This window comes from Rhinoderma darwinii, chromosome 1 (genome assembly GCF_050947455.1).
Source record: "Rhinoderma darwinii isolate aRhiDar2 chromosome 1, aRhiDar2.hap1, whole genome shotgun sequence".
NCBI lineage: Eukaryota > Metazoa > Chordata > Amphibia > Anura > Rhinodermatidae > Rhinoderma > Rhinoderma darwinii.
The window spans coordinates 593138173-593282351 of NC_134687.1; the positions used below are offsets into that span (position 1 = coordinate 593138173).

Below are 144179 nucleotides of genomic sequence, written 5' to 3' on the forward strand. Positions count from 1 at the left end.
GATCCCTGCCATTAACCCCTCAGATGCCGCGATCGCGGCATCTTAGTGGTTTGTAGCGATTAACATCGACACGATGTTATCGTGACTAATCCGATCGCTGCTATCGGCCTCCTGGTCCACAGACGGGACCTAATAGGCTTGCTGTAAGTGAATGACTGACAGCTCTAATGCATTGCACTACATGGGTAGTAAAGATCAGAGGTGCAGGACCTCAAGTCCCCTAGTGGGACAAAAAAAAAAGTTGAAAAAAGTTAATAAAAAAGTTTCATAAAAGTGTAAAAATAAAAGTTTCAAGTTAAGAAAAACAAACACTGCCTTTTTTCCTATAATAAGCCTTTTATTATTGGAAAAAAGTGAAAATGTTACAAACAGTACACATATTTGGTATCGCCGCGTCCGTAACGACCCAAACTATAAAACTATAATATCATTTTTCCCGCACGGTGAACGCTGCAAAAAACCCCCCCCCAAAAAACGCCAGAGTCATTATTTTTTTTTATCACTACCCCTCACATAACATGGAATAAAAAGTGATCATAAAGTCGCATGTACCCCAAAATAGTACCAATAAAAACGACAACCTGTCCCGCAAAAAACAAGCCCTTACACTGCTTTTTTGACTGAAAAATAAAAAAAGTTCTGGCTCTCAGAATATAGCGACACATATTGTGCAGAGTGTCCAAAAGCGGATAACGTCTGGCCCCATTTATCAGTGCGACATCGGCCACATATCTTTGAAATATTATTTATTTACCGCATTATTATACCCTTTTATTATGCCCTGATGTACTCTGCCCAGATTACATATGCCCCCACATTATAAACTGAAATACCAGCAAAACCCCAAACAGAACAACTACCAAGCAAAATCTGCGCTCCAAAAACCAAATGCCGCTCCCTCCCTTTTGAACCCTACAGCGTGCCCAAACAGCAGTTTACATCCACATATATGGCATCGACATACCTGGGGGAACCAGCTTAGCAGTTTATGAGATGTGTGTCTTCGGTGGCACAAACAGGGCACAACATATTGCACACTAAAATGGCATATCAGCGGAAAATTGCAATTTTCACTTTGCACCATCTGCTGCGCATTAATTACTGATGGAAAAACACCTGTGGGGGCAAAATGCTCACTACACCCCTTAAAATGCCTCAAGGGGTGTCGTTTCCAAAATAGGGGTCACTACTTGGGGGTTTGTTTTGCTATTTGACCTCAGAGCCCTGCATTTGTGGGCCAATGCTGTGAAAATCACCAAAATGGACCTCAAATGCGTATGTTGCTCTTCACTTCTGAGCTCTGTCATTTGTCCAGGAAAATGTTAAATGCCTTGAGGGGTGTAGTTTCCAAAATGGGGTCACTTCTTGGGGGCTTCTACTGTACTCTGGTACCTCAGGGTATTGCAAATGCGACATGGCGCCCCAAAACCAAGCCAGCAAAATCTGCATTCCAAAATAGCGCTCCTGCCGTTCTGAGCCCTGCCGTGTGTCCAAACAGCAGTTTATTACCGCATATTGGGTATCGCCGTACTCGGGAAAAATTGCTTTACAAATGTTGGGGTGCTTTTTCCTCTTTATCCCTTGTGAAAATTAGAAAAATTCAACTTTTTAGTGGAAAAAACGCTGATATTCATTTTTACGGCCTAATTTCAATAAATTTTGCAAAAGACCAGTGTGGTCTAAATGCTTACTATACCCCTATATAGATTCCTTAAGGTGTGTAGTTTCCAAAATGGGGTCATTTTTGGGGGGTTCCTACTGTTTTGGTCCCGCAGGCACTTAGCAAATGTGACATGGCACCCGAAAACCATTCCAACTAAATTTGAGCTCCAAATGGTTCTTCTTCACTTTTGACCCCTGCCGTGTGTCCAAGCAGCAGTTTATAACCACTTATGGGGTATTGCCGTAATCGGGAAAAATTGCTTTTCAAAAGTTGGGGTGCTTTTTCTTCTTTATGCCTTGTAAAAATAAAAAATGTCAATATTTTATTAGAAAAAAATGTAGATTTTCATTTTCACGGCCTAATTCCACTAAAGTCAGCAAAAAAACTGTGGGGTCAAAATGCGCGACATGGCACCGAAAATCATTCCAGCAAAATCTGTGCTCCAAAATCCAAATGGCGCTGTTTCCCTTCTGAGCACTGCTGTGGGTCCAATCAGCAGTTTATTACCACATATGAGGTATTCCCGTAATCGGGAGAAGTTGCTTTACAAATTTTGTGGTTCTTTTTCTCCTTTATTCCTAGTAAAAATTAAAAATGTAAATATTTTATTAGAAAAAAATGTAGATTTTAATTTTCACGGCCTAATTCCACTAAAGTCAGCAAAAAAACTGTGGGGTCAAAATGTGCGACATGGCACCGAAAATCATTCCAGCAAAATCTGTGCTCCAAAATCCAAATGGCGCTGTTTCCCTTCTGAGCACTGCTGTGGGTCCAATCAGCGGTTTATTACCACATATGAGGTATTCCCGTAATCGGGAGAAGTTGTTTTACAAATTTTGTGGTTCTTTTTCTCCTTTATTCCTAGTAAAAATTAAAAATCTCTAAGTTTTTTCAGAAAAAAGGTGGATTTTCATATTCCTGGCCGAATTCCACTAAATTCGGCAAAAAAACTGTGGGGTCAAAATGCTAACTATACCCCTAGGAAAATTCCTTGAGGGGTGTAGTTTCCAAAATTGGGTCACTTTTGGAGGGTTTCCGCTGTTTTGGTCCCTCCAGGACGTTGCAAACGCGACATGGCACCGAAAATCATTCCAGCAAAACCTGTGCTCCAAAATCCAAATGGCGCTGTTTCCCTTCTGAGCACTGCCGTGGGTCCAAACAGCAGTTTATTACCACATATGGAGTAGTGCCGTAATCGGGAGAAATTGCTTTACAAACGTTGTGGTTCTTTTTGTCACTTATTTTTTGAAAAAATTTAAATAGGCAGATTCTCAATTTTACAGACTATTTCCAATAAATTTAGCAAAAAACCTGTGTGGTTAAAATGCTAACTATACACCTCGATAATTTTCCTGTGGGGTGTAGTTTCCAAAATGGGGTCACTTTTGGGGGCTTTCCACTGTTTTGGTACCACAAGACCTCTTCAAACCTGACATGGTGCCTAAAATATATTCTAAAAAAAGGAGGCCCCAAAATCCTCTAGGCGCTCCTTTGCTTCTGAGGTCCGTGTTTCTGTCCAAAAGGACACTAGGGCCACATGTGGGATATTTCTAAAAACTGTAGAATCAGGGTAATAAATATGGAGTTGCAATTCTTGGCTAAAAACTTCGGTGGTACTAAATGTTTTTATTACAAATTAATTTTGGCAAAAAAAAATGCACAGTGTATGAGGATTAGATACAGGGCTCAGCAGACAGTATATAATACACAAACATAATACACACATAATAACAACATAATAACATAACACACGAACATAATACACACATCACATAGCCGAACATAAATTACCTGCCGCCGCAGCCTCCGCTGGTCTACGCTCCTATTCCTTGCGCCTGAACATATGGCCGGAAGCCTCGGCCAGAAGTCATCATCTTACTGTCCGGCAGCGGCTTCCGGTCCACATGAAAATGGCGCCGGATTTCGCTCTGCGAAAGAGCTTCGTTTTGGTCTGTGTGGGAGCGGCGTATGCGCCGTTCCCACACAGACGGCGTACCTTTCTGAGAATGGAACGGCTCCCGTTCGCATTCTCTATGGGGTTGTATGTGCCGTATTCCATCTCTGTATGTGTCGTTAATCGACACATACAGAGATTGAAAAAAAATGGCAGCCCCCATAGAGAAGTAAAAGTAAGAACAATGTAAAACGTAGAACATGAGAACACAAATAAATAAAATTTATGTTAATATTATATTAAAAGCAATATGATAAAAAAATAAATACATTTCATGACACCTTCCCTTTAAAGAGGCTCTGTCACCAGATTTTGCAACCCCTATCTGCTATTACAGATTACAGTAACGTTTTTATTTTTAAAAAACGAGCATTTTTGGCCAAGTTATGACCATTTTTGTATTTATGCAAATGAGGCTTGCAAAAGTACAACTGGGCGTGTTGAAAAGTAAAAGTACAACTGGGCGTGTATTATGTGCGTACATCGGGCGTTTTTACTTCTTTTACTAGCTGGGCGTTCTGACGAGAAATATCATCCACTTCTCTTCAGAACGCCCAGCTTCTGGCAGATCACGCTGTGACGTCACTTCCCCAGGTCCTGCATCGTGTCAGACGAGCGAGGACACATCGGCACCAGAGGCTACAGTTGATTCTGCAGCAGCATCAGCGTTTGAAGGGAAGTAGCTACATCGACTTACCTGCAAACGCCGATGCTGCTGCAGAATCATCTGTAGCCTCTGGTGCCGATGTGTCCTCGCTCGTCCGACACGATGCAGGACCTGTGAGTAACGTCACAGCGTGATCTCTCGAGAACACGCTGTGTCTGCACTGCCAGAAGCTGGGCGTTGTGAAGAGAAGTGGATGATACTTCTCGTCAGAACGCCCAGCTAGTAAAAGAAGTAAAAACGCCCCGATGTACGCACATAATACACGCCCAGTTGGACTTTTACTGTAAACACGACCACTTGGACTTTTGCAAGCCTCATTTGCATAAATACAAAAATGGTCATAACTTGGCCAAAAATGCTCGTTATTTAAAAATAAAAACGTTACTGTAATCTACATTGCAGCGCCGATCTGCTGCAATAGCAGATAGGGGTTGCAAAATCTGGTGACAGAGCCTCTTTAAGCTCCATTCAGTTGGATCCAGATTATTCCTGATTAGAAAATCGGCCTTTGTATTGCATGAGCCCTTGAGATGAATGGCAGTCAGGGATAGTAGGTCCGATTCTGCCCAAAAAAATAGTTTTGCTGATAAAGCTTGAAGACTTTGATGTCTTGTACCCCCTTGGTGACATAAATGAGCTCAGTAGTCATGTTGTCTGAATAGACTCAAACATGAGGCCCCGCATTTAGATGACTTGATGCTTTCATAGTTTCCCAAACTGCATTTAAGTCCCGGAAGTTTAAGGAATGGTGAGAGGCTGTCTGGTCCCAAATACCTTGGAACGTTTGCCGTAGTACCAGAGCTCCCCAGCACCTTTTGCTGGCATTGGTAGTCACTGATATTACTGGAAATCGATGCCACAAAAAATTTTTTTTTTTAATTATCCAACAGAGGAGAGAAGACATCACATAACTTGAAAGAGGAATCTTATTTTCCAGAGATGGAGGATTCTTATCCCAGCTGAACAGTATCAGGCTTTGAAGAGGTCTGGTATGGGCTTGATACCATGCCACTGACTGAATACACGCTGTCATGGATCCTAGTACTGACATGGCGTTTCTCAATGAGACTCGTCTTAGTTTCTGGAACGAAGATATCTTCTGGATAATTTGAAGTCTCTTGTCCTGAGGTAAAAAAAGATGTTTGTTTTTGGGAGTTTAGTAGAACTCCTAAAAATACCTTTTGTCTTCATTGTTGAAAATTCGATTTTATTTTTTTTTGAGTTTATGATCCAGCCTAAATTTTTAAGAACCTGGCAGGTCTTTTATGTGAATCTGCAAGAGGGGTGATGAATGAGCCACAATGGGAAAATCATCTAAATAAGGAACAATAGTTATTTCTTGTTTCTTTAAATAAGCCACTATCTCCACCATTAACTTTGTGAAGATCCTTGGGGCGGAAGAAATCCAGAACGGAAGGGAGAAAAACTGGAGGTGATGTGTCTTTCGATTCTGAATAATGGCAAATTTATATCAGGGATGAATATGTATGTGGTAATAGGCATCCAGGAGGTCGATCGTGGCCATCGTGATTTTTCCCAATCAGTGGAATTGTTGATTTTATCGATTCCATCTTGAAACGATGGTAGGCTACAAATTTGTTTAACAGTTTTAGATTTATTATTTTCCTGAAAAAACGTTCTCTTTTTTTTTTTTTAAACAAAAATAGGTGAGAATAATGGCCTAATCCTTTCTCTTCCTGAGGAACTGGTAAAATGACTTGCATCTAAAGGACTTTCAGGATTCCGTTTAGCAGTTCCTTTAGAAGAAAAGGAGTATGTAGATTTGTGATGACAAACTTCCCTGGGGGATACGAAAAAAATTCTATGCTGTATCCTTTTTGAAATGTATTTAAGATCCAGGCGTTTGTGGCAACGCTTTACCATTCCTTGTAAAATGTTTAGATTCTTCCACTCACTTTGACGTCACTGTTTATCTGCGTGTGGTCGGTTGGTATTAAGCAAAATATTTCTTCACTTGCCACCTTTTGGGTAACTCCATCTCCCCGACTTTCCTTTATCTTTATAGTCCTGAGACTGAACATCGGACAACCAAAAGGAATATTTCTTTTTTGGCTTCTTATGTTCAGGTAAAGCTTTTTTTTATTGCCTGAGACCTTTACAAGGATCTTATCCAGTGCGGGTCCAAACACATATTCTCCTTCGAACGGGATAGTACATAGTTTCGATTTGGAATCTGGAAACTGTATCCCCCCAACCACAATTTTAGCCACAAGGCTCGTCTAGCCGGGTTTGAGAGGACAGCAGTTCTTGTTGCGAATCTTACCAACTCAGCTGAAGCATCAGCTAAGAACCTTGTTGCTCGTTGTAGTAAAGGAAGGGATGCCTGGATTTAATCTCTAGGGGTACCCTTCCACAAGTGGGCTTCCAGCTGATCTAGCCAGCGAAACATGGATCGGGTTACAGAGGTAGAAGCTACATTCGTTTTTAAAAGGGCTGAAGATGTTTCTCAGATCTTTGTTAATAGACTCTCTGCTTTCCAATCCATAGGATCTTTGAGCTGAGAGAAGTCTTCGAACGGAAGGCTCGTTCTCCTAGCCACTTTGGCTACCTGTATATCAATTTTTGGAATTTCTTCCCTGATACTTATTTGTTCGCCATGAAGGGAAAGTGATGTCTTCGCTCCCCAGGAATACTCAGCCTTTTCTCTGGATTTTCCCACTCCTGTTTAATAAATTTTTTAATATTTTCATGAATGGGAAAAATAAGTTTTTTCCTATTTCCTAATCCTGCGAACATTTCATCATGAACTGTTCTTTTTTCTTTTTTTTTCTTTAATCGCCATAGTGCTTATTATGGCCTGAAGTAATTCATCCATATATTCTGATGAAAAATAATATGTTCTGTCTTCATCATCCTCTATCATGATATGAGATAATTCTCCTTCCTCCATATCTTCAGAAATAGAGAACTGACAGCTTTTAGAGTCAGAATCTGAATCGTCATCTGGGATTAGCTTCTTTTTTTTTTACCACCGTGGCGCAAACGAAGGGCATATTTGATTGCAAGAAAGCTGCTAGAGACGACTTTATCTCTACTCGCATAAGGGTTTTTATCTCATCCATTAAAGAGGGTTCCCGCATAAATTTCTCTGTACAGACTTGTCAGAGGCATTTCTTATGGGCAACTGGTAGTTTTTTAAAAGAAATGCCACATTTACGGGTTATATGGGTCTTTTCTTTAGATTTTTGGGGGACCTCTTTGTCACCCTAACAAGAAACAAAGGAAAATATAAGTAATTGACCCCCCTTCAAATGAATCCCACATCCCAACAGCAATACTTACTGGGCTGGCGTTTGCGCTGCGTTTCACAGAACCAAAGCGGGAGGAGAAACCTTCTATATCAGGCGTTATAGACATGTATGATCAGTCCTACCTTAGTCGAAAGAACCTCTTGATCAGGGCGTTTTTAAATCTTGCCACCGGGATCTGTGCCTTCCTCGTCTAATCCACGGGTATCTTGCTCCAGGATCTCCCATCCATCAAGCATGAGAAAGACTCCTGCGGAGTCGAAACGTAGCCGTTTTTTTATATATTTGGGATGTGTTAATAAACACAATGATATTTTTGCCATACTTATGCTGTCCTCAAGTTCTTTATCCTGTAAAAAAACAATAAAATAATCCATAGATGTGTGTTACACTGTGAAGCAATCCTTTATGCACAGGCCAGTGTCGCACTGATAAATAGCGTCCTTTCTTATCCCCTTCTGGTACATACTCTGTATCTTTGCAGTTTGGGAAATTTTGCTGGGAAAGTGTTGTCCTGGTATAATACGGACACCCTCGCGTTACAGCAAGGTGTCAGCTGTAACCGGGCGGGGCCTAGGAGGCTTTTGTACTTGGCAGACCATGAGGCCAGTGTTAGGTGTTCTGGCACCCCAGTGATCTCGTCGCTGGTGTGCAGATTGGCTACAAACACCTTAAATACAGCGGTCGTTTTTGACCACTGCATTTAAGCGGTTAAGGGCGGGGATCAGAGCTCACTTCAGTCCCCGCCATTACATCAGGGTGTCAGCTGTAACCGAAGTGTTATAACTCAATGATATAGTGCATATTATGCTAATGAGTGAAGTAAATATAAATAGTATACACCTGTGTAACAAATAATTGTGTTTACCGTGATGCCACATGAATCCAGGTACCAGTGCGTTTGTAAAGTCGATATCGGCGTCCTAAGCGCTCAATTGCGCATGCCCACCCTCACAGATGAATGATAATGTGTGATTCTAACATTCTCCGTTTGAATACAACTGCGCATGTCCTCGCATGCGCTATCCACGACGGAAATTGTATGGTGGCCATGTTAGGGAAGGGAATTCACTATATCCAGCTGTTGCCTAGCAATAACCGGCATACACAATAATAAGTGTCATTCTAAAAGCTGGATACGGGACAGAGGAGAGAGTATAGGCCAGAGAGTCCAATGAATGAGGGAACCATATACTTAACCCACATCTTAGTGTGATGTACAAGTGGCTGGTATACAGCTATTGTGCTCCTGTCTGAACAGGAGCCTACCACTAAAGGCGGGTACAAAAGTTTATGGAAAGGGGAAAAAATTTAATAAAAAAGATAATTAAAAAAGGCTCTCAACTTGGCATTATTTTTTGGAAAAACTAATATATCGCTAACCAATAAACGCTCCTGTGTGAATACTGCAAAATTGACGGGAACATCAGTAAGCTATATGTTAGGTGTAACGGCTGCCGCGCCGTTCCCCGCCTTCCCCACGGCCTCTGCTCCGGTTCCGGCGTCCTCCATTACCGCATGCTCATCCCGAGCTCCACTTACCCGATCCAGACGCTCTGCTGGCCCCGGACGGCGTCAGGTAAGAGCATCCCTTACCTCCCTCCGCTGCCGTCATCCTCGATGTGCGGCTGCAGTCACTAGAGGGCGCGCGCTGACTCGTCTTGCCTTAAAGGGCCAGTGCGCGCCTTAATTCCTAAGACTTCCTATTTAAGGTTCCTCCTTCCTTGCATCCATGCTTGTTCAAACAAGTTCCCCGTGAGTTTCCCTGTGCCCTGGTTCCCTGTTTCCATCCCTTCTGCCTTTTGTCTAGATTTCCCGTTGCTGACCTCTGCCTGAACTTGACTATCCTTGCTTGCCGCCTGCTTTGACCTATTGCTATCCATACCTGTTACGCTGCCTGCCTTGACCTATTGCTTCCATACCAGTTACACCTGCCGCCTGCCTTGACCTATTGCTGCCATACCCGTTACGACGTCTGCTGCCTGTCCTGACTTCTGCCTATCCATCCGACCGCCTCTACCTGCTGTGCCAAGCGTTGCCTTGGTTCCAAGCACCATCTCATAGATGACACCGAGGATCCAAGAACAAACCGGTGAGAACTGTTATAGGTTGAACAAGCCATGGATCCCCTTGACATAGCCCTGCCTGACACGGCTGATATGGCTCAGGAGCTTTCTAGACAACGAGTCCGCGAAGTTCAGCTGTTTCAGCTACTGCAAAATGTGTCCACTCGTTTGAATGAACTAGCGCCTCCGATACCACCACCACCACCACCGCAAGCTCCTGTCTACATTTACCTATGCCTGCCCGCTATGAGGGAGACCCCAAGACCTGCAGGGGATTTGCTAACCAATGCACCATCCACTTTGAAGTCATGGCGCATCATTTTTCCTCAGACCGGGCTAAGGTGGCCTACATCCTGTCCCTGCTGTCTGGTGAAGCACTGGATTGGGCATCGCCCTTGTGGGAGAGAAACGACCCCATCATGTATAACATTCAGAACTTTCTCTCCACGTTAAAAAGGTGTTTTGAAGAACCGGGTCGAGCCTCTTCTGCAGCTTCCTCTCTACTCAAGCTCCGGCAAGGAACCTCCACTGTAGACCAATATGCCATTCAATTTCGCACCCTGGCTACTGAACTCCAGTGGAATAATGAGGCTTTGGTATCTACCTTCTGGGAGGGTCTGGCGGGCCGAATCAAGGATGAACTTGCTGGCCGAGACCTTCCTCCATCCTTGGATGACTTGATTACTCTTGCTAATCGTACAGATGTATGTTTCCGTGAGAGACATCAAGAATCTGCTCGAGGCAATCGGACATCACGGTTGGCACCAACCTTCCAAAGACCTCTTCTGGCCTCATCTTCCTCTCGGTCGGACGAACCCATGCAGGTGGAGAGAACAACACTCACGCCTGAGGAGAGCCAGAATAGACACGAGTTGAATTTATGTTTGTTGTGTGGTGGTAAAACGCACTTCCTCAGAGACTGTCCAGTGAGGCCGGAAAACTCCAATGCCTAGGGCAAGTAGGAGAGGCTACCCTAGGTGGAATATCTTCCTCTTAGAAGATGACCATACCAGCAAAGCTGTCCTTTGCAGGAACCACTTTCTGCGTTCAAGCCTTCCTAGATTCCGGATCCGCTGGGAATTTTCTGTGCCAGTCCTTGGTAAATCGCTACCAAATCCCAGTGCAAAAACTAACCAAACCGTTGTCCATTGCTTCTGTAGATGGGAGGCTTCTACAGGAAACTATCTATCTCGTCACCGAGCCCATTCTCCTGTTAACAGGGGCACTGCACCAGGAACGTATCTCCTTCTATGTTTTAAAGAGGCTCTGTCACCAGATTATCAAATCCCTATCTCCTATTGCATGTGATCGGCGCTGCAATGTAGATAACAGTAACTTTTTTTTTTTTTTAAACGATAATTTTTGGCTAAGTTATGAGCAATTTTATATTTATGCAAATGAGCCTTTCTAATGGACAACTGGGCGTGTTTTCTCTTATTTCCAACTGGGCGTGTATTGTGTTTTTAGCAACTGGGCGAGTTTACTTCTTTCACTGCACAATCACACTGTGCTGTGGATCATGCTGGGCTGGAACAATGAGAAGTGTAGGACACTGATTGGTCACTGATTGGTCAGCCTCATACACTCCTCTGTACAACACCCAGTTGGTAAAAAGTAAAAACACGCCCAGTTGTTCATTGTGAGTTATTAGCATAAATCTAAACTAGCTCATAACTTGCTAAAAAATGATCGTTTTTCAAAATAAAAACCACTGCTGTTATCTACATTACAGCGCCAATCAGATTATGTAGGAGATAGGGCACTTATAATCTGGTGACAGAGCCTCTTTAAAGAACTCTCTGAACCCTTTGCTACTAGGTCTACCGTGGTTGCAGAAGCACTCTCCTGTTATTGACTGGACTGGAGGTCAAATTAGCCGCTGGAGTGACTTCTGTCACCAGCATTGTCTACAATCTATTCGCCCACCCATGCCTCAGCCTACAGAACCTAACTCAGCAGCACTTCCTACTCCATACAAAAGCTTCTCGGATGTCTTCTGTAAACAACAAGCTGAATCGCTGCCTCCTCACAGGCCATATGACTGTGCCATAGACCTGGTCCCCAACGCCACGCCTCCCAGAGGTAGAGTCTACCCTTTGTCCTCGCCCGAGACTGAGGCCATGTCTCGGTTTATCCAAGAAAATCTGGAGAGAGGATTCATTCTTAAATCCTCCTCTCCTGCTGGCGCAGGGTTTTTCTTTGTGGGAAAAAAAGACGGCTCCCTGCGTCCTTTTATTGACTACCGAGGATTCAATAATATCACGTTAAAGAACAAGTACCCATTAACATTGATCTTAGAACGCTTTGACCGCCTACAAGGGGGAAAAATCTTCACCCAAACTAGACGTGGAGTTTATAACCACATCCACATCCGCGAGGGAGACAAATGGAAAACCGCCTTCAACACTCGTGATGGGCATTTTTAATACCTCGTCATGCCCTTTGGACTTTGTAATGCTCTTGCGGCTTTCCAGGCTTTTGTTAATGACATTTTTCGAGATCTGTTGTACAGCTGTGTGGTGGTATACCTAGATGACATTTTAATATTTTCTCCCAATATTCAAACTCATCATGTGCATGTGCGCCAAGTGTTACAGCGTCTGCGTGAGAACACTGGACGGCGTCAGGTAAGTGCATCCCTTACCTCCCTCCACGGCCATCATCCTCGATGTGCGGCTGCAGTCACTAGAGGGAGCGCGTGCTGACTCGTCCTGCCTTAAAGGGCCAGCGCACGCCTTATTTCCTAAGACTTCCTATTTAGGGTTCCTCCTTCCTTGCATCCATGCTTGTTCAACCAAGTTCCCTGTAAGTTTCCCTGTGCCCTGGTTCCGTTTCCGTCCCTTCTGCCTTTTGTCTGGATTTCCAGTTGCTGACCTCTGCCTGAACTTGACTATCCTTGCCTGACGCCTGCCTTGACCTATTGCTATCCATACCCATTACGACGCCTGCCTTGACCTATTGCTTCCATAACCGTTACGACGCCTGCCTTGACCTATTGCTGCCATACCCATTACCACGTCTGCTGCCTGTCCTGACTTCTGCCTATCCATCCGACCGCCTCTACCCGCTGTGCCAAGCGTTGCCTGGGTTCCAAGCACCATCTCCCAGATGACACCGAGGATCCACGAACAAACCGGTGAGAACCGTTATAATAGGAACATATGGTCAAACGCTTGTGGAGAAGTCCACACAGCACAATCCATGTTAGTGGACAATCCTGTGTGAACAGTGGTCAGGACATAGCAATCTGAGTGTCTAAATAGAAACCCAGGTGCCACTGTTCCTTTCCAACTCCAATTGTGTATAGGGTAATGACTCAGTGTAATCCCCAGGAGGGGCAACAATGTGTCAAAGATTGGCATAAACTGCACCATGAAGATGAGACTTCTGAGAAAGATAAAAAAGAAAGAAAAGAAAAAAATTCATATTAGAATCTTAAAAACATGGATTTATAATGTACAATGAATATACCATACAGAATGATAAGATCAACGTAACCTGCAATGAAGACAAATCAGCCTGAAGTAACACCATGCGTGGAAAAAATCCACATGGTCTCAATGTGTTTAGCCTCTCTATCCATTGGAGTTCCCTCCGTTTCAGTATTCTCACCCTGTTGCCCCCTCATCGAGGAGGAGGGATGTAGTCAATGATGTATACTTTAAAGAGGCTCTGTCACCACATTATAAATGCCCTATCTTGTACATAATGTGATCGGCGCTGTAATGTATATTACAGCAGTGTTTTTTTTTTTTAGAAAAACGATCATTTTTGACGGAGTTATGACCTATTTTAGCTTTATGCTAATGAGTTTCTTAATGGACAACTAGGCGTGTTTTACTTTTTTGACCAAGTGGGCGTTGTGGAGAGAAGTGTATGACACTGACCAATCAGTGACCAATCAGCGTCATACACTTCTCCCCATTCATTTACACAGCACAGTGTGATCTTATTACATCACTATGTGCAGCCACATACACACACTATAACGTTACTCAAGTGTCCTGACACTGAATATACATTACCTCCAGCCACGATGTGATGTCTATTCAGAATCCTGACACATTCTGTAACGTTTGTTTGAGATTTACAGCAAGGCAAACGTAATCTCATTTTAAATGACAGGTTACATCGTAATCTCGCGAGATTGCGCTTGCCTTGCTGTAAATCTCAAACGCTACAGGAGTGTCAGGATTCTGAATAGACATCACGTTCTGGCTGGAGGTAATGTATATTCATTGTCAGGACACTTGAGTAACGTTAGTGTGTGTTTATGTGGCTGCACATAGTGATGTAATAAGATCACCATATGCTGTGTACATGAATGGAGAGAAGTGTATGACGCTGATTGGTCACTGATTGGTCAGCATCATACACTTCTCTCCACAACGCCCACTTGGTCAAAAAGTAAAACACGCCCAGTTTTCCATTAAGAAACTCATTAGCATAAAGCTAAAATAGGTCATAACTGTCAAAATTGATAGTTTTTCTAAATAAAAAACACTGCTGTGATCTACATTACAGCGCCGATCACATTATGTACAATATAGGCCACTTATAATGTGGTGACAGAGCCTCTTTAAGGTCTTTTTCCGTGTGTTAAGGTCCATACGCTTTTTTCTAATAGTGTAACGGTGCTGGTTAAGCCTAATTTTAAACTCAAGTGAAGTCTCACCCACGTAAAGGAGGTGGCAGGGGCATTCCAAGACATAAACTTCATGATCAGAATTACAGTTTAAATAGAACCTGATGTCATAAGGAGTTTTTGTCAGTGGATGGATGAATTTAGAGCCTATTTGCATAAATGAACAATTGATTCAGTTCAAAACACAGAGGAAACAACCAGTGCTGCGTTAGTCAGATACGATTGTCTATTCACCCTGTTCGTTCCGATATCAGATTTGACCAACCTATATTTTAAGTTTGCCGATCTCCTATAGGAGAACAGCGGGCCATTTTGGATTTCAGGAATGTTATGTAGACACTTCACTAACATTGGCCAATGACTGCGTACTATTTTTGCTATCTCCTGGCTAGCTTCCGTGCATGTGGAGACTAAGGGTATACGTGACAGTATTGGTCTTGATTTTAGTTCCTAATAAGGTTTCTTGACTTAATTTTTCAACTCCCTGTCTATGGTGTTTCAAAATAGATGTGGCAATTCCCCAATATAAGAATTTCCTCTCCATATCTCGGAAGGTGTCATCTATCTTTGTTTCGCCAATCGTAATTCTTTTGGCTCGTATAAATCTACTGACTGGTAGACTTCTAATCATAGGTCTAGGGGTATTGCTATTGAAAGAAAGCAAATTGTTTTTGCCAGTAGTGAATATTCCACTTTGAAATTTTGTGTGGGTTCAATATTGTTCAAAAAAGAGTGAAAATCATCAAGGGTCTGTGTGTTTCCTTTCCAAATGAGGATGACGTCGTCTATGTATCGCCACCTTAGCACATGGCCGAAGTGGTGGGACATCTGGCTCCTCCAGGGCTCACATGTACATATTAGCGTATGTGGGCGCCACATTCGACCCCATCGCCGTTCCTTGGATCTGGACAAAAAATGAATCACGGAAAAGGAAGTAATTTTCTGTCAATATGATTTCCAGACGATCAAGAAAAAACACTTGTCCCCTGGGTGTGTAGTGTGACTCTTTTAAGATAATTGGCTGTGACCCCTAATCCCCTTTCATGTTCAATTGATGTATATCAATTTACGACATCGAATGATGCCAATGTGATGTGCTGACTGGGACTTATCTTGACTAATTTTAATTTATTCAAAAAGTCAGATGTATTTTTAATATGGGAAAAGGCGTTGGTTAAAAAATCTCAGAGAGTCCTGTCCAGAAAAATAGCCATGTGACAAAATATTGAATCAGTACCCAAGACAATGGGTCTACCGGAGGGATCAACCAAGGATTTATGTATTTTCGGCACAGTATACCGGTGTCCTCGGAAAATATATGATAAGATATTTATATGTACTCTCGTCAAATATGCCTTCATGTAATGCCCTGTCAACCACACCCTTAATACGTTTGGCTGTGTGGAATTTGGAGTCACACTTCACTCTATTATATATCGACTGTCATGTCCGTGGCTGCGGGCTGTCAGCTCCGTTCTCCCCCTGACAGCCGCAGCCACGAGTTGGCAAGTGCTGGCCCCAGCCTCCTCCTCAGGAGAAGCCAGCGTTCGCGTCTACTCACCACTGCCGGATCCCGTAGGGTGCGCGCGCACGCTCGTGCCCGCTCTTAAAGGGGCAGCGCGCGCACCGGACCTCGTTCCTGAACTTTGACCCATGAATACTCTGGACTATAAGAGGGGTCCAGCCCCCTAGTTCTATGCCTGAGCTTTGTTGTTGTATTCCTAGTCTGTCTTGCAAATGGCCCTCTAGAGTTTCCTGCTCCCAGCATTTCCTGTTCCTGTATCCTGATCTAGTGCTGTGCTTAGCTGTAGCCATGCTGCATACCACGCCTGTCCTGCTTCTCCATGCCTGACGTCTACCTGCTGCCAAGTTCCTGCCTAGCCTGCCTTGCTACTGTCCAAGCTGCCACAGGTACCCTATACGAACTATGGACTTTGACCTGCGTCCTGTGGGCCAGCTGCCTTACCGCCGAGATGGTACGGCCCAGTGGGACCCCGAACCCTACGTGACATCGACACATTACTCAATTGTCTTAAAAATTCACTTGTATACGAGGTTGTTTCCATGATGACCACAGCACCCCCCTTATCAGCGGGTTTGATTGTGATGTGGTCGCAATGGCTCAAAGCCTCCAAAGCTTTAATCTCTTCCCTGGTCATATTCGAGTGTCTAAAGGGAGAATTAAGTGAATTTCTCCTGAATTGTTGTTCTACATCCCTTTTGACAGCCAACACAAATGCATCTACAACAGGGATTGAAGTAGGCGGCTCTTATTACACTCTTATTATAAAGACAAATTTGATTATTTTAAATCTTAAATATTATTTGACAAATTTCAGATGATATTACCTTCTCTGCTGGTGTGTGTTCATAGAACCAGCATTTCAGTTTTATTGACCTGAAGAAATTGAACAAATCACCATCTATCTGGAGCCAGTCAGGATGTGAAGATGGACAAAACTATAGTCCTTTGTTGAGCACAATCTCTCACTCCAGAACAAAAATGAGTTCTCAACAAAGGACTATCATTTTGTCCATCTTTTTTCTATTGCCATTTCTCAAGCGCATATCACCACAAGGGGTCCAGGATGATTGCTTACTTGTGTAATTTATGTATAATAACGGATTATTGGAATAGCATCTTATACTGTGTGTACCACTATTGTAGAGTTACATAGTTAGTACGGTTGGAAAAAGGCACATGTCCATCAAGTTCAACCAAGTGATGGGAAAAGGGAAGGGAAACATTTCTACACATTGACATAGGAGCTGATGGTTTTTCGATCTAGGAAATTATCTAAGCCTTTTTTAAAGCCATCTACTGTCCCTGCTGTGACCAGCTCCTGCGGTAGGCTATTCCATAAATTCACAGTTCTCACGGTAAAGAAGCCTTGTCGCCTCTGCAGATTGAACATTTTTTTTCTCCAGACGGAGGGAGTGCCCCCTTGTTTTTTTTAGGGGGTTTTACATGGAGCAGGATTTCACCATTTTTTTGGTATGTGCCATTCATATATTTATATAAGTTAATCATGTCCCCCCTTAGTCGTCTTTTTTCAAGGCTAAATAGGTTTAATTCTTTTAATCTTTCCTCGTAACTTAGATTCTACATGCCCCTAATTAGCTTTGTTGCTCTTCTTTGTATTAATGTACATACCCCAATAATCATGACCGGTTGGCAGGGATCTTCTAGCTGCTCTAATTGTGTTCGCTCAACTTTTCTGTACATTTTGCACGGTGTGACATACACATGTGCAATAGGGATCTCAGCTTGGTAATTGGTCGGTTGCTGTCTATGTGGAGTTATGGCACATTGGTCTGAACCACAGATCAACGGTACTTCTCCTCATGTCTGAGATTATGACACTGACTTTCGATCTGAGAGCCAGTTGTCATTTGTCTCCTTCCACTATGCTCCGTTTACAGTGAACCCTGATATGCTGAATAGCTATGTACGGTCCACTCCCCTTCTATACTCCTGCCACTAAAGTTTCCTTGTTTTTACAGTTCACTTTCCAGTATCTAATATAGTATTTCTCCCTTGTTGGGAGACCAACACGGCCAGGCATGTACTAGGTGCGCATGCGTGGACATGCGCACTAGATGCACATTATCTGTAGTTCCCGTTCGGTCACCGTCACTCAAAATTTGTTACGGCGCATGTGCTGACATGCGACGTAGGTACCTGGTTATTAACTCTACTGATACTGTTCGCACGCAATACAATGGCGGAGATGCCAGCACGGTTCACTGGATCCCTAAAGGTGATGTCCTTGATTATGTTTTTAAATATAACGTTTTGACATACCTGTTAGGCCTCATTCACACGGCAGGGTTTCCCGGCCGGGTGCCGGCCGTTCATAAATCGGCCGGCACCCGGCTGCATTAGGAATAATATACTCCTAATGGGGCTATTCACACGGCCGATTTTTTGACGACCGGGAAAACCGCCCGTCAAAAAATAGGACATGCTCTATTTTCGCCCGGGTACCCGGCCGCCCGGCTCCCATAGAAGTCTATGGGGCCGGGTAATACCCGGCCATCACCGGGATGTGTCCCGAGTGACGGCCGGGTTTTCCGGCTCTTGCGCTCTATCTCCTCCTCCTCACAGCGCAGAGTGCATGTGAGGAGGAGGAGTTGATGCCATTCTGACGAATGGCATCGCTGTACACGGTGTGGCAGGGCCGGGGTGTACAGCAGGTGGAGGGAGCGCTGCGCTGGCTCCCTTCTCCTGCTTGTTAAAAGCGCCCTGGCCCGGCGACACCTTTGATGGCGCCGCTAGCAGCTGCAGCAGCTGCTGCGGCTGCTACTACTGTAGCGACGCCACTATAGCAGAGCGGGGAGGTATCTCCCCGCTCTGCTATGTGCTAGCCGCACTTTAGCTCCTTGAAGGAGCGGAATCCCCGTGTGTTCGGGGATTCCGCTCCTGGACAGAGCGCTTGATGTCTCTGTCCATATCTGGGCAGTGACATCAGGGGAAACTCCAGAAGCGGAATCCCCGAACACATGGGGATTCCCCTTCAGGAGTTGCCGATGATGTCACTGTCCGGATCTGCCCGGCCCGGCACGGATGCATAACTTTATGCAAACCGGCCGGGCAGAATGGCCGATTTTACCGGCCGGCACTCGGGCTCGGACGCGACCCGGTCGTGTGAATCCGGCCTTACTCAAACCACCAATGTATCCAATCCATGTTGTTAATGTATTTAACGCTTTTTCATACACTGTTTGCATAGTCTAATATATATGGATTGTGTGATATAACTGTACACAGTCACATGATGCATATCTGACCACATGTCTTGAATAGTACGGATCCATTGTACATTGACTGCTTTTTACCTTTATACACTTAATGATGTGATTTTTACTGATTGCTTTACACTGTGATAATTACCCTGTGAGTTCACTATGTTGTTGCTTGAGAAAGGCTCCACTGTAAGGAGCTGAAACGTTGCACGGAGGGTAATAAAGTACCCCATTTCTTTCACTTGACCTACGGAGTGCTGTCTATTTTTTGCTGTGTGCATACACGGAACGAGGGTCTGTTCCCCTGGGCCTGCACCCACAAGCCGCCTGTGCTGCTGGACCCTTGGATTATCTATCTATCTATCTATCTATCTATCTATCTATCTATCTATCTATCTATCTATCTATCTACAGGAATTGTCTCTACTGACCCAACAGAAATAACAAACATTTTTACTGATTATTATGAAGAACTTTATAGAGCGGCCCCAGCCTCTCCCCCAGACATAAACTCCTTTCTGGACACGGTTGAATTGCCCTCCCTCTCTGTAAAGCAACAAGCTTTACTGAACGCAGAGATACAGGAGGAAGAGGTGAGGCGAGCTGTTTCGACAGCCTCTAATGGGAAGACTCCAGGTCCAGATGGATTCTCATCAGAATACTATAAAATATTGGCGCCTCAGCTGATTCCCGTTTTGACCAATTTATATAATGACGCGTTTTAACATGCCATGCCCATTGACCGTTTCACGGAATCGCGTACAGTGCTTCTGCCCAAACCACACAAAGATCTTTCCCTGACTCAATCATCCCGTCCTATCTCGTTACTTAACCACGACTACAAGCTGCTGGCAAGAATACTGGCGGATAGGTTGCAATGCTTCCTTCCTGATCTTTTGTCTGATGCTCAAACGGGTTTTACATGAGGTAGGACTTGTATAAAAAATATCAGATCTGCAATAGCCGCTGCGGTCGTGGCGCAGGATTCCGCGCAGCTGGTGACTATGTTAATGAGTCTCGACGCCGAGAAAGCGCTTGATATGGTGGGATGGCCGTTTTTGGATGAGGTGCTGGTTCGTATGGGAGTGGGTTCTATTTTTACCAACTCCATCCAGTCCCTTCGTGTGGGGGCGGTGACCTGTATGGCGGTCAATGGGCATAACTCTACCCCTATAGATATTTTTAGAGGTACCAAGCAGGAATGCCCCCTTTCCCCCTTCTGTTTAATCTTCCATAGATCCCTTACTGCGTCACCTTCTCAAAACCTTTTCAGGGCCTTACTATACGGGACCTAGAGCCAGTAGCCGCTTTTGTGGATGACATCCTGTTGGTAGTTACGGACCCTAAGCGGACACTAACTCCCCTTCTTGAAGAACTAGACCGGGTGGGCAGATTATCGGGTTACTATCTGAATAGGGAGAAGACGGAGGCACTGTTGTTGCAAGGGCCTTCTAGACGCCTTTGGGCGGTCACCTTTCCATTTAGATGACACTCAGGTGATCAAATATTTAGGAGTCCAAATCTCCAGACACCCTGCTAAACTCTACAAACTTAATATAGCACGTTATATAGAGGAATTAGAAAAAACTCTCTCAAATTGGAAACACTTCACACTTTCATACCTAGGGAAGGCCAATCTTCATAAGATGACGGAGTTCCCTCGTCTCCTATATATTTTCCATACCCTCCCAATATATCTAACCCCTAAAGATGAAAAACGCATTAACTACTTATACAGGATATTTGTGGGGGGGGGGGGGAATCCCGCATAGAATACCAGATTTTACAAAAAGCAAGAGCCAATGGGGGCATTAATTTCCCCGACATTGGGCAGTATAATCTGGAGGCCTTGTTCGGTTATGTCATGTCTCGGACTGCCTTGGGAGCACCTCTCATTATACCTTGTACACTCTGGATTCCAGATTATTTTCTGGGCGGGCTTTGTCGGGACTCCTGCACCTTCCATATGAGGGTTTATCTGTGGAGACTAGAGCTAACCCACTACATTTTGCTACTTGGAAAGCATGGCAGAAAATCAGGCGACACCACCTGCTTTCTCCTCTGTTATCTCCCCACTTACCACTACTCTATAATAATCATTTTCCACAGATGGCACACGTTCGGAATCACCTCCCTAAAAAAACTTGTACATAAGGGCGAACGTAGGGCTCTTACACTTTCGGAACTCCGCTCTAAATATCCGGAGTTACCCATCGATCACTTTAGTTTTCTTCAAGTTGACCGTTATATAAAAAGGTTTTACCGCAACTGCCAGACCTGGAATGGAATCCTTATTTGCTCCTAAAATTCTCCAGTCTGAACTCCCCAAAGGGCCAAATATCTAAAAACTACCAATTCCTTCATGTTCCCCTTGATTACTCACAATCCCAGACTCCTTTAACTAAATGGCAGGGTGACGATCAGACTCTAACCCCTACCACGATACTGGCGGCTCTAGAGCAGGCACATAAACTTCTTCCCTCTGACCGCTTTCTGAAAATGCGACTTAAGATTGCCCACAGGTCGTATTTGACTCCAAGTGTGGGGTATAAAATTGGTATCTACAAATGATTGTGTTGCTTCAAATGTCAAGCACCGGCAGCCAATATCTACCATTGTTTGTGGTCGTGCCCGCACATTCGTGTATTTTGGTCTCGCATACGTACATTCACTACTACTCACCTCACTAATTTTGTCCCTGATACGATACTGTGGGCGATGTTTGGGTACATGGACCCTGAAGTTCACGGGTGTCCCCCCGGGGCACACATATTGTTGCATTATGTGGCGGCAGCAGGGATGAAAGCCATATTGCAAACATGGCTTGCTAATCAGCCCCCACCTTTCATTCATTGCATTACTCCCACAAAACATTCAAATACAAATAAGGAAATGCTTTGAACCAACGGTCTGGTTCCAGGAACAGGTGCTCCTGGGGAATGCACCTGTGTAAGATATGGTCAGGATCCTGGTGGTTTTCTGGTGTGGGTGAGAGCCATGCTCCTTCTTCATGCCTTTTTTACTTCTCCCCTGTCCCCGCATAGATACAATGGGTTTTGTTGGGGTGGATGTGTGCGACGGGCTGGTCCTGCGGACGCATCCATGACCGATTTTACGGTTTTCTTTTTAAAATTCAATGGGGTGGGGAATTGCTTACAATTTGCATGTGAGTGTTGCATCTGCATTGTTTCCTTTATAAGCACAGCGAGATAAAAATGAGTTATTTTATTTTCATTTCTTTTTTCCTCTCCTTCTCCCCTTTCCCCGCCTCCCCCCCCCCTCATCTACTTATTATGTTCGAACAGTTAGGTCAACCTCTTGATGATGATTAATTGGTGATTAATGGAAATTTCAATGATCCTCTGGACTGCTGATGGTATTACATTGTTCCCCCTCCCTACTTTCCTTCTGTTTCTCCCACAAACTTAATTGTTTGGAAAAAATGTTCAATAAAAAGAAGGTTAAAAAAAGAAATAAATAAACAAGTACATAAATAATCAAATGAACAAGACAGTATCGCAGTATTACACATGATACGCTTAGATACAGGGCCCCAGCAGACAGTATCACACATCATAGAATTGTCAGAAGACAGTATCATAGGATAGAATTAGATACATGTAAGAGGCGTAGCTAGGTTCTCCTGCACCAGGGGCAAAGATTCAGATTGGCGCCCCCCAACTTCTTTTCCGACATCTCCTTTCCCCTTGCCATGTTTGCTTTCTCTACTAATCAATGAGGTGTAATTTATTTCTCACATTTGTTTTATGTGACTCGAGCATAAAACCATTCGTACATTTTACAAGCGATATAGTTATATAAGGGAGTTAACACCACAAGAAATTAAAAGAAAATAAATTAAAGAAGTCAGTTCCTGGGGCTGTGTGGCACTATCTACAAGCTGGGGGTTGGTGACACTATCTACAAGGGGGGCTGTGTGGCACTCTCTACAAGGGGGGCTGTGTGGCACTAGCTACAAGGGGGTGTGGCACTAGCTACAAGGGGGGGGGGAGTGTGGCACTATCTACAGGGGGCTACGTTTGGCAATGTCTACAGGGGAGGCTGTGTGACACTATCTATGGTGCCACACCCCCACCTGTAGATGGTGCCACCCCCCCTTGTAGATAGAGCCACGAGTCACACAGCCCCCCCTTGAAGATAGCGACACACAGCCCCCAAATAAAAAAAATTTACTCAGCTAGCCCCGTTCCCATGACGAACGGAGCAACTCCACAGCCTCCTCAGCAGCCTATAGGACGGGATCCTTGCATAGGCCGGCATGATCCATTGATGTCATCGCGCAGGGACCCTGTCCCAGTGCCTTAGTGAATGGCAGAGCAGGGAGCTAGCTCCTTCTCTGCCATAGTATTCAATTGTATCTGCGTCCTAAGGATGCAGATACAATTGAATGTGGCTGTCGCCTGAGGCCCCGGATGCCCAATGCAGGTGACGCCACCTGGATTGAGGGGGTGCGTGCTGCCCGACACATTATGGGCCGGGCGGCACAGGCCCCCTGACGCCACAGGCCCCATAGGAGCCACTATGGCTGCTACAGCGGTAGTTCCGTCACTGGCGGCAGCTGTATCAGCAGCACCTGGTCAGTAGCAGCGCCCCCACTTCCTTCCCTCCTAGTTGCGCTTGGGGCACATGCCCTGCCTGCCCCCCCAGGCTACATGGCTCAGCAGACAGTATCAAACGATAAGCTTTGATACAGGGTCCCAGCAGACAGCATTACACATTATAGGCTTAGATACAGGGCCCCAGCAGACAGCATTACACATGATAGGATTAGATACAGGGCCCCAGCAGACAGTATCCACATATGGTTACCCAGTCACCACTCCTTAGTCAGGTCCTCTTCACCTCCGGGCGCTGCACTGAATCCTGCCCGCCATTCAGCATCAGCTGCGCATACAACACCCTGAAGCCTAATGTCATCAGGACCCAGCGCTGTGTTCGGAGAGAACCCTACTTAGGAGCAGTGACAGGGTAAGTAAATGGAAGCCCTGATGAAGATAGCAGTGGCAAGTGTGTGGCCTGGGAAGTGCGAGGCCTGCGTCAGGGGCATAAACTTGCCCCGCTTAAAGGACTGCCCTGATGGAGATAATAATCGGCTTCAGTATGCCATGAGACACTTTTTCTGCAGAGGTGTAATACACTTGAAATCCGAAGACACTGCTCGATGAAGAACATGCACTGCTCAATGATCTCAGAGTGGGTTTCCTGCGGCACGAGACTTCCAAAATTAATGATGTTAATAAAATAATTAAAAATGTCAAGAGGAATAAATCATCTCACACATTATATCTGCACTAACATTTCCTAATAATCTCCTCATGAATAACTTGCGATGTGCTGCACTATTCCATGAGAACGTTTAATTTTCTTATAAACTTATCTCCATGGACAGTGAGCTGCTGAGTTGTATCTAAGCCTATCACGTGTGATACTGACTGTTGAACAGGTGTGTCTACGCCTATCACGTGTGATACTGACTGTTGAGCCAACGAGGTGTATCTAATCCTCTCATGTGTGATACAATCTGCCTAGACAATCTAAGCATATAATGTATGATGTCTGCCGAACTGGTAAATCTAAGCTTATCATGTGTGATACTGTTTGATTAGCTGGTGTATCTAAGCTTCTCATGTGTGATATTGTGTTGTGGAGCAGGTGTACCTAAGTTTATCATATGTGATACTGTCTGCTGAGTCAGTGTATCTGAGTCTATGATGTGTTATACTGTCTGCTGAGTTAGTGTATCTAAGCCTATAATGTGTGACACATCCACACAGAACAAATCATATGGTTGTGCAGCTGAGCCCAAATGAACTTTACATACAACATGAAGTAAACTGTGGTGTGTCCCTGTAATCTCAGCAATAGTATAATATTCTGCAATCCCTGCTGTACTATGGTAGACAGGAGTCCCTGGTTTACAACTCATCATCGCCACCTACTGTCGATTTGGAAATATTACAGTTGACTGTGTTTTATTAGGGAGCAGTAGAGAACTTCTCTCTATCACACAGGAAGACCCTCATGGTTTAGGGTATGTGCACACACACTAATTACGTCCGTAATTGACGGACGTATTTCGGCCGCAAGTACCGGACCGAACACACTACAGGGAGCCGGGCTCCTAGCATCATACTTATGTACGATGCTAGGAGTCCCTGCCTCGCTGCAGGACAACTGTCCCGTACTGAAAACATGATTACAGTACGGGACAGTTGTCCTGCAGCGAGCCAGGGACTCCTAGCGTCGTACATAAGTATGATGCTAGGAGCCCGGCTCCCTGCAGCGTGTTCGGTCCGGTACTTGCGGCCGAAATACGTCCGTCAATTACGGACGTAATTAGTGTGTGTGCACATACCCTTACATTGAAGGTAAACGCCCGAAAAAACGGCCGAAAAATCGGAAGCAGTGCGCCTCCAAACATCTATCCATTGATTGCAATGGGAAAAACGGCATTCTTTTCCGAAGTGCCGTTTTTTTCACGCGGCCGTTTTTAAAAAAGGGTGCGTTAAAAAAACGGCCGCAAAAAAGAAGTGCAGGTGACTTTTTGGGTCGTTTTTGGAGCCTTTTAACATAGACCCTATTGAAAACACGAGTTTCTCAAAAAACGTCTGAAAATCAGGAGCTGTTTTCCCTTGAAAAAACTAGAATATTATATAAGCCCAATTTCACAAAAATTATTTTTAATACCGAAATGTTGTTCTACTAAAAAGTATGTCCGGTATCTGCCCTCAATACTTGGTCGGTGCTCCTTTTGCATGAATTACTGCATCAATGGTGTTAAATGCGGGCGATCAGTCTGTGGCACTGCTGAGGTGTTATGGAAGCCCAGGTTGTATGATAGCGGCCTTCAGCTCGTCTGCATTGTTGGGTCTGGTGTCTCATCTTCCCCTTGACAACACCCTATAGATTCTCTATGGGGTTTAGGTCAGGTGAGTTTGCTGGCCAATCAAGCGCAGTGATACTGAGGTTATTACACCAGGTATTGGTACTTTTGGCAGTGTGGGCAGATGCCAAGTCCTGCTGGAAAATGAAATCAGCATCTCCATAAAGCTTGTCAGCAGAGGGAAGCATGAAGTGCTCGAAAATTTCCTGCTAGACACTGCGCTGACTCTGGACTTGATATAACACAGTGGACCAACACCAGCAGATGACATGGCCCCCAAACCATCACTGACTGTGGAAACTTCACGCTGGACCGCAAGACACTTGGATTGACGCCTCTCCACTCTTTCTCCGGACTCTGGGACCGAGATTTCCAAATGAAATGCAAAATCTACTTTGTGAAGTTTCCACAGTCAGTGATAAAGCAACCTGGGCTTCTATAACAGCTCAGCAGTGCCACAGGCTGATCGCCTCCATGCCACGCCGCATTGATAACACCTCAGCAGTGCCACAGGCTGATCACCTCCATGCCACGCCATTGATGCAGTAATTCACGCAGAGTCTGAGCCCCGACCAAGTATTGAGGGCATATACTGCACATACTTTACAGTAGGACGACATTTTGGTATTAAAAATCATATAATTTTTTAAATTGGGCTTATATAATATTCACATTTTCTGGGTTTTCATTAACTGTTCCCATAATCATCAACATTAAAAGAAAAAAATGCTGGAAATAGATCCCTCTGTGTGTAATGAATCTATAGAATATATGAGAGACACTTTTTGAATAGAATTATATAGGTTTTGAGCTTGGTTGTTCTGATATATATGTACTGAGCTTCGTTCTGGTGGGTATATATGTACTAAGATTGGTTCTGGTGCTGTATTTATGTACTAAGATTTGTTCTGATGCTGTATTTAAGTACTGAGCTTTGTTCTGGTGTTGTATTTATGTACTGAGCTTGGTTCTGGAGTTGTATATACAGTGAAGGAAATAAGTATTTGATCCCTTGCTGATTTTGTAAGTTTGCCCACTGTCAAAGACATGAACAGTCTAGAATTTTTAGGCTAGGTTAATTTTACCAGTGAGAGATAGATTATATATATATAAAAAAAAAAAATATCACATTGTCAAAATTATATATATTTATTTGCATTGTGCACAGAGAAATAAGTATTTGATCCCTTTGACAAACAAGACTTAATACTTGGTGGCAAAACCCTTGTTGGCAAGCACAGCAGTCAGACATTTTTAGTAGTTGATGATGAGGTTTGCACACATGTTAGATGGAATTTTGCCCACTCCTCTTTGCAGATCATCTGTAAATCATTAAGATTTCGAGGCTGTCGCTTGGCAACTCGGATCTTCAGCTCCCTCCATAAGTTTTCGATGGGATTAAGGTCTGGAGACTGGCTAGGCCACTCCATGACCATAATGTGCTTCTTTTTGAGCCACTCCTTTGTTGCCTTGGCTGTATGTTTCGGGTAATTGTCGTGCTGGAAGACCCAGCCACGAGCCATTTTTAATGTCAAGGTGGAGGGAAGGAGGTTGTCACTCAGGATTTGACGGTACATGGCTCCATCCATTCTCCCATTGATGCGGTGAAGTAGTCCTGTGCCCTTAGCAGAGAAACACCCCCAAAACATAATGTTTCCACCTCCATGCTTGACAGTGGGGACGGTGTTGTTTGGGTCATAGGCAGCATTTCTCTTCCTCCAAAAACGGCGAGTTGAGTTAATGCCAAAGAGCTCAATTTTAGTCTGATCTGACCACAGCACCTTCTCCCAATCACTCTCAGAATCATCCAGATGTTCATTTGCAAACTTCAGACGGGCCTGTACATGTGCCTTCTTGAGCAGGGGGACCTTGCGGGCACTGCAGGATTTTAATCCATTACGGCGTAATGTGTTACCAATGGTTTTCTTGGTGAATGTGGTCCCAGCTGCCTTGAGATCATTAACAAGTTCCTCCCGTGTAGTTTTCGGCTGAGCTCTCACCTTCCTCATGATCAAGGATACCCCACGAGGTGAGATTTTGCATGGAGCCCCAGATCGATGTCGATTGACAGTCATTTTGTATGTCTTCCATTTTCTTACTATTGCACCAACAGTTGTCTCCTTCTCACCCAGCGTCTTACTTATGGTTTTGTAGCCCATTCCAGCCTTGTGCAGGTCTATGATCTTGTCCCTGACATCCTTAGAAAGCTCTTTGGTCTTGCCCATGTTGTAGAGGTTAGAGTCAGACTGATTAATTGAGTCTGTGGACAGGAGTCTTTTATACAGGTGACCATGTAAGACAGCTGTCTTTAATGCAGGCACCAAGTTGATTTGGAGCGTGTAACTGGTGTGGAGGAGGCTGAACTCTTAATCGTTGGTAGGGGGTCAAATACTTATTTCTCTGTGCACAATGCAAATAAATATATATAATTTTGACAATGTGATTTTCTTTTCTTTTTTTTATATATATAATCTATCTCTCACTGGTAAAATTAACCTAGCCTAAAAATTCTAGACTGTTCATGACTTTGACAGTGGGCAAACTTACAAAATCAGCAAGGGATCAAATACTTATTTCCTCCACTGTATGTACTGAGTTTGGTTCTGGTGGTGTATATGTGTAGGAGTTTGGTTGTATTGCTGGATATATGTACTGAGTTTGGTTCTGGTGTTGTATATGTGTATGAGCTTGGTTCTGATGCTGTATATATGTACGGAGCTTGGCTCTGATGTTGTATATATGTACTAAGCTTGGTTCTGGTGCTGTATATATGTTCTGAGCTTCTCTTTGGTGCTGTATATATGTATTGAGCTTGATTCTGGAGTTGCATATATGTTCTGAGCTTCTCTTTGGTGCTGTATATATGTATTGAGCTTGGTTGCTATGATGAATATAACTCCAGAACCAAGCTCAGTACATATATATACAGCACCAGAACCAAGCTTGGTACATATATAGAGCACCAGTACAAATACAGCTCAGTACAGAGATAATTAGCAAATTTAGTTTAACCCCTGCCATATAAGTTTGTACAGCATAAAATTACAGCTCCCAGTATAGCCAGAACGATGGTAAGGATAGGCTGGGAGTTGCAAAAAAGTCACAAAAAACAACAATACACACATCATCTCGCTGCAGATTATACAGTGCCTACAGTACTGAGTAGTCACAGGGAGAATAAACATTTACATTTAGTGACTCACCAGTGACGAGTTCTCAGAGTCTAGTCGTTCTCTTTACTTTTCCATCTGGTCCAGAACTCTATGATGCCTCCTGGCCATGACCCATTTCTGCGGAAATGGGTACATTTGCTGCTCAGATGTCTTCGGAAGCTCAGTTTTTCAACATTTCTGCACCTATAAACGAAGAGCAAATTCTTATGGTGCCACACTCTTTGCCACTAAATATAATAGTATCATACACTGTGTCCCCAAATATAATAGTGCTACACACTGTGCCCCTGAATATAATAGTAACATACACTGTGCCCCTGAATAAAATTGTGTCAAACACTGTAAAGTAATGCACCACACACAGTGCCCCCTGTAGATAGTGCCCCTCATAGAGCCCTCTGTAGATAGTGCTTCCAGTAGAGCCCTCTGTAGGTAGTAGCGTTCCCTGTAGATAGTGCCCCCTGTAGCGTTCCCTGCAGACAGGGCCCCCTGTGGCATTCCCTGTATAGTGCCCCCTATAGCGTTCCCTGTAGAGTGCCCCCTGTAGCGTTCCCTGTATAGTACCCCCTGTAAATAGGTCCCCCTGTGGCGCTCCCTGTGGATAGAGCCCCCTGTGGCGTTCCCTGTGGATAGAGGCCCCTGTGGCGTTCCCTGTAGATAAAGCCCCCTGTGGCGTTCCCTGTAGATAGAGCCCCCTGTGGCGGTCCCTGTAGATAGAGCCCCCTGTGGCGGTCCCTTTAGATGGGGCTCTATCTACAGGGAACCCCACATGGGGCCCTATCTACAGGTAACGACACATGGGGCCCTATCTACAGGGACCGCCACATGGGGCACAGGGGGCTCTATCTACAGGGAATGCCACAAGGGGCTCTATCTACAGGGAACACCACATGTGGCCCTATGTGGCATTACCCTGTAGATAGGGCCCCCTGTGGCGTTCCCTGTAGATAAGGGTCCCCTGAGGCATTCCCTGTAGATAAGGGCCCCTATATAGTCCTCTGTAGTTAGTTCCCTACATAGTCTTCTGTAGTTCTCGTTCCCTGTATAGTCCCCTATGTAGTACCCTATAGGGACATACTAAAAAGAATGAAGAAAAAGAATGAACAATATTCAATATTAGTAATGGGCGAAAATATAGAAAAAGATATGAGTTTTTTATGTTTCGAAAACATGGAATGAACAGATTTTCATTGTAGTTAATGAGAAAATAAAAACAAATTCCATAGCAACAGATGTGTAAAAATGTTTCCTGTGCTTGATAGACCTGGAATGAACAGGATCTACGTGTAGTTTATAGTAGAATATACACATATTCCATAGAACAGGAAAATAATTACACATCTGTTTCTATGGAATATGTGTTAATTCTATTATAAACTACACATAGATACTGCTCATGCCAGGTCTATCAAGCACAGGAATTTCCAAAGGCGTCTGTTTATATGGAATTTGTAGTTAATGAGGAAATAAAACACAAAGAAAATCTGTTCATGCCATGTCTACCAAACATAAATTCATTATGCCCTTTTTTATATTTTCTTTCCATTAGTAATAATGTTCATTCTTTTTCATATGTTCCTGCCCTATAGTGCCCACAGTAGAAGGAAAAAAAAAACACATTTTCTTACCTGTTCCGCTGCCGCGCCATCCTCTAGTGACGTCAGTCCTCCTCCTTCGGAACGATGCAGCGGCGCGATGACATCATCATCATCGCGCCGACTGCATCATCACTAAAGTGCCGAATTGCGAGGCATCATGTGCCTCGCCAGGGCAGCGCTAGTCAACTCAATTGTATCCGCGTCCTAAGGACGCGGATACAATTGAGTGCAGGGGACCGGACCGGTTCTGGCTTCCCGCTTCAACCGGTTCTGCGAACCGGCTGTCATTTTAACAACCGGTTTGAGAGGACCGGGGCGAACCGGCCGGATCCCACACCTGTAACCATGTAAGTATAACCGACTAAAATTAAACCCCACATGGCTTACACCTTCTGTAAAAAGGGCAATACGTGACAAAAAAGGGTATTTGAAAAATACAAATCTAAGGGGAACATCTGTAGCCTTTCTAAATTATAAAGAGCCTAATAAAATCTGTAAAAATGTAATAAAATTAGCAAAAATACGAAATGAAAGGCAGGTGGCCAAGGAAGTAAAACAAATCCCAAACAATTGTTCAAGTATCTAAATGCAAAAAAGCCAAGGTCTGAACATGTAGGACCCTTAGATAAATAAAATATATGTACACAAGGCCCTGGGACCAGATGGGTTATACCCTAGAGTTCTTAAAGAGCTTAGTTCAGTTATTTCAGTCCCTCTCATCATAATATTCAGAGATTCTCTAGTGACTGGTATAGTGCCAAGGGACAGGCGCAGGGCAAATGTGGTGCCTATTTTCAAAAAGGGCTCTAGGTCTTCCCCGGGTAATAATAGACCAGTAAGCTTATACCCCCTGAGGAAGCTAGAACAGCGAAACGCGCGTTGGGGTGTTAGTATCATTTTCTGTTACGGGGATCACGTGGATCGCAGGCGCAACATTGCAGATATGGGTAAGTGTTTGATTTAGGGGCTCCCTCTGGTACTTGCCGGACGGGCCCTTTTGTTCACCATTGGATACATACACGGCATATTCCCTATGTGATACTTGATATAGGGGGTTCCCCTTCTTCTTTCTGTTGGGAAAACCTTTTTATAAGTTACTAAAGGGGACGTTCATGATATGTGGGGACATGTCTAGTGCTATTGTTGTAACAAGCTAGTCAGTAGACTGTGTGTAACGTACACCTGTGCAATATACACACTTATTACTTGATTTTCCACTCATTTTTAGTGTCTACCACATACATGTCCCTGTGTATAGGTGGAATATATATCCCGTCATCTTTTGACTAGGTGCTCATATACATATCCTTCCTGCGATTTGACCCCCTGGCTACGTGATCCAGATATTACCTGTCGTCTTTTAGATACCTCGTTGTGTTTTTATCATTATATGTGTTATATCTTATATGTTGATGTATTTATATGCAATAAAAAGTGTACTTTTTTACATAAGGGTATGTTCACACGGCGGGCGTCCGTAACGGATGAAATTACGGGGATGTTTCAGCCTGAAAACATCCCCGTAATTTCAGCCGTACCGGCATGTGCAGGCGCTTGAACGCCGCGTCAATTACGGCCGTAATTAGCGCTGCTATTCATTGGAGTCAATGAATAGCGGCTCCAATTACGGCCAAAGAAGTGACAGGTCACTTCTTTGACGCGGGCGTCTATTTACGCGCCGTCATTTGACAGCGGCGCGTAAATATACGCCTCGTGTGAACAGACAAACGTCTGCCCATTGCTTTCAATGGGCAGATGTTTGTCAGCGCTATTGAGGCGCTATTTTCGGGCGTAATTCGGGGCAAAAACGCCCGATTTACGTCCGTAAATAGGCCGTGTGAACATACCCTAACATGTAGCCTTGTGACTCGTGGTTCTCTTTTTGTTTTCGTATGATATAGTAGAGTCCTGCTACTCTTTGATTTAATAGTTTGGGGGTACGTTGCACACATGTGCTGATCAGTACCTAACCATTTACTTGCTCCTGTGAGACATCTATTTATAAATAATAGACCAGTAACATCCATCGTGGGGAAAATGTTTGAGGGGCTATTGAGGGACTATATACAGGATTATGTGACAAAAAATAGTATTACAAGTGACAGCCAGCACGGTTTTACTAAGGACAGAAGTCGTCAAACCAACCTGATTTGTTTTTATGAAGAAGTGAGTAGAAGCCTAGACAGAGGGGCCGCTATAGATAAAGAGTTTTTGGACTTTGCAAAGGCATTTGACACTGTCCCTCAGAGACGTCTAATGGGTAAATTAAGAACTATAGGTTTAGAAAGTATAGTTTGTAATTGGATTGGGAATTGGCTCAAGGACCGTATCCAGAGAGTTGTGGTCAATGATTCCTACTCTGAATGGTCCCCGGTTATAAGTGGTGTACCCCAGGGTTCAGTGCTGGGACCACTATTATTCAACTTATTTATTAATGATATAGAGGATGGGATTAATAGCACTATTTCTTTTTGCAGATGACACCAAGCTATGTAGTATAGTTCATTCTATGGAAGATGTTCGTGAATTACAAGCGGATTTAAACAAACTAAGTGTTTGGGCATCCAGTTGGCAAATTAATTAAAAAGTTTAATGTAGATAAATGTAAAGTTATGCATCTGGGTACCTGCATGTATCATATGTCCTAGTTGGAGCTATACTGGGGGAGTCACTTGTTGAGAAGGATCTGGGTGTACTTATAAATCATAAACTAAATAACAGCATGCAATGTCAATCAGCTGCTTCAAAGGCCAGCAAGATATTGGTGTGTATTAAAAGAGGCATGGACTCGCGGGACAGGGATGTAATATTACCACTTTACAAAGCATTAGTGAGGCCTCATCTAGAATATGCAGTTCAGTTCTGGGCTCCAGTTCATAGAAAGGATGCCCTGGAGTTGAAAAAAATACAGAGAAGAGCAACGAAGCTAATAAGGGGCATGGAGAATCTAAGTTATGAGGAGAGATTAAAAGAATTAAACCTATTTAGCCTTGAAAAAAGACGACTAAGGGGGACATGATTAACTTATATAAATATATGAATGGAACATACAAAAAATATGGTGAAATCCTGTTCCATGTAAAAGCCCCTCAAAAAACAAGGGGGCACTCCCTCTGGTAAAAAAAAAGTTCAACCTGCAGAGGCGACAAGCCTTCTTTACTGTGAGAACTGTGAATCTATGGAATAGCCTACCGCAGGAGCTGGTCACAGTAGCTACAGAAGATGGCTTTAATAAAGGCTTAGATAATTTCCTAGAACAAAAAAATATTTAATAATAATAATACCTATTTTTAGGCTTCTGGGAACAAGAAACTGTAGAATTGAAAATGAGAATTCAGGAACATGTGAGGGACATTAAAAAGGCTGGAACAATCGAGAGTAACAATTGGGAGGAAATTGACAAACTTAAATCTATCCCCAGACATTTTCGGGATTTTCATAATAATAGTTGGCAGGATTTGAAGGTACATGGCATTGACAAAATCATTATCGGACCACGGGAACGTATCGAATGCAAATGGATTACGAAACTGAAAACTATCTCGCCTCTGAGGCTCAACGAAAAAATGTCCTTTGCCTCCTTCCTATAACTTCTTTTAGGGTCCTATGGCATCATTAGTTTTTAACTTTTTGTATACATTCATAAATCTGACTGGTTCGGTTGACCGGAGGTATAATGGCAACATTTTGTTGGCCCTTCGGTTTATGTAATTTTGTGTGCTGGTTGTTTTATCTATATTTGGTGGTATGTATTGATATAATTTTTGATATTATATTTTTTGTCTTTTTATAGGGGTCATATTTACTTTGGCTTTACAATTAATGGGTGGAATAGAATATCAAGCATCACACAACATGTGTCTGAATACTTTTTGCTGATCTTACTAATTAACATGTTCTCGATATATTCATACTGGCTTTGTTTACCGTTTTTTAGCTCTTTCAAGGGGTATCTATCTTATCATGTGTTTTTACACATTACACGTATCTTCATTATGTGTTTTTTCCACTGTTACACAATATGGTATTTATATACTAATTTGATTGCATACTTGTATATTTTTCTATATATATTTACACTTATTCTTATATATACGCACACATATTATATTTTTGTACACATTATTTATTATTGATATATTTATGTTCACACATATTTTCATTCATTGTACAGACTTTTTATATTATATTATATTATAACACTCATCTATTGTTGTATTTATGATTGTTATCAATAAAATGAATTGTTTTTGTAACGGCAGGGGGTAGGGAGACGGACAAGTGAGCCCTAATCTACCCGCCACTCTGTCCCTGCCTACTTGCAACGACCCGCCCTAGGCGACGGGGTACAACTGGGCGGCGGTCCCTGCGCTCAGTAAGTGCACGACAAACACGACAAACATACAAGGAACACAAGCAAGGAAAAGGGGCCGTTGCCCACGGCAACACCGTGAGCAACCAGAGTGGTGAACGAGCCGAGTCAAGCCAGGAGTGTGCGAGGTACAAAACGAACAGCAGAAGAGTAGTCGGTAAGCCAGGGTCGGTATGGAGCAGGATCAAAAATAGCAGGAGCTGTAGCTGGGCCAGGAACCACAAGGAAGGAAACCAAAGCAATAACAAGCACCGAGGGACAGGAAGTGCAGGCTTAAATAGACCGAGGGCGGGAGCTAGCTGAGTCTGGCCAGGTTACGATAGGCTCTCCCACTCCTAAGCCTGCCAGCCTGAATGGTGGAAGCAGGAGTCAGTCTCAGGGATGTATTCTCAGGTGCTGACTGATTAGTTCTGGGAGTTAACCCAGCAGTGCCTGGCAGATCCTTTACAGTACCCCCCCTTTTATGAGGGGCCACCGGACCCTTTCTAAGTGGACCTGGCTTACTGGGGAAACGCAGGTGGAACCTCCTGACCAATACCCCAGCGTGAACATCCCGGGCGGGTACCCAAGTCCTCTCCTCGGGCCCGTATCCTCTCCAATGGACCAGGTACTGGAGGGAGCCTTGGACCATCTTGCTGTCCACAATCCTGGCCACCTCGAATTCCACCCCCTCAGGGGTGAGGATGGGAACAGGAGGTCTCCTCGAGGGAGCCAAGGACGGGGAGCAGCGTTTGAGGAGGGAGGCATGAAACACGTCGTGTATCCGAAAAGACGGGGGTAACTCCAGCCGGAAGGAGACAGGATTGAGGACCTCAATGACCTTATACGGCCCAATAAACCGGGGAGCAAACTTCTTGGACGGAACCTTGAGACGCAAGTTCCTAGACGACAACCACACCAGATCCCCGACCATAAACAGGGGGTTAGCAGAACGTTTTTTATCAGCCTGAGTTTTTTGTACGCTCTGGGACACCTCTAGGTTTTTCTGAACCTGGGCCCAGACTGTGCACAGTTCCCGATGAACGACCTCTACCTCAGGATTGTTGGAACTACCAGGTGAAACGGAGGAGAACCGTGGATTAAACCCAAAATTACAAAAAAAAGGAGAGACCCCAGACGAGTTACTGACCCGGTTATTAAGGGAAAATTCGGCGAGGGGAATGAAAGAGACCCAATCAAATTGACAGTCAGAGACAAAACACCTTAAGTATTGTTCTAGGGACTGATTAGTCCTCTCCGTTTGGCCATTGGTTTCAGGATGGAAGGCAGAGGAGAAGGACAGATCAATCCCCAACTTCATACAGAAGGCTCTCCAAAACAATGAAACAAATTGTACCCCTCTGTCCGAAACAATATTGACAGGGACCCCATGGAGACGCAGGATGTGTTTGACAAACAAGGTAGCCAACGTTTTGGCGTTGGGTAGTTTCTTGAGGGGCACAAAGTGGCACATCTTACTGAAGCGGTCCACCACCACCCACACCACCGACTTGCCTTGGGATGGAGGCAAATCGGTGATAAAATCCATGGAGATATGTGTCCAAGGTCTCTGGGGAATGGGCAACGAACGCAGTAAGCCCGCTGGTCGGGACCTGGGAGTCTTGGACCTAGCACAAACCTCACAAGCGGCGACGTAGGCCTTAACGTCTTTAGGCAACCCAGGCCACCAATAATTTCTGGTAATGAGGTGTTTGGTACCCAGGATGCCTGGATGGCCAGATAGTGCGGAGTCATGATTTTCCCTAAGTACTCTTAGCCGGAATTGCAGGGGAACAAACAGCTTGTTCTCAGGAAGGTTCCCGGGAGCTGCACCTTGATCAGCAGCAATTTCAGAAACTAAATCAGAATCGATCGAGGAAATGATTATACCTGGAGGCAAAATACAAGCAGGATCTTCCTCCGAAGGAGGGCTGGCCATGAAGCTACGCGACAGTGCATCAGCCTTAATATTTTTAGACCCAGCCCTATAGGTAACCAAAAAATTGAATCTGGTAAAAAATAACGCCCATCGAGCTTGTCTCGGGTTTAGCCTCCGGGCAGATTCTAGGAACACCAGATTCTTGTGGTCGGTAAGGACCGTTACCTGGTGCCTAGCCCCCTCCAGGAAGTGGCGCCACTCTTCAAATGCCCATTTAATGGCTAAGAGTTCGCGGTTGCCAATATCATAGTTACTTTCAGTTGGCGAAAACTTCCTGGAGAAGTAGGCACAGGGGCGGAGATGGGTGAGGGACCTGGTACCCTGGGACAAGACAGCCCCCACTCCCACCTCAGATGCGTCAACTTCCACGATAAATGGCTCCATTTGGTTGGGCTGAACCAGCACCGGGGCCGAGACAAAGCACTTCTTAAGGACCTCAAAAGCCTGGACAGCCTCAGGAGGCCAGTGGAGGAGATCAGCACCTTTGCGAGTGAGGTCCGTAAGGGGCTTAGCGATGACCGAGAAGTTAGCAATAAATCTCCTGTAATAATTAGCAAATCCCAAAAAACACTGTAACGCCTTCAGGGAGGCAGGTTGGACCCATTCCGCCACAGCCTGAACCTTGGCGGGGTCCATGCGGAATTCATGAGGAGTGAGGATTTGACCCAAAAATGGAATCTCCTGTACCCCAAACACACATTTTTCGGTTTTGGCAAACAGTTTATTTTCCCGAAGGACCTGGAGCACCTTCCTGACATGCTCCACGTGGGAGGACCAGTCCTTGGAAAACACCAGTATGTCATCAAGGTACACTACCAGAAAAATCCCCAGGTAATTTCTCAAAATCTCATTTATGAAATTCTGGAAGACCGCAGGGGCATTACACAACCCAAAGGGCATGACGAGGTATTCGAAATGGCCTTCGGGCGTGTTAAACGCAGTCTTCCACTCATCCCCCTCTTTGATGCGAATAAGGTTATACGCCCCCCGTAGATCCAATTTAGAAAACCATTGGGCCCCCTGAACCTGATTAAAGAGATCAGGAATCAAAGGAAGGGGATACTGGTTCCTTACCGTGACCTTATTCAGGCTACGGTAGTCAATGCATGGCCTAAGACCACCATCCTTCTTCCCCACGAAGAAGAAGCCAGCACCTACCGGAGAAGAAGAGGGACGAATGTAACCCTTGGCCAGGGATTCCTGGATATACACTCTCATAGCTTCACGTTCGGGACAAGAAAGATTAAATATCCTACCCTTAGGAAGCTTAGCTCCTGGTACCAATTCGATAGCGCAATCGTATTCTCTATGAGGAGGTAACACTTCGGAGGCCTCCCTAGAGAAAACATCAGCGAAGTCCTGAACAAACTCGGGTAGCGTATTCGCCTCCTTAGGGGGAGAAATAGAATTAACAGAAAAACATGACGTACAACATTCATTACCCCATTTGGTTAGCTCCCCAGTATTCCAGTCAAACGTAGGATTATGCAACTGCAACCAGGGAAGACCTAGCACCAAATCGTACGATAATCCCTGCATCAACAGTACAGAGCATTGCTCCAAATGCATGGAGCCAACAAGGAGTTCAAAAACAGGGGTATGCTGTGTAAAATAACCATTAGCAAGAGGAGTGGCGTCGATACCCACTACCGGGACAGGTTTAGGCAAATCAATAAGAGGCATAGCAAGGGACATAGCAAATTCCACAGACATGATATTAGTAGAGGACCCTGAATCCACGAAAGCACTGCCGGTAGCAGACCTACCACCAAAAGAGACCTGAAAGGGAAGCAAGATCTTAGTACGTTTCATATTTACGGGAAATACCTGTGCGCCCAAGTGACCTCCCCGATGATCACTTAGACGCGGAAGTTCTCTGGCTGCAACCTTACGCTTAGGACAGTTGTTCACTTGATGCTTGTCGTCCCCACAGTAGAAGCAGAGACCATTCTTCCTGCGGAATTCTCTACGTTGTTGGGGGGACACGGAGGCCCCGAGTTGCATAGGTATCTCTGAATCTTTCGGGGAGGAACGAAGCAACGGAGCTTCGGGAGGCATCATGGGGGAGTCGGAGGAGAAAACACATAAACGTTCACGTTGTCGTTCCCTGAGACGTCGGTCAAGTCGTATCGCTAAAGCCATAACCTGGTCTAGGGAGTCACAAGAGGGATAGCTAACTAGCAGGTCTTTCAGGGCATTCGACAGACCCAACCTAAACTGGCACCTTAAGGCAGGGTCATTCCACCGAGAAGCTACGCACCACTTCCGAAAGTCAGAGCAATACTCCTCAACAGGTCTCTTACCCTGACTTAAGGTCACCAGCTGACTCTCGGCAAAGGCAGTCCTGTCAGTCTCGTCATAAATAAGTCCGAGAGCAGAAAAGAAACAATCAACGGAGGAAAGTTCAGGGGCGTCAGGAGCCAAGGAGAAGGCCCACTCTTGGGGCCCTTCCTGGAGCCGGGACATAATTATACCCACCCGCTGGCTCTCAGAACCTGAGGAATGAGGCTTTAAACGAAAGTAAAGCCTACAACTCTCCCGAAAGGAGAGAAAAGTCCTCCGGTCCCCTGAGAACCGGTCGGGCAACTTGAGGTGGGGTTCAAGAGGTGCGGTGCGGGGAACTACCAGGGTAGCATCAGGCTGGTTGACCCTCTGAGCCAGGGCCTGGACCTGTAGGGAGAGACCCTGCATTTGCTGAGCCAGGGTCTCACGGGGATCCATAGTGGTGTCAGGGACCAGGGGTAGACTAGGTATGGGCTTGTTATTATGTAACGGCAGGGGGTAGGGAGACGGACAAGTGAGCCCTAATCTACCCGCCACTCTGTCCCTGCCTACTTGCAACGACCCGCCCTAGGCGACGGGGTACAACTGGGCGGCGGTCCCTGCGCTCAGTAAGTGCACGACAAACACGACAAACATACAAGGAACACAAGCAAGGAAAAGGGGCCGTTGCCCACGGCAACACCGTGAGCAACCAGAGTGGTGAACGAGCCGAGTCAAGCCAGGAGTGTGCGAGGTACAAAACGAACAGCAGAAGAGTAGTCGGTAAGCCAGGGTCGGTATGGAGCAGGATCAAAAATAGCAGGAGCTGTAGCTGGGCCAGGAACCACAAGGAAGGAAACCAAAGCAATAACAAGCACCGAGGGACAGGAAGTGCAGGCTTAAATAGACCGAGGGCGGGAGCTAGCTGAGTCTGGCCAGGTTACGATAGGCTCTCCCACTCCTAAGCCTGCCAGCCTGAATGGTGGAAGCAGGAGTCAGTCTCAGGGATGTATTCTCAGGTGCTGACTGATTAGTTCTGGGAGTTAACCCAGCAGTGCCTGGCAGATCCTTTACAGTTTTATTCCTCAGGTGCCTTTTTTCACGTGTGTTTCACTTTATTTATTTGTTTCCCTTTTCTTTCTTTAATTTTTCACCATTCACTGTGCACGTGTGTTCACTCACCTTTAGGCTGATTCACACGAGCGTGGCGTTTTTGCGCACGCAAAAACGCAGCGTTTTGCGTGCGCAAAAGCCACTTAACAGCTCCGTGTGGCAGCATCATATGATGCGCGGCTGCGTGCTTTTTGCGCAGCCGCCATCATTATGACACTCCATTTGGATGTTTGTAAACAGAAAAGCACGTGGTGCTTTTCTGTTTTCATTCATCCTTTTGACAGCTGTTGCGCGAATCACGCTGTTCGCACGGAAGTGCTTCCGTGCGACATGCGTGGTTTTCACGCACCCATTGACTTCAATGGGTGCGTGATTTGCGCAAAACGCCCAAAGAACGGACATGTCGTGACTTTTTTTCAGCGGACTCACGCTGAGTAAAAATCACGCACATGTCTGCACGGCCCCATAGACTAATATAGGTCCGTGCAACGCGCGTGAAAAACACGCGCGTTGCACGGACGTAATTCCCGTTCGTCTGAATAAAGCCTTATTTCACACCTTTTTGGTTATTATTATCATAACCCTTTTTTATATAGTTGCCCTATTATAATAAATTTTTTAGGATTTATTGTATTCTCATTTTGTATGGATATGGTTCTTTTATATTCATAGATTTATAAAATGACACTATGATATTATGCTAAGTATAAATTATCCAAGGTTGTTGTATTTCTATATATACAGTATTCATATTACAGTTGTACTGCTTATATCTATCTCGTTTTACATATAGAGATCTTGATCGTTATATTTGCTTGTCTCTTTCTGCACCTTACACGGCTTCAGCTATATATGGGCATTCCTGATTGTTCCTGCCCATATCCAAAATGGCCACTGCAGTATGGCACGTCATGTGTGCGCGACCATACGTTCTCCCCACGGCGCTCTTATGTTGATGTGCACGCGCATGCGCATTTGCGTCCTTTAGACGCACGCATGGGGGAAACAATAGCAGTGTCGGTCACTCACTGATCACCATTTAGGTAACTACATATGAATCCGTTCATTTACTGGTGTACAACACCTGGTACACCTCAGATGTGTAATATGAGGTATTTTGAATATCAGACCGCTATTGGTTATTTTGAATAACCCCCTCCCGCCACTGAGTATAAGTATAACGCCAGTGACCTTACCTGTCAGTACACCTTGAAAAAGCTACCACGAAACGCACATCGGGGCTCTTGTTGTGGAGTTCATTTTAGGCCTATCATGCAACACATGGGTTGGTATAGTCTCTGGGACCTTTTTGATTTTTGGTGATCTCCTGGTTTCTATTCATCTACATACACACTGATACTAAAGTGTTTGTTGCCATCCCTTCTCATATTCTGTTGGGTCCATGACATGTTTTTTTTTGCAGGCATGCTTTTTTGAACCATATTTGTGGTGATTGTATTTCCTTGTATTATACATTTACAGCATGTCTGTTTGAGTGACCCATTGTGTTACTATACCATATATCACTGTTGAGTATATGCTATTTTGAGTAGCCTTATTGTTCTCCACATCAGTGTATTTTAATTGTCTGTCTAATTTTAGGTCCTGATGGCCAATATGTTTTTATCATTATTGTAATAAAGGATTTATATATTTTTGCAAGGTACTATTTGTACTAGGTGTTATTCTTCCCTTTTGTCGAGGTGTGATATGTCCTCACATACAGCTATGGGTATTTAATGTCTATTTTTTCTTGATATGTGTGGACGTTCATTATAACGTTTATCGTTTGGCCTGTATCAACATAGGTATTCAACAAAAAAATATAAACTCTTATGTGTAGAAATTTTTTATTTCCGTTTTCCCATCCCTTGGTTGAACTTGATGGACATGTGTCTTTTTTCAACCGTACTAACTATGTAACTATGTATAAAGAAGCTGTAAAGGATCTGCCAGGCACAACTTCTGTGTATACGCCCATGGGTAATCAGTCTGCACCTGGTTCTATGTCTCTGAGACTGACTCCATCTTCCACCACTCGGGATGGCAGGCTTAGGAGTGGGAAAGCCTATCGCAGCCTGGCCAGACGGAGCTAGCTCCCGCCCTCTGTCTATTTATACCTGCCTTTCCTGTTCCTCCTTTGCTTGTGATTCTTCTCGTGTGGTTTCCTGGCCTTGCTGCAGCTCCTAGCTTTGACCTTGCTTCATACTGACCCCGGCTTACTGACTACTCTCCTGCTCTGCGTTTGGTACCTCGTACATTCCTGGTTTGACTCGGCTCGTTCACCTCTCTTGTTGCTCACGGTGTTGCCGTGGGCAACTGCCCCATTTCCCTTTGCTTGAGTCCCCTTGTCTGTTTGTCTGTCGTGCACCTACTGAGCGTAGGGACCGTCGCCCAGTTGTACCCCGTCGCCTAGGGCGGGTCGTTGCAAGTAGGCAGGGACTGAGTGGTGGGTAGATTAGGGCTCACTGTCTGTTTCCCTACCCCCCTGTCATTACAGAAGCAAAACAATTATTATTCTTACCTTTCCTGGGTCCAGCGGTGGAGCCGCAATGTCAGCGAGCTGGGCCCTGTATCTGATCCTATCATGTGTGATACTGTCTGCTGAGCTACTGTATCTAATCTCACCATGTGTGATACTGTCACGAAGGGTCTGTGGACCCACTGGGCCGTACCGCCTTGGCGGTAAGGCAGCTGGCCAACAGGGCACAGGTGAATGTCTATTGTTCGTATAGGTACCTGTGGCAGCTAAGACAGCAGCAGGGCAGGCTCGGCTTGGACTAGGCAGCAGGTAGACGTCAGGCGAGGCGAGGCAGGTCAGACGTGGAATACAGCCTGACACGACTTTGGCACAGCACAGTGCTCGACCAGGATGGTATGGAACGCATGGAACACATTAGGAGGCCATCACATAGACAAACTAGGAAACAACAACAATGCTCCGCCATAGAAGAAGGGGGCTAGACCCCTCTTACAGTCCAGGGTACTCACGGGTCAAAGTTCAACAAAAATTCCGGTACGCGCGCTGCCCCTTTAAGAGCATGGGCATTAGCGTGCACCCTACGGGATCCGGGTGAGGTGAGTGGAAGTGGGCGCTGGTGTCTCCTGAGGAGGAGGCTGGGGCCAGCGCTTGCCGACTCGTGGCTGCGGCTGTCAGAAAGGGATTGGAGCAGACAGCCCACAGCCACGGACATTACAGTATCCCCCCTCTTACGCCCCCTCTTCTTGGGACCAGAGCGAGAGAGAAACTTCTTCAGAAGAGTAGGAGCATTGGGGTTCTGGCTCCCAAGACCTTTCTTCAGGACCAAACCCCCTCCAATCCACCAAATAAAAGGTCTTTCCTCTCACTTTTTTTGGTGTCCAGGATATCCTGAACTTCAAAAGGTGTCTGAAGGGCCACTGGAGGAAACCACAGGGATAGGAGTCTTGGTGTAGCGGTTCAGAACCACCGGCTTCAGGAGGGAGACATGGAAGAAGTTGGGGAGCTTGAGGGTAGGAGGCAGCTGAAGCTTATAGGCGACAGGGTTGATCTGCTGTAGGATCTCGAAGGGTCCGAGGAACCTGGGAGCAAATTTGCATGATGGCACCCTTAGTCGGATATTCCTGGAAGACAGCCAGACCCTTGTGCCAGGAAGAAACTGAGGAGGTACTCTTCTCCGTGTGTCAGCCTTCCGTTTCATGCGGTCGACTGCTATTAGGATGGAGGATCGAGTCTGCTGCCAGATCTGTAGGAAGTCTCTAAAAGCGGAGTCAGCTGCTGGAACCTCTGAAGTATCGGGCAGCGGGAGAGGAATTCGTGTGTGCTGGCCATAAACAATGAAGAACGGTGTATTCCTTGTGGACTCGCTGGTGTGATTATTGTAGGAGAATTCAGCCCATGGGAGCAACTGCACCGAGTCATCATGCTGCTTGGAAATGAAGTGGCGAAGGTAGTTCTCCAAGATCTGATTGATCCTCTCGACCTGACCATTGGACTGAGGATGGTAGGCTGATGAAAACTCCAACTTCATACCGAGGAGTCCGCAGAGGGCTCCACAGAACTTCCAGGTAAACTGAACCCCCCGATCAGACACAATATGCTGCGGCAAGCCGCGCAGTCGAAAGATGTGTCGGATGAACAACTTGGCCAGCTGAGGAGCAGAAGGAAGACCGGTCAGAGGAACGAAGTGGGCCATCTTTGAAAATCAATCCACCACCACCCAGACAGCACTGCATCCAGCAGAGAGAGGCAGGTCCGTAATAAAGTCCATAGCTATATGCTGCCAGGGAGCATTGGGCACAGGCAATGGCTGGAGCAGACCAGCAGGTCTGGAGTGAGCGGCCTTGTTGGCTGCACATACAGAACAGGAAGAAACAAAGTCCATAATGTCCTTGGGCAGCATGGGCAAACAGAAATGACGAGCAATCAGATCCCTGGTCTTACGGACCCCCGTGTGACCTGCCAGTCTAGAGGAGTGTCCCCAACGGAAGATTCTTCCACGATCAGCCAGGCGCACAAAAGTCCTCCCTGGAGGAATGTCCCCAACTTGCAGGGGAATGACAGAGATAATGCAAGACGGATCAATGATATTCTGTGGACTCTTCAAGGTGTCTTCCGTCTCGAAAGACCTGGACAAGGCATCGGCCCTCACATTCTTGTCAACCGGGCGATAATGGAGCTCAAACTGGAACCTAGTAAAGAACAGTGACCACCTGGCCTGACGAGGGTTCAGCCGTTGGGCCGTCTGGAGGTAGGTCAGATTCTTGTGGTCTATAAAAATTAGGATTAGATAAGCTGCACCCTCTAGTAGATGTCTCCACTCCTCCAAGGCCAATTTGATGGCCAGTAACTCCCGATCCCCAATCGAGTAGTTGTGTTCTGCGGAAGAGAAGAGCTTAGAGAAATATTCACATACCCTTGACTTGCCCTTCGGACCTCTCTGGAACAGGAGTGAACCAGCACCGACAGAGAATGCGTCCACCTCCAACGAGAACTGCAGAGAGACATCCGGATGATGGAGGATAGAGGCTGACGTGAAGGCACTCTTCAGGCTGTTGAATGCGGACTCTGTCTCGGGAGTCCACACCTTGGCGTCAATACCCTTCTTAGTGAGGTTAGAGATGGGAGAAGTCAGTGAGAAGTTTGGAATAAACTGCCTGTAATAATTAGCGAATCCCAAAAAGCGCTGTATGGCCCTCAAGCCTTGAGGACGTGGCCATTCCAGAACAGACTTTACCTTCTCAGAGACCTCGATTTGAGACGATGTAGCCCAGGAAGGGTAGAGCATCTCTGTCAAACACGCACTTCTCCAACTTGGCGTACAGACGATTCTCCCTTAACCGTAGCAGAACTTTACGGACATGTCTCTGTTGCGTCATAGGATCTGGAGAAAAAATCAAGATGTCATCAAGGTAGACTACTAAACAAACATAGAAGAGGTCACGGAAAATGTCTGTAATGACAGGGATAGGGAAACAGACAAGTGAGCCCTAATCTACCCGCCACTCAGTCCCTGCCTACTTGCAACGACCCGCCCTAGGCGACGGGGTACAACTGGGAGACGGTCCCTACACCCTAAGTGCATGACAGACAACAGGACAAGGAAACACAGAACAAAGGGAAACGGGGAAGTTGCCCACGGCAACACCGTGAGCAACAAGAGTAGTAAACGAGCCGAGTCAAACCAGGAGAGTACGAGGTGCCAAACGCAGAGCAGGAGAGTAGTGAACAAGCCGAGTCAAACCAGGAGTGTACGAGGTACCAAACGCAGAGCAGAAGAGTAGTCAGTAAGCCAGGGTCAATACGAAGCAGGGACAAGTAGTTCAAGAAGATGCAGCAGGGCCAGGAAACCAACAGAGAAGAATCACAAGCAAGGAGGAACAGGAAAGGCAGGTATAAATAGACAGAGGGCGGGAGCTAGCTCCGTCTGGCCAGGCTGTGATAGGCCCTTTTATGAGGGGCCACCGGAACCTTTCTAGATAGACCTGGTTTATTGGGGAAACGAAGGTGGAACCTCCTGACCAATACCCCAGCGTGAACATCCCGGGCGGGTACCCAAGTCCTCTCCTCAGGCCCGTATCCTCTCCAATGGACCAGGTACTGGAGGGAGCCTTGGACCATCTTGCTGTCCACAATCTTGGCCACCTCGAATTCTACCCCCTCAGGGGTGAGAACGGGGACAGGAGGTTTCCTCGAGGGAGCCAAGGACGGGGAGCAGCGTTTAAGGAGGGAGGCATGAAACACGTCGTGTACTCGAAAAGATGGGGGCAACTCCAGTCGGAAGGAGACAGGATTGAGGACTTCAATGACCTTGTACGGCCCTATAAACCGGGGAGCAAACTTCTTGGACGGGACTTTAAGGCGCAAGTTCTTTGACGATAGCCACACCAGTTTCCCGACCATAAACAAGGGGTTAGCAGAACGTCTTCTATCTGCCTGAGTCTTTTGTATGCTCTGGGACGCCTCTAGGTTCTTCTGAACCTGGGCCCAGACTGTGCACAGTTCCCGATGAACGACCTCTACCTCGGGATTGTTGGAACTACCAGGTGAAACGGAGGAGAACCGTGGATTAAACCCAAAATTACAGAAAAAGGGGGAGACCCCTGACGAGTTACTGACCCGGTTATTAAGGGAAAATTCGGCGAGGGGAATGAATGAGACCCAATCATATTGACAGTCAGAGATAAAACACCTTAAATATTGTTCTAGAGACTGATTAGTCCTCTCGGTTTGGCCATTAGTTTCAGGATGGAAGGCAGAGGAGAAGGACAGATCAATCTCCAACTTTTTACAGAAGGCTCTCCAAAACAAAGAGACAAATTGTACCCCTCTGTCAGAAACAATATTGACAGGGACCCCATGGAGACGCAGGATGTGTTTGACAAACAAGGTAGCTAACGTCTTAGCATTGGGTAGTTTTTTGAGGGGCACAAAGTGGCACATCTTACTGAAGCGGTCTACTACAACCCACACCACCAACTTGCCTTGAGATGGAGGCAAATCGGTGATAAAATCCATGGAGATATGTGTCCAAGGTCTCTGGGGAATGGGCAAAGAACGTAGTAAGCCCGCTGGTCGGGACCTGGGAGTTTTGGACCTAGCACAAACCTCACTAGCGGCGACGTAGGCCTTAACGTCTTTAGGCAACCCAGGCCACCAATAGTTTCTGGCAATGAGGTGCTTGGTACCCAGGATGCCTGGATGACCAGATAGTGCGGAGTCATGATTTTCCCTAAGTACCCTTAGCCGGAATTGCAGGGGAACAAACAGCTTGTTCTCAGGAAGGTTCCCGGGAGCTGAACCTTGATCAGCAGCAATTTCAGAGACTAAATCAGAATCAATAGAGGAAATGATTATACCTGGAGGCAAAATACAAGCAGGATCTTCCTCCGAAGGAGGGCTGGCCATGAAGCTACGCGACAGTGCATCAGCCTTAATATTTTTAGACCCAGCCCTATAGGTAACCAAAAAATTTAATCTGGTAAAAAATAACGCCCATCGAGCTTGTCTCGGGTTTAGCCTCCGGGCCGATTCTAGGAAAACCAGATTCTTGTGGTCGGTAAGGACCGTTACCTGGTGCCTAGCCCCCTCCAGGAAGTGGCGCCACTCTTCAAATGCCCATTTAATGGCTAAGAGTTCGCGGTTGCCAATATCATAGTTACTCTCAGTGGGCGAAAACTTCCTGGAGAAGTAGGCACAGGGACGGAGATGGGTGAGGGACCTGGTATCCTGGGACAAGACAGCCCCCACTCCCACCTCGGACGCGTCAACCTCCACGATAAATGGCTCCATTTGGTTGGGCTGAACCAACACCGGGGCCGAGATAAAGCACTTCTTAAGGGCATCAAATGCCTGGACAGCCTCAGGAGGCCAGTGGAGGAGATCAGCACCCTTGCGAGTGAGGTCCATAAGAGGCTTAGCAATGACCGAGAAGTTAGCAATAAATCTCCTGTAATAATTAGCGAACCCCAAGAAGCACTGTAACGCCTTCAGGGAGGCAGGTTAGACCCATTCCGCCACAGCGTGGACCTTGGCGGGGTCCATGCTGAATTCATGAGGAGTGAGGATTTGACCCAAAAATGGTATCTCCTGCACCCCAAACACACATTTTTCGGTCTTCACAAACAGTTTGTTTTCCTGAAGGACCTGGAGCACCTTCCTGACATGCTCAATGTGGGAGGACCAGTCCTTGGAAATCACAAGTATGTCATCAAGGTACACTACAAGAAATACCCCCAGGTAATCTCTTAAAATCTCATTTATGAAATTCTGGAAGACCGTGGGAGCATTACACAACGCAAAGGGCATGACGAGGTATTCGAAATGACCTTCGGCGTGTTAAATGCAGTCTTCCACTCATCCCCCTCTTTGATGCGGATAAGGTTATACGCCCCCCGTAGATCAAACTTAGAGAACCATTGGGCCCCCTGAACCTGATTAAAGAGATCAGGAATCAAAGGAAGGGGATACTGGTTCCTTACAGTGACCTTATTCAAGTTACGGTAGTCAATGCATGGCCTAAGACCACCATCCTTCTTCCCTACGAAGAAGAAGCCAGCACCTACCGGAGAAGTAGAGGGGCGAATGTAACCCTTGGCCAGGCATTCCTGGATATACTCTCTCATGGCTTCACGTTCGGGACAAGAGAGATTAAATAGCCTCCTTAGAGAAAACATCAGCGAAGTCCTGAACAAACTCAGGTAGCGTGTTCACCTCCTCAGGGGGAGAAATAGAATTAACAGAAAAACATGACGTCAAGCATTCATTACCCCATTTGGTAAGATCCCCAGTATTCCAGTCAAACGTGGGATTATGCAACTGCAACCAGGGAAGGCCTAAAACCAAATAATCCCTGCATCAACAGTAAAGAGCACTGCTCCAAATGCATGGAGCCAACAAGGAGTTCAAAAACAGGGGTATGCTGTGTAAAATAACCATTAGCAAGAGGAGTGGAGTCGATACCCACTACCGGGACAGGTTTAGGCAAATCAATCAAAGGCATAGCTAGAAACATAGCAAATTCCACAGACATGATATTAGCAGACGACCCTGAATCCACGAAGGCACTGCCGGTAGCAGACCTACCAAAAAAAGAGACCTGAATGGGAAGCAAGATTTTATTAAGTTTCATATTTACGGGAAATACCTGTGCGCCCAAGTGACCTCCCCGATGATCACTTAGGCGCGGAAGTTTTCCGGCTGCTTATTCTTACGCCTAGGACAGGTGTTCACTTGATGCTTGTCATCCCCACAATAGAAGCAGAGACCATTCTTCCTGCGGAACTCTCTACGTTGTTGGGGGGACACGGAGGCCCCGAGTTGCATAGGTACCTCCGAGTCTTCCGTGCAAGAACGAAGCAACGGAACCTCGGGAGGCATCATGGGGGAGTCAGAGGAGAAAACACATAAACGTTCAAGTTGTCGTTCCCTGAGACGTCGGTCAAGTCGTACCGCTAAAGCCATAACCTGGTCTAGGGAGTCAGAAGAGGGATAGCTAACTAGCAGGTCTTTCAGGGCGTTCGACAGACCCAACCTAAACTGGCACCTTAAGGCAGGGTCATTCCACCGAGAAGCTACGCACCACTTCCTAAAGTCAGAGCAATACTCCTCAACAGGTCTCTTACCCTGACGTAAGGTCACCAGCTGACTCTCGGCAAAGGCAGTCCTGTCAGTCTCGTCATAAATGAGTCCGAGAGCAGAAAAGAAAAGATCAACGGAGGAAAGTTCAGGGGCGTCAGGAGCCAAGGAGAAGGCCCATTCTTGGGGCCCTTCCTGGAGCTGGGACATAATTATACCCACCCGCTGGCTCTCAGAACCTGAGGAGTGGGGCTTTAAACGAAAATAGAGCCTACAACTCTCCCGAAAGGAGAGAAAAGTCTTCCGGTCCCCTGAGAACCGGTCAGGCAACTTGAGGTGGGGTTCAAGAGGTGAGGTGAGGGGCACTACCATGGTAGCATCAGGCTGTTTGACCCTCTGAGCCAGGGCCTGGACCTGTAGGGAGAGACCCTGCATTTGCTGAACCAGGGTCTCAAGGGGGTCCATAGTGGTGTGAGGGACCAGGGTAGAGTAGGTATATGGGCTTGTGATTATGTAATGACAGGGATAGGGAAACAGACAAGTGAGCCCTAATCTACCCGCCACTCAGTCCCTGCCTACTTGCAATGACCCGCCCTAGGCGACGGGGTACAACTGGGCGACGGTCCCTACACTCAGTAAGTGCACGACAGACAACAGGACAAGGAAACACAGAACAAAGGGAAATGGGGCAGTTGCCAACGGCAACACCGTGAGCAACAAGAGTAGTAAACGAGCCGAGTCAAACCAGGAAATTACGAGGTGCCAAACGCAGAGCAGGAGAGTAGTGAACAAGCCGAGTCAAACCAAGAGTGTACGAGGTACCAAACGCAGAGCAGAAGAGTAGTCAGTAAGCCAGGGTCAATACGAAGCAGGGACAAGTAGTTCAAGAAGCTGCAGCAGGGCCAGGAAACCAACAGAGAAGAATCACAAGCAAGGAGGAACAGGAAAGGCAGGTATAAATAGACAGAGGGCGGGAGCTAGCTCCGTCTGGCCAGGCTGTGATAGGCTCTCCCACTCCTAAGCCTGCCATCCTGAGTGGTGGAAGATGGAGTCAGTCTCACAGACATAGAAGCAGGTGCAGACTGATTACCTATGGGCATGGATACAGAAGCTGTGCCTGGCAGATCCTTAACAATGTCATTTAAAAACTCCTGGAAGACTGCGGGAGCATTACACAGGCCGAAGGGCATTACTAGATACTCATAGTGTCCATCACGGGTGTTAAATGCAGTCTTCCATTCATCACCCTGGCGAATTCGCAGGTCTAGTTTAGAAAAAATCTTGGCACCACGTATACGATCAAACAGTTCAGAGATCAGTGGCAACGGATATTTATTCTTCACCGTGATCTGGTTGAGACCTCGGTAGTCGATACAAGGACGAAGAGAGCCATCTTTCTTTTTGACAAACAAGAACCCGGCTCCTGCCGGGGAGGAAGACTTTCGTATGAAGCCCCTCTCCAATTTCTCTTTCACATAGGCGGACATGGACAGAGTCTCTAGCAAGGAGAGAGGATATACCCTACCACGCGGAAGGAATGCACCAGGAATCAGCTCGATAGGGCAGTCATACGCCAAATGTGGAGGCAATGTCTCCGCCTCCCTCTTGCTGAAGATGTCCGAAAATACAGCATAATGACTCGGCAATCCTTCCAATGACCGAGGCAGCGAAGGCGGAGCCGAACTAATCTGCACAAGGCAACGACCTTGACACTCAGGGCCCCACTGGAGAACCTCTCCAGAATTCCAGTCCAGGACTGGGGCATGCAGTTCGGAGCAAAGGCAGGCCCAGCAACACAGGGTTAATTGCTTTGGATAGCACATAGAAAGGCAGAAGTTCAGAGTGAAACACTCCCACTTGGAGCCTCAGCGGCTTGGTCACAGCTATAACTGGGTCTGGCAGAGGTAGTCCATTTACTGAAGCAACGGTCAACGGGTTCTCCAGAGGGGTGGTGGGTAATTGCAGAAGGTCCACCAGGTCTCTACGGATGAAATTAGGAGCGGATCCAGAGTCCAGATACACAGAGACCTGATGCGTTCCCTCACCGGACACTATGGTCACAGGTATGGACAATCCAGACGGAAGTCCATTCTTACCCAAGGTTGTCACTCCTAGCAACCCTAGGTTTTGGGATCTTTGGGGACACAGGCGCACGAGATGGCCACCGAGGCCGCAATAAAGACAGAGTCCAGACTGTGTTGTCTCTCCTGGGTGGATAACTTACACTGGTCCATTATTACCGACTCCTTAGGAGTCAAAGTAGGAGCCAGACTGGGAAGTGCTCCCTCCCGTCGAAACTCTTGGAGGCGTTCTCGGATCCGTATATCAATCCGGGCAGACAGAAGAATGAGGTCATCCAGTGTAGACGGCAGATCCCGAGTGGCAAGTTCGTCCTTAATTCTAGATGCCAGTCCATGCCAGAATGCAGCCACCAGAGCCTCATTGTTCTATAACAGCTCTCCCGCCAGGCTGCGGAAGTGGATGGCGTACTCACTCAGTGTCTCCTTGGGGCTGCAGATGAGACCCGTCCAGGCTCCTGAAACACCATGCGAAAAGTCCAGAGGAAGGCTGGAAAGTCACGGGTCTCTGGTACTTGTCTCTCTCAGATAGGGTTCGCCCATGCAAGAGCCTTGCCAGTGAGGAGAGAGATGATAAAAGCGACCCTTGCGCCATCAGACGAAAATGTCCTAGCATACAGGCTGAAGTGGATCTGGCACTGATTCTGAAATCCACGACAGGTACTTGCTTCTCCATCATAGTGGTCAGGAAGTGGCAAAGAAACACGCGGGTCAACACTGCCAAGATGTGTAGTCTTAGGATCAACATTGCCAGGAGGTGTAGTAGGAGGAACAGCAGCTTGTGCTTCCTACCGACGTGCAAGAACGTTCAACGCCTGGAGGAGTTGGTCCTGTTGAGACCGGAGGTCTAGCATATCCGCTCACATCTCTTGAGACGTCGTCACAGTCTTGAATCGACCAGTGGGGTCCATGGCCTGAGCGTACTGTCACGAAGGGTCTGTGGACCCACTGGGCCATACCGCCTTGGAAGTAAGGCAGCTGGCCAACAGGGTGCAGGTGAATGTCTATAGTTCGTATAGGTACCTGTGGCAGTACAGACAGCAGCAGGGCAGGCTCGGCTTAGACTAGGCAGCAGATAGACGTCAGGCGAGGTGAGGCAGGTCAGACGTGGAATACAGCACGACACGACTTTGGCACAGCACAGTGCTCGACCAGGACGGTATGGAATGCAAGGAACAGAAACTGGAACAGGATACAGGAACACACTAGGAGGCCATCACATAGACAAACTAGGAAACAACAAAGCTCAGGCATAGAAGCAGGGGGCTAGACCCCTCTTATAGCCCAGGGTACACACGGGTCAAAGTTCAACAAAAAGTCCGGTACGCGCGCTGCCCCTTTAAGAGCATGGGCATGAGCGCGCACCCTACGGAATCCGGCTTAGGTGAGTGGAAGCGGGCGCTGGCGTCTCCTGAGGAGGCTGGGGCCAGCACTTGCCGACTCGTGGCTGCGGCTGTCAGGAGGGGATTGGAGCTGACAGCCCGCAGCCATGGACATTACAGATACTCTTTTGCTGAGCCACTGTAGCTAATCTCATCATGTGTGATACTGTCTGCTGAACCACTGTATCTAATCCTATCCATAGTTTAAAGGGTCGTAGTGCTATAGATATGCTGTCTCCTATACACACACACAATTTTATTTTGGGGGGGACATATGTATTGGGGCTATTTCCTCTGATATTTTAAGACCTTAGTGACGCTCCTAGCTGCCAGTGCTGCATTGTTGGGTCACTTAGGAGACCCAGCGATGCAACTGAATGCGGTGGGCTGTCAGCCATGAGAAGTTTGCGGTGGGGGGGGGGGCAATAAAAACTTTCGCATCGGGGCGCATGAGCCTTTAGCTACGCCCCTGGATGGGGGTTTCAGTGCTTGGACCCCCACCGATGAAAACCTCTGACATGTCAAAAGTTTTGTTGCACTTACACCCCTTCACGACATCCGCCGTATATATACGGCGCACGCCGGGTGGGGGAATAAGGAGCGGGCTCACGGGCTGAGCCCGCTCCATAGAACGAGTGTGCCGACACTTCCTGGTAACAAGCGGGATCCCGCTTGTTTAACCCGTTAAAAGCCGCGTTCAATAGTGATCATGGCATTTAAATGACTAAAAACAGGGGGGCGCCCCCTGTAATGTCCCAACGCCCCCCCCCTCGTGGCGAGATCGGGGGGTGCCATTGGTTGGCATGACAGCCTGGGGGCCTGACGAAGTCCCCCAGGTCCGCCATCTTTGTACTCCTATGAAGCCCTGAGACTGTCAGAATCACGATATAATGCAATACATTAGTATTTCAGTATATCGTGCAAGCGATCTAATGATCGTTGGTTAAAGTCCCCTGGGGGACAGTTAAAAAAAGTAAAAAACAGTAAAATAAAGTTTTTTTTAACAAATAAAAAAAAATAAAAAAATGAAATGCTCAAAAACCCCCCCTTTTACCATAAGGACAATGTAAAAAAAATAAAAAGCTAACATAAGTGGCATCGACGCGTCCGTAAAAGTCTGAAATATTACAATATATCATTATTTAGTCCGCACGGTGAACGCCGTAAAAAATAAAAAATTTAAAAAATTAGAATTGCTGTTTTTTGGTCCCTTCATCTCTCACAAAAAAAAAAATGAAATAAAAAGTGATCAAAAAGTCTCACGTATCCCAAAATGGCACCAATATAATCTACAGCTCGCCCCGCAAAAAATAAGCCCTCACACCACTAAATCGACAGAAAAATAAAAAGTCATGGCTCTCAGAATGTGTCGACAAAACTCAAATTTTATTTTTAACAATCAGTTTTCTCCTTGTAGTAAAACCTAAAGAAAACTATATAAATTTGGTATTGTTGTAATCGTATTGACCCGCAGAATAAAGTTAACATGCCGTTTTTACCGTACGGTGAACGCCATAAAAACAAAACCACCCAAAAGTTTGAGGAATCGCTGTTTTTTTTCTATTCCACCCCACATGTCCTTTTTTTCTCGTTTCCCACTACATTATATGGTACAATAAATGGTGCTGTGAAATTCTACAACTCGTCCCGCAAAACACAAGCCCTCATACGGCAATATTGATGGAAAAATAAAAGAGTTATGGCTTTTGGAAGGTGGGGAGGAAAAAACAAAAGTGAAAATCCGAAAAATGGCTGCGGAGGGAAGGGGTTAATATTTTGATGTTTATATAGCAAGCTCGGCTGTTTCCGTAACTCCAATGAGAATCAATGGAATAATTCATTCTGCAACTGGATGCGGCAGATGCCAGTTCTCGAGGTAGGTGCGGGTCCTAGAGGTGGGACCCGCATCTATCAGACATTTATGGCATATCCTGTGGATATGCCAAAATGTCTAAGGAGGAAATACCCCTTTAAAAATCCAATGGCTTCGCTCCCCCGTCCCGTTCTTAGTAGCTAGCTCCACATAATACTTCTACTAAGCAAAAAAAAGGGAGTATGGGCTCAATTGCCAGTATCAGTCATGGCTATCTTAGTCACCGCTGAATGCTACACCTTCTGAATGTCACTTCCTGAACGCCCTAGTCGTGACGTTACATGTGCGACAAACGCCCTGTCCAATGAGATCCTTTGATGGGCGTGGTCTGAGAGACTAGGAATCGGTAACCCACGTGTTTCAGCGGAGAAGCGATGAAGGGAAAACGGAGCCAAGTACAGGTAATGCCCGATGTGGGGGCGTGTCACATGACGGGCAGCTCATGAATATTCATGATGTGGCCTCTAATTATCCTATAGGTAATGTAATGTGGAGTATGATAAACATTCTATATGTGCATACCTCTGTAATGGCTCTAACCTGGGGCGTAGTGAGGCACGGTGCATTAGCTGGTATTTTACGTGGGATTGTGCCTGCTATTGTGTATTCATGGGCACGACATGGTGCTTTTCCGGTATCATTATTGTGTTACTGTGCTGTATTTGTGTGGCACGTCTGCTGTGTGTCCTTGTGTCTGAAAAGTATTACTACACAACCTGGCCTGCTACACATGGGCACCATGTCAACATCCCATAATGGTCTCTCACACATGGGATCCATGTCATCAACTAATAGTCTCCTACACATGGCCACCCTGTCAACATCCCATAACAGTCTGCTATACTTGGGCACCCTGTCAACATCACATAATAGTCTCCTACACATGGGCACCCTGTCAACATCCCATAACAGTCTGCTATACATGGGCACCCTGTCAACATCTCATAATAGTCTCCTACACATGGGCACCATGTCAACATCTCATAATAGTCTCCTACACATGGGCACCATGCCCACAGCTCATAATAGTCTCCTAGACATGGGCACCCTGTCAACATCTCATAATAGTCTCCTACACATGGGCACCATGTCAACATCTCATTATATTCTCCTACACATGGGCACCCTGTCAACAGCTCATAATAGTCTCCTACACATGGGCACCCTGTCAACATCTCATAATAGTCTCCTACACATGGGCACCATGTCAACATCACATAATAGTCTCCTACACATGGGCACCCTGTCAACAGCTCATAATAGTCTCCTACACATGGACACCCTGTCAACATCTCATAATAGTCTCCTACACATGGGCACCCTGTCAACATCTCATAATAGTCTCCTACACATGGGCACCCTGTCAACATCTCATAATAGTCTACTACACATGGGCACCCTGTCAACATCTCATAATAGTCTCCTACACATGGGCACCATGTCAACATCTCATAATAGTCTCCTACACATGGGCACCCTGTCAACATCTCATAATAGTCTACTACACATGGGCACCCTGTCAACTTCTCATAATAGTCTCCTACACATGGGCACCATGTCAACATCTCATAATAGTCTCCTACACATGGGCACCCTGTCAACATCTCATAATAGTCTCCTACACATGGGCACCCTGTCAACATCTCATAATAGTCTCCTACACATGGGCACCATGTCAACATCTCATAATAGTCTCCTACACATGGGCACCATGTCAACATCTCATTATAGTCTCCTACATATGGGCACCATGTCAACATCTCATTGTATTCTCCTACACATGGGCACCATGTCAACATCACATAATAGTCTCCTACACATGGGCACCCTGTCAACAGCTCATAATAGTCTCCTACACATGGACACCCTGTCAACATCTCATAATAGTCTCCTACACATGGGCACCCTGTCAACATCTCATAATAGTCTACTACACATGGGCACCCTGTCAACATCTCATAATAGTCTCCTACACATGGGCACCATGTCAACATCTCATAATAGTCTACTACACATGGGCACCCTGTCAACATCTCATAATAGTCTCCTACACATGGGCACCATGTCAACATCTCATAATAGTCTCCTACACATGGGCACCCTGTCAACATCTCATAATAGTCTACTACACATGGGCACCCTGTCAACATCTCATAATAGTCTCCTACACATGGGCACCATGTCAACATCTCATAATAGTCTCCTACACATGGGCACCCTGTCAACATCTCATTATAGTCTCATACACTTGCGCACCATGTCAACATCTCATAATAGTCTCCTACACATGGGCACCATGTCAACATCTCATAATAGTCTCCTACACATGGGCACCCTGTCAACATCTCATAATAGTCTACTACACATGGGCACCCTGTCAACATCTCATAATAGTCTCCTACACATGGGCACCATGTCAACATCTCATAATAGTCTCCTACACATGGGCACCCTGTCAACATCTCATAATAGTCTCCTACACATGGGCACCATGTCAACATCTCATTATAGTCTCCTACACATGGGCACCCTGTCAACATCTCATTATATTCTCCTACACGTGGGCACCCTGTCAACAGCTCATAATAGTCTCCTACACATGGACACCCTGTCAACATCTCATAATAGTCTCCTACACATGGGCACCATGTCAACATCTCATAACAGTCTCCTACACATGGGCACCCTGTCAACATCACATAATAGTCTCCTACGCATGGGCACCATGTCAACATCTCATCATATTCTCCTACACATGGGCACCCTGTCAACATCTCATAATAGTCTCTTTACTTTTCTCAATTCAGTACCACATCGCAGACCTCACAACTTCCCCCTAGACATATGTCAGAGTTGTACGTAGGTTTTAATCCAGGGGCAAAGATTCCTTGACCAAGGCTTGTTGGCACACCCTGCACCCAGGGCACCTGTCCAGCCAGCCCCCCTAGATACTTCGCTACATACCACCCTACGCAATCAATAGATAAATCTGTCCGGCAACAATGCGGTTAAAACCAGCCTGGTTGTTACCACAAATCGGTGCGTTTTTCAAACTTTTTTTGCAGGTATCTGCTGTTTAACTGCAAAAACCAACGAGAGGAGATATCAAGGATGTTTTTTTTGTTTTTTTTTGGAAAAGGAGGGGGGGGGGGGTCATGTTCTTGATATAGTGGGAGATGCGGGTAGAGTTTAACATTTGTGGAATCGTGTAATTTTTTTTTTTTTTATCGTGATCTCATCACTAATTACAGGAAGAAAACCATATTGAGGAGAAAGTCATGTCTAAGAATCTCGAGGGGTCGAAGGGCCCTCCGGCTGCCAAGCCTAAAGCTAAAAAAGCATCAAAGAGACCTTCAAAGTCTAATACTAAGAGACCTGCAAAAGTGGGGAAGTCTGATGAGAGTAAACCCCTGAGCACTGAGGAGCTGATCCAGCTACAGGAAACCGAGCAGCTATACCACAGCAGCCTACTGCGCATGCAGGTACCACCCCAGCAGGAATTTCGTACCGAAGGGGGGAAACAAAAATGAATTGGGCTTTAATCAGTTAATATGGCAGTAAGAGATAGAGAAAGACATGTCCGGCCTCCTTCCCCTTACCTCAGTGCTGGTTCTGCTTCAAGCCAAAGACCTCATTAATGCAATATTACTGGCTGCTGCCTGGCAACCCTATTTCAAAAAGACTGGTTGTTAGGCAGGTTGTCCATAACAACCAGACTGTCAGACAATCTGTTCAGATCTAACCTAGATTGTCCCTCTGATAATAGAAGAGAAGCACATCAATCTTTGGCTGCAGTATTTATCAATTTAGCATTAAATAAGTTAGCATTTTTTGAAAAATATCTAAACAAAATAAATAAGGATATAATACTATGCTATCTATAAAGGGGTCGTCTTGATAGGACAACCCTTTAAAATCATAAGTTAATGGCTTTGTAGGAGATGTATCCCTAAGGGCTTTGTTGGCAGAGGTCGGATCCCCATCAATCTTAAAATGTAACTAAACGTTCAACAAAATTTGGACATAACTTTTGACATGTCACTAGGACTTGATTGGTGGGGGTCCGAGCACTGAGACTACCCACCAATCGCTAAAACAAAGTGGCAGAAGTGCTCGTGTCAGCGCTCAGCCGCTTAGTTTCTGTTCGACTTTTTCCGGAAAGCCGATGTAGCGGAGTACGGGCTCATAGACTTTCTATTCAGTCCGTACACCGCTACATCGATTTCCGGAAAAACCTGAACAGAAACGTGGCTAAGCGCTCACACGAACGCTTCTGCCGCTTCGTTTTAGCGATTGGTGGGGGTCTCCGTGCTCGGACCCCCACCAATCAAAACTTCTGATATGTCACAAGTTTGTTAAACATTTAGTGACCTTTAATATACCATAACAATATGTGATGGAAATATCCCTTTGTAATCCCACTGTATCTTGTGGTGCTTTAATCCTGTTTTACATTCACAGATCGACGAGCTGCTGCAGGAAGTTAGACTGAAGGACAAGAGAAGGAAAAGCATTGATGATTTCTTGCAGAAGATCAGTGATCTCATTGAGAAAATCCCCAAGACTTCAGAAACCGATGTAAGATCTGGAGTCGCTGTGCTATAGTCCTCTTCTTCCTTTTTTACTCCTTTTCTGTATTGTTTTATTAATTGTTCCCTTATTCCCCCCCTGCAGATAGTGGACCAGTCCTGGCTCCCCATTTCTGTGAAGGTTCCGTTTCTGCAGATTCCGTACCAAGTAAAGGGCAAATTTCATTTCCTCCCCCCGTCCTCCATCAAGGTGGTGGGCAGTTACCTGCTGGGGACTTGCATCAAGCCAGAGATCAATGTGGATGTTGCAGTCACCATGCCACAGGTAGGGAGTTCTTTGGTTTATCCATTGTTTAGGAGGCCTGAGTTAAACGGGATGTCCGAAAGTCCCCCGAAGTGCTCCATGAGATTAAAGTGCTGGTGCGCATGCTTGACCAACACTCCATTCTTTTCTATGGAGCTGCCGGAGACAGCGGCCCCGGGAGTCCTATAGTAATGAATGGAGCGTTGGTCGAGCATGTGCACCAGTTCTCCAATCTCATGGAACACTTCTGGGGCCTTTTGGTCCCCGTTCCTCTCGACCCAGTGGTCAGAACCCCAGCGATCACTCATGTATCCCTTATTCTGTGAATTGGGGATACATGTGTTATGTGGGAAAACCCCTTTTAGGATAATTTTCACATAGGAAGCAGAAGAAACGTATTGGGGCACATTGAAGGTATCAAAGGGCAGGATGAATCTGGATTGTCATAGTGCGGTGTATGGAGAAGAGCTGCCAGATGATCAGATTTTACAGACACTTTAATAATATTTACTTATGTTACACAGGAAATTCTCCAAGCAAAAGATAACCTGAACCAACGGTACCTAAGAAAGAGGGCACTATACCTGGCATACATCGCTGCTAAGCTGGCATATAGGAAGATCTTCAGCAGTGTCAAGTTTGCATATATGAACAGCAACCACTTGAAGCCAGTGCTGCTGTTGAGGCCGCATGGTGAGTAGTCGACTCTGCAGTTCAGAGACCCCCCTCCCACACCTGTCCAATGCTTATTATCATTATGTATAAGCTCAATGTACTGGTATATGAATTGCCAAGACATTATTGTTTAAAAAGTTTAGACAATTTCAATGCAAACAACTTCTTGTTCTTTCTGGTTTTTACAAGATTTCTGTCTTTGGATGTAAACAGGAATGTTTCCTTTCAGTGACAGAAAGCAGAGATCTTAATAAGGTTTCGGAATTGAAACAGTATATTAGAAAGTTACAAATCTTTTCTTTGTAATTGTCCGCCCGTTTTCTGAATATTTAATCCTCTTGTCTTGCGACAGGTAAGGACGAGAAGATGGTGACCGTCCGCATTCATGTTTGCCTTCCTCCTGGGATGTTTAAATTCAACCGATTTTCCCCGAATAAAAACAATGTGCGGACCACCTGGTACCTGGAGGATAAAAATGTCACTGAGGGTAAGAGTCAAACATTGATCCATGCATCCATGCATTATAAGATGCTAAAAGCGAGGGATCCGCGGGGGGACTGACACATTATAAAGCTCCAGACCCCCTGCACCTCGAGAAATCTCCAACACAACAATCACAACAGTAATATTGATCTCCAATGGCCCAAATCTCAGAGCAGAAGCCAAAGGGTGTGGATGCTGCTTTGTTTTGGAAATGAGGGTCCGAGCTCATGAACCTCACTGATGTCATCGTGTCTACAGCCCAATAACGCACACACAATGTATCACTCCCATCATCCTTGTCCCCAGGACTTCACTCCTCCATTTATTTTTCTAATGACTCCGTAATCACTGGACAAAGTTGTTATTGTGGTGCCTTTTCAGTAATATTCTATTAAGCAATGTTTTTTTTTCTTTAACCCCTTGATGACCACCCGCTGTCTTTTGACGGCGGGCAGTGCTGATCCGGAGTCTACAGCGACGTCTTTTGGCGTCACTGTAGAAAAGGCTTATGAGTGCTCCAGTGAGCGCTCACCTTCTAAGCAGGAGCTGTTACTAACAGCTCCTGGACTTGCCTTCTGAATACAGCAGGGATCGGATGAAACTACCACCCCAGCTGTTTAACCCTTTGATAGCCGTGGTATGTGAACGCGGCATGATCAAAGAGGACTCCCCTCTTCGATCATGTCAACAGAAACTCGGTGAAGCGTTCGAATACTGAGGGACCTAGAAAGGACCCCAGGGCTGTCTGTTCTTTAAGCCTGCTGTTAGGGCAGCACATAGTGTGCCCTAACGGGAGCCTGTGACACAGTGTAATGTATTAGTATACAGGAGTATGCTAATATATTATAAGTAAAAAATAAAGTTGTAAATAAAGTTATCCCTTCATGGGATTAAAAATAAATAAATGAAAAAAAAGGTCCCCCCATTGAAGTCATTATTTAACGTAAAATATATTTTATTGCCCATGCATTACATAAAAACAAAAAACAACACATATTTGGTATCTACACAACCGTAAACACCTGAAGAATTTATTTAACAGGTCATTTAGTGTGAAACGTGAGCGGAACCAAAAGTAAATTCCAAAAATCCATTTTTTTTTTCTATTCACGTTAAGTAATATAACTTACACAGTAAATGTTTTTCTACCCTCAAACTGTGCAGGAAAAAAAATACTATTTCTCCCGAATAAAACAAGGCCTGATATAGCCACGTCAATAAAAAAAAATGAAAAAGTTATGGCTGCTGAGAGGCAAAAACGAAAAAAATTAACTGGCCTTTTCAGGCCTGGTCATTGAGGGATTGAGAAGGCATTTTATGGCATTAAGGGATAAGAGGTGTTCATCTGTTTGCGGATAACCGTTACATTTTTGTGGGTGCCGTATAATACTTAATTTACCCAGCAGTGATGGGGTGAAATATAGAGTTCTGTATTGTGTATGTGTAGTCCACTGGTATGTTGTCTCACATCTGTATTTCTATCTTCTCCAGCAGAGGGAGCTAAAGAGCCCCCCACTCCGCACTATAACAACACCATCCTGTGTGACCTGGCTATAGAGCAGCATTTTCACCACCTGTCGAGCTGCGTGTCTGACTTTCCTGGCATGAAAGATGGTATCTCTCTCCTCAAAGTCTGGTTACGCCAACGCCAGCTTGACAAGGTATAATGAGAGTCCATGGAGGGGAGGGCGATAGATTGTACGCTTTACAGCCAAGCGGCCCTGCAATGTTGTATTTGTGTATAAATAATTTCTTCCTCTTATTTTTTCAGGGTTACGGCAGCTTTAATGGCTTTGTGGTGTCCATGCTTGTGGCCTATCTGCTCTCCAGGAATAAAATCAACAAAGCCATGAATGGACATCAGGTTCTGAGGAACACTCTGCAGTTCTTAGGTATGTTCGCCTCTACACGGTGCTCTGCAGATGACAACATTGCTGCGTTGTACCTATGAGGGCTCGTAAGATGAACCTGTCTCCATGGCTTTAGATAAGAGCTTCTCTGCGATGCTCTGAAACCTAAACTGGAGGGCTCACTCATATGCACTTACATTCGCACTCACTCACACACTCTACTAGTACTAAACTTTGAAAGCACAGCTATGGATAAACTTGTGTGTGGTTTGAACGCCTATAAACGAGCAGACCTTGCTCTAATATTGTGTATATGTATAAAAAAAATCATATATATACACCTTGCACATTGGGAACATGTAACACTTTACACTCAACGGAGATGAGCTGCAATTCCAGACACAACCATGGACAGGTGTGGAGCTGTTTCTGGAAGAAAGCAGTTATGTTTTTTTGTAGTCCTGTACAACCCCTTTAAAGGTTAAATAAACTTTTAAAAAACTTCTGACATGTCATAGTGACATGCCAGAAGTTTAGATCTGTGGAGGTCCAAGCCCTGAGACTCCTCCGATCGCTAAAATTAATTGGCAAAAGGGCTTTGGTGAGCGCTGTGCCGCTTTGTTTCTGATTGGCTTTCCTTGGAGCGGTGTACGGGCTCAATAGACAGTTTGAGTCCGTACATCGGTCGGTCAGCCGATCAGAAACGAAGCTGCACGGAGCTCACCCAAGCGCTTCTGCCGCTTCGTTTTAGTGATCGGTGGGGGTCTCCGTTCTTGGATCCCCACCGATCAAAACTTCTGACATGTCACAATGACTTGTCAAAGTTTTTTTTAAAGTTTTGTTACCTATTAACCGCTTCCCGACCGCCCACAGTAAATTCACGTCGGGTTCTTGCTGGGCTCTGTGCAGCGCCAACGTGAATTCACGGTGGGTGTTAAAAGCGCGATCCGGGTGTCTCAGAGTAGCGCTGACACCCGTATCGCGCTGTTATCCCCTGCCTCTGGTTTAGGAGACATGATCGGGACCTAATTGGTTCAGGTCCAGGTCATGTGATCGCAGGGAAAGTTTGTTGTAGCAACGAACTGGAAACTTTCCCGGGGACCGATTGCGGGTGCTGCAGTCGGTTATAAGGCAAAACCGGAGGCCATACAACAGCCCCCGGGTCTGCCATGCTCTTCAGCCTATGAGAATCAGCCGGAGGCCGGTCCTCATAAGCTTCCTGTCAGTGTGACTCTCAGCGTCACACTGACAGTTTATAATACGTTACACGACCTAGGTAGTGTAATGTATTATAGCAGCGATCAGTGCTGCAGGTCTTCAAGTAAAAAGTAAAAAAAAAAAAGTAATAAAAATGTTTTATAAAAGTGTAAAAACAAGTTATAAGTTACAAAAACAAAAAATGCCTTTTTTCCTATAAAGTCTTTTATTATAGGAAAAAAATGAAAATGTTAAAAAATGTACACATATTTGGTATCACCGCGTTCGTAACGACCCAAACTATAAAACTATAATATTATTAATCCCGCACGATGAACAGCGCAAAAAAAAGAATTAAAAAACAATGTCAGAATCCCTATTGTTTGGTCATCAACTCTCTCAAAATATAGAATAAAAAGTGATCAAAAAGTCGCATGTACCCCAAAATAGTACCAATAAAAACTACAACTCGTCCCGCAAAAAAAAAGCCCTTACACAGCTTTTTTAACTGAAAAATAAAAAAGTTATGGCTCTCAGAATATGGTGACACAAAAAAGAAATAATTTTATCGAAAAGTGATTTTATTGCGCAAACGCCACAAAACATAAAGATTGTTCTGCAACAAATAAGTCCTCGCACGGCTCTGGTGGAGAAAAAATAAAAAAAAGTTCTGGCTCTCAGAATATAGCGACAAATTGTGCAGTGTCCAAACGATCGGGCGCCATTTATCAGTGCGACATCGGCCACATATCTGCTGATTATTATTTATTTACCCCATTATTATAACCTCTTATTATGCCCTGATGTACTCTGCTCAGTTTACACATATCCCCACATTATAAAGTGCAATACCAGCAAAACCCCAAACAGAACAGTTACCAAGCAAAATCTGCGCTCCAAAAGCCAAATGGCGCTCCTTTCCTTCTGAGCCCAACAGCGTGCCCAAACACCAGCTTACGTCCACATATATGATATATTTTATATACAGGAGAACCCGCTCAACATTGTATGAGGTATTTGTCTTCAGTGGCACAAACTGGGCACAATATATTGGCATATCAGTGGAAAATTTTAATTTTCACTTTGCACCATCCGCTGCGCATTAACGCCTTCGCGCACACGACTTAATAGCATGTCGTGGTGTGGGGGGTTATATATGGAGCGAGCTCATGCGCTGCAGCCGCTCCATATTCTGCAAGTGTTAGCTGTGTATTCCAGCTGACACCCGGGACTAATGGACAGGAACAGCGATCGTGCTGTTACAGGAGCCTGTAAAAATGATATTATACTGCAATACATTAGTATTGCAGTGTATTGTACCAGCGACCTAATGATCGCTCGTTCCAGTCCCCTAAAGGGACTTTTGGGAGGTTTCCACTGTTTTGGTACCTCAGGATCTTTGCAAATGCGACATGACACCCGAAAACCATTCCAGCTAAATTTGAGCTCCAAAAGCCAAATATTGTTCCTTCCCTTCTGAGTCCTGCCGTGGGTCTAAACAGCAGTTTATTACCAGATATGGGGTATTGCTGTAATCAGGACAAATTGCTTTACAAATTTTGGGGTGATTTTTCTCCTTTATTCATAGTAAAAATTAAACATTTCTAAAAAAGTAGATTTTCATTTTCACGGCCTAATTCCACTAAATTCAGCAAAAAAACAGTTGGGTCAAAATGCTAACTATACCCCTAGAAAAATTCCTTGAGGGGTGTAGTCTTCAAAATGGGGTCACTTTTGGGGGGTTTTCACTGTTTTGCTCTCTCCAGGGCATTGCAAACGCGACATGGCACTGAAAACCAATCCAGCAAAATCTGCGCTTCAAAATCAAAATGGCGCTCCTTCCCTTCTGAGCTCTGCCGTGGGTCCAAACAGCCGTTTATTACCACATATGGGGTATTGCCGTAATCAGGAGTAGTAGCTTTACAAGTTTTAGGGTGCTTTTTATTCTTCCTTGCAAATATTATTATTTTTTATATGTTTTCAGAAAAAAAGTAGATTTTGACTTTCACAGACAGACTCCAATAAATATAGCAAAAGACCTGTGGGGTCAAGATGCTAACTGTACCCCTAGATAAATTCCTTGAGGTGTGTAGTTCCCAAAACCGTGTCACTTTTGGGGGATTTCCACCGTTTTGGCACCACAAGACCTCTTAAAACCTGACATGGTGCCTAAAATATATGCTAAAAAAAGTGGCCCCAAAATCCACCAGGTGCTCCTTTGCTTCTGAGGCCTGTGTTTCAGTCCATTATCACACTAGGGCCACATATGGGATATTTCTAAAAACTGCAGAATCTGGGCAATAAATATTGTGTTGCGTTTCTCTGGTAAAACCTTTTATGTTACAGAAAGAAATGTATTACAAATGAATTTCAGCAAAAAAAAAAAAAATTTGCCAATTTCCCCTCTACTTTGCTTTAATTCCTGTGAAGCGCCTAAAGGGTTAAGAAACTTTCTGAATGCTGTTTTGAATACTTTGAGGGGTGCAGTTTTTTAATATGGGATGATTTATGGGGTCTATCTAATATATAAGGCCCTCAAAGCCGCTCCAGAACTGAACTGGTCCCTGTAAAAATAGCCTTTTGAAAATGTGAGAAATTGTTGCTAAAGTTCTAAGCCTTGTAACGTCCTATAAAAATACAATAATGTTCAAAAAACGATGGAAATATAAAGTAGACATATGGAATATGTGAAATAGTAACTATTTTGTGTGGTATTACTATCTGTTTTACAAGCAGATACATTTAAAATGAGAAAAATCACAATTTTTGCACATTTTCTCTAAATTTTGGTGTTTTTCACAATTAAGCAATGAATTTATAGACCAAATTTTTCCACTAACATAAAGTACAATATGTCACGAGAAAACAGTCTCAGAATCGCTTGGATAGGCAAAAGCATTCCAGAGTTATTACCATATAAATTGACACATGTCAGATTTGAAAAAATGGGTCTGGTCCTGAAGGCCAAAATGAGCTCGGTCCTGAAGGGGTTAATAATTTGGAGATTCTTCCTGATTGTGAATTTGACTGCCACCTCTCTTTAAATTCTGGTACTGCACTGTATTCATATGGCTGAAAAGTGGAGAACTTATTTTTGTTTCATTTTTACCTTGGAGGAGAGTCATTCGATGGGGGGGGGGGGGAGGGGGGGATGTGGGACTGATGAATATTATACCAATATGTTTCGTGGTTGTAGCATGAGGACTGTTATTTATATACAACATAATATTATTTGTCCCTAATTTCTCCCAAATATTTTTGGTATATCTGCAGCTAGCACAGATTTGACAGTCAAAGGAATAACGATGTCAAAATCCACAGATTTGTCACTGGTAAGTGTCACTGCTATGATGTAGCACAATTTAAATGAACATTTTTTGTAAAAGTTTTTCGTAATGGTCAGAATCTGTCAGAAAAATATGAACAAAGTTTTGGTGGCGTTGGGGGGACAGGTTTTTTTTCTATTAATGGTTTGCGGATGTCGCTGCTTGTAGCCCCACTTTCCAAAAATAATCATTACAACAGTGACATCTAGGGGTGGACAGCATGTCTTTCACTAGCTTAAGCTAATATTTGTTAAGTTGGGCACTTCAAGATTTTTAATTTTTGAACACTAGTTTACATATAGAATTAATCTACATAAAAAGTTCAGTCACTTTGCAAATACATTACATATCTTGTATTGATCCTGAGTTACAGACTGTATTAAACTTCAGAGCTGCATTCACTATTCTATTGGCTATTACTGGAAACAGTCAGTCAGGAAACTTGTCATCAGACACTTTCCTGTTAGTTTTTCCTACATCAGATGACTATACAGTGCCTGGTGTAAAGATGACACTTTCCAGAATGTACATTACCAGCGCAATCTATGTACAGACATTGAACAAGCAGGGAATGCAGGGACACCTCAGCTGCTTCACATCGAATTCTACCCGTCTTGCAGTGTACAGCTATAAAATAATATTATTGAATAGCCTTTATCTTTATCTATTTTATTCTGTTAAATAAAATGAGTGTTCATTTAATGGCGGTAATCTTTTCCTAAATGTAGCTTTCCATAGAAGATTTCCATCAGGCGTTTGAAGTTGTATTCGTTGACCCGCTGGGAGTTGTGAATCTCTGCGCAGATATGACGGCTGCCAAGTACAAAGAGGTGAGGAATCAGGAAACTGCGCCTTAGTCCACAAAGTGCTATTTACCACCTCCATATATTTACTCCCGTCTCCGAGGCTGCCCCCCCCCCGATGTTATTCTTCTCACCCCATCTTTTTTTCTAGCAGTAGGATGAATTTTTTCTAAACTTTCCTTACAGCCATGGTGGGAAACTCCCTGCCCCATGTTTGTTTCTTTCCAGTCATAATAGTGCACTAGCTCCAGCTGATGTAGGATCTCTGTGCTTTTCCTCTCCATCTATAGAGAGTGCCCCATCTTTTTCTCCAGCCATAGAGGGCCCCCAGTATACTTGCTTCAGCTGCATTAGACTCTCTGTGTTTTTTGTCTCCAGCTGTAGAAGGCAATTGTTAAAGATAAAGGTGTTGTTTTGCAGAGATTTGTAGTTTTATAGCAGTCGAATGATGTCTCGTGCACCCAATGACCATTTACTTTTTCTATCCATATAGATTCAGTTTGAGGCCAAGGAATCACTCCGGGTCCTAGATGACGCCAATGGCTTTCTCCTCGTCCTCATGGTGCCCAAGCCTTTCGTGAGGACATTTGATCATGTATTCCAGTAAGTCTAGTAATGAATGACCTGTTGTATTGCGATAAATGAGCTGTAATCTTTGGAATGGTCTATAGCGCCTCCTAGGGCCAGAGAAAGGGACAAACTTTCTTTATTTTTTTGAATTAATTTATGTGTTTTTATTTAATAAAATTATTATATTGACTTTTTAGTTATTTTTTCACACACAATGTTTTTTTTTATTAACACTTTCTTACTTTACTGGGGGCTGCCATCTTTTATTTAATCTGTGTATGTGTCTCTTAACCACACATACACAGATGGAATACGGCAGCTACAGGGCATAGGACACAATGAACGGCACCCGTTCCTTATATCCTGTGGTTCTGCTGTCTTGCTCTGCAGAGCGACCCAGCATAGAAGCTGGTTTGTAGGGGGAAAGCCGGCGCTATTTTAAAGATGGCCACACTGCAGGTAAGGCGTGTGTGTGTCTGTCTGTCTCTCCCTCACAGCCCCTTCCTCGCGGCCGCCTCCTTGCACACCTGCTGTAACTGTGTGTGTATATGTATGTGTGTGTAGCAGAGCTGTGTGTGTAGCAGAGCTGTGTGTGTAGCAGAGCTGTGTGTGTGCGTAGCAGAGCTGTGTGTGTGTGCGTAGCAGAGCTGTGTGTGTGTGTGCGTAGCAGAGCTGTGTGTGTGCGCAGCAGAGGTGTGTGTGTGTGCGCATTAGAGCTGTGTGTTTGTGTGCGCGTCTGCGTGCACAGCAGAGCTGTGTGTGCGTGCGCAGCAGAGCTGTGTGTGCGTGCGCAGCAGAGCTGTGTGTGCGTGCGCAGCAGAGCTGTGTGTGCGTGCGCAGCAGAGCTGTGTGTGTGTGTGGTGAGCGCAGCAGAGCTGTGTCCTATTTTTGTGCGGCGGAGTATGCGCGGGCACCGATGATCCTTCATAGCCGCTGAGCTGTTTTGAAGAATCAGCTTAGAGCACCCCCCCACACAAATCCTCCCCCAAACATGCAACTGCGCCACACACAACACCCCCCCCCCCCACAGTTTTTTTTTATTTTTTACACAACACGTTTTTTTAAAACGCTTGCGTAAAAAAACAACGGCTCGCTTTTCTATTGATGTAAATGGGAAGCTTAATCAAGCGTTTGACCTTTTTTTCGTGTTTTTTTACGCACTTTGTGTGTGCTTTTTGGCGCATAATTAGGACTCACATTGACTGGGAACATTTGTCGTCTTTTACGTGCATAGGAATTGACTCGACACTTCTTTATTTACGCAACGCGTTTTTTTTAAAACCACGTGTGTAAAAAAAGCGCGTTGTATGTACTACAAGCGCACTTTACCAACTATGTAAATGAAGAGCGTAATCAAGCGTTTTTTTATGCAGTTTCTGGCACATAAAATGCACCAAAAAACCACGTCAAATACACGCCGTGTGAACCTGTCAACTGAAAAGTCATTCACTTCACTTTCATCATTCTTAGCCGTTTGGTGTGTCTTATAGCTTCTACCAGCTGCATTGTGAAAACTCTACCAAAATGGGAGCCGGACAATGCTTAGCAATTTGAAGACACCTTTTCCTGGCTTGTAGCCAAAGATAGAGAGGGGGTGAGATTCCCTCCCACATTTACAGCAGCTGTGATTCAGGTTGCTTTCCCTTATTCACCTTGCTGTAATTCTGGGAAGTGCTACCTCTGGTGGCCAACATAGGAAAACATGTCAAATTCTAATTTAATTTGTAATACTTCCCAATACTGCAAAAAACGTAAAAAATCTAATAAAAACGTAACTTACTTAAAAAATGTTTTTTCATTCGGGACACATTCCCTTTAATTGCCGTGTGGAAATTCCGCAGCTTATAGCTCTAACCTGGATCATTGTACCAAACTGCACTAACTTGAGTCGATAAAGATGGATTTTGGAGCCCCTGAATATAAACTAGAATGCTTCCATTCACTGACAGAAATTAGTTTGAAATGGTTGCAGAACTTTTCTTTATACACTCATTAAATAGGCATTTAAGAATGGACCACCTCTTGAATGCAACTACATTGTGATGCCGCAACACTAAATTCACTCTAAAGTCAGATCTCCTGGTGTGTGTTCTCTCTCACTGGGTCTGCGTCTTGTTTCAGCATCACACCAGTGACGAAGCTGCAAAAAACCTGCAAGAAGATGAACCTGTTGAATGAAATGATAGATCGAGGAGGAGATTATGTGTCAGCCTCTCTACCCTTCATCTTGTCTGTGCTCAAGAAAGGCCTGAACCAGCGGGTGGTTCTCCTGTCGCACGACCTGCTGCAGAAGCCCGAGGTAAGGGCTCAACTAAAGCATGAGGGGCTGGTGATGGAGAGGATTAGGTGGTTCTACAAATCTTGATTGCCTTCCACTACTGCAAAATCACCAATCGTGGTTGTATGGAGACGAGTGATTGCCCTTTGCAATTTGTGTCATTTCTGTTGGGCCTTTAAAGAGTAACTGCACTTTTAACAAACGTTTGAAATGTAATGGAGACCTATCAAAAGTTTGGATCGGTGGGAGTATGGTTGCTGAGACCCCCAGCGTCGCTGAAACTAAGAAGCAGAAGTGCTCAGCTCTCTATGACATACCGAAAGTTTGATAAAAGTGCAGTTACTCTTTAACCCCTTCCTGACATTTTTCGTATGGTTACGTCATAGCCGGGTAGGGGAAGTATGGAACGGGCTCACGGAGTGAACCTGCTCCATACGATGCGGGTGTCGGCTGTATGTTACAGCCGACACTTCACAGTAACTAGCAGGATCGTGCTCGAGCGCGATCCCACTAGTTTAAACCGTTAAATGCCGCGGTCAATAGCGACAGCGACATTTAAATTTTTAGAAAGAGGGGGGTGACCCCCTCTAGCAGCTCATCGCGCCCCCCACAATGCAATCGCGGTGTGGCCGATGGTTGCTATGGCTGCCTTGGCGCCTAATGAAGGCCCCCAGATACGCCATCTTTGTGCTCCTACTAAGCCCTGCCTCTGGCATGGCTTAATAGAAGCCTGTCAGAAAGACGATATACTGCAATACATTAGTATTGCAGTATATCGTGCAAGCGATCCAACGATCGCTGGTTTAAGTCCCCTTGGGGGACTAATAAAAAAAAAAAAAGTTAAAATTTGTAAAATAAAGTTTTTTTTATGTAAAACAATAACTAAAAAATGAAAAGTTAAAAAAAACAAACATTTTCCCCCTAGAGCATAGTAAAAAATAAATAAACATAATTGGTATCGCCGCATCCGTAAAAGTCTGAACTATTACAATATAACATTATTTAACCAGCACGGTGTACGCCGTAAATAAAGAAAACAAACTTGTGAACGGCAGAATTGCTATTTTTTGGTCACCTCATCTCCCACAAAAAATGTTAATAAAAAGTGATAAAAATGTTGCATGTACCCCAAAATGGTATCATTAAAAACCACAGCTTATCCAGCAAAAAATAAGCCGCTTAATCGACGGAAAAATAAAAAACGTATGGCTCTCAGAATTTGGCGACACAAAATAAATGTAATTTTTTACACTTCGTTTTTTTACTTGTAAAAGTAGCAAAATATAGAAAAAACTATATATATTTGGTATCGCTGTAATCGTATTGACACGCGGAATAAAGTTAACATGTTGTTTTAATTGCACAGTGAATTCCGTAAAAACGAAGCGCAGAAAACAATGGAGGAATCGCTGCTTGTTTCATTTTTTACCCCACAAATAATGTTACTGTTTCCTAGTACATTATATGGCACAATAAATGGTGCTACGAAAAACTACATTATATATTTGGATGGGTATTACCCCCGTACAATTTATATATAATATATGTCGGAGTAACTCACACTAGGTGTACACCACCGATTGTCAATATATGATTGAAGGAACAGGGGGAGTAGGAAAAGTAGTGTGTTTCATAGATGTAAAAAATAAAAAATACTTTATTATTAAATTGTTATTAAAAACAATGTTGGATGTAATTTACGTTGCGCCAAAGTCCCCTAGATTGGCACAATATGACAAATTATGTCTAAATTAAATTGCTCCAATTCTATAGTAGTATATTGATATAGACGACTGACCTCTCAGTGTTGGTGAGAAAACAGTCAATTGCAAGCAAAAAATTATTATTAACGTTCCTCCAACGGGCTGTAGATAAAGCCCAGCGATGGGGAAACCCCTACATCAATCTTGCTGCAATGGGTTCAATGTACATGCATATAACTGCATAGATTGCATGCACAAATATCCTGTGTGAGCAGACACGACACAGCAGAGTCGAAACCGCAGCGTGCCAGCAACTACACAGGAGTAGGAAAGGAACAAGCCACAACAAGTGACAGCACTGTTGAATTGCCTAGATAGTGACCTGTGAATGATGTATCAGCAAATACTCTGCCCTGTCAGGCAGTCAATGACTTGCGAATCACAGCTTGTGTGTTATCATGTATGTGTATCTCAGCATAGCAGAGTTGAAACTGCTATGCTGTGACAGCTCTGCAAGGGGGAGTAACAGATCGGCCGTGCTCCCGGACGGGCGGCCACACAGGCAGTGTGCCTGAACAACGAGCTCCAGTGCCTTGCAGGGGTGAGTACTCTGCCTGTCAGGCAGTTAGTATACTGAAGCACAGTTTCTTTATTATTTATTATGTAAGTTGAGCTGCCAGGTCATTCACACACACGTGGTGAGGGCTGGGGGAAGGAGAGCCGCTATCAGCTGTCTGTGTACGGACTTTACTCACACACAGCTCGGCTCCGTTCCCCTGTGCAGAGCAAACTAAGTCAGCTGCCCAGCGTGCAGCCTCGGCAGGCCATTGTCCCTAACTAAAGCAGATATTCTGCAGGGTAGATGGTGAATAGAACTGCTAGTAGGCAGTACGGAGCAATATTAAGCATCCAACATTGACAGTGGTATTAAAAGAACATCCGACGCGCGTTTCGCCGGTACTTCCGGCTTCTTCCAGGGTGTGTGAATGACCTGGCAGCTCAACTTACATAATAAATAATAAAGAAACTGTGCTTCAGTATACTAACTGCCTGACAGGCAGAGTACTCACCCCTGCAAGGCACTGGAGCTCGTTGTTCAGGCACACTGCCTGTGTGGCCGCCCGTCCGGGAGCACGGCCGATCTGTTACTCCCCCTTGCAGAGCTGTCACAGCATAGCAGTTTCAACTCTGCTATGCTGAGATACACATACATGATAACACACAAGCTGTGATTCGCAAGTCATTGACTGCCTGACAGGGCAGAGTATTTGCTGATACATCATTCACAGGTCACTATCTAGGCAATTCAACAGTGCTGTCACTTGTTGTGGCTTGTTCCTTTCCTACTCCTGTGTAGTTGCTGGCACGCTGCGGTTTCGACTCTGCTGTGTCGTGTCTGCTCACACAGGATATTTGTGCATGCAATCTATGCAGTTATATGCATGTACATTGAACCCATTGCAGCAAGATTGATGTAGGGGTTTCCCCATCGCTGGGCTTTATCTACAGCCCGTTGGAGGAACGTTAATAATAATTTTTTGCTTGCAATTGACTGTTTTCTCACCAACACTGAGAGGTCAGTCGTCTATATCAATATACTACTATAGAATTGGAGCAATTTAATTTAGACATAATTTGTCATATTGTGCCAATCTAGGGGACTTTGGCGCAACGTAAATTACATCCAACATTGTTTTTAATAACAATTTAATAATAAAGTATTTTTTATTTTCTACGAAAAACTACAACTCGTCCCGCATAAATCAGGCCCTCATAGGACTATATCGACGGAAAAAGAAAAAAAGTTATGGCTTTTGGAAAGTGGGGAGGAAAAAACAAAAATTAAAATCCGAAAGTTGTTTACGACGGAAAGGGGTTAATGATATTTTCAGTTTCTAAGTAAATACAGCTTAAAACGAATCTCATCATATCATCATACTATGCTGCCCTATTCATCATACTATGCTGCCCTATTCATCATACTATGCTGCCCTATTCATCATACTATGCTGCCCTATTCATCATACTATGCTGCCCTATTCATCATACTATGCTGCCCTATTCATCATACTATGCTGCCCTATTCATCATACTATGCTGCCCTATTCATCATACTATGCTGCCCTATTCATCATTCTATGCTGCCCTATTCATCATACTATGCTGCCCTATTCGTCATACTATGCTGCCCTATTCGTCATACTATGCTGCCCTATTCATCATACTATGCTGCCCTATTCATCATACTATGCTGCCCTATTCATCATACTATGCTGCCCTATTCATCATACTATGCTGCCCTATTCATCATACTATGCTGCCCTATTCATCATACTATGCTGCCCTATTCATCATACTATGCTGCCCTATTCATCATACTATGCTGCCCTATTCGTCATACTATGCTGCCCTATTCGTCATACTATGCTGCCCTATTCATCATACTATGCTGCCCTATTCATCATACTATGCTGCCCTATTCATCATACTATGCTGCCCTATTCATCATACTATGCTGCCCTATTCATCATACTATGCTGCCCTATTCATCATACTATGCTGCCCTATTCATCATACTATGCTGCCCTATTCATCATACTATGCTGCCCTATTCATCATTCTATGCTGCCCTATTCATCATACTATGCTGCCCTATTCATCATACTATGCTGCCCTATTCGTCATACTATGCTGCCCTATTCGTCATACTATGCTGCCCTATTCATCATACTATGCTGCCCTATTCGTCATTCTATGCTGCCCTATGTAATTTCAGCATTTTGTGGAGGACAGGTCCGCTGTACTATTAGCCCAAATGGCACAAATAAATAAATATTGTGCCATTTGGCTAATCGAGTCAAATAAAGTATACAGCGGATTCATAGTTATGAGTTCAATGTAACCTTAAACTTTATGTACATCCGCCATGTGAACTGACCCTTACAGTAACCTTTTTTTGTTTTGTTTTTCTCCCCTTCTTTGCAGTGGGACATAAAGGAGGAACCAGCAAAGCACAAGGACATTGGCTCCCTGACCGTGGGACTGATGCTCACTGCAGATTTCTTTTCCAGCGTCCTGGTAAAGGGACCGGCAGCAGATAGCCCAGAGGTGGGTGGAATAGTAATAGTCCTGTTGCATATATCACTATTTTTGTAGAAAATAATCAGAGAATCCCTTAAAGGGGCTGTGCTATCAGGGGTTGCCCTAATAGAGCATATGGACATATTAGAATGGGGTAACCAGCTTGGTACCCCTTCCTTTATGATCCATAGGGGCAATGTAAGGCTGGCTGCAACTTCTATACTGGGGATTTCAGACGCCAGACCCGCGGTGATCAGCTGATCGCTGCATTTGCTTCGTTTTTAGAAAGTGTTGCTACGGTGCTTTAAATAGCAATTCCATATTATGATGCTTTTATTACATGCTGTGCTATTGCTTCCGGGATTTAGGCTCCCAGACGGAGCTTCCAACGCAGATGTGAATCAGGCCTTACATTATTTGTTTGATTTAACCTATAAAATTATGCTGTGGGCTTATTTCACTGTCCCTCTAACCCCCTATTACATAATTAGTGTTATACAATATATATATTTAAAGCGTACCTCCAGTAATCCACTTAGAATATGTATCTCAATAAGTACAAATTTCTTTTGCTGTTTATTTGCCTCATTCACTTGCAGGCGGCGCACTCCATTTAGTTTAATATTGGTCAGAGTAGGAATAGACTTGAACTATTGCAGCCCTTTACTTTCTCCCTGCTGATGCCAGCTGTAGGAACACATCAATTAAAAGAGAACGAAAGAGATAGTGGGATAGATTGACAGTGAGAGAGAGTAACATAGAAGTAGAGAGCAGAGATGGTATAAATGTGAATATCTTACTCCAATAGAGAATGACTAGCTGTCCTTTGGTTACAGCAGCCTTGGCAGTGTGCAGGAGTGTATTAGAGAGTAGAGAGAAGATGAGGAGAGGGGACAAGTGCAATGTGAGCTAGCAGGCTTGTAGAAGCAGTGACTGGTGACCGGGCTGCAGCTGCACTGTATGTGTAACATGACAGTCAATGATAACAACTTCTGTTAGCGAATTAAGGAGACGAGGTCTGCAGCACAAAGTACTGGATCTGAAATGTTTTATTTCTCACTGGAAGTAATTCTTAAATTCGAAAGCACTAATCAGCGAATTAACTTTTGAATAGATCATTCACAGCCCACGTTCAACCTTCTCTCTGCTTCTATTGTTATCAGGCTACAGATTTCAAAAGCTACTGGGGAGAAAAGGCTGAACTGCGGCGGTTTCAGGATGCGTCTATATGTGAGGCTGTGGTGTGGGCAGCGAGTAGCCTGGAAGAGAAACGCCGCATTCCTGAATTCATCATAAAACACCTTCTCCACCTGTGAGTGCTGCAATTCCATTTCTCTATAGAACAGGTGCAAACCTATAAAAGAATATGGCTCTAAGCGTTCAGATATGGAAACCACACGTGAAATGTCTGGGGTCTCAAAAGAAAGCTGTTCAACCTAAATTTTAGGATTCCAGAAGAATTATACACCTTCTCCGCTTGGGGCCCCCAGGAATGTGCCACGCAGTAGGACGACACGCTAATGTTTGGGGTTCCCAGTAATTTGCTCCTGACCATGGCTCACAGTTTAAAATAGGTTCATTTAAATATAAATACATTTTTTTTAACCTCTTTCTTAGACATGCCGATCTTCCTGAACCTGACATCAACTATGCCGGCAACCTTCTGGATTGTGTACTCGCGAAGGGAAAGAAGGTGACCACTCATGTCTTGTCTATGTCTTCATCTAATCCACGCAGATGTAGCTTTACCGTTGCTAAGGCATTAAGGCTCAGGTATCTTTCTTAGAGTCTCACTAGTTGTTGTCTTACGCGTTTCAGGCTGGTACAGGAGAGGAGCGGATGGTCAGTGTCATCCAGTCTTATGATGACCTTAGCAGGAAGCTGTGGAACCTGGATGATTTGCCGCTCACGGTCACCGCAGTCCAGGGAACTCACCCGGCACTGCGCTACACAGATGTAAGTTCTAACCATGTGCTGCCATGCTCAGGTAACCCCTCTGTACTGATAACATCAATGTAATATAACAGAAATTATCTAACCCTTTAGCTGCCATGGGCTTTTGGACAATTTGCACCTGTGGTAGCTAGAATAATTTTTGCACTTTTTAAATGTGCAAATAAAACCAAAATTAAAAAAATCATATTGAACCCCCATACTTATATATTTTCCTAAAGCAGACACCTGGCACGTTGACAAAATGCCACTCAGCACTTTATACACTCAAGCTCCGTCATGCAATTTTGTGTCAAAGGGTAATTTTTCATAAAAACTGATATTTGAAGCTAAAAGTGTGACCCAAGCAAAAAAATAAGATGCACCACACATCCTAAAAACAGAAAGTTCAATATGTGCAGAGTTCATACATACACTTATGTCTAGGTTTACATTCACATATTTGGAAGCACAGAATTGAAGAGATCAAAAATCTTGTTTAAAGCTGGAAATTTTAAAACCGTAACAACATATAAAATACAGTGATTACCACTATACAGTGCCTATATATTTCCTGAAAGCAGACAACCTGTTAATTACAGTGGTTCTGGTGTAAATTTTGGCCGCCATGTCCACTTTTACATAACAATGTGACAAATAGAAATGAAAGTTTTAAAAAATGCAATAAAACATACTTTTGCACCTAAAACACACATAAGATCAGAGGTCTACACATAAAAACAATGTACAAATAATAGATCAGGGTGTGCAAAGAATATATATATATATATATATATATATATATATATATATATATATATATATATACATATACCACAAACCGCTACATCAACAAGAGCTTGTGCTCTCAAAAACGCTGTAACAGAGGCTTTGCGATATTTAGCCGTCATCAACAAATGTGTTAAAAATGTTTACTCCAAACAGCTACTATACTACCAAAATCTATTGCACAGCATGCCCGTGTATAAAAATACAACATAATAATTTATACACATAGACACCTTCACAACTTTGCATCAAAGAGTAATTATGAGCAAAAATTGCAACAAAGTTGCAACTACAATGCATACTCAAGCAGACCTTTTATGCAAACAAAATGTACTCTGCAAAAAACTGTAAGATGTGAGGAGTTCATACATACCCCACATGTCTACATTCAAAGGTGCGTGTGTTAAAAAACGCCAAAACCGCAGATATGCACCAATTTTTGTATTGGATATATCATTTTTCATCCCCCTATACAAACGCTAAAGCTGTGTTCACACGTCATGGACAAAGTGCTTTTATTGCCACGATTTTAAAAATAAATTGTGCCAAAACCGCTCCATACATTCAATTTGTGTTTTTTGCCATGTTTTGTTCTGCAGAATCGCAGCAAAAAACACAAATTGACAAAGTAACGTGTTAAAAGTTTCCTTAGTTAAAATCGTTATCACTATGACTGTAGCGTGTAATGAATATTGCTAGAGAAGCGGTCAGTGGATTTTATGCTAAAGATCAGGTATGGACATTATTGAGACAGTGTAAAATGTAAAAACTGTATTTGAGGTTTGTGTGTGGTGCGAGTACTTGGTGCGACTTATTTGACGCCATGATCTAGACGCCGGTGAACGTCCGAGTCGTGGAGTCAATAAAAGGACTAATTGAGTGCAGTGAGGTGATTAGATGAGCTACTGCTCATCTTCTCACTCGTTTTCTGAAATAAAAAAGACCCCCCCCCATATGTGACAGAGAGCAAGTATGCTCTCTAAATGAAAAAGGTGGTGGGGGTAATTGCAGATGACGCCTAGGGTTTATGCTGCCATGCAAGGACAGGAGGAAGATCACAACTTTTCCTCCTCTCCCTGCTTGCTGCCTTCACGTCTCCCCCCGCTGGCCCTCCCTCTTCTCCTCCACACAGGCTGAAGTAAGTATATGCAGCTCTCACTTCAAGCTGCTGTAACTCAGGATAGATGGCAGCTAGATTCTTAGCTTTAAAACAATACCTAGATTGCTAGTCTCTGCTAGATCCTTTAGTAGCATGGGTTAAGGTTAGAGCTGCAGAAATGGGCTAGATCTGCGATCAGAGTATTGTTTTAAAGCCAGGAATCTCTTTAAAACCGTGATTAACCCCTTAACGACCGGCGTATAGTTTCTACATCGGTCGTCCAGGGCATCGTTCGGAGACAACTAGCAGTGGTCTACGATCATGTTTAACCCCTCAGATTCGGCGCTCAATAGCGAGCACTGCATCAGAGTGGTTTTAGAGGAAGGGGGCTCCCTCTCTCTCCCACCGGCATCCCGTGATGCAATCGCGGGGTGCGAATGGTTTCTATGGCAGCCTGGACACCTATCAAAGGCCCCCAGGTCTTCCTTTAGTAAATGCTTGTTAGGCCATGCCAGAGGCATGGCCTAACAGATGCCTGTCCGTTTTACACTGACAGGCATAATACACTGCAATACAGACGTATTGCAGTGTATTATAAAAGCGATCAAAGGATCGCACAGTAAAGTACCCTAGTGGGACTAAAAAAAAGTTTCAAAAAAGATTAATAAATTTTGTAATAAATAAATTTAAGTCCCAAGTAAAAAAAAAATTAAAAACCCAATTTTTCCCCTAACAATATAATTTATTATGAAAAAAAGTGTAAAGTTACACATATTTGGTATCGCTACGTCCGTGACGACCGCAACTATAAAATGATAACCCGCACGGTGAACGCCATAAAAAAATAAATACGAGAATTGCTTTTTTCTGTACATCCTGCCTTCAAAAAAATTTGATAGAAAGTGATCAAAAAGTCGCATGTACTCCAAAATGGTACCAATAAAAACTACAAGTCGTCCCGCATAAACAAAAAGCCCTCATACAGCTGCATCGGCAGAAAAATAAAAAAGTTATGACTTAAAATATGGCGACACAAAAGCAAATTAATTAAGAAAAAAAATGTTTTTACTGTGTAAACGTAGTAAAACATAAAAAAACACCATATAAATTTGGTATCGCCACAATTGTAATGACCCGCTGAATAAAGTTATTATGTTATTTATACCACACGGTAAATGGCGTAAATTTCAGACAAAAAAAGTGGTGAAATGTCTGGTTTTTTTTTTCTATTACCCCAACAAAAAAGTTAATAAAAGTTAATCAATAAATTATAAGTACCCCAAAATGGTGCTAATAATTAATACAACTTGTCCCGCAAAAAAACATGTCTTTATACAGTTATGTCGACTGAAAACTAAAAAAGTAATAGCTCTCTGAATGAGATAATGGAAAAACGTAAAAAATTGCTTGGTCATTAAGGTTTAAAATACTTTTGGTATTAAGGGGTTAATCAATATAGCCACCATTACAGCTCACACAAAGTGTTCACCTAGCTTTCCTAGAATCCTGAATGACAGCTCGAAGTTTCTATAAAGTTATTATTTTGCTTTTATTACCAGGTATTTATTTAATTTTAATTGGAAACATTCTTTGAGTCTTGGAATTGATACAATTTTGCACACAAATGAGACCTACATATTGTAATTTGTGATGATTCACATGGATGTTCCATAATGGCTGCGTAATATTTATGTTTAGCTTTTCCTTGTCTTCTAGGTGTTTCCTCCTATCCTGGTGAAGCCAGACTGGTCTTTTTGTAAAAAAGTGTCTGACAATAAGTGTCTTGTCCCCTTGCTGGATAAACCTAGTCCAGCATATGTCTCTCCTATAAAAGGTAAGCAGTCTACTGTGGAAAGCACTACATCTTCCTAAAGGGACTGTGCAATCTCAAAAAAATGGATAGCCTATCCTCAGGATAGACCATCAATATCTGTTCGATTGGGGTCCAACTCCCCACACCCCCGCCGATCAGTTGTTTTTGAAGGGGCCGCATCACTCGTACGAGCGCTTTTTCCCCTTCATTTCCTTTACTGCTCACACTGTGAATCGCCGACACACTTGTTGAGGCGGTTCACAGTATTACAGCCTTTTTTCATTCAATTCAATGGGAGACGGCTGTAATATTGTGAACCTCCGCTACAAGTGTGTTGGCGATTCACAGTGCGAACAGTAAAGGAAATGAAGGGGAAGCAGCGCTCGTACGAGCTCTGCGGCCCTTTCAAAACAGCTGATCGGCGGGGGTGTGGGGAGCCGGACCCCTACCGATTAAATATTGATGGCCTTTCCTGAGCGTAGGCCATCAATTTTTTTGGAACTGAACAACCACTTTAAATGCCAAGTGCCAGAGTGCAATGTATTATGAAGTCTTGTCTTGAGGTTTGTCTGTCAGTGCTGACAGATTCTAAGTGGCAGGCAGCAGAATATAAAAACAGCTCTGAATGTAAATAGTGTATAGTACACAACGTTAGATCAGTGCAACATACGTCAAGCAGTTATTCACCATCATATGTAGATTATATCTAATTTGGTGATCCTCTTTGGCAGTTTTAGTGTTTACAGACTCTGTACAGTAGTCTGATGCAGAGAAAGTATGCTTTTTCCCCCACAATGCAGTACAGCAGATTACTTTGCATTATCCAATCAGCAACTGTCAGGACTGTAAATGCAGCTCTAGACGTGACTGCAGTATATGACCTGATTTAACTGAACATAAGTTGTGCAAAGTTACTACACATTGGCAATCTAAATGGTAAAATTATATTCATGATCAGTTTTTTTCTTTGCTTTGCAGTGATTTGTCACGTGGAAGGAAGTGGAAAATGGCCTCGAGATAAAGACGCTATTAAGCGGGTCAAAGCTGCCTTCCAAATCCGCCTGGCAGAACTCTTGAATGACCAGCATGAATTACTGTGCAAACCCACCGCCACCTATACTGATGTCTACAAGGTCAGCCCTTTACTCTTTGATGACTTCTCCTCCACATCTGCCATGCTGAGCCGGCGAAATAATTCCTTCCTCCATGTATATACCGTCCTATAGCTTTATTGTTGCCCCTTTTTAATTCTGTTCAGGATGGCTTTGTTTTTCGCCTTGAAGTGGCATATCACAGAGAGCCGCAGGTCATGAAGGAGGTTCTAACTCCAGACGGAATGCTGAAGTCACGTGACACAGAGGAATCGCTTCAGCTTGAGCTGGAAACCATTCACCGGACACATCTGACGAGCACACTACACGGGTACGTATTGGGATACCGGTCCTGGCACCGCTCTAAAATACACGAGAAAGATTAGACAGGAGCCTAATGACCTGCTGGTTGCTGGGATTTTTCCATAAATAAGGCATTATTCTGCTGTCTTAAAGAGGCTCTGTCACCAGATTTTGCAACCCCTATCTGCTATTGCACCAGATCGGCGCTGCAATGTAGATTACAGTAACGTTTTTATTTTAAAAAAACGAGCATTTTTGGCCAAGTTATGACCATTTTTGTAGTTATGCAAATGAGGCTTGCAAAAGTCCAAGTGGGTGTGTTTAAAAGTAAAAGTCCAAGTGGGCGTGTATTATGTGTGTACATCGGGGCGTTTTTACTACTTTTACTAGCTGGGCGTTTTGACGAGAAGTATCATCCACTTCGCTTCAGAACGCCCAGCTTCTGCCAGATCACGCTGTGACATCACTCACAGGTCCTGCATCGTGTCATACGAGCGAGGACACATCGGCACCAGAGGCTACAGTTGATTCTGCAGCAGCATCAGTGTTTGCAGGTAAGTAGCTACATCGACTTACCTGCTAACGCCGATGCTGCTGCAGAATCAACTGAAGCCTCTGGTGCTGATGTGTCCTCGCTCGTCCGACACGATGCAGGACCTGTGAGTGACGTCACAGCGTGATCTGCCAGAAGCTGGGCGTTCTGAAGAGAAGTGGATGATACTTCTCGTCAGAACGCCCAGCTAGTAAAAGTAGTAAAAACGCCCCGATGTACGCACATAATACACGCCCAGTTGTACTTTTACTTTAAACACGCCCACTTGGACTTTTACAAGCCTCATTTGCATAACTACAAAAATGGTCATAACTTGGCCAAAAATGCTCGTTTTTTAAAAATAAAAACGTTACTCTTATCTCCATTGCAGCGCCTATCTGCTGCAATAGCAGATAGGGGTTGCAAAATCTGGTGACAGCCTCTTTAAAGGAGTTTCTCATTGTATAATAATACGTTCTAAAAACTTTCTACACAGGCTGCTACATTTTACTTATGTTGATACATTATAGCAAACCACAAGCACAGTAGAGATTTGTGCTGCATATAGCCTACAAAATACGGGGTACAATTAACACAACAAATATGTATACGGAAAAATACAAACTTTATTTAGAATAAAAAAATGATTAAAAAGGTGAGTCATGCAAAGCATGAGAAAGACGTCTGTCTATGCAGAAAGTGTATAGCAGCAAAAATGCAACAAGGGCATGCAAATATGCAGCACAATAAGAATATGACATAAATGAGTATATCTATGAGGCCATATAAATCCCTAAATGAAGAATGAAGCAACATGTAAAGATACAAATATGATATGTAAGTGACAATCAGAACATCAGAATCATCGGGAACATATAGAAAAAGGCCTAAGCAGGGCTGCATAGAAAAGGTAGAGGATAACGGAACATACCCATTTTAGTTCTCTTTTCAAAGACAGAGACGTCAGACCCGATGCGTGTTTCGGCGGAATGCCTTCGTCCGGAGATTTGTGCTGCTGCTGATAGAAGGATTGTTTAGACTGGATACAATTGTAGCAAACCCTGAGCTGTGAGAAGTATTAGATGTGTTCAGGTTTTTTCAGCCACTGGTTGCAAACCAGAACTTTCATTGACAGCAAATCTAGATAATGGTAATGAAGATGGGCTCACTTTGCTTGGTCTGTGAAAGGGCTCTAATCTCCTTATTTGCCTCCTCAGTCTCCATCAGCAGCTGCCGGCATTTGGGGGCACGTCACGTCTCGCCAAGCGCTGGATCAGTGCTCAGCTTCTTGCCAGATGCATCACAGAGGATTGTGTGGATCTCCTTGTGGCTTATCTCTTTCTGCATCCTGCGCCATTCACTGCACCAAGGTATCATCTACAGCTATGATGGATCACTACTACATGTTAGGCAGTGTTCACATCTGTGTAGGAGGCTCCGTTTGCAGATTCCTTTACAAAAGAAATAGTGCAGAGAGCAGTGCTGCTTTTTCCTGTAAAATGACGGGCACCATAATGGACCCCGACAGACCCCACTATAAGTCAACGGGGTGCCTTTGGTGTTCATCATGCAACGGATCCAGCAGTCCGTCAGTTTCGTTGCTCTGCTCATATGCCTGACGAATGTAATGTAAGACTCTGCTAACATTTGCAAGCACAGTAAAGTTGCCAGATTAACTGTGTATGTATATAAGTATTTACACACGCCCTTATCTCGCCCCACCATCCCCTGTGCTTACGCTGTCTGACTGCTTATTGGTCATCAATACTTTGGCCAAACTCTGTTTGTTAGACGGGCTCAGCAAAAAACTAATCTCAGGTGTCCCCCAGCTAGGACCACCTGCAATGCGCAATTTTCTTGCGACACAAACACAGGGGAACAGAAATGAATGAGCTGTGCAGAGTGAGGGGCGCTCTTTATAGCTGGTCTCTGCTCTAATAGATGAGGGTCCTGAAAGGGGGACAGTCCTCTATAAATGAAGAGTTAAATAATAGGGTATTTGAAAATAGGGTTTCTAAACCAGACAACCCCTTTAAGCCTAATGCATAAAATGATTCATGAAATCACTTGGCGATGTAATTCCGGGTATCTTCTTGTATGTTACATTTCTCTTCCCTTCTCTTATAGTTCTCCTCAGGTGGGCTTCCTCCGATTCCTCAATCTCATGGCCTCATATGACTGGAAAAACAGCCCCCTCGTTGTGAATCTCAACGGAGAACTGACAGGTATGTTTTTAATGTGATAAACCACATATAATCCCTGGGTATGATCTTCCTTCCATGCACTTTATTTCTGATTTAAAGTGTAGCTCTGCTTTAGTAGATTCTTTGCTGAATATATAGTGGACCTTAGAGATTTCCTTCACATTCATGTAAAATATCCACGGCTGCTCCTTAATAGGATTGTCTATATACCCTATCGAAAACCCATTTTCATAAACCCTATTAGAGAATTCTGAGTTAATAGAGGGGGGTTCTCTTTTCCAGAACCTCACGTCTTGGCCAGAGTGGAGAGCGGTTACAAAGAGCGACTCTTGCTCAGGAGGACCTGTCTTGTCCTGCATTACACAGATAGTCCATTAGTTTGAATGAGCACTGTGTAATGCGTCATTTTCCCCCCCGGGTGGCGCTGCTGGGATATTGACCACTTACTGCTAGGTTTCCCCACAGATTACATCTCCCAGCAGGGGGTCACTGTGATCTGCCTATTGTCAAGGTTCCTTCTAACAAGTAGGTATTGTCCAGAGCCCTTCTGGCCACAGTAATTTTTCGATTTTAATTTCCGCTTTTAACATACAGCCAACAGCCGCTTCGTATTGGGCGGGCTCAGCGCGTGACCCCCGCACCATATTTCCTCTTGACGGCTATGACAAAAGTCTACGTCAAATGTCTGCAAGGGGCTAAAACAATTAACTAGGCTGGTGCAAAGTCCAATTTGTCCATATGCTCCTGACCCAGGAACAAAGTGTTATGTTTCTTGTGTCAGTGGTCAGCCACATAATTCTGACCCTGATGCTGGGTGTCCGTAATCCCTGTTGTCATTCAGCAGCCACATGCTTGGGCAGAAGAGACACAAGGGGCTCCTGAAACTGTAAGTGTGGGACATCTCTATGTAGTATACAGTATTTTCATTGTTTGTGAGTGACATTAAAAAGTGTAATAATTTAGTAAATACATTCCAAAACGTATATTGTACTGATCCTGTATTATACTTCAGAGCTGCATTTACTGTTCTGCTGATTGTCATTGGTAAAAAAAAGGGGAGGGTGCACTTTATTTTCATGCATCAGATTACTGTACAGTGCCTGGTGTAAAGACTGCAGTTCCCAGAATGTAAATCTCTAGAGCTGGCTCTGAACAGACACTGAACAAGCAGGGAATAATCGTAGATTTGAGCTCTGAAGCCGGCAGAATTGGGAAAGCAGCTCTGGGAAATAATACAAGCTGTAATTCAGGCTGGATCGGTACAAGACAAATAAAGTAATGTAGTTACAAAGTGACTCAACATCGTGTAGAAAGTGGGACATAGGCTTTAAGCATAGCTTATGGCTTTTATAGCTTTTGCCCGCCAGGGTTTCATTTTAATGTTTTTTTTCTTGCTATTTTGCCAAGACGCTGACCTCGCGGAGATTCAGAATGACTTTACTTCTTCACGCACCGAGCTCCCAGTAATGTTCATCGCTACTCCAAAGGACAGGAAAATGTCATTATGGACCAAGGAAGAGCCAACTGCTCAGGTGAGGGAATCGCTATCGTTCTCACTGCGTTGTGTCTGTAGATTATTAAAGTGCACCAAAAATAGAGCCTTGCCTATGCTTCTGGCTCATGTTGTTTTTTACTCTTGGAAGCTAAGCAGTATGTGCTCCAGTCTTGTGCCTTCATTTTCCGAAGTAGGAAGTAGCTGTCTTACATGTACCATTGTCAGCCAAATGGGGTTGCTTTCTTTGTCACCTGGTCACCTAGAGGCTCCTCTCGTCTATGTTCTTCCATTCGGAAGAGGCTTGTCCTCTCCTTTCCACTTTGAGAAGACATGCTGTGTGTCAGATATGTCAGACCAGAGCCTCGTTTCTACCCTATACAAGTTTTTGAAAAACAAGTAACGCTTGGAAATGTTGTTTGGTGGTGATATGAGCCAAGAAGCAGCTAGTTTCTTATCCTGCTTGAGTTTTATTATAAATCCATCTAACCAATATCCAGTCTTATACTCTAGTCAAATCCAGAGCTGCATTCACCGTTGTTCTGGCATCAATCAACTAATAATTTAGATGAAATCCTATAAAGAACTGTAATGGGGTAATTTGTTAAACACTACATTTTAAACACTACTTCACTCACAATGCAGCGCAGCTGAGTTTGTATTGTGTAGAACTGGACTATTAAAATGTCCGCCTTTGAACACCATTTTACAGTTTACATACAGAATTAATCTACTTAAAAAGTATTGAATTCCCATTCTTCAGTCACAATTCTGCACGCTTCAGAGCTGAGATCTCAAGGCATCACCTGCTTGTTCAGTATCTGCACAGACCTTGCTGCACAGGTGATTTGCATTCCTGAAAGTCTATGCAATTTTTCTAACCAGTCATTGTATTGTAATCTGATTCATAAAGAACTAACTGTCCCCCAGCATTATATAGATATTCCTGACAAGCTTGATGACTGTTTCCAGTAGAATTTTTAATGCAGCTCTGGATTATAATACAAGTTGTAACTCAGGATCAGTACAAGATCATCACTAAAGTGAGGATCAAATGAGGGCAGCAGGGAAATCGAGAGAGCTAACTGGAAACCAGGAGAACTGTGGTAGAAAATATATAATGTAAAATAAGTTAAGCAAAGCAATCGCAAAGTTATTTAATGGGTTGATTTTATTTGTAAATTAAATGTAAAAAATAATGGTAGTGTTTAGTCACCTCGGTGTACCCTCCCGTGGAGGTTACTATTCACAGATGTATAGATTTTTCAGTCTAAGAATGTCATTCAGGTAATAAATCTGACACTGAAGTTTCCATGGAGGGGACCTTCCATCTTCCAGGGTTAGGGTGAAAGGCGCTGGTAGTCTGTGATTTGAGGGTGAAATTTCTAGACGTTCCTGATGTAAGAGGACACCTAGCCATGCCAGATCTCGGTCCCTGCATTCTATGCCAATGTGGCACGATTGTAAAGCAATGAGAGATCAATTTTAAAGGCTTTGGGAAAAAAAATTAAGTCAGGGGCACGGATTTGTCTCGGCAAGTTGACGCTTTCCTCTTAAAGGTGTGAACTCAACTGTCTTGGTGGAATTAAAAATTTCAACAATTTAGCGTGCAAGAGTCATTGTGAGGATAGCAAGTCTGTGCAGGGGAGATCGCTGCGAGGCATGCCAGCCCTACCTGCGTAACTCCTCATATCCGGGCTGGTCAGTGTGCGGCATAATCTAATTTATGCAAGTAGTTTGTCTGATCTATTCATATGTGTGGGAGTACTGCAATATGGCAGTGGCTGTCATCAGTCACTAGTTTGGATGCATCACATTGTGGGAGATGTAGCTTTATTATGTCAGTGCTTACACCTAGCACCGTACAATAGTCTATGTTTCCCACGATTTCAACTATGTATAGAGTAAGCTATGTACAGACCATGAACAAGCAGGGGGCAGTGGTGAAATGGGAAGGTTAGTACTTCTCTGGCTTTTCATAATGTTGGTTGCCTTGCAAATAAATGATTTGTGAGGGAGTTCGCTGCTGGAAGCCCCATTTGATCAGCTGGGAGGAAGATGCATCTCTTTTTCCATATAATGCTGTAAATGAATGGAGAGTGACAATCAAATTGACATTTCAATAAGGTGACATTACAGTTCTCGTGATGGCGGCCATAGTGTGGGTTTAATTACCACAATATCTCAATAAATATGGCCAATAATACATGAGCCATTGATGACACAGTAACACAAACCCAACCAATGTCCACTTTATGACTTCTGTCTCAGTCCTGTTCCGTGGTTCACAGTCCTAATGGTTTGATTGGCTGCCCTTCGTTTTCTTGTGATGCGCTTCTTTTAAAAGGATCCTAAAAATGTTCTGCTTTCCATTCTGGGGTTATTCTAGTTATTTCATGGATAGTCACTTTCCTTCATTAGAACCAGTTGATTCTTGCAACCAGTGGGGTCTCAGCGGCTGTTCCCCGCACTGATCGCACTGTTACGACATGTCAGAATATATAGTTTGCAGTGTGATCTACTTCTTGTACATTGGTTGGAGGAGTCTATAACTCGTGTGCATCTTTCTCCAGATCTTGCAGCGTCTCATCATCCTCGCCTCGGAGTCTCTGATCACCCTGGAGAAGCAGCTGATGCAGTCATCCGAGAGCAGTGACATTAAGGTGAGTGAGAGAGCGGAGAGTATTCAGGAATATAAGTCCCTGGGGAGTTCTCTTGTAAAAATTGTATTCGGCCATCTTTTAAAGGGGTTTTCCAGTTTTAGGTAAATAAATCTTAATTATTGGGCAATGAAAAGTTCTGCAACTTTTGTGTCTCTCTTCCTCTACATTATCAAGATTGCTTGCTGTCAGTGAATGGGAACATTCTAGTTTACATCTAGGGGCCGAAAAGACAACCAGCCCTAATATTTCCTCACAGCTGAGGGTTTGCTACAGTTGTATCCAGTCTAGACAATCCTCTGTGAGCTAAGCAGCCTGGACTCTGGACTAATACCTTTTTACGTACACTAGTACATTGTAACAAACTATCAGGACAGGAGAGAGATTTGTGCTGATGTGTAGAAGTTTTACCCATTCACTGTCCACATTCCCTGACAGCAAGCAGATATCTTGATAAAAGTGAAGAATTGAAATCTAAAGTAAATGAGAAAGTTGCAGAACTTTTCATTATACAGTGGTTAAACTTTATTTACCTAAAACTGGTAGCGACTTGGGTGACAACCAAGATGGCCACCATCACCTTTACCATTTAGGAATGCTGGGTGAGAACCCCTGTGGTAACTGGGTGATCCTATTAGTTTTTGTTCAGCTTTCCTCAGAAAACAAATCTAATGGCTGAATAGATTTTGTAACAACTTGACGTAAGAGTTTGGGTCATTTTATGCATTTTTTAATTATAAATTTACTGATAGGCCATCAATATAAAATGCCCGGAGAACCCCTATAATACTAGGTCTGTGACCACTCGGCACCTAGTGGTTCAGAATTCCTGCTAATTTAGCATTGACTTTCAATAGTCCCACAACGATGTCAATAGCAGTAAGTCACCCAAGGATTTGGTATTTTCAGGGAATTGAGAAAAAAATTGGACTGTGTTGGGGGCACTGAATTGCCAGCAGGGGGCATGTGTACACAGGAGCTGTTGACCTCTAGTGACTCACGAAATTAATGTTAAATACATTTAAGATTATATAATAAGATGATATGGAAAGTTTTACCATAGATGAGTAATCTTCAACCTATTGTTCCTCCAGTTAGCTTTCTGGAATGTGTTTTTTCACAGAAGCAGACACTACTGTAGATGGATAAAAATATTTCCAGTTCACAGAAATTAATGGCCTATCCTCAGGATAAGCCATCAATATCTGTTTGGTGGGGGTCCGACTCGGCCAATGCGAGCGCTGCTTTCCTTACATTCCTGTCACTGCTCACTGTTAATCGCCAACGCGCCTGTAGCGGCGATTCACAGTATTACATTCACTTGAATAGGAGAAGGCTTTAATACTGTGAACCGCCGCCATAACTTTGAATGCAGTTCTCTGTACGAGCAGTGACAAGAATGAAGGGGTAGCAGCACTGGCATGAGCGTCGCGGCCCCTTCAAAACAGCTAATCGGCGGGGGTGCCGAGAGTCGGAATCTAACCGATCAGATATTGATGGCCAATCCTGAAGATAGTCCATCAATTTCTTCTCACTGGAAAACCCCTTTAGGCCGGATTCACACGAGCGTGTTCGGTCCGTGATATACGGTCCGTACGTCGGCCGCGTTTCCCGGACCAAACGCACTGCAGGGAGCCGGGCTCCTAGCATCATAGTTATGTACGACGCTAGAAGTCCCTGCCTCTCCGTGGAACTACTGTCCCGTATTGAAAACATGATTACAGTACGGGACAGTTTCCCGCAGCGAGGCAGGGACTCCTAGCGTGGTACATAACTATGATGCTAGGAGCCCGGCTCCCTGCAGTGTGTTCGCTTCCGGGAAATGCGGCCGACGTACAGACCGTATATCACGGACCGAATACGCTTGTGTGTGAGGCTCCTTAGTGCTGCCTGCATTTTAAACTTCTTGTTGCACCAGCAGGGGGCGCAGCAACCTTACACTTTCAATAAAATATTAAGAAGAAACAGATGTGCTGATGAAATACTTCACATCACAGAAATCTATAAATCTGAGATCTAGTTACTTTCATGTATTATTCAGAAGTACTGTGTACACAATAGATAGATTTATGATATTATATTACAGGTGAAAAATGTTATTTGAAATTTTGCAACTGTTTTTTTTTTGCTAAAAAATAGCCTACATAAGCAATATGCAAATAAGCTCATGTCATCAATATTTCACAGTTTGGGGTGACCTGAGGTTAGTATGTTCTCTGCATGTTCACGTATGTTCTGTTCAGGTACTGTGGTACAATGCTTATGTTAAAGGGGACAAATCAAGAGCCTGATGTGTATGAGTGATCTATGCTAAATACAGCACTGTGAAATAGCTCCCCTATATAAAAATAATTAAAATATTTCAACTTGACAAAAGGAAAAACGTATTGGAAAGTTGGGGCAGTGACCGAATAAGAGAGTTTTCCAGAGAGTAGGTGCAGCAGTGGAGAAGATTTGCAGAACATTGTGATGCAAATGTATCTTCCTGCCATAGGAAAGAAGATTGATGGGGGATGCAACGAGACAAGATTACACATTTTTTTATTTTTTAAAAAATTTGTGTAGGTAAGTAATATATTGACTGCCAGGATTATACGATTAGTCAGTGATGAGTGAAAAGTAGTCTTATCAGTGGCTCAGGGTTTGAAGTAAAGCCAGACCTATTAAGAATGAAGGAGGAATTTGAAGACCTTGTGAAAACCATATATAGACTCCTAAGAGGGTGATCAATGGAAGGACAGGGTGACTTGGCACCGAGGGTCAAGATGGTAAACCTCACCCATCACTTTAATAAGCTTTTATACATACGGGATAATCTCATGGTGTTGCTTGTACTTAAGCTTCTGTTTTTGCCTAATGGCATTAACTCCAATTAGCCATGAAAATATGAAGAACAAGTCTTGTCCTTATCACCAGGTGAAGACTTCACGTTGAGGACACGTGTCTTCTTCATGAATGGGAAAACAATCCCATCAAGATGACGTAAAAGACAACTTCAGTAAGAACAATATATACCTTGTTAAATGTGCTCCTTTCTGGCACATTGTAAAGGCTTTGTGTTCCCTGGTTTACAGCCACTAATAGAATACAGGAGGGGGAGGGGGTTACTTAGTTAACCACTTCAGGTCCCAAACTATTACAGAAGTTCAGGGACTGTGCATGCACAGCTGCCCTGCCTACTGCCATTACAATGTATTATGCCAGCAGGGGGCAGGCGTCTAAATCTCGCCTATGAGCTGGGTGTGGAATGTGTCGGGGAAGTTTGGCTGTTGGACATAGTTATATAGAGGCTTTTAAGGTACTGCGTGTATAAACTCACTTGTTAAAACCCCGGATATACGGGAGGAGGGGCGTGACCCGACTGTGCATGGAGTAGGACGCACGCTTCCGATCTCCTACCACCACTTCGTACTTTTATCCGGTTTGCACTGACTTGCTGACGTTAATAGTTACCCTCCTGCATCTAGCGGACTTCTGCCTACACTGATTCTAGGCTTACCTTTTGCTGATCGCTATGCAGCGGAAGGGAGGTAAAACCCCCATGAAAGCCGGGCGTACTGCCGACTTCCAAGATGGCGCTGAGCGGGAACGGAGGTCAGGGACCCCTGCACAGAGAAGGGTGGATGTCGCAGACCGCCTGAGGAAATATGCCAGAAAAGGCAGCATGGCGGAGGAGGGGTCGTCAGTTTGGCCCCAGAGTAACCGACATTGTGGCTCAGATTCAACGGAATGGTCCTTTGAGGAGGAATTAGCTGATACAGCTTTAATAGCGCCGCTGCCCCCACAATGGACAACATCTGAGACACGTGTGAGCCCTGGGGTGGCTGCTGGTGAGCCCACGCTGAGAGATGTGCTTAGAGCTATTTCTAAATGTAATACTGCCATCAGCTCCCTGGCACTGCAGGTTGGAGGAATGAGACGAGCTGTCTCTCCTCAGACAGGACGTTCACAAGATTTCTTAGAGGACCACTGAGGTGGAAGCTAGAACCTCGACCCTTGAAGACGACATGCTTATAGTTAAGAAAATATCTCGGAGGGCCGTGCAAGACTCCGTAGCTCTGTGGACAAAGGTGGATGAATAACATCCGCATTATTGGGGTTCTCGAGAAGGCCAAGGGATCTAACCCCACAGATTTTATTGAAGCTGGTTCCTACAACAATTTGGGAAGGATGTATTGTCGCCATTATTTGCAATTGAGAGAGCACACCTTGTTCCTACCTGACCGCTGCCGCCTAGTCGTCCACTGCGCCCAATTCTGGCCAAATTGCTTCATTTTAAGGATCGGGACACTTTGCTACGTAGAACTCGGGACATGCCGGAGCTCAGCATTAATGGATGTAAAATCTCTCTTTCCGGATTACTTGGCTGAGGTCCAGAAAAGAAGAGCCCGCTTTCTGGATATTAAAAAGCGACAGAGAGAGTTGAAAGTGGTCTACTCAATGTTGTTTCCCTCCAAACTTCGATTTAACACCAATTTTTGGGGAATGTACATTTCTGTTGTTATGATTGCAGCAGAACTGTTTAGTTGTGGGGGGGATGGGAAAGGGTGCTCGACCTTACTGTATAAACCTGACTGAGATATGGAGAGAAATGAGGTTGCATGCTAGTGCATAGAGATATACCATTCTTGCGCAGTGCATTGATGGGGCGGGACGCTATATCTTCCTATTCTGTAAAATTCATCAGCAGATCCTTGTACTTGTATCATTGTATATCCCCCTCCTTTTTCTTCTGTCCAATTAAAATAGATAGTGGAATTTGTGGCCCTGCATCCTGGAATGCCCTGTCTTCTGGTTGGGGACTTTAAAAATGTTCCCGATTGAACCTGGGATAGATGTCGCATTGCCGACCAACCTGTAGTGTCGGAGCGAACACCTTTCGTTGCAGAAGTTGGCCTCATAGATGTGTGAAGGGACAAAGATCCTCAGGATAGGCAGTTTTCCTGTTGCTCCTCAATGTACGCCTCGTTATCTTGTATAGATCTAGCCCTTTGCAGTCCTGCGCTACACCCTAGGGTAAGTGAGGTGAAATATATGCCTAGGTCCTTGTCTGACCACTCTCCCTTAAGGGTAGTTATGGAACTTCGGGGAGGATGTAGCAGCTCTTGGACGTGGAAACTTAACCCGTTCTGGCTGTCCATTATGCATGATAAGGAACAAGTCCCACAACTGTTAAGGGATTACTTTGAATTTAATGCGGGATCGGCATTGGTGCATTCGGTCTGGGAGTCTATGAAGGCATATTTGAGAGGGGTGATGATAAAATCCATTAACCTTACTAAGTCTAAGGCTTTAGACAACACACTGCACGCGGCCGTGACAGCTGCGGAAGTAGCTTTTATTGCTAACCCGGCACAAGAAACTAGCGACTGCTTGAGAAAATCCCAGTCTTGCCTCAGAACTAACCTTTTAGAGGTGGCGGATAGAAAGAGACCGTTTGCTAAACAGATTTTATGCGGAAGGGGAAAAGGTCGGTCACATGTTATCTATGATCTCTAGGACCCAGCAAGGTTAATCACACATCAGTGCTTGATCTCTGATGCATCGGTATTTTGGGTATATTGCAGTCCTTTTATGCTTCCTTGTATTCCTCCAAGGTGACTTCTACTACTGCAGACATCATGAGTTTCTTGGGTAATGCTCAATTGCCTAAATTGAATCGTGATGCTAGGGCTCAGTTGGATGCCCCTCTCAGCCTGGGGGAATTACAGGATGTTGTGCGAGATATGGCTAACGAGAAAGCCACGGGAGTTGATTGCTTGCCCATGGAAGTTTAGAAAAGATTTGTGGAGGTACTGCTCCCTAGACTCCTAGAGGTGCTTCAGGAGTCCCTATCGTTGAGATTTTTACCGGCGTTCATGCAGGAAGCCACTATTGTAGTGTTACCCAAGGAGGGTAAAGAATTATTGCTCCCTGAATCATATCGCCCTATCTCCTTATTGTCTACAGATGTAAAAATCCTTGCGAAAGCTCTAACCAATAGATTAAATAAGGTCATTACCTCTATTATTCACCCTGACCAAACCGGTTTTATGTCCGGAAAAGCAACGGCTGTAAATATTCGACGCCTGTTTCTTAGCTTACAGATCCCGCCAGATAATGATGGAAATAGGACCATCCTCTCGCTTGATGCTGCCAACGTATTCGACAGTGTTGAATGGCCATATCTATGGCACACACTTGCTAGTATGGGGATATGCCCAGTTTTCATCTCTTGGGTTAAAGTCTTATACTCTAGTCCCAAGGCCAGAATTAGAGCGAATCTGAGTTTATCGGAGAGATTTCATCTTTACAGGGGTACACGGCAGGGGTGTCCACTTTCACCCCTTCTGTTTGCCATTGCTATAGAACCCCTAGCTGCTGTTAGGCTTTCCTAAACAGTTAAGGGGTTTACATATGGTAGCTATGAAAATAAAATTGCCTTGTACGCAGATGATGCGCTGTTCTTTTTGGGTGATACTGGTCCTTCCCTAGCGGCAGCTATGAAAATAAAGTTGCCTTGTACGCAGATGATGCGGTGTTGTTTTTGGGTGATACCGGTCCTTCCCTAGCAGTGGCTATGACTCTGGTTGATGAGTTCGGACGTCTTTCTGGACTTAATTGGCATAAGTCAGCATTGCTCCCGATTTGATCCCTTAACTGAGCCTATGGTAAGTGTGGGGACCTCGGTCCAATGTGTTGAGCAGATGCGTTATTTGGGTATAGAGGTCACCGGTTAGCTGTCTGATTTTGAAGACCTAAACCTGACTCTTTTACTACAGAAGTTTAAGCGTAAGATTGGTGCGTGGTGCAAGCTTTCTCTTTCTGTCATAGGTCGTGGGAACCTGATAAAAATGATACTGATGCCACAACTTCTATACTTTGTTACACAATGGACCAGTGTGGATCCCGCTCACTATTCCACAGGATAAGTGCCTTTTTGCAAGATCTTATTTGGCGTAAGGACCACCCTAGATTGCGGTTGGAAATTTTTCAGAGGCCCAAAGATTCAGGAGACCTTGCCCTCCCAAACCCCATGACATATTTTTGGGCTGCTGAGTGCCAACACCTCAAGGGGTGGGGTACGCACGTAGGAGAGGGGGCTTCTGATTTAATATTGCAATATCATCTGAAATGTGAGATTCTGTTAGTGGCTGAGGGTGGTCGTTTCTCTGGCAGTCGCTCTGTGTTTCCCACGTTGGACCTTGTCCACAAAACATGGGGGAAAAGTCAAACAATTGAGAGGGGTAACTGGATGCACGGAATATACACCCCTATGGGGCAATAGATCGTTCCCTGAGTTTATCACATTAGATAGCTTGGAGTATTGGAAGGCTTCAGGGCTTACGAGGGTTTGCCAACTGGTCAGTGGGTCTGACCTTAAATACTTTCAGCAGCTTCAGGACAAACTGCATATCTCACATAGCGGGTTCTGCAGGTATCTACAACTAAGGAATGCGTTCCAGACACAATTTTCACAGTCACTGGTGCATATACAAGAGGATGTTATAGTCCAAACCCTTGGTCCTTCTGGAAATACAAGAGGAGTTATATCATGGGTATATCATCTCCTCTTGTCCAAAATTTTAGAGACACCCCCTTGTGGCTATGCATAAATGGGAAAGGGATATACCGGAGATTGACGAGGAACAGAGGTCCACTATAATGGCGGCTGTTTCGCTGAGCGAGGGTGGCAGGCTCTCATAGCTCTACATATTACATTGTGTATATAAAACGTATTGGGGTCCGTCTTGATGCTACTTGCCCGAGATGTTGCTTGGAGCCTGCCGATTTCATTCATATGCTGTGGGACTGCCCGCAACTAGATATGTTCTGGTCCAATCTCCTTGCAATTGTGGGCATGGTTTTCTCTGTGTCTCTGCCTAGAGACCCAAAGGTTTGTTTATTGGGCTTTGTAGATTGCTTGCCTTTAGACTCCAATGGTAAATTGGCAGTGGGGCGATTATTATATGTGGCGCGGAAACTAATTGCGCAACATTGGATACAGCCTTCCCCTCCGACTGATCAAGAGTTTATAGCTAAAGTGAACCTGTTGCTCGTTAATGAAAATACTGTTTTTCTTAAATTGGGAGTTTATGCTAGATTTGACAAACTGTGGGCTTCATGGCTAGATACTGACAGACTGCTTGTGCCACAATGCCAAGGGATGGGAGGGTCTGGACGCCTACGTCTCCTACTCCATAGGGGTTTGGATACTGGGCGACTGCTGTAGAAGTGAGGGGTGGGCACTAACCAATATATATGCTTGCATGTACCTCTGTGTTTATATGCGCTAGGTCACCCTCTATTTCTGCGATATCTGTTCTATAAATGTTAACGGAATTGTATATGTACATTCCCTGCGTGGCGAGAACTTTATGTGCCATTTTCATGTTTCGTCCTTTTTCTCCCCTGATGCCTGGTCGAGCGGAAAGGGTGGGGGGAGGGTGTTCCTTTTTGTGTATGTTAATGTACTTGTTGAAACTTTACAATAAAAAGTATTTGATTAAAAAAAAACAAAAAAAAAACCTGGATATACCGTTGACATCACAGTATAGTTTCTACACTGACACTTATTTCCCCCTACTTCACAAAATGTGTGTGTGTCTCCGTTTTATTCTGTTTTTTAACTTTCTATACACTGGAATCAGTTAGTAAGAGCACAGTAGTTTTGTTACTATTAAGTTCTGCTCTTGATCGGAAAGGTCTAAACAGGCTCAATTGGAAATGATGCATCACGGGGCATGTAAAAAGGACTTATTTTTCTCATTTTAGTCCAGTGTACAGTTTTCAAGCCCGATCATCCTTGTTGTCTCACTTCGGGGGAGTTATCAGCTTAAGTCTATAATGAGTTGAGTTCTCCTTTTAAATGGACACTTACTTTTCAACAAACTTTGCATAAATCAATAGTATAAGTGAATATAATAAACTTTGTAATATATATTATTAGGAAAAAACATTCCTATTTCTGTACTTATCAGCCCCCCATCACTGTTACTCTAAATTACTCTAAATTTACTGCTAAATCCGTCTCCTGAAGACAAAACTGACTATTAGCTCACTGAGGGGATCGGGTTACTGCTGCATGTAGAAGTCTATGGAGGGGCGGGAGCAGAAGCATAGTGAGAGAGCGTTGACACACAGAGATTCTGCTGCAGCTTTTTAGTTCGAGTTATATCTCACCTTAGTGGATTCTAAGCTACACTGTTTATTACTACTGTGTAACCTGTTCCGTTGCTGCTGCAGCTTCTATTTACACTCCACATTGATATTGCAACACCAAGAAGGACAAGCCATAATGTTATGCAAATTGTGTAGCTAAGACCTGCAAATGATCACCTTTTCAAGCACCTAGCTCCAAACGGTGGCGTGTGTGTGTGTGTGTGTGTGTGTGTGTGTGTATATAAAAGCCAGATTGAAAGCAAAGTTTATTTAGCCACATAAAACCTAAAAAATTGGATCAAGCGATGGGGATGATTGTGTGATGCCTCCTGTTCGTCAACTTCTTGAACTGTGAGACCTTGGTTTATCACTCCGGCAGATCGATACGCGCCTAGGCCGAGATGTCAGCACTGTTCAACGTTGCATGTCCCAGAGGTTGGGAGAACACTAATGAATGGGAATGACTGCATGAGGTGCGCGGAGGCGAACCCCTGCAAGGGCGGATCGTCCGATTGGAAGAATGGCGTGTAGTGATCCATTCTGTACTGAAAGTGAAATTGGACGTTCCGTCCCAAGCCTAGGGAGGCAACCAGTGTCAACACAAACCATCGGAAGGCATTTGCACGTCATTGGGCTACGAGCCAGACGTCCAGCTACAGGTGTTCCATTAACCACACGCCACCGCTCTCAAAAGCTATCATGGTGGGCAACAAGATGGCAATGGAGGCTGAAATGGAGGTCTATAGTCTTCAGCGATGAGACTCACTTTTGTCTCGGACGCAGTGATAGCCGGAGATTGGTCTGGAGATCATGTGGGCAATGCCATGAAAAGGCCTTCACAAGAGAACACAGGATGTGAAGGGGAAAAAAATGCAGTATTCGGGACACTGCGCCTGACAGGTAGATATTCAAAACGGAGTATGTACCTGAGGAAGGGACCTGTCCGGTCCTGAAACGCGTAGTATCTATTACAAATAAAGCCTACCATAACATACTCCGTTTTGAATATCTACCTGTCAGGCGCCGTGTCCCGAATACTGCATTTTTTCCCCCTTCACATCCTGTGTTCGTTTTCCCCGGGAACAGAACTTTTTCTCGTGGGATAGCAGCGGGTGGCAGCCAACTTCCACAACGATCTTCATGTCATTCTACTTTCCATGCTCAGCAATAGTGTTGTGCCTATCCTAGCACAACACTGCCAGGTGAGTACATCAGCTCGCCTTTTGCTCACATTGTCCCCTGTTCCTTACAATATTACCTTAGAGGAGCGCCGTGTCGTCCTCCTCATTGTTTTCTTTATCCAGATTTCACAAGAGAACGTCACACCGGTCCTATTCCCGGGATTATGGTGTGGACTGGCATAATGTACAGTAGCCGGATCCCTCTAGTCTTCATTTCAGGTACACTAACAGCTCGGCGTTACATTGATTTGGTCGTGGAACCAGTGGTTCGGCCATTTCTCCAAAGTGTCCCAGAAGCCGTTTTTTAACAGGACAACGCCAGGCCGCATGTTGCTTGTACTACTGTGAGCAGCCTGCGTGGCCTAAACGTGCTACCATGGCCTGCAGTGTCCCAGGGCTTGTCTCCCATCGACATCTGTGACGTCATTGGTCGGCAATTACTAAGGGAGCTGCCAGGAGCCAATCTTGATTATTTGCGTGCCCAAGTGCATTCAGCGTGGCATAACATTCCTCAGACAACCATTAATAACCTCATTGATAGCATGCCAAGGCGAGTAATTCTGCGCATGGTGCTCATACTTAATACTGAATAAATCAAGATGTTTGGATTTTTTTTAAATCATTTTTCATATCATTAACATGTCTATCGATCCTGTGATTTCCACAATTCCAAGACTTTTCCTTCTTGATGTTGAGGAGTGTATATATGATAGAGATAGGAGAGCAGGATTCTCCTCTTCTATGTGTGCAACTAGCCAACTAGCTCAGCGTCAATTCAGAATTAGAGAGCGAGCCTGCAGAGGGGAAAGCTGCTAAATAATGCAGAATACAAGTCATATAATGACCAGAAATAGTGTTGTTCCTCATGTACACACATGTGACCGCTTATTCTGAAAAGTCACTTGATAGATTAGGTACGCTTTAACCCGTTGCGTACCCTCTCCGCAATAGTACGGCGCACGCCGCTCATTGCAGCGGACCTTCGCCGTACTATTGCGGAGAAGGAATAAACTGTCAATATGTGAAATCACATAGTGATATAACAGCGGCGGCAGCTGTCATTGACAGCTAACCGTCTCTGCTACCGGCGTGGGGACCAATTAGCAGGCCCCCATGCCGGCGATTGCTGTGATTGGTCAGTCTCTGACAACGGACCAATCACAGCCATCTGTGATGTCGTCTACAGGAGAAAGCTCCTGTCACTTTCTCTGATCTCCTCATTTCTGTGAGATCCGTGAGGAGATCAGAGAAAGCCATGTAAAACAAAAAAAACCCCACTATTTTTATTAACCCTTCCCGAAAATGGGCGTATAGTAACGCCCTGAGGATGAAGCGGGCACAGGAGCTGTGCGCGCTCCATCTTCATCGGGTGTCGGCTGTAATATACAGCCGACATCCCACTGCAACAACAGCGATCACTGTCCTCTCCGATCGCTGTAGTTTAACCCCTTAAATGCCACTGTCAATAGCAACAGCGGCATTTAAGTGATTGATACAGAGGGAGGGGGCTCCCTCTGCACCCCACATCCCCCACCTGGTTGCCAGGTACGGGAGCCTATTAGATCCTGCCCAAGGCAGGATGTAATAGGCTCAACTGTCAGTTGTAAAATGACAGTGTATTGTACAGGGGATCAGAAGATCAGATCTTCCAGTCTCCTAGTAAGTGTAAAATAAAAAGTGAAAAAAAAAAAGTTTTAGATAAATAAATAAAAGTATTACGTAATAAAAACAATAATCGCCCTCTTTCCCTGATCAAGCCCTTTTTAATTAGAAAAAAAACGAAATAAAAACTAGACATAATAGGTATCACCGCGTTCGTATCGGCCTGACCTAAAGAAAATATAATATTATTTATTCCGCACGGTGAACACCGTAAAAAAATACAATAAAAAACAATGGCAGAATTTCCTTTTTTGGTCACGTTGTTTCCAAAAAAATGGAATAAAAAGTGATCAAGAAGTCGAGCATAGCCAAACATGGTACCAATAAAAACTACAATGTGTCACGCAAAAAACAAGCCCTCACAAAGCTCAGTCGACAAAAAAATAAAAAAGTTATGACTCTCAGGACATGGTGACACTAAAACATTTTATTTAGAAAAAAGGTTTTTATTTTGTAAGGCGGGATTCACACGAACGGGTCGTTCCCGAGCCCGAGTGCCGGCCGGTAAAATCGGCCATTCTGCCCGGCCGGTTTGCATTAAGTTTTGCATCCGTGCCGGGCCGGGCAGATCCGGACAGTGACATCAGCGGCAACTCCTGAAGGGGAATCCCCATGTGTTCGGGGATTCCGCTTCAGGAGTTTCCCCTGATGTCACTGCCCAGATATGGACAGAGACATCAAGCGCTCTGTCCAGGAGCGGAATCCCCGAAAACACGGGGATTCCGCTCCTTCAAGGAGCTAAAGTGCGGCTAGCACATAGCAGAGCGGGGAGATACCTCCCCGCTCTGCTATAGTGGCGTCGCTACGGTAGTAGCAGCCGCAGCAGCAGCAGCTGCAGCTGCTAGCGGCGCCATCGAAGGTGTCGCCGGGCCAGGGTGCTTTTCAAGCAGGGGAAGGGAGCCAGCGCAGCGCTCCCTTCCTCCTGCTGTACACCCCGGCCCTGCCACACCGTGTACAGCGATGCCATTCGGCAGAATGGCATCAACTCCTCCTCCTCACATGCACTCTGCGCTGTGAGGAGGAGGAGATAGAGCGCAAGCGCCGGGAAACCCGGACATCACTCGGAACACATTCCGGTGATGGCCGTGTAATACCCGGCCCCATAGACTTCTATGGGAGCCGGGCGGCCGGGTACCCGGGCAAAGATAGAGCATGTCCTATTTTTTGACGGCCGGATTTCCCGGCCGTCAAAAAATCGGTCGTGTGAATAGCCCCATTAGGAGTCTATTATTCCTAATGCAGCCGGGTGCCGGCCGATTTATGAACGGCCGGCACCCGGCCGGGAAACCCTGCCGTGTGAATGAGGCCTAAAAGTAGTAAAACATATAAAAACGATATAAATTTCGTATCGAACCGCAGAATAAAGTAAACATGTTGTTTATCCTGCACAGAGAACTCCGGTAAAAAAATTATAAAAAAAAACAGTGAAAGAATTTCTGTTTTTTGGTCTCCTCACCTCACAAAAAATGGAATAAAAACTGATCAAATTATCGCATGTACCCCAAAATAATACTAATAAAAGCTACAGCTCGTCCCATGAAAATCAAGCACTCACATAGCTCGTCAACGGAAAAATAAAAAGTTATGACTCTTGGAACGCAATAATGCAAAACGACGGCCCAGACTAATTTATATGTGCAGGAGTTCTTCACCTAAAACCCCACGTCATCATTTGCAGCCCCCACTGGTAGACCCTGTAAATGCAGCGGAAACTATGACATTTTGAGGTCTGTGCTACATATGGGGCTAGTGAAGAAGTCAAAGATTAGGCAATGCTGGAGTGCGGATGTTTTGTACAACACCACAGACACCCTTTAGAAGTGCGACTCCTGCACCCAATAATCCGGCCTGCGCATAAAGGATTGGTTCAAAGCGTGCTTCACTATCCATGGATAATTAATTTTATTATTCATTCTCCCCATTATTACATCATCCTATTATGACCTGTTGCACTCCGCCCAGCTTACATATACCCTGATGTACTCCACATAGCTTACATATACCCTGATGTACTCCGCCCAGCTTACATATACCCTGATGTACTCCGCCCAGCTTACATATACCCTGATGTACTCCGCCCAGCTTACATATACCCTGATGTACTCCGCCCAGTTTACATATACCCTGATGTACTCCGCCCAGCTTACATATACCCTGATGCACTCCGCCCAGCTTACATATACCCTGATGTACTCCGCCCAGCTTACATATACCCTGATGCACTCCGCCCAGGTTACATATACCCTGATGTACTCCGCCCAGCTTACATATACCCTGATGCACTCCGCCCAGCTTACATGTGCCCCCACATTATAAACTGAAACACCAGTAAAACACTAAACAAAACTACTACCAAGCAAAATCTGCGCTCCAAAAGCCAAATGGCGCTCCTTCTGGGCCTGGCAGTGTGCCCAAACAGCAGTTTATGACCACATATGGGGTATTACCGTACTCTGGAGAACCACTTAACAATTTATGGGGCGTATGTCTCCAGTGGTACAAGCTGGGCCCAACACATTGGGCACTGAAATATCATATCTGCGGAAAATGGCAATTTTCAATCTGCAACATCCACTGTGCACTAATTTCTGCAAAACCTTTGGGGGTCAAAATGCTCACTACACTTCTAGATTAATTCCTGGAGGGGTGTAGTTTCCTAAATGGGGTCACTTCTCGGGAGTTTTCACTGTACTGGTACCTCCGCGCAATGCAACATGGCGACAAAAACAAATTTTGTAAAATCTCCACTTCAAAAGCGAAATTGCGCTTTTTCCGTTTAGACCCTTGCCGTATGTCCAAATAGCCGTTTACAACCACATATGGGTTATTTCCCTACTCAGGAGAAATTGTGTAACACATTTTGGGGTGTCTTTTCTCCTGTATTCCTTGTGGAAATGAAAAATTATGAGCTAAATCTACAGGTTATTGGAAAAAAAATAAATTAATTTTCATGGACCAATTCTAATAAAATCTATAAAACACCTGAGGGCTCAAAATGCTCACTACAGCTCTAATTTAATTCTTTCAGGGGTATAATCTCCAAATTGGGATCACACCTGGGGAATTTCTACTGTACTGCTACTTCAGGGACTCTGCAAATGCGACATGGCCCCCAGAAACCAATTCAGAAAAATCTGAGCTGCAAAATCCAAATGGTGCTCCGTCCCTTCTGAGCCCTGCCGTGGGTCCAAACAGCAGTTTATGGTAATACCCCATATGTGGTAATAAACTGCTGTTTGGACCCACGGCAAGGCTCAGAAGGGAAGGAGCGCCATTTGGATTTTGGAGCTCTGATTTTACTGGAATGGTTTTTGGTGCCGTGTCACGTTTGCAACGCCCTGGAGGGACCTAAACAGTGGAATCCCCCCAAAAGTGACCCCATTTTGGAAACTATACCCCTCAAGAAATTTTTCTAGTGGTATAGTTAGCATTTTGACCCCACAGGTTTTTTGCTGAATTTATTGGAATTAGTCTGTGAAGATGAAAAGAGACTTTTTTTCGGAAAAAAAACAGAATTTTCTAATTTTTATGAGGAAAAAAGGAGAAAAAGCACCTCAACATTTGTAAAGCAATTTATCCTGATTATGGTAATACCCCATATGTGGTAATAATCAGGAGAAATTTCTTTGCAACCTGCTCACTGACAGCCGAACCGATTGGTTCGGCTACAGAGAATATGAACACCGTCATTAAGCGCTTCCTGACCGCCCACAGTAAACTTACGTCGGCGCTTTCTGGGCTCTGTGCAGCGCCGACATGAATTCACAGTTGGTGTTAAAAGGGCGATCCGGGTGTCTCAGAGTAGTGCTGACACCCGGATCGCGCTGTTAACCCCTGCCTCTGGTCCCGGAGACATGATCGGGACCTGATTGGTTCAGGACCCGATCATGTGATCGCAGGGAAAGTTTGTTGTAGCAACAAACTGGAAAGTTTGTTGCTACAACAAACTTTCCAGAGGACCGATTGCGGGTGCTGCCGACGGTTGCATGGCAAAACCGGAGGCCATACAACGGCCTCTGGGTCTGCCATTCACGGAAGCCTATGAGGACCAACTGGTCCTCATAGGCTTCCTGTCAGTGTGACTGTCAACGTCACACTGACAGTTTATAACACGTTACACTACCTGAGTAGTGTAATGTATTATAGCAACCATCAGTGCTGCAGGTCTTCAAGTAAAAAAAAAAAAGTAATAAAAATGTTTTATAAAAGTGTAAAAACAAGTTATAAGTTACAAAACAAAAAATGCTTTTTTTTTCCTATAATAAGTCTTTTATTATAGGAAAAAAAATAAAACGTTAAAAAAGTACACATATTTGGTATCACCGCGTTCGTAACGACCCCAACTATAAAACTATAATATTATTTTTCCCGCAGGGTAAACACGGCAAAAAATAATTAAAAAACAATACTAGCATCACTATTTTTTTGGTCATCACCCCTCCCAAAATATAGAATAAAAAGTGATCAAAAATCTGCATGTACCCCAAAATAATACCAATAAAAACTACAACCCGTCCCGCAAAAAACAAGCCCTTACACAGCTTTTTTGAATAAAAATAAATAAATTATGGCTCTCAGAATATGGGGACACAAAAAATTATTTTATAGAAAAGGGATTTTATTGCGCAAACGCACAAAACATAAAAAAAACTATATACATGGTATCGCCGTAATCGTACCGACCTGCAGAATAAAGTAAAATGTCATTTATAGCGCACAGTGATTCCTGTAAAAAAAAAAAAAGGACAAGAAAAATTGTCAAAATGTATGTTTTTTTTGTCACTTTGCTTGCCAAAAAATAGAATAAAAAGTGATCAAAAATCACATGTACCCTAAAATGGTACCAATGAAAACTACAGATTGTAACGTAACAAATAAGCCCTTGCACGGCTCCGGTAAAGAAAAAAAGAAAAAAAAGTTCTGGCGCTCAGAATATAGTGACAGAAATTGTGCAGAGTGTCCAAAAGCGGATAAGATTGGGCACCATTTATCAGTGCGACACCGGCCACACATCTATGAATTATTTATTTACCCCATTATTATACCCTCCTATGATGCCCTGATGTACTCTGCCCAGCTTACATATGCCCCCACATTATAAACTGAAATACCAGCAAAACCCCAAACTGAACTATTACCAAGCAAAATCTGCGTTCCAAAAGCCAAATGGCTCTCCTTCCCTTCTGAGCTCTGCCGTGAGTCCAAACAGCAGTTTATTACCACATATGGGGTATTGCCGTAATCGTGAGAAAAGGCTTTAGAAGTTTTGGGGTGCTTTTTATTCTTTATTCCTTGTAAAAATTTAATTTTTTTATATTTTTTCAGAAAAAAAGTAGATTTTCATTTTCACAGACCTATTCCAATAAATATAGCCAAAGACCTGTCGGGTCAAGATGCGAACTATACCCCTAGATAAATTCCTTGAGGTGTGTAGTTTCCAAAACCACTTTGGGGAGATTCCACCTGACATGGTGCCTAAAATATAATCTAAAAAAAGGAGACCCCCAAAATCCTCTAGGTGCTCCTTTGCTTCTGAGGCCGGTGCTTCAGTCCATTATCATACTAGAGGGATATTTCTAAAAACTTCAGAATCTGGGCAATAAATATTGAGTTGCATTTCTCTGGTACAACTTTCTGTGTTACAGAGAAAATGGATTACGAATGAATTTCGGCAAAAAAAATGACATTTGTAAATTTCACCTCTACTTTGCTTTAATTCCTGTGAAACGCCTAAAGGGTTAAGAAACTTTCTGAATGCTGTTTTGAATACTTTGAGGGGAGCAGTTTTTAAAATGGGGTGATTTATGGGGGTCTATCTAGTACATAAGGCCCTCAAAGCCACTTCAGAACTGAACTGGTCCTTGACAAAATAGCCTTTTGAAATTTTCTTGAAAATGTGAGAAATTGCTGCTAAAGTTCTAAGGCTTGTAACGTCCTAGAAAAATAGAAGGACGTGAAAAAAATGATGCAAATATAAAGTAGACATATGGGGGATGTTAATTAGCAACAATTTTGTGTGGTATTACTATCTGTTTTACAAGTAGATTACATTTAAAATTAGAAAAATTATAATTTTTGCAAATTTTCTTTTACATTTTGGTGTTTTTCACAAATAAGCTATGAATTTATTGACCAAATTTTTCCACTAACATAAAGTACAATATGTCACGAGAAAACAATCTTCTAATCGCTTGGATAGGCAAAAGCATTCCAGAGTTATTACCACATAAAATGACACGTCAGATTTGAAAAAAATGGTTCTGGTCATTGAGGCATCGATGACCCTTGGTCCTGAAAGGGTTAATATTAATCCCCCACCTTGCTCCATGTAATGAAAAATTCAGTTTTTATTTGGTGCAGCATGTAAGATCTGGTGCAGTTAGGCCTTATTCACACGAACGTTTTTCACGTGATTTTCACGCGCGTCGCACGGATCTATGTAACTCAATGGGGCCGTTCAGACAGTCGGTGATTTTCACGCAGCGTGTGTCCGCTGCGTAAAACTCACGACATGTCCTATACTTGGGCATTTTTCGCGCATCACGCACCCATTGAAGTCAATGGGTGCGTGAAAACCGCGCCCACCATACGGACGCACTTCCGTGTGGCGCGCATGATTTGCGCTACAGTTGTTAAAGAAATGAAGAAAAAAACAAAAACCGCCACATTCTTTGCAGTTTCCAACCATCAAAACCGCGTGTCATAAGGATGGCATATGCGTGAAAATCACGCAGCCACGCAGTATTAACTGATGACACACGGAACTGCAAAACGCACTCGTTCGTGTGAATAAGGCCTTAGTCATGGTTGGTCTTTATTACCGTGTACTATAAGAGGACTATGTTACCTGGTCTCAAACTATACTCCTTGCCAAAAATGCTCATCTTATTAAAATAAGTTTTCCGGAAATATGTTTATATATTATCCACATTGCAGGTCCGCCAAGATGCCATATTATTGGAAATTCTGAACTATTGGATGTGACATTTACATACACTGATATATACTGAATACTCACTTTATTGGAGACACCCATCTAGTAGCGCATTTGACCTCCTTTGGCCTTCAGAACCGCAGTAATTCATTGGGTCATATATTACACTAGGTGTTGAAATCATTCTGCAGGAATATTGTCCCATGTGGACAGGATAGCTTCTCGCAGCTGCCGCCAAATTGTCCTTCTGCAATAAACCGCTGCCATGTAGGAATTAATTGGTCGGCTACAATGCTTAGGTAAGCCCTACTGTTCAAACATCCATTCACATGTATGTATCAGAGGTTCCAGGGCATGCCAAAAAAACATTCTCCACAGCATTACTCCGATTCCACCAGCTTGAACTGTTCAGGAAGTGTTCAACGATTCCTGCTGCCTGCGCCAAATTCTGACCCTCCAATCAGCATGATGCCACAGAAATATGGATTCCTCTTACCGGGCGAAGTTTTTCTACTGTTCAGTGATCCAAATTTTGCACTCTTTTGTCCATTGGAGTCTTTCCTTTCTGTTTTCCTGAGCCCCACTGCACACGACCGTGCCCGTAATCACTGTCCGTGATTACAGGCACTGACGGCCGCAAATAGCCACCTGCATTTCCATATAAAGTATGGGAGCACGGTCCGTAAAAAGCAAAAAATAGGACATGTCCTAACTTTTGCGGAGCCTTTCTACGGCACGAACACCTTCCCGCAAATATACTGGAAGGGGTCTGTCGGCCATAGAAATAAATGGGTCCATAATTACGGACGAAATCTACGGTTGCATGCTGAATTAGAAGGAAACCTGGATCACCAGGTGATGATGGGTGAATGGACAGTTAACACTTTTGGTTACATAAAGAGGCTGAAGACCCTGTACAGACCTAATACTGCTCACAGCTCAGGTTTTGTAGCCATTGTATCCAGTGTACACAATATCTGTGAGCTAAACAGCCTGGACTCCCTGCACTGATACGTTGTAGCAAACTATCAGGAGAGGGATTGTCTAGACTGGATACAACTGTAACAAACCCTCAGCTGTGAGTAGGTTCTATGTTCTCATTCACTGACCGCTAGCAGAAATCTTGACAAAGGTGAGGAAATAAAATCCAAAATATATTGTGACGTTGCAGAATTTTTTATTACACAATGATTACGTGTTATTTACTTTAAACCTAAGTTTACAGATTCTAGAGTAGAGGTGCACAATCTGCTGCCTGCGACCATTTCTAATGAAAAAGCGCGACAATACAGAAACATGTGGCTGCGCCTTTTTTTTAATGCAGAGAACAGGTGTGCTGTCACTTGACTGCTACCTCGCTCTCCCTTCACTGCTCACATGTATGTGTGTGACAGTAAAAAAGGGCATCGCTTTTGTGTGAAGTGGCTAGCACTCTTGGAGCACTGCAGCAGTCCTTGTCATTGGGAGCACTGCTTCTGTCATTGTTGGGGGCACAGCAACTTTTTGGTGGGGGCACTGAGGCGGTCTCAGTTGCTGGAGGGTCACTGAAGCTGTCTCTGTTGCTGGGGGGGCACTGCGGATTTCTCTGTTGCTGCGTGGCACTGCAGCTCACTTGCTGGGGGCCACTGCGACTGTCTCTGTTTCTGGGTCCTATCTTTGTTGCTGGAGGCATTGCGACTGTCTCTGTTTCTGGGTCCTATCTTTGTTGCTAGAGGCACTGCAGCTTTCTCTGTTGCTGGAGGCACTGCGGCTCATTCTGTTGCTCGGGGGCACTGCAGCTGTTTCTGGGGCCTGTCTTTGTTGCAGGGCGGCACTGTGACTGTTGCTTGGGAGTACCTTTACTGTCCCTGTTATTAGGGTCCGTGTTAAGCCGGATTCACACGAGCGTGTTCGGTAAGTGATATACGGTCCATATGTCGGCCGCATTTCCCGGACCGAACACACTGCATCACTGCATACGCTGCGTGAAATTCACTGACAGTCTAAATGGCCCCATTCAGTAACATAGGTCCGTGTGACGCGCGTGAAAATCACGCGCGTAGCATGGACATATTATATGTTCGTGTGAATAAGCCCTAATGCTAACTTATAAGGGAATTTCCAGGTGAAGTAAACGTTATGCACTAGAGCATGTTTTATAATTGTAAAAAAAATTATTGTAATAATACATTATAACGTTTGTCAGCCTGTAGCTTCCAGCTTTTGGGGAACTACAAGTCTAAGCATGCATTGATTGTTGCTCTGTAACAAGTGGTTTTTAGGATTTGACACAATGTATCGGGCAGATGTGACGGTGACATTTCATAACCGATAAGATCTGCAGTGATACTATGTTACATGGAGAAAGTTTCTGTTTGCTCTGAGTTCTCTTTACTAGATCGTGGTGTCCTTTTAACCCCTTACTTCTGACTTCATTCGATTCTACAAAGTTATAATGTAAAAATCTGCATCCTGTGTCATTGAATAGAGTCCTACCATATAAGTTAGATATTTACAGTGTGTCATTTGTGGGGCTCCAGAGAAGTCCTGAAATCTTCAAGGGTTGACTGTCAGCAGGTGGTGGTTACATCTGTAAACCATCAAACACCCAGATTTACCAATCCCAAGCCTGGCCAGTGAGATGCACCTGTAAAACTCACTTGGCTACTCCTTGTATCTGCATAGAATCATAAAATGGCACTATAAAGCTTTCTCCCAATTAGGGAATCAGTGGCCTTAATATGAGGCTGGATGATTGAATCATGGCCCCAATCAGAAAGTGCCACGTCAAGCTGTGGTTCCCATGGTAACGTGGCGGTAGGCGTCGTTGAATATGGTCAGGGAGGATAGAGCTGGACGAGCTCCTGAGAGAGTGCGGCGTCTGTTGACATGGCGCTTTTTGATTGGGGGGCATGATTCAATCGTCCAGCCTCTGGATGGGCAAGGCTTAGTTCTCAAATAGCTGGCGTTTCTTTCGCACGCGCTGCGGTCAGATACCAGTGCCATGCTGTTAGAGGAAAGTTCTAGCAGACACAGGGCGGTTTGAAAATTGTGCACGAAAAATGATGTGCTAATCTGCCCTGTTTTACTATACACCTCTGAAGAAACGTCCTATATAAACAAAGGATGCAGAAACGCGTTAGGTGTTTAATATTTTCTTAGTGTGATAGCATACTATGTCTTGCGCTGTTATTTAGGAGTATGAATGCAACTACTTTATGTGCTGGTGCTCATTTCAGTGTGAATGCACACTGTCTTATGTGTTGCTTTGTCACTATTGCATGTGAATGCACACTCTGCTAGGTATCAGATCTCAATTCAGTGTGAATGCAGCCTATTGCTATAGGTGCTGCGCTGTTATATATGGGTGTGAATACACACTACTTTATGTGCTGGTGCTCAATTCCGTGTGAATGCACACTACGTCTTAGGTGTTGCGTTGTCACTATTCCGTGTGAATGCACACTACGTCTTAGGTGTTGCGTTGTCACTATTCCGTGTGAATGCACACTATGTCTTAGGTGTTGCGTTGTCACTATTCCGTGTGAATGCACACTACGTCTTAGGTGTTGCGTTGTCACTATTCCGTGTGAATGCACACTACGTCTTAGGTGTTGCGTTGTCACTATTCCGTGTGAATGCACACTATGTCTTAGGTGTTGCGTTGTCACTATTCCGTGTGAATGCACACTATGTCTTAGGTGTTGCGTTGTCACTATTCCGTGTGAATGCACACTATGTCTTAGGTGTTGCGTTGTCACTATTCCGTGTGAATGCACACTACGTCTTAGGTGTTGCGTTGTCACTATTCCGTGTGAATGCACACTACGTCTTAGGTGTTGCGTTGTCACTATTCCGTGTGAATGCACACTATGTCTTAGGTGTTGCGTTGTCACTATTCAGGGTGAATGCACACTACGTCTTAGGTGTTGCGTTGTCACTATTCCGTGTGAATGCACACTACGTCTTAGGTGTTGCGTTGTCACTATTCCGTGTGAATGCACACTACGTCTTAGGTGTTGCGTTGTCACTATTCCGTGTGAATGCACACTATGTCTTAGGTGTTGCGTTGTCACTATTCAGGGTGAATGCACACTATGTCTTAGGTGTTGCGTTGTCACTATTCAGGGTGAATGCACACTATGTCTTAGGTGTTGCGTTGTCACTATTGAGGGTGAATGCACACTACGTCTTAGTTGTTGCGTTGTCACTATTCAGGGTGAATGCACACTATGTCTTAGGTGTTGCGTTGTCACTATTCAGGGTGAATGCACACTATGTCTTAGGTGTTGCGTTGTCACTATTGAGGGTGAATGCACACTACGTCTTAGGTGTTGCGTTGTCACTATTCAGGGTGAATGCACACTACGTCTTAGGTGTTGCGTTGTCACTATTCAGGGTGAATGCACACTACGTCTTAGGTGTTGCGTTGTCACTATTGAGGGTGAATGTACACTCTGCTAGGTATCCGATCTCAATTCAGTGTGAATGAAAACTTTTCTACTAGTCCAGGTAGGGATAGTTTGTTTTGTTTTGAGCTGGGATTATGTGGCATTACTACATTAGTTGAAATTTATGTGGATTATTACTCACTATTGGTACCCTTATCTAGCTTTTACCTACCTGGTTAGCCTGGTATCTTTAGGGACATATTGGCTAGTCTAGCCCAAAGTTTAAAGGATTTAATAGTAAAATTGTCTTTTAAGCGTTCTTTTCCAGGCGTATTTTTCTATTTTCAGTAACCTGAACGCAAAGTCTCTAACCTTCTATTATCACAAACATCGAAATCATACAATACTCTGACCTAAATGGAACTTATGGAAAAAAGAGAGAAGGGTATAGACCCCTTTGGGTAGGAATAAATGGGCATTCTCCCTTTAATGACAATAGTACTCATCATGTACCCTCAAAGCAAAAACGTGTACCACCCACAAAAGGGAGCCGCGGTGCCCAGGCTCTCTCTACCTAGACTATACCTAGAAATATTCTCATTCCTGACGCATTTTGACGAATACGTTCGGGAAGTTAGAGTAATAGCAGGATGGAGTCAAACCACAGCAAGGGCACCATTACTCCTTCCCATGTTCATATACCCATCAGAGATTTTAAAGGATCTTTCTTTCATTGATACTTGGATTTTAAGGATTCTTGTAGAGGATCGGACATGCCCTTTAAATGAGGAAGCTCTATGGAGTAATTTGAGTTTTTGATGTTAGAACATTCCTCCATGATTGTAACACGCTCTTTTGTCCTTTATTCAGATGATTTTCCGTCCTCCCTTGGACCTCTATGACGTTCTCATCCACCTTAACCCCAAGCACATTCCCCGACATCGGGAAGCCGTGGATCAGCCGGTCAAGTCCTTTGTCCGTGGACTTCTGGAGGAAGATGCTGCAGTCAAATATTCCTGCTTCCCCGTAGTGGACTATGATCCCGTCCAGTTATATCTGAGTGAACTCAGGGTGAGCGTGCACTTACTGCCCATAGACTCTCAACTGCATATAAGGATCCACCCAGCTATATGTAGAGGTTAAAATAAATCTCTCTCCAACAAAAAAATGTATAATACCCCTGACTGATACTTAGATGGGTGACAATTAATTTAGCAAGGATTTTATTTTATGTAGGACTTGCTGGGACTTGTGGTCCATGCTTATTTTTTCATATATAGGCCGATAAGTAAATGATTCTGTCCAGCTGATGTTGAGTTCTCATAGCTGTGTTTCCTGTGTCCGGTTTTAGGAGTCTTATGGGGAATTTGCATTGTTCTTCTATGACACCCATGGAGGAGAAGTGATCGCTGTTATCTGGAATCCATCCAGCTTCACGCCACAGCCATTTAAAGTGAGTATTATCTGCAGTCAATGGTGACTTCTTGCCATCATGTGGTTCGTATTACAGCACTGAGGTATATTAGGCCTGTCCTGTGTTATTTAAGGAGGACCAGTCGATCCTATGAGGTCATTTATTTTTATAAATTGGCCTCTAGAGCAGAGCCGTCAATATCCATTACGCTTGAAGGAGTCCCTCTGTACTGAGCATGTGCAGCTTCTGACAAATAAGCAGCCCCACATATCAGGCTCAGAAGCTGCACATGAGCAGCAGAGAGAGTCCTCGTTCATCTGGGACTACTGGTGTTGGTTGCACTGGTATAGTACAAGGGTGAAAGCTTCAGTATAATGGGCTTGGTGGTAAAGATATATTACAAAATTAGGCTACATTCACACGACAGTGAAAAATAAATCGCCATTAAAAACTGTATCCGTTTTTCATGGCCACTTTGCATCAGTGTGTCTCTAAATTTTCACACATTTCCAGTCCGTCTGTTTGTTTTTAATGGCCGTTTGTCATCCGTTTTTCATAGCCTTTAAAAAAAAAAAAAGGATACATTTATTTTTTCAGGTTTTGTTTTTTTGTCCCAACCACCTGAAAACACCACATTGCCCATGTAGATAGTGCTGCAATGTCCCTGTAGATAGTGCCACAGTGCCCACTGTAGATTATACCCACATAGTAAGTACCACAGTGCCCACTGTAGATAGTGCCACAGCGCCCACATATAATGTGCCAGTGCTCACATAGTGCCACAGTGCCTATTGTAGAAAGCGGCACAGTGCCCACATAGTACCACAGTGCCCAAATATAAAGTGACATAGTGCCCACAAAGTGCCAGTGCCCACATAGTGCCACAGTGCCCATTGTACGTAGTGCCACAGACCCCACATAGTGCCACAGTGCCCATGTAGATAGTTCCACAGTGTCCCATGTAGATAGCGCCACAGTGTCGTCGTCCATATAGCACCAGCCCCCTGTAGATAGCACGTCCCTTATAGATTCCACCCCCACCCTCTTGTAGATACCACCCCCCTCACCTGTAGATAGCGCCACTGTAGCACACTGTAGGAGCGAAATCCCTCTAGCTGGGGATTCCTCATGGACAGAGCCCCTGACTTCTCTGTCCATATATGGACGGTGACGTCAAGAGAGCAGAATCTCCAGCCAGAGCGGGCCGGAGATCCCGCTCCAGGAGTAACCCCTTGATGTCACTGTCCATTTATGGATAGTGATGCTGGGTGCTTCTCCAGGAGCGGAATCCTCTGCCAAAGCGGGGTCTGGCCGCCGGGGATTCTGCTCATACAAGGAGCTACAGTAGTGCTATCTATGGGGGGGGGGGGGTTTGCTATCTTCAGGCAGGGGGGGGTGCTATCTACATGAAGGGGTGCTATCTACATGAAGGGGTGCTATCTACAAGACTGGAGTCCATGGCCAGAGATTCTGCGATGCTCCGGCCGGAGATTCCATTGTTGAAAGCCCGACATCACTGTCCTTATATGGACAGTAATGTCAAGGGCTTCCCCGGGCTCAGCACTCAAAGTACCGCTGTGTGCAGGGAGTCCTCATCCAGGACTAGATTTTAACGGCCGTTAGGCCTGATTCACACGAGCGTGTGCGTTTTGCGCGCGCAAAAAACGCAGAATTTTGCGCGCGCAAAAGGTCCTCCAAAAGCTCCGTGTGTCATCAGCATATGATGCGTGGCTGTGTGATTTTTGCTGTGTGATTTTTATGAAACTCTGTTTTTATGTTTGTAAACAGAAAAGCACTTTATTGACTTCAATGGGTGCGTGATGCGCGAAAAACGGCCATATATAGAATATGTCGTGAGTTTTACGCAGCGGACATACGCGGCATGAAAATCACTGACAGTCTGAACGGCCCCATTGACTAACATAGGTCCGTAGCACAGACGTATTATACGTTCGTCTGAATAAGCTCTTACAAGGATTGTTTCCTGAAGAACGGCCGGTAAAAATTGATCCATTGACTTCTATGTGAGCCGTCCGACCGTGAAAACGGACAAAAATACGACATGTCCTATTTTTTGACGGTCAATATTCACGGGCCATTAAAAAAACGGCCATGTGAATACACCCATAGAACTTTATTATTATTGTAAAAAAACGACCGTCACACAGCTGTTTTCACTGTCGTGTGAATATAGCCTTAATCTGCAGGTTTCTCTGCCTATAACTGGTGTATAAGATGTGCTCCATCCTCAACAAGCTGAGCGTTACATAATTGCAGGCAGGGTGGAGCAGGATCTGTGTATGGCTCATTAGCTGCTCTGTGAATTTCCCCGGGGGCCGTTGCACGGTCAATTACAACCTGCCTGACATGATCGGATGTGTCATATGTCATTAATTATACAGGGTAATGGAGCAATGCAGAATAATAATAAAAAAATACATATATGAGTACATATATGCACAGTAAAATTCCGATAATCCACCATGCTCGGGATCTTTAAAATTCCAGATTTTCAGAAATTCTAAACTTATTTGGAAGTTCATATATTACACATACACAAACTTTAATATTGATATATAATTATGTAATAGCCTTAAGGATGAGAACTATTTTGGGCCTTAAGGACGCAACCACAGCCATAACATTTTCAGTTTTCGGTCTATATAGCTTCATGGGAGCTTGTCTTTTGCAGGACGAGCTGTCGTTTTCATTGGTACCATTTTCAGGTACAAAGGAATTATTTATTAACTTTCACGGACGGATGACAAAAAAACAGCAATTCTGCCATTGTTTTTAATAAAAAAAATGTGTTCTAGTGTACATGGTGCAGAATAAACAGGGTGTTAGTTTTATAGTACAGGTTCGTCTTATTATTTTTAAGGTAAAAGAATAAAGAAAAATTATTTTTTTTTGTCATTTTACTTGGTTAAACTTTTTTTTATTTATTTTATTTCCACTAGGGGTCTTAAAAATGCGATCCCCTGATCGTACATAATACACTGCACTACAGTGTATTATGCCTGCCAGTGTTATATCGATAGGCATCTTATTAGGCCCACATACATATCAGACCTGGGGGCCCTTGTTAGTCCCCCAGCTGCCATGACAATCCATCGACACCCCGCGATTGCATCAATGGACTAACAGAGGGAACCCCCCCTCTTCCTCTGTAAAACCACTAATTGGCCGCAGTTGCTATTGATTGTGGCATCTTAGGGGTTAAACGTCTTAAAGCAGCCACCTGCTGATGATGGAGCTGGCACATCTCCTGGAGATATGGGACATAAAATAGTGATCAGGGAGGCAAGGAGGTTTCTGTACTTATCGTCACTCATACCATTGATGAACCCTACAGTCTGCCCCCTCTACTGAGAACAGTGAGCAATAGATTGCATTCACTTATCCTACAGTCAGCCGGCACTGCCTTAAATGGCTGATAACAGAGAACAATAGAATGTATTTACCATTAGAGTGTATATAATATACAGAGAAATAGAGTTTGTTGTTTATTTCTCTTTTTGGACTTCTGTATAATGTTTTTTGTAAATTATTATAATTTTTTTTTTTACAGCTGACCAAAGTGAATGGAAGGGTAATAGACCCTAAAAGTAACCGCTTGCTACTGATTCCCAATGTGGAGGCCATATTGGAAGACTTTAAGATTTTAGGGGAGGGGCTGGTCAAGAGCATTGAGTGTCAGTCTGAGAGGTGGAACATCTGAATGGAGGACGGTAAGGACCAGGAGACACCAGGCATCCATGTGAAGAACATGTGCGGTCAGGATCTGCAGGACTCCAGGGACTGACCAGACACTATTGTGAAATATTACAATTACATTTTTTATCTGATAGGAACTCTGGGACTCATTCATCTTGTAATTTCAGATATATCTAAAGATTGTATATTGAAGGGTGTTACGACTTTTCACCTTTTCTGTGTGATTTAGTTTTGAATTAATTTTTATTTTGTAGATTTTTTTTTTCTATTTCTGAAGACAATTTTTACATGTGAGAATATCATATCGTGTTTTGTCCGTCATTTTCAGCCCTTTTCCCCATGAGGGTATGTTCACACGGCCTATTTTCGGCCATTTTTCGAGGCGTAAACGTCCGAAAAACGGCCAAAAAATCTGAAGCAGAATGCCTCCAAACATAGGAAAAACGGCGTTCTGTTCCGATGGGCCGTTTTTTTACGCGGCCATTTGAAAAACGGCCGCGAAAGAAGTGCAGGTCACTTCTTGGGACATTTTTGGAGCCATTTTTCATAGACTATTGAAAAAAGCTCCAAAAACGGCCGTAAAAAAACTTGAGTTTCTTAAAAAAAAACGTCTGAAAATCAGGAGCTGTTTTCCCTTGAAAACAGTTCCGTGTTTTCAGATGTTTTTGGTTAAGCGTGTGAACATACTCTTCAGGTATGTGCACACGCAAACTCAAAAACGTCTTAAAATACGGAGCTGATTTCAGAGAAAACAGCCTCTGATTTTCAGGCGTTTTTTGAGGCATTTTTCATAGTGTTCAATGGAAAATCAGCTCCAAAAAAACACCTCAAGAAGTGACATGCTACTTCTTTTTACGGATCGTCTTTTTACGCTCCGTTTTTTTAAAACAGGCGGAAAAAGACACCCTGTATGAAGTAAATGCTGTTTTTCCCATTGATTTCAATGGGCAGATGTTTGTAGGCAGTTCAGCTTCTATTTTTTTCAGGTGTTTTTCAAGGCGTAAACGCCCCGAAATAAGCCTGAAATAACTGCGTGTGAACATACCCTCACACTCATTTATTTCTATTGAAGAAATATAAAAAATATCTGTGGGATCTACATTTTTGTATAATAAATGGAAAGTACCTCCACTCGTTGCTGGTGTTGAATTTTTTTCTCCTGAAACTACAGTACACACATGGATTCACTCATAGTTAACATCTATGCCAAAATAGCGACATGTAGAGTGTGACCAGTGCCAGCCAGTATCTGCCTCCGCTTCTAGTATGATGGAAGTTAACCGGTAGCTTCTTGCCAATCTGGCCAGTAAAATATCTTCCTGGATGATGAAGTCTCGATGTGTAGGAGACATGCCTCGCCTTATGAAGAAGTGGGTGCCGCAGGAGTCCCAGATACAAAGAAGCTAGTCAAATAAGCAAGCCTATTGATCATGTGATTAGTAAAAAAAGATTTCTATAGAACTCATGGGGATTCCTGGCATTGTGACGCCATTCAATGTCCCACAAGTAGTCACATAGTGGAGTGGTAGCGCTAGTGGCATTTTATCATTGTGCGCAACCAGCACTCCTTCAGTATAATGGGTGACTACTCTGGTCTTCACTGGAGCATGGGGAACCAGTGTAGTCACTCAGTATAGATGACTCTTGGGGGCAGCTGTTCTTGCAGAGGGCAACCTTGCACTGATGCTGAGATACATTAGTTGCAACTCAAAGCATTCCTTTTGGCATCATGTAACTGAACTTGGCAGACATTTGGCCTGACTTGCCTTCTGAAGTGTGAGATTTAAATTCAGCGTTTTGTTGTTTTCATTTAGACGGGTCCTTAACCCCTTCCCGACATTTGCCGCACATGTACGTCATGGAAAGCATTGACTTCCCGCAAAATGCGTACATGTACGTCAAATGTTTGGCACCGGCTCAGAAGCTGAGTCGGTGCCATCATCACCGGATCTCAGCTGTATCTTACAGCTGACATCCGACTGTAACGGCGGGGACCGAAATTAGCTTCGATCCCCGCCATTAACCTCTTAAGTGCAGCGCTCAAACGCGATCGCTGCACTTAAGGTGTTTGCAGCTCATCGGAGCCCCAGCAATGAAATTGCCGGGGTTCCGGTGGCTGCAATGGCAACCGGAGGCCTAATACTGGCCTCCCGGTCTGCCTAGCACCGAAGCCGGTCAAGATCCGCCCGGCGGCGGAGCCTGATCGGCTTCCGTAGCTGCCGGCAAGATGGCGCCGGGTCAGGAGCTGATCCGGCGTCATCAGCGGTGGAAGTCAGCTGTACTGTACAGCTGACATCCACCTGTAACGGCAGGAACCGGAGCTAGCTCCGATCCCTGCCATTAACCCCTTCGATGCAGAAATCGAAAGCGATTGCTGCATCGTAACGGTTACTAGCAGATCGCCAGCCCTGAGAGGCAATCGGGACTGGCGACTGCTGTTATGGCAACAGGAGACACAATGGTCTCCTGCTCTGCCATTACGGAAGCCGATTTAGGCCCCGCCGGGAGGCGAAGCCTAATCGGCTTGCTGTCAGTGAATGACTGACAGATCTAATACATTGCACTACATAGGTAGTGCAATGTATTAGAAAAAATAAAATCTGACCGTTGGACCTTCAAGTCCCCTAGTGGGACTTGAAGAAAAGTGTAAAAAAAAGTGCAAAAAATAAAAGTTTGAAAACAATAAAAGTTTCAAGTAATCAAATAAAACACAATCCCCCTTTTACTCTTATCAAGTCCTTTATTATTGAAAAATAATAATAAACCATATGTATTTGGTATCGCCACGACCGTAACGACCTGAGGTATCAAAATATTGTATTATTTATTGCACGCGGTGAACAGCGTAAAAAAACCCGTAAAAAACGTTACCAGAGTTTCTGTTTTTTAGTCACTTTGCCCTACAAATATTAGAATAAAAAGTGATCAAAAAGTCGCACGTATCAAAAAATGGTACCTATAAAAACTATAGCTCGTCCCGCAAAAAACAAGCCCTCATACAGCTCCGGCGACAAAAAAATTAAAACGTTATGGTTCTCACAACTTGGCGACAGAAAAAAAATACATTCTTTTTACAAAAGTAATTTTATTGTGAAAAAAGTTGTAAAACATAAAAAAGTGCTATAAATTAGGTATCGCCGGAATCGTACTGACCCGCAGAATAAAGTTAACATGTAATTTATAACGCATGGTGAACGCTGTATAAAAAAAACGAAAAAAGCTGTGCCAGAATTGCATTTTTTTGTTTACCTGGCATCCCAAAAAATAGGATAAAAGGTGATCAAAAAGTCACATGTACCCCAAAATGGTACCAATAATAACTACAGCTCATCCCGCAACAAACCAGCCCTCATACCGCTACGTCTATGAAAAATAAAATTAGTTATGGCTCCAATAAGTCAGGAAATAAAAAAATATGCAGTTGTGCCCGAGGGGAACATTTCTTCAGTTTGAAGAGGCGATTTATCAAGGACCTAAAATTAGGGAACCAGGAAAGGGAGGGCCCAAACATATCCGCTGGAAGCGACGGTGCCCGTATTATACCAGGACAATACTTTCCAAGCAAAATTCCTCAAACTACAAAGGTGCAGAGTGTGGACCAAAAGGGGGACAAGAAATTACACCATTTATCAGTGCGACACTGGCCTGTGCGGAAAGGATTGCTTCACAGCGTAACACACATCTATGGATTATTTTATTTTTTTCATACAACCTGACTATGCCCCTTATATACTCCGCCCCGCTTACATGTACCCCCACATTATAAAACACCAGCAATACTCAAACAAATTTAGTACCAAGCAAAATCCGCTCTCCAAAAGCCAAATGGTGCTCCCTCGGCTCTGAACCCTACAGCGTGCCCAAACAGCAGTTTCCTTCAACATATATGGCATCGTCATACCCGGGAGAACCCTTTTAACAATTTTTGGGGTGTGTGTCTCCAGTGTCATAAGCTTGGCATGACATATTTGCCACTAAATGGCATATCTAGGGAAAAATATAAATTTTTAATTTGCACCATCCGCAGTGCATTCATTTATGGAAAAGACCTGTGGGGTGAAAATGCTCACTACACCTCTTAATAAATGCCTTGAGGGGTGCAGTTTCCATAATGGGGTCACTTCTCAGGGGTTTCTTTTTATTATTTCACATCTGAGCCTCTGCAGTTGTGAACCAATACTTTGTAAATCGACAAATTAGGCCTCCACTCCGCATGGTACTCTTCACTCCTGAGCCCTGTCATATGTCCAGGCAAAAGATTAGGGCCACATGTAGGGTGTTTCTAAAACCGGGAAACACCGCATAATAATTAGAGGGCTGTCTTGTTATGGTGGCACAAGCCGGGCACCACATATTGGCATATCTATGGAAGAAAATCCCATTTTCACTCTGCAACATCGAGTGAACACTAATTTCTACAAAACACCTGCAGGGTTAAAATGCTTACTACACCCCTTGGTAAATGCATTGATGGGTGTCGTTTCCAAAATGGGGTCACTTCTGGGGGGTTTCCACTGTTTTGGGCCCACAGGCGCCCAGAAACCAATCCAGCAACATCTGCACTCCAAATGGCGGTCCTTTCCTTCTGAGCCCTGCCGTTTGCCCAAACAGCAGTTTATGACCACATATGGGGTATTGCCGTACTCGGGAGAAATTGCTTTACAAATTTTGGGTTCTTTTTTTCCTTTATTTGTTGAGAAAATGAAAAAATTTGCGCTAAAGCTACGTCTTATTGAAGAAAAAGGACTGTTTTTATTTTCACTGCCTAATTCTAATAAATTCTATGAAACATCTGTGGGGTCAAAATGCTTACTACACCCCTAGATGAATTCCTCAAGAGGTGTAGTTTCCTAAATGGAGTCCCTTTTTGGGCGTTTTCATTGTTTTGTCCCCTCAAGGGCTTTGCAAATGTGACCTGGCCTCCGCAAACCATTCCTGCTAAATGTGATCTCAAAAAGCAAAATAGTGCTCTTTCCCTTCTAAGCCCTGCCGTGTGTCCAAACAGCCGTTTATTACCAAATGTGGGGTATTGTTTTACTCGGGAGAAATTGCTTTACAAATTTTGTGGTGCTTTTTCTCCTTCAGTCCTTCTGGAAATGAGAAAAAATTAGCTAAACCTAGATTTTTGTTTGAAAAAATGTAGATTATTATTTTCAGGGCCTACTTCCAATATTTTCTGCCAAAAAACTGTGGGGTCAAATCGCTCACTATACCCCTAGATAATTTCCTCAATGGGTGTAGTCTCCAAAATGGGGTCACTTGTGGGGGGTTTCCACTGTTTTGTCCCCTCAGGGGCTTCGTAAATGTGACATGGCCTCCGCAAACCATTCCTGCTAAATGTGGACTCCAAAAGCCAAATGGCGCTCTTTCCCTTCTAAGCCCTGCCGTGTGTCCAAACAACCGTTTATTACCACATGTGGGGTATTGTTTTACTCGGGAGAAATTGCTTTACAAATTTTACGGTGCTTTTTCTCCTTCAGTCCTTGTGGAAATGAGAATAAATTAGCTAAACCTACATTTTCTTTGAAAAAATTTAGATTATCATTTTCACAGCCTACTTCCAATAATTTATGCAAAAAACCTGTGGGGTCAAAACGCTCACTATACCCCTAGATAATTTCCTCAATGGGTGTAGTTTCCGAAATGGGGTCACTTGTGGGGGGTTTCCACTGTTTTGTTCCCTCAGGGGCTTTGTAAATGTGAAATGGCCTCTCAAACCATTCCTGCTAAATTTGAGCTCCAAAAGCCAAACGGTGCTCTTTCCCTTCTAAGCCCTGCCGTGTGTCCAAATATCCATTTATTACCACATGTGGGGTAGTGTTTTACTCGGGAGAAATTGCTTTACAAATTTTGCGGTGCTTTTTCTCCTTTAGTCCTTGTGGAAATGACAAAAAAAATCGCTAAACCTACATTTTCTTTGAAGAAATGTTGATTTTAATTTTCACGGCCTACTTCCAATAATTTCTGTAAAAAACCTGTGCGGTCAAAATGCTCACTACACCCCTAGATAATTTCCTTGAGGTGTCTAGTTTCCCAGATGGGGTCACTTTTGGGGATTTTCACTGTTTTGGCACCGCAAGAGCCCTTCAAACCTGACATGGTGCCTAAAATATATTCTAACAAAAATAAGGCCCCAAAATCCACTAGGTGTTCCTTTGCTTCTGAGGCCGGTGCTTCAGTCCAGTAGCACGCTACGGCCACATGTGGGATATTTCCTAAAACTGCAGAAACTGGTCAACAAATATTGAGTTGCATTTCTCTGGTAAAACCTTCTGTGTTATAAAAAAAATTGTATTAAAAATTTATTTCTGCAAAAAAATATGAAATTTGTAAATTTCACCTCTACTTTGCTTTAATTCCTGTGAAATGTGTAAAGGGTTAAGACATTTTCTAAATGCTGTTTTGAATACTTTGAGGGGTGAAGTTTTTAAAATGGGGTGACTTTTTGGGGGTTTCTAATATATAAGGCCCTCAAAACCACTTCACAACTGAACTGGCCCCTGTAAAAATAGCCTTTTGAAATTTTCTTGAAAATGTAAGAAATTGCTGCTAAAGTTCTAAGCCTTGTGAGGTCATAGAAAAATAAAAGGATGTTCAAAAAACGATGCCAATCTAAAGTAGACATATGGGGGATGTTAATTAAAAACAATTTTGTGTGGTATTACTGCCTGTCTTACAAGCAGATACATTTAAATTGAGAAAAATGCAAATTTTTGCAATTTTTTACTATATTTTCGTGTTTTTCACAATTAAATACTGAATGTATCGACCAAATTTTACCACTATCTTAAATTCCAATGTGTCACGAGAAAACAATCTCAGAATCGCCCGGATAGGTGAAAGCATTTCGACGTTATTAGCACATAAATTGAAACATGTCAGATTTGAAAAATGAGGCTCTGTCAGGAAGGTCAAAAGTGGCTAAAGAGGGAAGGGGTTAAAACCGATTGAAGCGGCTCTGAAAAAATTGCCACAAGTCTGGTGAATTGCGGATCCTCCCAACCGAAGGATAGGCGCTCGTCCCGGGTTTCTCTGTTGCAACCCTATGAAAAGAGTAACCACTGCGGGGGGGGGGGGGGGGGTGTCAGAGCAGATTCTGTAGAGTCACCTTACCCCCTCCTCCACTACTATCAACCTTTATCCTGGTGGCCTCAACTTTTCACTGCCATTTACAGTGAAAGCAAATTACACAGAAGACGCCTTACACAAGTTTTGCATTTGATGGATCGGCGCCAGAGACTGGCATCTTGGGCGCAGCAGCCAGGGGATATGTCTGTGCCAGTTCATGTAATATTCCATTCACCGCTTCTCACTTTTTACAACCCCATTGTCTGTGAGTGTTTCTTATTAATATTCTCAGCAGCAGCAACTTGTGATCTGGTGATTATTTTACTGCTTTGATTTTACAAGCAATGTATTGTTTTTCGTCAACAGCCGCTTATCTGGTTTTATAAGCCGGTTCATATAAAGCTTCGCCTAATGTGGCTTTATGTAAAATCATGCCATGGGTTTCAGCACAGAACTTCAATATAATGCGTAAACTCGCAACACAAGAAGGAGACTGAGCAAAAAGAGCGCAAAATAAAATGTTAACACAAAAGTTAGTTTTTTATACTTTTCTATGTCCGTTCCATAATTCAGAATATTTGAGCCTGTCCGCTCCCAGGAATGCCAGGTTAAAGGAATTTTGCTGTAATACACTATATGGCCAAAAGATGTGGACACCTGACATTCACAGCAGGCCATCAATATCAGATTGGTGGGGGTCCTACTCCCAGCAGCCCCACTGATGAGCTGCTTAAAGGGACGCGGAGCTCGTTGCCATGGCCTCTTTAGTGGTTACCAGGCACAATGCTGTACACATCCATAGCAGCTTCGCTTGGGATTGCAGGTCAGTCGCATTCACTTGAATGGGACCGGTACTGCAATCCCAGTCACAGCAGCTACGCCTGTAAACTGGGAAAAGGCCATGATGACAAATGCCACATCCCTTCAGCCAGCTGATCGTGGGGGAGCTCGGAGTCGGACCCCCACTGATCTTAGGGTATGTTAGAGTTTTTTGCAGGCAGAAAATTCTGCCTCAAAATTCCGCCATTTTGATCTGCCTGCACGCCGTTTGCAGTGTTTTTCGCAGTGTCTTACTCCCGCGGCCATTGAGCATCGCGGGCAAAAAACACAGCAAAATATGCTTTCTCTGCCTCCCATTGATGTCAATGGGAGGTCAGAGACGTAAACGCCCGAAGATAGGGTCTGTCGGGAAAAAAACGCCCCCACCTCCCATTGAAATCAATGAGAGGCATTTTTGGCCGTTTTTTGTCGCGGTTTCCGCGTCAAAAAACGTGCCAAAAAACAGTGTGAACTGGCCCTTATAGTGATGGCCTATCCTAAGGATGTACTATCAATAAAAACTGCCAGGAGAGCCTCCTTTAAATTGTGAGCTTCTAAGGGCAGGGAAGATAAAAGTGATACATTGTGTGAGGGATACAGCGATTAAATTGTGCGCTCCTGGGGTCAGAGAAAAGGGGAGTGATACATTGTGTGTAAGAAACGGAGATTAGAATGTAAGTTTCTAATGGAAGGGATGATGGAAGCGATACAATTATTTATTTATCAAGCCCCCAGCCACATTTTTTTTACACCTATGTTTGACCTAAGTAACACACTGCGACTTATTTACAACCTGACACACCTCAGTAGCTGCACTTAATTGCTCAACAAGCGTGTATTGTGTTCACAAATATGGCACGTACTACACTAAAATTTCATTGGGTTCAGCATCCACCATATTAGATGAATATTTGTACTATGCCGGTTATGGGTTCCGGCGTTTGTAGAAGAGTGTCTCTGCGTCTACTAAATGGGCCGTCCAGGACATGGGTCTGAGCTGCAATACCACACACAACCCATGGACAGGTGTAGCACTGTTTTAGGAAGAAAGCAGTTATGTTTTTCTAATCCTGGACAACCCGTTTAATTTGGGCCCAATCTAAATTTTGCAATCAGCCACTAAAGATCCCACTGTCCGGATTCCTGCTACCAAACTTAAAGCGAATCACAAAGTTTTGATTTTAGAGCTTCACTGACTTCTTAGGCACGTTCTTCACAGGGAGGGTCATGGAACAACCCGGCTGACAGGATGAGTCTTGTCGTTTTGAAAAAAAACTCTGTCTGCAGCTGTAATCGCATCACCACAGACCAGAGGGCAAGCTTTATGGGTGAATGTACTCTATTATAAGATAATCATCCCAGTTAAAATAAAGGTTTCTTCTAGAGTAAAACTTAACATATAGCGATTCTCTGACTCTCAGGATTACGGGTGGACATGTTCTGTACAGTATGTAACGTATGTGTTGTTGCGTTAAACCTCTGCTATGGTTCTTAGTTCTGACACTCAATCTCTAGCTTGGTAAAGGAAAACACAGTGGGCAGATTGAATAAGTTTAAGACCGTTTGGCTTATTTTGCGACAGAATATTAAGCCAAAATCTTAATGGCGCATTTTGGAACGTTTAAGCCACACCCACTTTCTCATAATCTCCATCCCTTTTTACTTTTATGTGTCTAGAGAGGTGAAAACATCTGTTCTAAAATGAAATGCGCCAAATTGTTGCACATTTTTCGACACATTCTAGGCACAGACACATTAGTAAATCTGCCCCGGTATTTATATCATCCTATACATTGTAGAATACGTCAGACACTAAGTGCAAGGCTAACGAGATGTGGAACACAATTAGGAGACTAATAGGATTAATCAGCAGGAAAGGATCTCAGACATTAATAAACTGACACAATCATATCCTTCTATTGAGGAAATAGACGTTTCTAAATACTCATCTCATGCCGTTCTTTTCGCACTTAGAGCATTTTTGTGGCGCATTTATTTTGATCTATGTCTTTATGTGTGACCACTGATACACATTAGATGGTTATCTCCCATTCTGGTCACTGGGTCGGTTAACAGCGCAATTCAGGGCCAGAGTTAGGCCTTATTCACACAAACATGTGCGTTTTGCGCGCGCAAAAAACCCAGCATTTTGCGCGCATTGCAGTTCCGTGTGTCAGTGAATGGTGCATGGCTGTATGATTTTCACGCATATGCCATCCTTATGACATGCGGTTTTGATGTTTAGAAAAAGAAATGAAGGAAGTGCTTTTATTTTTTCTTTAATTTCTTTATCTACTGTTGCGCGAATCACGCGCGACACACGGAAGTGTTACTTCAATGGGTGCATGAAAATCACAGACTGTCTGAACGGCCCCATTGACTAACAGAGGTCCGTGTGACGCGTGTGATTTTCACGTGCATATCACGGACGTTAAACGCGTTCGTGTGAATAAGGCCTTAGGTTAATAGACAAGGTTATTGGGGCTGACCATAATTAACATTTTTATTAAAAGCAACAAAAACTTATAGATGAGAACCCAGACCCCAAAATATATTTAGACCCTGAATCCCAAAAATAATTCAGACACCAGACATTTTACAGCATAAAGTAAAATTAAATGTTATTAATCCTCTGCCTACTAGTGATAATGATAATGACAGTATGACAGGTCTACAATACTGTTTGCTCTCTACACTCTTCCTTTTGTGTCTTATCTCAGACAGAGCAGAGTGCAGGCAGTGATTTCCGGGGAGGGTGGAGAGAGTGAGGAAGAAGGCTTATCTGTGGTATGCTGGTGATGTCACAGAGTGTGGAAGCAGGCTTATCTGTGGAGGGCTGGTGATGTCACAGAGTGAGGAGGCAGTCTTATCTGTGGTAGGCTTGTGATGTCACAGAATGAGGAGGCAGGCTTATCTGTGGCAGGCTGGTGATGTTACAGAGTGAGGAGGCAGGCTTATCTGTGGAGGGCTGGTGATGTCACAGAGTGAGGAGGCAGGCTTATCTGTGGAGGGCTGGTGATGTCACAGAGTTAGGAGGGAGGCTTATCTGTGGTAGGCTGGTGATGCCACAGAGTGAAAAGGCAGGCAGTGATTTCTGGGGAGGGTTGGTGATGTCATAGAGTGAGGAGGCAGGCTTATCTGTGGTAGGCTGGTGATGTCACAGAGTGAGGAAGAAGGCTTATTTTTGGTAGGCTGGTGATGTCACAGAGTGAGGAGGCATGCTTATCTGTGGTATGCTGGTGATGTCACAGAGTGAGGAGGCAGGCTTATCTGTGGTATGCTGGTGATGTCACAGAGTGAGGAAGCAGGCTGATCTGTGGAGGGCTGGTGATGTCACAGAGTGAGGAGGCAGGCTTATCTGTGGTAGGCTGGTTATGTCACAGAGCATGGAAGCAGGCTTATCTGTGTGGAACTGGTGATAGCAACGTATGTGGCTAAAAAGAGACATAAAAGAGACATAAAAAAGACATTAGTTCATCCAGTTGAATCTCAGGAAATAGTCCATAAAGTAGTGAGTGGTATGACAGGCTGTTCCTGGGAGCAGAGTCTTTGACAGAACAGAAACTACACTTGATCTTAAACAAAAGGCCAAGAAGTGATACCTGCAGCCTCCAATGCTTCCAATCCACTGCTCCTCATCAGTAGAGTGCAGGGTTCTGGTTGGCTGAATGATATGCCTTTGATTTAGCTCTCGGAAGGTACTGATTCTCCTTGCAGAGATCTAGCTGGTAAGGAATCTTAAGGGTAATTGTAATGACTTGCAGGTATGTGGACCCACAATGCAAAAGTACCTAGAAGGTCAGAAGTGGGTAAATGCCAGACAGTCAGGGGGAAGTAGCCTGTGCAGGATGATGACGTGCGGCTAGGGCTCCGGACTGGAGCAGTGCAGTCGTCTCGGACACTGGGCTTGGCTAGGACACTGGACTGGAGCAATGCAGTCGTCTCGGACACTGGACTTGGCTAGGACACCGGACTGGAGTAGTGCAGTTGTCTCGGACACTCGGTATGGCATGAGCACCGGACACAGATGGTAAAATTGTATCGGACACTCGGTATGGCACGGGCACCAGACACAGACGGCGAAGTCGTCTCGGACGCTCGGTTTGGCACAGGCATCGGACACAGACGGTGAAGTCGTCTTGGACACAGATAGTAAACTCAACTCGGACACTCAACTTAGCACTAGAACTAAACATAATTACTGGATACGGGATAAAGCTAAGGAACTATTTGCAGGACAAACATGAATAGACACAACATTGCTCAATAAAGAAAAAAAGATGTGGTTATTGCAAACCATACCTAACAAACCCAGAATTGCAATATAATATAGCACGGTGCCATTCCTGATATAGATTAATGAAAAAAGAAAAAAAGAAAAAGATCCAGGAATATAGCTAAGCACTCTTGGGTTCAATAAGAATAAAAAATTATTTTATTTTTTGAATCCAGATAATACCGGCAAAGTTAAATTTATACATAAATACACAAGTAACAATTTAAAAAGAGAATTCTCCTGGCCAGGAAAGAGAACATACAATAAACCTTCAGAACATAGGTGATATTGCCTGATGGATATACAGCACGATGTACACGCGTTAAACAATTTTACAAAGAGATTTCAAAATGAGAAACCGCTGGGCTATGTTCACACTTGCGGTTTCCAAACATATATGTAATTTGTATCACAATATTGCCAAAGTACCTATTTGGAGTAGCTGGTAATGATATTAATAAAGAGACTTTTTTTATATGCATATAATATGACTTGACTCTCAAAATAGACAAATAGCCTCAAGAATTAGAGGAATGTGGTTATAAGCGTGCTTTTTTCTCTCATCAAGTGGATCAACAAAACCAATTCAAATCTTATGATAATAAGAAGTCTTTTTACAGATCCTAGGGTCAATGTATAGCCCTCAAGCAGTTGGGCTTTGAAGCAAGATATAAGCTTAAATGGATTTTTACCTTCGCCTCCGAAGTCCAGTAAGTGCCGGGAAGACCATGCGGGGAGGTAATTGACTCCGGGGTGAGGAATGGCAGGTCTCCTCAAGAGGGAAGTTCACCTGTGTGGCCACACATTTGGTTTCAAAGCATCCACGTCTCCACCATTGCTTCCCTTGGCGCTTTCCTCTATTGATCCATGCAGGCAACAACCACTGTACTCACGGAGGTAGGGGCCCAGCAATGCAGGATCGCACCCTGATATTTCAGGTGAATTGAAGGCACTCCAAGAGGAACGGACCCAGCTGGACAAGATCGCACGCCGGCAGCCAGGTAGATAGAAATTCCAACGTATGTTCCTTTCCACGTGTGATCTTCAACACTGGACAGGTATTCTCTGGGCAGGGTTTGGACGTCACTACCCGCCCCGTTGATTAGAACAGCTGACGCGTTTCATCCCTGAACGGGATTTCTTCAGAGCAGTTTGACAAGTGCTGCCAAACACACTATATTTATAGTGTCCCAAATTCATTCATTGGTTCAATAAAAAACATAATGTTTCACACAAAGATATTATGGATATTATATATTTAAATCTTTCATGAGATGCCACAATGATATATATCTCTCTCAATTTCAATAGCAGGCATAGATATTTTTATATTCAAACAGACAATTAGAATATCCAGAAAATCATATTCATAAATATATTCAGTATTTATCAAGGGGAGGGCAATCAGTGGTGTGTCTCTACTTGGTCAAAATAAGACCAATAATTGAATTTTGCATAGGAATACAATTACTACCTGAATTTTATTATCAATATTAATTCTTCCGTGAATACGGATAACTACTACTATCTAGACTTTGTAGTAGATTTATGGAGGAACGAATTTTTCTTCAATAAGGGATCCCCCATTATATCATTTTGAAACAAGATGAAATCTGTTCAATTCTTTTAATATATATTATATGGGATACATCCAACCATACACCTAAGCATATGAAATACAGATAATACTTCAGGGGAGGCAGGGAAAGAGAACCACTACCTGAATGGGCAGAGCTACTTTTATAGGTCCTGGTATGCAGGAATAGGTTGGGGCAGATTTTCCTGGTGCGCACGCACCTTACAGGTATCAGCAGGACTGGATAGAAATGCACGCCGGCATCTCAGAAAGAGGAGACGGCAGAAGCTCAATGGTCTGCGGTCGTGGCCGTGGTGAGTATAGGATGGCGGCGGTCTGTGACCATGGTCATTACAGTAAGACCCCATGCGCACGACTGTTTTACGGACCCATTTGGTTCTATTGGCCGCAATCACCTTTCCGTAGCGCTACGGATGGGTGTCCGTGACGTAGAACCGTGCCGGGGATTATGGAGCATGTCCTATTTTTCGTATTTTACGGCCCTTGCTCCCATACTTTGTATGGGAGCACGGCCCGGAAATGTGGGCGGCCGTCAGCGGCCAGCCGTGTGCATGGGGCCAAATGCTCCTTGGAAAAAAGTATGCAAAATAACTCTTTCTAGTGCCATCTACAGGTGACTACACTGTAAGTAAATCTCTGCAGTTAGTTACCTATACATGGAACTGGAGGAGAGATATTTTGCATACTTTTTTCCCAGAGAGCATTGCCCTTAAGACGCCCTACCAGTTGGATCACTGCAAGGAGAATCAATACCTTCCAAGACCTGTTGTTTAGAACGGGGAAAAAAAACAACCCATCTACTCTGATAGCAAAAAGGAGATCAAGTTGTGAGGGAGTATGGCAGACATGGGCAAACTACGGCCCGCGGGCCACATACGGCCCGTTAGGCTTTTTAATCCGGCCCGCCGAACTTGTCCAAATCATAGTAAAAACCTCCTTTTTTTCCCCCTTTCCCTGCAATGCCCACGTTTTCCCAATAGATGGCGCACTCAAAACACATTGACCGTTGTCCTTAACGCCGAAGGACGGATATATCCGTCCTCAGCAGCTGCTAGTTCGCGCAGGAGGACGGATATATCCGTCCTGTGATGGCGCGGATACTGCCAGTGTACCCACGCGATCAGCGGCAGGAGCACGGCTGTTATACACAGCCTGGCTCCTGCTGCAACTGCCGGAATCGAAGCGCGCTCCGATTCTGGCAGTTTAACCCATTAAATGCCGCTGTCAATAGTGACAGCGGCATCTAATGTGTTTGACAGAGGGAGGGAGCTCCCTCTGTCACCCGATCGGCGCCCCCGCAAACAAATCGCGGGTCGCCGTCGGGTTTCCATGACAGCCGGGGGTCTAACAAAGACCCCCAGGTCTGTCTTCCGCAACTGCCTGTTTGGCGATGCCGGAGGCATGACCTAACAGGTTGCCTGTCAGTTTTACACTGACAGGCAATAATGCTTTGGTATACTAAGTATACCAAAGCATTATATATGCGATCGGCACATCGCATAGTGAAGTCCCCTGGTGGGACTTAAAAAAAAAATGTCAATCAGTTAAATAAAGTTTGTTGAAAAAAAATAAAATAATTACAGTCAAAATCAAATAAAACTACTTTTTTTGCCCAAAAAGTGGTTTTATTCAGTAAAAGTGTAAAAACAAATCACACATACACATATATAGTATCCCCGCGATCGTAACAACTTGACCAATAAAATGAACACATTAATTAAACCGCCGGATGAACGGCGTCCAAAAAACCCGCAAAAAACAACGGCAAAATTCTCTCTTTTCTCCCATTCCCCCCATAAAAAATAAAATAAAATAAAAGTTAATCTATAAGTCCTATGTACCCCAAAATAGTACTAATGAAAACTACGCATTGGCCCGCAAAAATCAAGCCCACATACGGTCAAATAAAAAAATGACGGCTCTTGGAACGCGGCGATGCAAAAACAAGTAATTTTTTTCTAAAAGGGTTTTTATTGTGCAAACATAGGAAAACATATAAAACCTTTACATATTTGGTATCCTCGTAATCGTGCCGACCCGTAGAATAAAGGTAACATGTTATTTATGCTGCATAGTAAAGGGCATAAATTTATAACGTGAAAATTAATGCTGGAATAGCTGCTTATTTTCAATTCTCTCCTAAAATAAAGTTAATAAAAGTTAATCAATATATTATAAGCATCTAAAAATGGTACAATTACAAAATACAACTCGTCCCGCAAAAAACAAGCCCTTATACGGCTATGTCGACGTAATAAAAAAAAAGTTACGACTCTTGGAATGCGACCATGAAAAAACAAAAAATAATCCTTGGTCATTAACGTGCAAAATGGCCCGGTCATTAAGGGGTTAATGTGGCGCGTATTTCTCTTTATTTCACTTTAATTTTCACTTCGTTTCACGTCACCATTAAGCCCTTCGGTTTTCAAAGAGTACAATATCAGCCGTCACTTTGCCACGAAGCATGCAAACTATGCTAGCAAGCAGTCAACACAAGAACGGGCGGCTACTGCTCAGAGGTTGGCAGCTAATTTACAGAGTCAACAGAACTTTTTTCTTGATAAATCACAGTGCGTATGTTATTTTAATCTATTTACATTTCCTCCTCCCAGTATCTGCGAAATAGTATGTAAATGCCATATCTTGCATATTCCTTGAGACAAATTTATTAACTGATAAGGGCTATTTTTCACATTTGAAAGACAGTTAATAAATTGGGTTGTAGTGTTCTTACTGTGCTATGAGGTTTGCACACACTACATTTAATGCTTTAGTATATCCGGCCCAAACACTCCCTCCAAATGCTCCTGGCCCGGCCCCTCTGTCAAATTTTAGAACCCATTGTGGCCCGCGAGTCAAAAAGTTTGCCCACCCCTGGAGTATGGTGATCCCTGACTCTTGTAGGGCCTTCTGGTTCAGGGGGTTGGGGAAGGTTTGTGGGTTCCCTTTCCTTTCTCCTTTTGGAGAGGGCTTGTGATAGGCTATGTATGTAGACTTTTTTTTTTAGCACTTGAGCGTGTACTCTGGCTTGCAATAAAAAAAATCTAAATACTTTCTACACTCCTAGTTGTCTTTTCTTGGCCTTTTATAACACTCAACTGTAGTGCCTGTTTTTATTAGTGCTGCGCATGCCACCTGATCAGTGGCTATTTCATGGTAGCTAATCATTTTGAGATCCTGAGGTACAGAAGTGACCCTAAAGTGCCTGACCTCACTGTGGGTGGGTCCCACTGAGTGACGGCGCATTTGCACGGACCTCTATTTGCCTGGGCCTTCTGCCTAGAATTCATATTGAGAAATTTTTATAATGATGGCCTGATGTCATAATAAAAAAATAATCAGAATAGCCTATTCTTAATAATCTATTGCCATTATTATATGCTTATGCTACATATATGTATACTCTGACTATGTATACTTTGCCTCTGAAATGTATTTTATATAATCTTGTTAGACAAGGTTTGTTCTCAAACAGTGTTCTGTGAATATCAGGCATTACCTGTAATTCAAGGCTGTCCTGATATAAGTTTTACTGGAGACAGACATGATATTCAGACAACATAAAGCTTGTACATAGAATGACGTGTTATTAGTACACATTTCTTGTGTAGTCAAGAACTTGTAGTCAAGAACTTGAGGGCATTCAGATGGAAAGACCTTTGGCTCCAGCTCCTTCTGGAGCAGGCTTCTGACGGATCTTGTTCTTGTGTATGTTTTGTTTGGCTGATGAGTGAGCAAAAGACTGTACTCAGGTTAACAAAAGAAAAAAAAGTGACAACGCTTCCAGGGCTGAAAGGATATTTTCCTTCTCTTTGGCTCCATGCACGCGACCAAATTATTGGTCCGCAATTACGGACCGTAATTGCGGATCAAAATATGTTCCCATCCATTTCCATGGCGCACAGACACCTTCACGTATATTTACGGGAAGGTGTCCGGGCCGTAGAAATCATCCGTAAAAAATAGGACCTGTCCTATTTTTTTATTTTACGGACCGTGTGCCCATACTTTATAATGGGAGCATGGCCCGCAAATACGGATGACTTTCCGCAGCCGGACATGCCTGTAATCACGGACCGTTATAACGGGCACGGTTGTGTACATGGGGTCTTAGGTAGTGTCAGGGAACAATTGGCATATTTTATAGCCATATGTTGACAAGCTTACTTACTGTTTCCAATGAAAAATTTGTAAAGTATGAGGGCCCTTTTACACCGGTTAATTATCAGGCAAACAAGTGTTCACAGAACGCTCCTTCCCGATAATCGCCCTGTAAACAGGGCAACGATCAGCCGATGAACGAGCAAACACTCGTTCATCTGCTGATTGTATCGTTCCAAATGCCGAAAATAATATCGTTATTGGCAGCCCATCTCCCTTTGTAAACAGGGAGACGTGCTGCCGACATGAGACAAATGTATGGGGACGAACGATCGGAGTAACGATCGCTCGTCCCCATATTAGCACCTTGTGAAAAAAGCAGACGAGCTATGATCAAAAAGGGCTGTCTCGTTGATCGGCACTCGTTGTGTTGGCCAAAACGGTTCAGTGTAAAAGGACCTTAATACAGGCTTTAAGGCTCTGTTCTCATTTCGTTTTTGTACTATATTTGGTTTATGAGCCGTGATAGCTTGTGGCGCATAAGCTAAATGTTTCAAAATGGCCCCATTTGCCTAACAGATGCCGAAAGAGTGTCATCCGCTGGACCTCTATGTGTCTGTGTAACTTTTTCACTGTATGTATGAGAGTAAAGAAAATGTATGCCATGTGGTCTACGTTTTGTTTTACAGCGGGACGCCACTGAACACTACGGCAGAGCAGGGAGGTATCTCCTCGCTCTGCCATTAACTGGTTCCCGACCGCTGGCTGTATTTTTACGGCCAGCGGTCAGGGTCCTTAAAACCCGAGCCATAGACTTTCTACGTCTCGGGTTTTAACTTGCTGCCCGCGCGATCGGGCAGCTGAATGTCGGGTCTCCGGCTGTCAGTGACTGCCGGGGACCCTGAGGAGAGGATAGAAGCAGCTTTCGCTGCTTCTGTCTTCTCCGATGTCTTCTTACACAGCGCTCAATGAACGCTGTGTATAGGAATAGAGACAGCAGCAGCGGCGCTGTCTCTATTCCTCCCGGTGATCATGTGACTGGTCACATGATCACCGGGTGCCGTTAGTGACAGACTCCTGCTGGGTCTTACTAGACCCAGCACAGCCCTATTAGTGACAATCGTCACTATGAGAGGGCTGATTTCCCCTGTAACTGGGGCTGTTGTGCAGCTCCAGTTACAGGGGAAAAGCCTGGTGTAAAATAAAGAAAAAATATATAAAGTTCCCCAAAGGTCTTCTTTGACCTCTGACAGACAGACCATAGTAATAAAAAAAGAATAAAGTAAAGTGCAAAAAAAATTAAATAATAAATACACATAAAATACCCACCCCAAAAAAAAAACGTTCCCCCCACCAATCATTGTTGTAACGCTAGCGCTGACCCAATTACCCTAATATAGACATGTAATATATAAAAATTTACGGTAGACAATGACGATCACAAATAAAAGGTCTATTTTAGGGTAAAACTATGTTATTACCAAAAAAAAAATAGCTGAAATGTAAAAAAGCTTATTTTTTTACTATTATTTTCAAAGTTTATGAATAAAAATTCTAAAATAGCAAAAAAGGTGTGTATAAAAACGATAAAAAATGAAACCTGCATTGTCTATGGAAACAACGTCGCAAAAATCACGTCGTTAGCCCAACAAATAAAAAAGTTATACCCATTTAACTAACACGTGCTAAAAATGGCTGAACGGTGTCTGGTCCTGAAGGCGCAAAATAGAGCAAAAGACATGTATCCCCCCCTCTCCACAGGACATGTATCCCCTCTCCACAGGATCTCCACAGGACATGTATCCCCTCTCCACAGGACATGTATCCCCTCTCCACAGGATATCTGCAGGACAGGGGATACATGTGTGATTGCTGGCATTGATAGGGAGAACGGGGGACTGAAAGTCCCCTGAAGTTCTCCATCACAAACCTCGGACTTCCGGGGTCTGTGTCGGCAGCTCCGTAGAAATGAATGGAGCGCCGGTCGTGCTTGTGCGCATGTGTGACCAGCGCTCCTTTCATTTTTATTGAGCTGCGCAGACGCAGGAAGTCTGAGGTTTGTCATGGAGAAGTTCAGGGGACTTTCAGTCCCCCGTTCTCCCTATCGCTGCCAGCGATCACTCATGTATCCCCTATCCTGTGGAGAGGGGATACATGTATCTTGTACGGCACACTGTAGGTCGCATTTTTTTGGGAGGGGGGACGCTGTATGGCGTTCCCTACAGGGGGGGGGGGGGGTGGGTGACTGTATGGCGTTCCCTACAGGGGGGGGAGCTGTATGGCGTTCCCTACAGGGGGGGGCTGTATGGCGTTCTCTACAGGGGGGGGGGGGGCTGTATGGCGTTCCCTACAGGGGGGGCTGTATGGTGTTCTCTACAGGGGGGGGGCTGTATGGTGTTCTCTGCAGGGGGGCTGTATGGTGTTATCTGCAGGGGGCTGTATGACGCTATCTACAGAGGGGGGGCTGTATGGCGTTATCTACAGGGGGGGCTGTAAAAAAGGCACTATCTACAAGGGGGGGGGGTTGTGTGACACCCAGGGGAGGGGGGGCCCCAGTCAAAAGTTTGCTATGGGGCCCAGTCTTTCCTAGTTACGCCCCTGAGTGACATATAGCACTTTATACCTATACCGTGGCATACGTTTGAGCCGTCTGACAGAGATACACGTCGGGAAGTACTCTCAACATAAACCTCCGATGGAAGGCAGAAACGATATGTGAACAGAACCTTAATAAGGATCAGATAAGTAATGCAATGTATTTACTAAGTGACTCAAATTTTTATGGAGAGAATTTCTGTAGGTAAGCTATAAGACGGTGGACATACACATGAAGTGGTGGAAATATAAAATTTGCAAAAAATAAAATAAAATGTTTTTATGTTAATGCTCCATTATCTAGAGAAAATGTAATGTGTGGGTACCAGACCTCCAGATCTCTTCATACACAGGAGACGTAATAACAGCCTCTCCTTTCTTCCATTAAAAGCCGCAAGCGTTGCACCCATCTGTTACTGTCACCACAATATGGAAACATTTATGTAATACTCCACATTCCCACAGCTGCAGAGCGGACATGACAGATTAACTGGGGAACATGTCCAGTTATTTATTTTTCTACTTTGATTTGGAATAGTGTTGTCCAGGAATTTACATTGAGAGGTATTCAGAAGTGTGTAAGAATGACTATCTATCTAATCTATCTATCTATCTATCTATCTATCTATCTATCTATCTATCTATCTATCTATCTATCTATCTATCTATCTATCTATCTATCTATCTATCTATCTATCTATCTATCTATCTATCTATCTAATCTATCTATCTATCTATCTATCTATCTATCTATCTATCTATCTATCTATCTATCTATCTATCTATCTATCTATCTATCTATCTATCTATCTATCTATCTATCTATCTATCTATCTATCTATCTATCTATCTATCTATCTCATAAATTACTCTACCTATCTCATATATAATCTATCTATCTATCTATCTATCTATCTATCTATCTATCTATCTATCTATCTATCTATCTATCTATCTATCTATCTATCTATCTATCTATCTATCTATCTATCTATCTATCTATCTATCTATCTATCTATCTATCTATCTATCTCATAAATTACTCTACCTATCTCATATATAATCTATCTATCTCTATCTATCTATCTATCTATCTATCTATCTATCTATCTATCTATCTATCTATCTATCTATCTATCTATCTATCTATCTATCTATCTATCTATCTATCTATCTATCTATCTATCTCATAAATTACTCTACCTATCTCATATATAATCTATCTATCTATCTATCTATCTATCTATCTATCTATCTATCTATCTATCTATCTATCTATCTATCTATCTATCTATCTATCTATCTATCTATCTATCTATCTATCTATCTATCTATCTATCATCTATCTATCAATCTATCTATCTATCTATCTATCTATCTATCTATCTATCTATCTATCTATCTATCTATCTATCTATCTATCTATCTATCTATCTATCTATCTATTTCAAAAGGCTTTATTGGCAGGATTAAAAAAACATATTAGCATTTCTAAAGCATACTATTATTGATGGGATGGCAATAGCAGCTATAAGGGATGTATAAAGAATGAGTCTGGGAACATTATTATAATTATTATATATAGTATAAGATGAATGAGTCCATGATGCTCGGTCCCTCTCAGTCGGTGGCATGCTGTCATGTATTGTGCATCTACTTTCACTGTCTTACCCCATGTAGAGAATGTAAAGTTACCTCTCCTCTTCTCTAGGGCTGGTCTGGGATGAGGCCATAAAGTCTCTGAAAATCAGTGTCCCTCAGTATTTGGGGCTTTGCAGCAGGAAGTGTACTTTGATCTCCAGGGTTCTCTGGTCACACCGCTGGCACATTCTGTCCTACCAGGGTCTGTAGGTCTGTCTGTGCCATCCTGAATCTCCACACTGTGGACGATCACCTTATACCAGCTCAGCATCAGCTGGTCTCTGGGGTCTTGTATCTCCTCCAGATATGGGGCCAGTCTGTATTCTCTCTGCAGTGACAGGTAGACAGTGAGTTTCTTTGAGGCTTTCATGTCCCTGATATATGTTTCTCTGTGCTGGGTAATTGTGTTCTTGATTTGTGCCTTCATTAGTCTGTGATGATTGGGGTTTTGGACGAGCAGTGAGCAGAAGAATTGTTCCATGCCATGGATATGTCCTGCTCCACTTGTGATGCCTCCTGGTGGTAGGAGCATGGACTGCTATTCTGTATATGTTCCTAGAATGACAATGCCTTTTTCTGTACCATTAGTAGAAGTTGAAGTCTTCCCAGCCCTACATGCATGGTTTGAGGTGCTCTAATGGACCTGGAGAAAGTGCTTGCACAATTCCAGATGGAAGACTACTGTACGGTTTTACTCCAATTTTGCCATGTCTAGATATGTGACGGGACCCCAAACTTCACTGCCATATAGGAGGATTGGGGTGATGATACAGTCAAAGATTTTAATCCAGACTCTCATTAGTGGTTTAAGGTGGAATAGTTGTGTTCTCATCGCATAGAAAGTTCTTTGTCCTTTAGGGGCTCTATTGATAGTTTAAAGCTCCCTGATAGGTTGATGTCTAGACTATGGTAGTGGTGTAATGATCTGGAACACCATGATTTTGTTCTTCTTTGGGTTGATGGGCAGTGCCCACGTAGAACTTAATTTTTATAGGACTGCCAGACTTTCTCTTTGTTGGGAACAGCAGCAGCAGGAAGCAAGAGGTCATCTGTATACAGCAGAAACTTCCTCTTAATAGCATGGAGGGCAAGGCCTGACGCCAAGGAGAATTCCAGGGCTGCAGCTAGCTCAATAATCTATAAGTTGAAGAGCATTGGGTTTAGGCTGCAGCCCGGTCTAATGAGGTCTTGATGAGGATGTGCCGGTGTAGATGGGGGTCTATAGTGCGGTGGTTTCGCATGAACCCAGCTTGGCTTTGTAATTTGTGAGAATTCTCTTATTCAGGATGCTATTGAGCAATTTTCTCAGTGTGCTGCTGACACATATTCCTCGGTAGGGTGATACCTATCCTGCTCCTGTAGATGTGTGTGATAAGGCATAGGTTCCAGATATGAGGGAAGCAGCTGTCACCCACGACCCCTTGATTTTCTCATTTATTTCCTTCAGTGTAACTGGGCTATTGATGGAGGTGTGAAAGTCAAGTCCACCAAGTCCTTCAGTTTTGTGACTGTTTTTTGCTATTCCTAAGTAGGTTTACCTTTTGAATGTCTTGGTAGAGGCTCACAAAAAACTCCAACAAGACATTGCCATTATGGATTTGTAGGTCATTATCCTTGGGTTTGGTGCCATATGATTCCATATCTCCCAGAATGAGTTGTCTTGAAGGGCATCTTCAAGTTGTTGGAGTTTGTTGGAGATGTGGCTCTGCTTTTCCTTTCTGAGGTTGAGCTTGTATTGCTCTATGGTGTTGGACGCTTCTTTCTGAGCATGTTGTCTCTATGCTTTTCATTTGAGGCTTTTCTTAGCTCCTCACACTTGCTATCAAACCATTCATTTGACATTTCTCTGATGATCCCTTGTCTTTGGTTTGTTTAGGCTTTAAGATTTCTACTATGGTGTGGAATAGTTTAGTACGGATTTACTCCATATGGGTTTATTTTCATACAAGGTGCTATAGAAGTTTTGGAGCATCTTTTGTACACTAGCTGTGTGTGAGATCTATCTTATATTTCATGGTGAAACTTTGGATCACTTAAAGGATGGTAGTAGGCAGTGGGGGCCTGTCTGAAGGGGTTTCTGTGTGAAATGGATTGTTTGCAGATTAAATATATATTAATATTTGGTTGTGATCTGACAGGTGAGTTTGGGAGTGAATATGATGGCACTGATGTGTGCTTGGTCCATATCCATGATGGCGTAGTCAATCACACTGCTACACACATAGGAGTTCACTGGTTTTCTTCCTAGTTTGTCTTTCTTGGTACGGCCATTAAGTATATGAAGTCCTTACCTTTTACACATATTTAGCCGCTTTCTGACACTTTTGTTGACTGTGCTATCATAGATGTGTCTGTGAGCCATGACAGAGTCTCAGATCTAAATCTATGTATGTATGTATGTATGTATGTATGTATGTATGTATGTATGTATGTATGTATGTATGTATGTATGTATGTATGTATGTATGCAATGCAGAGGTAGATGTCGGTCTGAGAGATGAGGATGGAGCTGCTGATTCTGACCCAGATGTGAATTTCCCCACATTTGATTACTTTGATGTGTACTTGGAGATTCTCCTTGTACCAGATTAATTTCCCTCCTGATCAGTGGCCCTGCTTCATGTTTTTTCTTTTTCAGGGCTAGGACAGAGAAATGTGTGTAACCTGTGATTGCCGGAGTTCATCCTTTGCCTGAATCCAGTTTTGAATTTGGATGTTAACCGTTTGTGGTCTTTAATTAAAATCTTAATCATTAGTTTTAGATTTGAGGGCTGGACCATTCAGAGGACAAACCAGGTTGTGGTTGATCTAATCTATCTATCTATCTATCTATCTATCTATCTATCTATCTATCTATCTATCTATCTATCTATCTATCTATCTATCTATCTATCTATCTATCTATCTATCTATCTATCTATCTATCTATCTATCTATCTATCTATCTATCTATCTATCTATCTATCTATCGATCTATCTCATATCTTTCTTTCTTGACCTTGGAATGTCTGACAATTTATGTACCTACTATAATTAGAGAAAACAACCCTACTCACAAAAACTCAACCCCACCTTACTATTACCTGAAGCAAAGACCAAGACTTTGGATAAAATGGCCACAGCAGCCTCTTTATTTATTAGAAAAATTAAACTATATATATATACATATATATATATATATATATATATATATATATATATATATATATATGAAAACATATAATATATAAACAATTATCGAGGGCCCTCCTGCTGAATGTTGCACCAAAATTATCGTCCCGCTGAGAACTCAGCCCAGTAGAGACATACCATTTACCATATAGGTACCACCTTTTGGGACTCCCCAAACTTGTGATGGGTCCCCAATTCTCGTAAAAATGTTCCACCTTCAAAGACTCCGTTCCCGCCACGAAGCCCAAGCGTGGCACCTTATGCGTGGGCGACCCGCAAAAGCTGAATTGCCTTTTCCACACCTTCCAACAACGCCAATGATTATATGTCGGTGCTGATGTCGTTCAAATGAACACCATCTGAGCACAAATGCGCATCAGAAGGGACTTCTATATCCTGATGCCTGACCATTACCCCACCATTATGTGCCACAAAGCTCGACACCTCACGGTTATCTTTAAAGTGGGCTTTGTTGAGCCTCTCAAACGATCTGGCGTGCCTCCAGGAAAGCCAGGCAACAATGTCCGACCATACCAACA

General features: G+C 43.9%; 1 protein-coding gene across 2 annotated transcripts; it reads left to right on the top strand.

The window, feature by feature from the left end:
• Positions 1-55552: 55552 nt before the first annotated feature.
• NOL6 (nucleolar protein 6) lies at positions 55553-118501 on the top strand. Of its 2 annotated transcripts, none has more exons than XM_075840376.1 (26): positions 55553-55640; positions 58491-58721; positions 59701-59817; positions 59914-60093; positions 60597-60765; positions 61100-61234; positions 62722-62891; positions 63002-63122; positions 67551-67609; positions 68332-68433; positions 68900-69009; positions 71098-71275; positions 75943-76065; positions 77202-77350; positions 77656-77731; positions 77857-77994; positions 81575-81692; positions 82650-82804; positions 82930-83093; positions 84815-84967; positions 85725-85822; positions 87209-87333; positions 89867-89956; positions 114112-114312; positions 114593-114694; positions 118227-118501. In XM_075840376.1, exons 1-26 carry the CDS (start codon positions 55614-55616, stop codon positions 118374-118376), a joined length of 3441 nt encoding a protein of 1146 aa, XP_075696491.1. In that variant the 5' UTR covers positions 55553-55613; the 3' UTR covers positions 118377-118501. The 2 variants fall into 2 exon arrangements, with proteins under 2 accessions (XP_075696491.1, XP_075696499.1); XM_075840384.1 differs by having other exon boundaries at positions 62725-62891.
• Positions 118502-144179: the final 25678 nt, after the last annotated feature.

Bases quoted from the DNA above. Each gene is read 5' to 3' on its own strand.
- NOL6 (XM_075840376.1), top strand. From the start codon at position 55,614: ATGAAGGGAAAACGGAGCCAAGTACAG. The intron at 59,818-59,913 runs GTAAGATCTGGA...CCCCCCCTGCAG, and splicing joins CCAAGACTTCAGAAACCGAT to ATAGTGGACCAGTCCTGGCT. The intron at 69,010-71,097 runs GTAAGTCTAGTA...GTCTTGTTTCAG, and splicing joins ACATTTGATCATGTATTCCA to CATCACACCAGTGACGAAGC.